Source organism: Carya illinoinensis, chromosome 9 (genome assembly GCF_018687715.1).
Source record: "Carya illinoinensis cultivar Pawnee chromosome 9, C.illinoinensisPawnee_v1, whole genome shotgun sequence".
Taxonomy (NCBI): domain Eukaryota; kingdom Viridiplantae; phylum Streptophyta; class Magnoliopsida; order Fagales; family Juglandaceae; genus Carya; species Carya illinoinensis.
Genome location: NC_056760.1, coordinates 42104044 through 42231859, shown reverse-complemented (window position 1 = coordinate 42231859; position 127816 = coordinate 42104044). Strand labels below are relative to the sequence as shown.

At 35.9% G+C, this 127816-nt stretch overlaps 10 protein-coding genes and 1 long non-coding RNA gene across 17 annotated transcripts; 4 read left to right on the top strand and 7 right to left on the bottom strand.

Moving 5' to 3' along the window:
• Positions 1–12941: 12941 nt before the first annotated feature.
• On the bottom strand, positions 12942–15929 carry LOC122277117 (receptor-like protein 6). The gene is made up of 2 exons (XM_043086995.1): positions 15395–15929; positions 12942–15295 (listed from the first exon to the last, which is right to left on the bottom strand). Exons 1-2 carry the CDS (start codon positions 15927–15929, stop codon positions 12942–12944), a joined length of 2889 nt encoding a protein of 962 aa, XP_042942929.1.
• A 9589-nt stretch (positions 15930–25518) lies between these two features.
• LOC122276704 (pyruvate decarboxylase 2) lies at positions 25519–28451 on the bottom strand. The gene is made up of 6 exons (XM_043086608.1): positions 27687–28451; positions 27370–27533; positions 26601–27251; positions 26397–26514; positions 25976–26164; positions 25519–25886 (listed from the first exon to the last, which is right to left on the bottom strand). The coding sequence occupies exons 1-6, from the start codon at positions 28209–28211 to the stop codon at positions 25716–25718; spliced, it is 1818 nt and encodes a 605-aa protein (XP_042942542.1). The 5' UTR covers positions 28212–28451; the 3' UTR covers positions 25519–25715.
• A 1725-nt stretch (positions 28452–30176) lies between these two features.
• On the bottom strand, positions 30177–35776 carry LOC122276719 (dnaJ protein ERDJ3A). The gene is made up of 7 exons (XM_043086627.1): positions 35565–35776; positions 33786–33841; positions 32890–32963; positions 32023–32543; positions 31590–31931; positions 30874–31215; positions 30177–30704 (listed from the first exon to the last, which is right to left on the bottom strand). Exons 1-7 carry the CDS (start codon positions 35649–35651, stop codon positions 30417–30419), a joined length of 1710 nt encoding a protein of 569 aa, XP_042942561.1. The 5' UTR covers positions 35652–35776; the 3' UTR covers positions 30177–30416.
• Positions 35777–36027: 251 nt separating this feature from the next.
• Positions 36028–38217, top strand: LOC122277325. Its single transcript, XR_006228974.1, has 2 exons — positions 36028–37737; positions 37829–38217. It is a non-coding gene; the product is annotated as an uncharacterized LOC122277325 (long non-coding RNA).
• Positions 38218–38459: 242 nt separating this feature from the next.
• Positions 38460–43456, bottom strand: LOC122275528 (protein FAR1-RELATED SEQUENCE 5-like). Of its 2 annotated transcripts, none has more exons than XR_006228582.1 (6): positions 41660–41815; positions 41424–41568; positions 39241–41342; positions 39021–39155; positions 38842–38924; positions 38460–38774 (listed from the first exon to the last, which is right to left on the bottom strand). XR_006228582.1 is itself a non-coding variant. In XM_043084628.1 (6 exons), the coding sequence occupies exons 2-6, from the start codon at positions 41708–41710 to the stop codon at positions 38916–38918; spliced, it is 2442 nt and encodes an 813-aa protein (XP_042940562.1). In that variant the 5' UTR covers positions 41711–41719; positions 43402–43456; the 3' UTR covers positions 38460–38915. The 2 variants fall into 2 exon arrangements, 1 of the variants encoding a protein (XP_042940562.1); XM_043084628.1 differs by adding an exon at positions 43402–43456 and having other exon boundaries at positions 38460–38924; positions 41660–41719.
• Positions 43457–48972: 5516 nt separating this feature from the next.
• LOC122277116 lies at positions 48973–49842 on the top strand. Its single transcript, XM_043086993.1, has one exon. It carries the CDS (start codon positions 48973–48975, stop codon positions 49840–49842), a length of 870 nt encoding a protein of 289 aa, XP_042942927.1.
• Positions 49843–64567: 14725 nt separating this feature from the next.
• Positions 64568–82632, top strand: LOC122276235 (importin-11). 2 transcript variants are annotated; one of them, XM_043085806.1, is made up of 24 exons: positions 64568–64998; positions 65119–65228; positions 65652–65724; positions 69261–69322; positions 70404–70545; positions 70777–70995; positions 71125–71191; positions 72256–72655; positions 73121–73268; positions 73400–73560; positions 74512–74611; positions 75374–75448; positions 75585–75719; positions 76142–76231; positions 76521–76697; positions 76787–76891; positions 78930–79088; positions 80070–80114; positions 80202–80423; positions 81109–81215; positions 81309–81365; positions 81450–81522; positions 81616–81868; positions 82345–82632. In XM_043085806.1, the coding sequence occupies exons 1-23, from the start codon at positions 64858–64860 to the stop codon at positions 81775–81777; spliced, it is 3030 nt and encodes a 1009-aa protein (XP_042941740.1). In that variant the 5' UTR covers positions 64568–64857; the 3' UTR covers positions 81778–81868; positions 82345–82632. The 2 variants fall into 2 exon arrangements, with proteins under 2 accessions (XP_042941740.1, XP_042941741.1); XM_043085807.1 differs by lacking the exons at positions 64568–64998; positions 65119–65228; positions 65652–65724 and adding an exon at positions 68469–68657.
• A 3469-nt stretch (positions 82633–86101) lies between these two features.
• Positions 86102–91996, bottom strand: LOC122277490 (ERBB-3 BINDING PROTEIN 1). 2 transcript variants are annotated; one of them, XM_043087477.1, is made up of 10 exons: positions 91839–91996; positions 91579–91697; positions 91337–91421; positions 91053–91202; positions 90754–90907; positions 87427–87642; positions 86917–87053; positions 86726–86817; positions 86460–86639; positions 86102–86320 (listed from the first exon to the last, which is right to left on the bottom strand). In XM_043087477.1, the coding sequence occupies exons 2-10, from the start codon at positions 91667–91669 to the stop codon at positions 86238–86240; spliced, it is 1188 nt and encodes a 395-aa protein (XP_042943411.1). In that variant the 5' UTR covers positions 91670–91697; positions 91839–91996; the 3' UTR covers positions 86102–86237. The 2 variants fall into 2 exon arrangements, with proteins under 2 accessions (XP_042943411.1, XP_042943412.1); XM_043087478.1 differs by having other exon boundaries at positions 91797–91962.
• Positions 91997–93698: 1702 nt separating this feature from the next.
• Positions 93699–96575, bottom strand: LOC122277497 (mitochondrial succinate-fumarate transporter 1). The gene is made up of 2 exons (XM_043087489.1): positions 95933–96575; positions 93699–94510 (listed from the first exon to the last, which is right to left on the bottom strand). The coding sequence occupies exons 1-2, from the start codon at positions 96332–96334 to the stop codon at positions 93974–93976; spliced, it is 939 nt and encodes a 312-aa protein (XP_042943423.1). The 5' UTR covers positions 96335–96575; the 3' UTR covers positions 93699–93973.
• A 1833-nt stretch (positions 96576–98408) lies between these two features.
• On the top strand, positions 98409–101314 carry LOC122277115 (uncharacterized mitochondrial protein AtMg00810-like). The gene is made up of 4 exons (XM_043086992.1): positions 98409–98550; positions 100677–100793; positions 100922–101070; positions 101156–101314. Exons 1-4 carry the CDS (start codon positions 98409–98411, stop codon positions 101312–101314), a joined length of 567 nt encoding a protein of 188 aa, XP_042942926.1.
• Positions 101315–116676: 15362 nt separating this feature from the next.
• On the bottom strand, positions 116677–122327 carry LOC122277210 (chlorophyll synthase, chloroplastic-like). 4 transcript variants are annotated; one of them, XM_043087132.1, is made up of 15 exons: positions 122061–122326; positions 121810–121854; positions 121568–121659; positions 121182–121269; positions 120422–120507; positions 120241–120327; positions 120032–120097; positions 119863–119946; positions 119691–119752; positions 118378–118453; positions 118230–118292; positions 118029–118110; positions 117854–117930; positions 117534–117581; positions 116677–117093 (listed from the first exon to the last, which is right to left on the bottom strand). In XM_043087132.1, exons 1-15 carry the CDS (start codon positions 122167–122169, stop codon positions 117031–117033), a joined length of 1128 nt encoding a protein of 375 aa, XP_042943066.1. In that variant the 5' UTR covers positions 122170–122326; the 3' UTR covers positions 116677–117030. The 4 variants fall into 4 exon arrangements, with proteins under 4 accessions (XP_042943066.1, XP_042943069.1, XP_042943067.1 ...); XM_043087135.1 differs by having other exon boundaries at positions 116677–116997; XM_043087133.1 differs by having other exon boundaries at positions 121568–121656.
• Positions 122328–127816: the final 5489 nt, after the last annotated feature.

The window sequence follows — 127816 nt, the reverse complement described above, 5'->3', positions numbered from 1 at the left end:
TACTCCTTTAGATAGGAAAGGCATGCAGATTTTTGAAGAGCAAGAGCGTTTAAGGATTGAGGCAAAGAGCCTCAAATTTCTGTAATTTTGCTTTAAGATAATAAAATAAAACTTCACAAATATTCATATTTGTGTTTCTATTTTCTGGTAGATGTTTTATGTGCTCCATTTTATTTCTTTCAGGGATTTTCATATATATGATATGATCCAATGACTCATATAAATATGCATTTAATCATGCATATCCAAACTCTCGGTAATCTTCAAGTTAATAAAAACCTCAAGGAGTTCTACTGGTCTAGGACTAACTTACTTCTTTATAGTCGCAACAATCAGTCCTCTTCCTAGGTAGTACTTCGATAACTGACCAATTAATAACTTAAACTTGAGACTTTCTCTCTTATGATTGTCATAACTCTTCTATCCATCATGAGTTATCACTTATTCTAACTCTAAATGATTTGTTCCTAATGTTCACATAAATCCTCAAGACTAAGATTTTACTCCCCATATAATAGTCTCCAGAAAAGAAGATCAATCTATGTATCCATAAAGATAGTGCTTTGCCAGAAATCATTTACTGGCGGCGTGGTAAAACTATTATCATAAATGAATCCTACTATGGCTAAAACTTCTCCTAATCAAATTACTCTTCCAAACACAATTTTCATCGTATTCTCAGAATCAAAACAATTCTCCAAATATGTAGAATACCATTCATCAACCCTAAATATCCTTTCTCATATTATTAAAAGGTATTCTATATCTACATTGGTATGAACAATAATACTTCTAATGAAAATTGTTACTCTTACCACTAGGGTAACAATTCAGCTTCCAAACTGAATTCTCAAGTACTACCACAATTTATAGAAACAATGACTCGTTTGAATCAAACAATGTACAATTTACCAACCCCAATGACTTGACCTACTCCAAAATAACAATAATGCAATACTACCATCAATTGCAATCGGATCAACCTTAACTATGTTTAACCACACATAGGTCCTAGTAAAATACTAGTGACGATACCAGCTCCTGCAGTTCCTGGAGCGCCAGCATCTACATCTCTCTGAGTGACAGCATATACTCTAATGGGAATGTGCACTTGTCGTAGTTGTGGATGTCTAAACACATTGGTCAGCAAACTTACCACCTCAGCTGATCCTTCATCCATCGGGGAATTCTGATCCTCTTGATTGTTATCTCCCTTAGGTTTCTGAGGTATTCTACTACAAGTCATGTGTCATTTCTTGAAACACACGAGTATACGTATTAAAACCACATACTACCTTTCATACCTTAAGAAATTCAAGCCTAATGACGACTAAAATTCCAAGCCTAATGTTTGGTGCATTTCCTAAGGACATGTGGATTTACTGCCCAGAGACGTATTGCTCTGATACCACCCTGTGACGCTCCCAAATTCCGTTTGGGATTAGACGGACATTTGAAGCGTCGAAACATGCAACACAAGGTTACCTGCCCCCGTTCATGACATATAAGATGCAATATTCCTAACATGCATCTAACATTATGCAATATTCGCAGCGGATAATTTTTTTTCTTTAGCAATACTATGCACCAAATTGAAAATATCCCAATTGCTTAAAATATACTTCATACATAAAGACCCATTGAACAACTAAAATCACAACACTAGTCCAAAATGCTTATGATCCAAAAAGTACTGGAGATGCAACTCCATCGTACAAGTAGTAATTTAACTACTATATTAACATTAACGACGCACCGTCGTTCAGTCGACTGTGTCTAGTTGGTCAGCTCCTGATCCTCCTTTAGGTCCTGTAACAAGATCTACCATTCGGGGGGAATGGTAGTTGGGACTACCACAGTGAGATTTGATTACAAATCTCAGCAAGTTAACAAAAAACTTCCACACAGACTAATGATGTATGGATGACAGTAAAAGCATAAATGCATAATCAAATTCATAAGTAATTAAAGCATAACTTAGCGTACAACATAGCATAATTGACATGACTTAAATTGAATCATAAACTGAACTTGACTTGACATGAACTTGATCTGAAACTTGACTTAGCATGAAAAATACATAGTCCACAGTTGTTGTGGCCCCATGTATTCTACGTGTAAATACATACTCCACAGTTGTTGTGGCCCCATGTATTCTATGTGTAAATACATACTCCACAGTTATTGTGGCCCCATGTATTCCACACATCACTATGCAGTTAAATACATACTCCATAGTTGTTGTGGCCCCATGTATTCTACATAAACTTGACTTAACATGAAAAATACATACTCCACAGTTGTTGTGGCCCCATGTATTCGACGCATCACAATGTAGTTAAATACATACTCCACAGTTGTTGTGGCCCCATGTATCCTACATAACTTGACTTAACATGAAAAATACATACTCCACAGTTGTTGTGGCCCCATGTATTCTATGTGTAAATACATACTCCACAGTTGTTGTGGCCCCATGTATTCTACACAAACTTAATATGAAACGTGACTGGAATACGAAAGGATTGAAGCCCTAACGTAACATAACGTTATTTGAACATAACTTGAAATACATGACCAACTTGAGATAGTAACATTTCGTAACATGGCATAACATATAACAGACAACATATTTAACATGACATACTTGTAATGTACAGTAATACATGACAGAATATATTATGTAACAGATAAAAATTGATGACAGAATAAATTCTGTATAATAGACAATTACATGATAACTTGGCATGGCATGACATATATGATAACATACATACATACACTGTAGTTCTTTTTCTTAGCACACATACACAGTAGACTGCTAGTAAGTTAAAAGCTAACTTACCTCGATCTCCGCGTTTCTTATTAAAACCTTAAGCGCGATCACGAGGAACTGTAATTAGTGATTCTAAAAGTTAGCACTAAATCACTAATAATTTGAAATATGGAAAAATACTAACTTAAAGAGTAAAATTTCTATTTTACTCTCTGCATGTAGGAAAATGACCGTTTTACCCATAACTTAAGGATTTTGCATACTAACTCCAAAAGTCACCAAAATTTACATGCCTCATATAAATTTTATCCTCAATTCAAATATCAATTTAGAAAAATTTAAAACTAATCACAACTATTAAAAACTCCATAGGGCCGAAATTCTCATATGCTATTTCCATTGATTTTTGTTTCCAACTTGTTTTGATCAACCTTTTGATCTATGACTTATAAAGATGTGATCTTCAAACTAAACCATCACATGGTTTAAAAAGATGTTCTAAAACATATATAAGCTTCTAATTCAAGATCACATGGTTAAAAATTAACCAAAACATAAATTTAGCCAAGAACATCCACACTTTGGCTTATTTGAATATCTCTTTACATAAAATTTCATATCTTTGAAACTAACATCAAATATATTCAAAATAATAATATAACATGTATATAAGATGTTTAGGATCCTCCAATAAAATTATCAAAGTCATTGGAATAGGTTTAGACCACCAAAGAGTTAAACTTTCTCAAAACAGAAACTGTTTTTCCTCTTCCAGTTTCTAAGTTTCTAAATCTAAGAAAATTTTTCATCAAAGCCTTTAATCATGCAAAAATCCTCAACCAATAGTCATATATACATGTTAACAATACTCCATAAAAATTTCGGACCAATATCTATCCATTAGCTTGGTCAAAAACTCCAAACTATAACATACTCTCCAGATTCACGCCCAGAATGACCTTTCCATGGTTAAAAATACTTTTGACTGACCAAATGACCATGGAATGATACGAAAAATATATCTACGGAAACTAGACTCAAAGAGGAACAACTTATATGAAGGAGACTTTATGATAAAACACTTACAAAAGCTTCAAAATGGGTGTGCAAAAGAACTCCTAAAAGCTGTCCGAGAGAAAGTGTTTGATATTCTTTTAAAGGAACGTGTAAATGAAGATAAGTTCGTGGGTGATGGCTGGAGATGCTTATGGACGAGATAAAGGAGATGACAAGGCTGGAGTTGAGAGTTGAGTGTGGTTTTCTCCTATCCAAAATATCTATAAAAGATTATCTCAAAATATTCTATCCAATAATATCTATAAAAATCAGCTTAATATATTTTCCAAATGTGGAGTAGACTTAGAAGAGTAAAGTGGCTAAAATCTTTCCATGTGTATTTTAAATCTCTATTCTTAAGATATTTTCCAAATGTGTATTTTGCTTAAGTGTTATGATCTCACACCTTAATTTCCCTTACAATTCCATCTAATGGTTTCTCTTTGTGCCAAGTATCTAATACTATTCATTATGTGTGGTTAAGATCTTACCAAGTGTCCAAATAAAATATCGCTAACCTAATTTGGATATTTCACATTGTGATTTTGAAAGCACTGCGCTTAGTACATTTACCAAGGTTACTATTCATTCCAAAAATAAACGTAATAAACTTAGTACTGAAAAATTCTAAATATTCAATTAAGCCTAGTGGTATAGACTATAATGTATTCTGACACTTTTAACTATCTCAAATAATTAAAATCACATTTCTGACACTATAGTGAGTGATAACACTAACTATGTTGACAGGCTAAAATTTATGTGATTAGTCGATTCGTGTAAACTTACAGAGTTTTCACGAGGTTCCTAAAGTCAATAGAAATTCCTTAATTGAATTTCTAGCGGGCTGTTACAAATACTATAGTGATAATATATTGTAGTACATTATAATATATAATATAGTGATATATTATAGTATATTATAATATATAGTGATATAGTATTAGTATAACTATTAATATGCACTATATAATATTAGTATAACTATTAAGACAATAAACAAAATGATATAAGATTTTAAAATTTAATATTATATTAATTAATAATTTATCATATATACAAAACTATTTTATATATAATTATATATTATATATAAAAATTATATACAATAGAAAAAATTAAAATATATATAAACTGGTCCGGTCCAGTTTTAGAAAAAGAAAAATCGGAACTGGACCAAATTTTGCCCGGTTTTAAGGAAAAAAAAAGGGTACTGAACCAAACCAAACTCGGGACCGGACCGATCACACCGGTTTGGTCCGGTCCAGTCCGGTTTACCAGTTCAATGGTTTTTTTACACCCCTACCTAATTATATGTTATCACTCTATTTATAGTTTTTATAATTTTTTTATCACTCAATTTAATTTTTATTGTTAATTATTAAAAATAATTTTGTAAATAGAATTGTAATATACTGCTTAAATAGAATTTGTTATATTACTATTTTTTTTTTTTTTTTACAGATATACTAGTATTATTATACATTAGTACTACGCATACTATATTGTTATTATACATTATTATAAATAGACTTATACTATAGTGTTTAAGTAGAATTGTTAGTATTTATATTTGTACTATAGTATTGATTAGTAACAATTACATGTTATAAACTCATTAGACTATTCTATACACTAGTCTTAACTTATTCCTATTAAAGACTTGTATTATAGTGTTTAATTACATATTATTTTACTAGTATCTAACTTATTTCTAACTTAATTATATACTAGACTTAATATTACATATTATTATACTAGTGTTATTATACATTAGTATTACATGCTAGTAATACTATGATATTTACATATACTAAACTATTAGTAATCAATTTAGTTTATTTCTATTATAGTATAACTTTATTATTTTATAAGGATAGCTCATATTAGTATATTATTGAATTTAAATATATAAATTCTAATTATATAATTATATTAGTATATATGATCGATATATAAATAAATACATATATTTTTATAACATATGTATAATATTATAGTCAAATTCGAAGTCAGAGTGGGATCGGAGTGGAGTAGGAGTTTGTTCGGCGACACCTCCAACTCTGACATGAGAACAAAATTCGACTCTGAGTCAAAGCGAAATCAAATTTTTGAACTTTTTTTTTTTTTTTCCCCTCAGCCTGTAGAATACAGAGTCCAAAATAAAATTGAAATCTGGATAAATCGTACTAAAACATAAAAATAGAAATTATGGCATTGACAAAAAGGCCGCCATGAAGAGTGGCCGAATGATATCAGTAGCAGATCTGACCACAATTACATGATAAACAAATATAAAAGATATTGAGGACTGGTTTGGAAATTGAGACGAGAATTTTATAAATAATAATTAGATATTTTGAATTAGGATTCTTTAATGGCTTTCGATAATAGAGAGAAAAAAAAAATGAATAAAAACACGTACGCACATGTTTTCGGCTTTTGGTAAAGGCGGTCCAAAAAGTCTCTATTTCTAGAGGCGTGCTAAACAATGTAGACTTTGGATGTGGCATGGCAATTCTTTTGTTTAGTAATAAAGAATAGTTTCTTTTATATTATTTTTAGATAGAATTTAATTTTTATAAAAACTTGTATGAAATTTGAAAAAGCTTGCAAAATGTTTCTTCTCCGTCGCAGACAATTGGTATATTGGAAGACGTACGTCCAAATTCCAACAGCAAAATCGCAAACCCAAGTTCAAACAGCACACATTGCGTTGAAATCCTCACTTAGATGGAAAACATTTCCTTTCTAATTACCTATAATATATTAATATTTTGCTTTGCTTTAAAAGTCTTCCTATGTACATGTCTTTGCTTTGCTGGGCGAGAAAATTGGGTCAGTTTGGTTCCTTAATTCATTTCATCTCATTATTATAATTTTTTCAAATTTCAATATAAAATATAATAAATAATTTAACTTTTTCAAATTTTAAAATAATAATAATATTAAAAAATAATACTCTAATAATATTTTATTCAACTTTTAACTTTTATTTCAACTCAACTCAACATCTAAACGCAACCTAAAGCATTTCGGTTTTACGACTGTGTCATTCTCCTAACAGCCTAAATATTTATATATATATATATATATATATAGGTAGTTCTACGAAGGCCAAGGCCAATACGTCAAGATAGAACTACCGATTCCCTTCAAAATGTTTTTTTCTGTCTTTTTCTTAAATACTAAGAAAATATTTCTCAGCAGCTAACAAAATAAAAATAAAAAAATCATTTAATACATAGAAAAAAAATGTATAAAAAATAAAAAAGCACCCATCGGTGCAAATGTTTCGATAGACCATCGATCTACCTAGCATTTCTCTATATATAGAGAGATAGTGGTACTAATGTGCCGCCTAGATTTGATCGTACGCCACATAATATTATTAGAAGAAATGAAAAAAAATAAAAGAGTTGAATCTTGCAGTAATAAAACTAGACGTCAAATACATGTAGAGTATCTGAATGCACGAGCCTTATTAAAAAAGAGGCAAATGCTAGATTCTCAACTCCAGATCACTATTGGCAACGATAAATCCTTCAAAAATATTGTAAGGGGCTAATAGATAATCTAATGTATTTTACTTGATTTATCTATATTCTACACCAATACGTGCATTCTATACATTAAATTTCTATAGATGTTAATAAAAGCTATCGGTGAGTCCATAAAAGCTCAATACACATAGACAAAACAAAGATGAAGAAATTGTTCAAAACAAAGCATAACTTTCACCTTAGAAAATTGTTCAAAACAAAGCTTCACTTTCACCTTAGGAGGCCGACTCAGAGTGACTCGTGATGGAGGGAGGGAGGGAGGGCGGGAGGGACAACAGGTGCAAGATGGAGGCTTCGAATCGTGGTTTTTTTTTATATATATAAAGAAGCTTGGCTTGACTCAATTTTTTGCCGTAGATGACGCCGGGAATAGAGGTTAGCGACATTAGGGAGAGGTTAGGTGGGTGCGAGATGGTAGAGGGGAGGCTGGTCCATTAAATCGTGTTTGGCAAAAGACAAAAGTTTTCCTTTTCTCTTAGACAACGTGGCACTCTAGGCCTGTGCAAAAAGCCCGATGGGCCAATGAACCCATGCTACAAGATTGGACCCGACCCGATAAAACCGGATGGAAATCAAGAGTTGGTTTCCACACTGTAGAACTTGATGAATGTCGGGCCATCATTTGCAATCCGTCCATTTAACTTCTCTCACTTCTACACAAACCCTACCCCCTGCCTTCATCTTCTCTCTCTCTCTCTCTCTCTCTCTCTCTCTCTCTCTCTCTCACTCTTGGATCTCACATCCAAGAAACAAGTACCGACTTCTTCTCCAACCCATCAAGCAGTCCAGCTCCATCCACGATAAGGATAGGAAGAGAGAGAGAGAGAGAGAAGATTTTCCACCTAAAGCTTGTCTTAAGGCCCCTTTTCATCGTCATTCCTGAAGTTGTCAACTTTATCAAGACCCACTCCTACTTTTTGTCTGAAAGCATTTGTTGACCATATTCCTACTTCCTCTTAAACAGCTAATGGAGTTTATGTTCCTTTTATCATTTTAGAAAAAGAAAATATCTTTCCACTTGGTTTAAAGACCATAATATGTGACAAAATTGCAGTTTTGTAGTTTTTACTTTAAAGACATTGCATTAAGTTGTAATTAGGGTGTCAAATATTGTTCTTCAATTTCCTTAAGGTAACTGTCTGGATCCTTCTAGAAAGGCACACATAAAAAATTAAAAAAATATATATACCAAAAAAAAAAAAAAAACCGTCCAGTTTCACCTAATCCCAAATGATGCAGGTCGGGTTGGCCCATTTTCGAACTGCTCAGTTGTCGGATCGTGTCGGCCCCAAATATGTCTCAGGTTGCAGGCCTGCGCACTCCACATCATGTGTTAACTGGGAGCGGTCTTATGGAACCGGCAGAGTAGCTTTATTCATATAAATATATATATATATTAGCGCTATGGTGGCCGGTTTATTGTTGGAAAAGTGTCTTTGGTCAACGGAACGACACTGGGAAATAGCATGTGTGAGCTGTGCCGGGTGAATCTAGGAATTTATTTTTGGAGGGCAAATCAACATTTAAATAATTAATTTTCTTTTATATATTTTCCAAAATGTACAGTTTAGTATATTTGCATAATACAAATATTATAAAAATGATTCTAGCTAGATACAAAAAAATTATTATCTCTATGTTTCTTGATATAGAGATTAAAATATATAATGCACATTGAGAATAACCAAAGATATGAAAGGTTTATTCCTCATATTAATTAGTCTAATTTTTAAAGCTAGCAGTCATTTACCGAAAGGAAAAAAAAAAGACTTTGGATTCTCGATCCAATCTAGTTAAGAAATACTTTTAATTATTAGTTTTTTTTTTTTTAAAAAAGAGGATGGCACGTCCCTTTATTGAGTGAAGCCTCACTTATGGCGGATGAATACCATAATACAGGACCCACGCTAGAGCAAAAACAAAAAACTCCGACAAATGTCAACTACCAAAATAAAACTATCCAATATTACCACAAATTCAATTCCTATCGAATACGTAAATATGGAAGATTTAGCTTATCTGTACGAATAAGTCCTCGGAGCTTCATTGGGAGCTACAAGGTGTTGTGCCAAAGTCGGTCGTGTCCCTGAGCACCATGTTTTGCCAAGTAGTCAACAGGGGCATTTCCTTCCCAAAATACATGCTGAATTGAGTGATCCCCTTCTCTAACAAGTCTTACAATTTCCTCCCAAAATTCTTCAAGGTACCACACTCCACACTTATCACTGCTATCCCACCGAACCACCATCAAAGAGTCGAATTCAACTACCACTCCCTGTATCCTTCGTTCTTGACACAACTTCAGCGTCAGCCCATGAAGGATGGCTTTAGTTTCTGCTGCAGTGCTGCTACCATTTCCCAGTTTTACAGAGAATGTAAAGACTACGTTGCCCTAATCGTTATAGAGGAGACCTCCTACACTCGAGTTCCCTGGGTTATTCAAACTACACCTATCCGTATTTAACTTGAATTTTCCGTACTGCGGCTTCGTCTATCTGATCACTTGAATTTAATTTTGTTTCATAGGAAGCACTATAATATTCAGAGCCCTCAACGTTTCCTGATTTCCATTTGCAAGCTCCTAAAAGTTTGTAGATTTTTCCATTATTCTTGTCAACCATAACCAAACCACCTACCATACTTCTTCTAGCATTTCCGCGTAACCCTCCATGCATGATCTACACCTCCTTGACCATAGCTTCCACATTATAGTAATAGGAAGGGTTCCCAATATTACCCCCATTTGAGAGGACTTGGATGCACGCCTAAACCACAGCTTCATGTTTTCTTTCCATGTGATATATTCCTGAAACGAGACGCCAAAGGACAGAGCACATTTTCTCCATATATGTTGAACAAATTCTCCAGCATATAGGACATGGTTGATGTCCTCATAGCCTTCTCTAGTACAAAAATAGCACTTGGACACCACTATAATCCCAATCCTCCTTAACCTGTCATCCACACTAAGGCTATTGTTCCATACTTTCCAGACCATTATCGACATCTTCTTTGGTAAGAGCTCATGCCATACCCAAGCCGACCATGGTGTCTCGGGAGACTTCACTCGCAGGCAATCCCATGTGCTACAAACTGTGAACTGCCCATCTATGGCAGGGGTCCATACTAGCAGGTCCTTCCCCTCTCATGGATTTCCAAGTTCTTCAATGATCTCCTCTGCTTTTTTCACTCCCACCAAACTCTCCACGAGGTGAAAGTCTCACTCATTAGCCAATTTACAATCACAAACCTTTAGTCCTGGGAGTTCTGTGAGATGTAAAGAGTCTGCTAAGGGACCTTCTCCAGCCCATGAGTCAAACCAAAATGACACATTACCATCACGCACTTTCCATTTTACTTGCTCCAACACATTCGGAATTTGCTTCATAACCATTCTCCAAAACCAAGTTCCTTTTGTTTTATCAAGAAGAGAGAGATGATTTTCCTTCACATATTTTCCCTTGAAGAATTGTGCCCAAAGAGAGTTATTTTTGATGATTTTCCATGCAAACTTCATCTGTAGGGATTTTTGAACCTCCTCAAGGTCTCGGAGGCCTAGGCCACCTTCATTTATTGGCTTACAAATTGTGTTCCAAGCATACCATTTCTTTTTGGGCGAGCCATATGATTCTCACACAAAAAATGTGCTAGGTATTCGGTTACTAGTGCCTAAAACCAACTTCGGGACCTGTAGAACAAATAGTAGATAAATTGGCAAACTAGATAGAACATGTTTCAATAAGAGAATAAGTTTGCCTCTGGCCTATAGAAGTCTAGTCTTCCAGCCACTTACCTTATCACGTACTTTATTAATGAGTTCCTCCAAATGGCTAAATGTAAGTCTTCCATCGACGATGTTCACCCCCAAATACTTTATTGGAAGCCAACCCTTTCCAAATCCAGTGATTTGCAGGATGCTCCTTCTCCTAGCTGGCCTTATGTGCTTTGAAAAAATTCTTGCCGATTTTTCTCTACTCACTAGTTGACCCAACCATTTCTCATATACTTCCAGAACTTTAACCAGACCTTTTGGCTCCATTTGTAAAAATCACAATATCATCTACATATAATAAGTGAGAAATTAAAGGCGTACCTCTAGCTTGAGAATATCCTCGAATTATTCCACTCTCATATTTTTCCTTTAGTATTCTTGTGAGGACTTCCTCCATTAGAATAAATAAATATGGCGAGTTTTATTCATATGAGATCAACTTTTAGCTCACCCTTTCAGCTTTATTCGCTTTCAGCTCTATTATGAGATCAACTTTTAATTATCAGTTTATGTTCTCTAGAGGGAGCTTTATTCATCTTTAGCCAAATCATGATCTACTTGTGTTCATGTATACGTGATCATGATTAAATAAAAAGTACATAAGATGAACTAAAGTTAAAATTATAAAATAAATAAATAATTATATTTCCAATTAAACTTGAGGTTAATTTGCATTGAAGAGTCTTTTAGTTTTCTTACCAAATGCCTTTTCAATTTATCCCTTTCTAGTGTTATAACCAATTGGTTCATAGAATTTATTATATTTTTAAGGAATTTATTGGTTAAAAAGCTCTTAGTCCATCTCTCCACTTAATAGAGTTTGAGATTTTTCATCCCTAATATATAAACAAATTAACGAGAGGGTAAGCAAATTAGAAAAGATCAAGATGTTCAATTAACCAAATTTTAGAAATGAAGATGTTGGTGACATTGATGCTGTTTTGAATATTTTACTTAATTGGACGTACGTTGTTATCCACTGAAGGTGTACACCGAATAGAGTAAACTTGTTGTTTTTCCCTTTTTTTCTCTTTTTTATTTTTTATTTTATTTTATTTTTTTATTTTTTGGCTTTTTTTTCATACATTTATTTTATATCTTTAAATATTTAAAAAAAAAATTCACAACATCATTTAAAAACGCTTCCTTAATCATTAAGTTTTTTTTAAAAAAAAAAAAAAGAATCGGTGAAAACTTTTGGTGGGTTCTGTATGTGGTTTAAGCATGATTCATTTTACTTACTGTATAATGGGTCAAAATATATGTGCTAATTTAACAAAATAATATTTTTTGGTTTGTAAATTTAACTACTAATCTGACCAGTGCTGTAACTACTTTTAAGTTTCATTTGGTTACACAATTCAGAAAAAATAAGATAAGATATTTTGTTGAAAGTCAAATAAAATTGTGTTATAATATAATTTTTTAATATTAGTTTTGTTTTAGGATTTGAAAAATCTGAATTATTTATTATTTTTTATGTGCTAATTTTTAAAAAATTGTAATGATTATATTAGATGAGATAAAATAATTTGGTCACGTGTAAATCTCATAATAGAGCTGAAAGTGAGCATAGGAAAGTTTCTATTCATATCACAGAGTAGTAGTTTAATGATACAACCTAGTAGTAGTATAAGAAAACATCATACATTTCAACGACACTCAAATTACAGCATGGATGCTTGCGTTTCAATTTTCCTTGTATTGAGCCAGAGATAAGAGTTTGATAAACCTGGTTGATTGCTCCACCTTATTATCCTTCATGTCTCTGCCTTCAATTTCTGTGCGCGGCCCTTCGACGGTATTCTCTTCCAAGATACAGCTTGGGAAAGATCTTGAAAAGAATGTCATCGATTTGTTTAGAGTACCAAAACCTCCACTGCTTCCAAAACATCAACGGCCCAATGACAATCCCAAAACCGAAAACGAACCCCAATTTAGCACTCAGGAAGTTCCAGTCAACCAAAATCCCCGAGTTGGAATGAGTTTCTTCAAATATTGGAGGTGAAGATGTTGGCGCTTCATCATCGTTGCATTTTTCTTTCAAAGGGGAGCCACATAATCCTTTGTTCCCTTCATAAGAGATTTCCGAAAATGTAGCAAATTGCTTGATCAATGGAATCTTTCCCACTAGTTGATTGAATGAACGGCTGAGGACTGAGAGGAAAATAAGACCATTTGCAAGTTGCAAAGGAATCTCTCCTGTAAGCTTATTACTTGATAGGTCTAGTGACTCGAGATTACTCAATTTTCCCAAAGTTGATGAAATTTGGCCGGTGAAAGCATTATGTGACAAATTGAGAATATATAGGTATTTGAGTCCTCCCAGTTCTTCAGGTATAGGCCCTTGGAAATCATTGCATGAAAAGTCAATGGAGGTAAAGATAGTTAGGATCTTCTCTAGCTTCAGCTCTCGACCTTTCATGGTAATTGTTACCGTATCTTGATAATACACTTGAAATCCCAGGTGATCAGGCTTTAACTGTGCCCCATCTCCATCACTCATCATTGCTTTCCATTTGGCCAAGGAATTACTCGGAAGGTTGCCACTAAAATTGTTCGAAGCCAAGTCTATAATTTGTAGCATTGGCCAGGTTGCTTCCAAACCTGGACAACCAATGGACCCATAGAATTTGTTCGATCTTAAAACAAGAACACGCAAGCTGGATATGTTCTTCAAGTAACATGGAAAGATATCTTGGATGTGGTTATTCCCAAGGTCTAAAACTTGCAAGGATTGGCAATTATCCAGAGATTTTGGTAGCCCTCCTTCAAGTTGGTTTCCGTTAAGAGTTAATGTATGTAGGCTACAATTGCCTGGACATGTATCAGAAATTTTTCCACTAAGATTGTTGCCCTCTAGGTTCAGCACCGCTACATTTACCATCTCAAACAAGCAGTGGGGGATTATTCCACTCAAGGAATTGTACGACATATCTAGAACTCGGAGTTCTAAGATATTACATAATGATGCAGGGATACTTCTATTGAATTTATTGCTTGAAAGATACAAGAAATCAATATTTCCAAGGATGTTACCAATGTTAGCTGGTATAGAGCTGAAATTATTCCTCGAAAAATCCAAAACGAAGGCATTTATTGTGAAAACTGGCAATGGCCCCTGGAGCTGGTTAGACTGAAGGTACAACATTTTTAACCAAGAAACATTGGTTAAAGGTCCTTGTAGAGTGACAAAGTAGTTATGAGAGAGATTTAAGAACAAAAGAGAAGGAATCCAAATCCAATTGGGGATATCTCCATGAATCTGGTTGTCTGAAAGATCTAGGATGGATAACTTAGATTGGTTTCTCAAGAAATCAGGAAACCTTTTTAACTTACATGGAGCCAATCCCGAGGTGAAGGGTAACAAAGCATTAGGAATCATATCATCAAGTTGCAAGGAACCAATAAAGTTGTTTGAAGCAAGTGAAAGGGTCTCAAGACCTCGAAGTTCAAAGACAGACATAGGAATTGGCCCTTCCAAGTTGTTACTGCCCAAATCAACTTCACGCAATTGGTCAGAAGAAACATTAGAAAATTCATTGAGTTGACCAGAAAAACTATTGTTTGAAAGTATTAATCTCTGAAGTAATGGAAGGGAAAACAGAGAAACCGGAATATTGCCCGTAAGCAAGTTGTTCCCCAAGTCGAGAACTTCTAGATTCTGAAACTTGGCCCAATCAGTGGGAGTAATATGGCCAGTAAGATCGTTATTAGAAAGATATATTTGGTTCAAATTCTTGGCCATGCTGAATGACAGAATTGGTCCGCTGAAATGGTTGTTTGAGAGGTCCAAATAAACTAACTGAGTGAGGCTTGCCATTGACTCTGGGATTGATCCACTGAAATGGTTTTGTGAGAGGTCCAAATAAACTAATTGAGTAAGGCTTGCCATTGACTCTGGGATCGATACACTGAAATCACATCCGCGAAGATCTGTTGTGGATAACATTGTAAGCTTACCAAAAGAATCTGGCAATACCCCTGAAAACTCTGTATGGCTAAGCCGAAGGGTCTGGAGATATCCATTTGAAGGAAAATCTGGCAATGAACCTCCAAGTAGATTATTTAGGGACAAGTCAAGAATCTCAATCATTGGTAACTGGAAGATCTTTTTTGGAAATGTGCCTGAAAGACAACAATTTGACAAGCTCAACACTCTCAGATTTGGCAGTGAAGAAGACAAGGCTTCGCATCACTCATTCCTTGGTGCTGATATATTAACACCATCAAGATGAATTTCTATAAGCTCAGAAAGGTTTTGAACGAGCATCTTAAGATTTGGATTCTCAAGTTTTATCAATGGAATTTCATAGAATGGCTGGTCATAGGCATACGGACTTGGCAATCTCATAGATAAATCAAGAACGACCAACCTTGTCAAGCGCGAAATCGCAATTGGAATCTGCCCTATGAAGCCAGCATTTGATAGATTCAAACAAATCAAATTAGTCAGCCTGTCGAGCTCAGAAGGAAACTCATTCGGTAGATCATTGAAGTAGTTATTCGCCAAACTGAGGTTCTGCAGGTACTGAAGACCGAAGAGGCTGCTTAAATCGTCCAGTCCATCGGAGATTGCTTCGCTGCTCAAGTCGAGACCAATAACACGTCCCTCACTGCAGGTTACACCTTCCCACAAACAACAATCACTATTTTCATTCCAGTGCACCAGTTTTGTCGACAACTCTCCCTCGAATTCGAGATTGTTCTTCAGTTGGAGCAACAAGGATTGTTGATCGCCGAGACACTGGCCAAAAGTCATATACACAGAGAAACTTGGGAAAAGTGAATGCAATGTCATCAAGAAAAGCCATGAAAAGAGTGGAACTCCCATTAGAAGTTTTAAAGAGAGACAACTGACAATAAGGATTTGAAGATTCTAATGAAGGTGGAGAATGGGAGGTAGAAGATGATTAAGCAGCAAACATTTTGCTCAAATTGGAACAATCATGATGATAGTTGTAACTTTAAGCCACGGAGAGTATACTTCATGGGGAGCAAAACCTTTGTGGTGAATGTTGTTTGAATGTGAGTCACGATGTGCTTTATTCAAACAGCACCGAGCGCAATTCTCGTTTGCTACTTTGCTTTATAGTTTACTGAGTCTTCTCGAAGTTTCTTGGTGGATGGAGAAATATTAGAAGCGTTTCCATTCTAACCTAAAGCATTTCCATTCTACAAGTGATGTTCCTACATCTTTAATTTGTTGAACGACAAAAGTTGAATGCATTTTGGGTTTTCGGTTCCTAGGTTTTTTTTTTTTTTTTAGTAATGCTAAATATAATCGTGAAGTACGCAAGCACTGTGCAATCCTTTTAAAAAAAAGTGGAGTCTACTAGTAAAAAATTAATCTTTTATATATATATTCCTTATTTACTCATTTTTTTAAAAGAATTGCATGACGCTTGTGTACTCCACCAATACAAATATCATTTCTATTTTTTTTTTCAAGATGATTATACACGATTTATGTTGGTAATTCAAAGCTCACTAATTAACGTGCACATGTTTTGCAAATATCCTTTAGGCCAGTCGGCAACACCTTAGTTTCTATTAAAAAAAAAAACGTGCGACATGTTTTGGTTTAGTTTAATGAGTCTTCCAAAAATGTCCCAATCAGTGGAATGACAGTAATTGAACCACCTCAGCATAAATTTCTTTACAACAAAATGCCCTCTACAATTAGTTTAGTAGGATTAATCTTATAACCGACAACTTAGGCCTGGTTTAGTCTTTTAGATAATGAGTTAAGATGAAATAAAAGTTGAAAATTGAATTAAATATTATTATAATGTTATTATTTAATATTATTTTTATTTTAGAATTTAAAAAAGTTGAATTGTTTATTGTATTTTATTTGAAAGTTTTAAAAAGTTGTAATAAATAGATGAAAAGAGATAAGATTAAATGAGTTGAGATAGTTTCACTGTCCAAATCAGACCATAAGATATATAGTACTAAAATGGTCATAAGCATGTATTGAAGATAGTTATTAGTTCAAAATCTAATGTTATTAACTTATTAGAATGTAGATTAAATTATTAAATTCACCACTATCCATCAACTTATGTCTGAACAGGCAATCAATGATATGCTAGTTTTCACTGATTGTAATTTGATAGCAATGGATGATTCTCTTCAGTTAATATAAATCTTACCTTTTGGTTTTTGCAGAGTTCAGTAATATAGACAACTAAATATAAACATGAAACACTCCTCATCCATGATGTAGTTAAGACTAGGCCTCACTCTCCCTGATCTCCCCCCAGGTTTCCCTTTCTTGTCTTCCTTCTTTTCTCTGATAATGTTGTTCGGCTCTTTTTTACCAGCATTCTCACTGATTGCTCTGTTTTTCAATTTTCGCACATTAAATAGTTTGAGGGGCGGCAAGATGGATATCATGACTGAGTCGGTACGTAGTACGCAACAGAGAGAGTTGTCTTCATTTGCCTTTCTCTGAAATTTATATGACAGCTTGGGTTTCTAATACCATGGCGTGGAACCACTTTAAATGGTGAACGAATTAATGGAAAAAAAAATGTGAAGATTATGAGCTAAATAGAAAATCAGTTGAATAGATAGTATTCATTTGGTGTAAAATATGAAGTACTTAGATCATTTTACATATCAACATCATGTGAAATGATCAAAATATCTCATATTTTACACTAAATAAATACTATCTATTTCATCTGTAATGGACGGAATATTATCATTTGCTTCAATCTTCATTGGGGTTTGCAACCACGTGTTTAGATATAACTTTTCATGAAAGCAATTTTGATTAAAACACGAGTCAAGATTTAAAGGCGCACCGTGCATGATACACGTTAGACAAATATATACCAATTGAGTTGATGAGTCAACAACTGAATTGGCTCGGCTCCCAGGTTCAACCTTATAGAAACTAGATACATCCTTGTCATCGACTCTCAAAGCCACATATATAATAGATCTCAACAGAAAACGTGTGGACCATATCAGTACACTACTCATCTTCGTGGACCATGTTTTAGCAACTCCATAATTAACTCCATAATTTTAGCCCCGTGACTTTGAAGTCAAATTTCAGCTCCTGGACGACAAGTGAAAACATGATGTACAACTCTCATGTAGAAAATATAGCACCAGGTAAGAATACCATAAAATGGATACCGGCCAGAAATCATATTAACCAGTATGCTGATCGGAAGCAGTATTAGTTTCTTTCTAACACCACGAGTGATGTCATGATTGTATGGACTTTAACCTCATTCTCCTCTATGTTATCCAACCCTTTCTCATGTCCAGGCCTTGGTAAGTGGATCTCCTAGATTATCACATGATTTCACATAATCCATGTTAACGACACCACTACTCAAACAAGATCTCACAGTACTATGTTTTCTTCTTATTGGTCTAAATTTACCATTGTAATTTCGATTTTGTACTCTACCAATAGTAACAGTACTATAAAATCACCAATAGTCCAGAAAATTTAAACAGATGAGAAGATGTAGATTTAATTGTTTGTATTATATTCTTAATACTCACGCTTCACATAAAATATTTAATTAAATGCAGTTGGGTATAGATTCAAGATTCAAACTCAGGACATCTACTCTAATACCATATGAAATCATCACTTGTTTCAAAAGTATAAGCTAATAGGAAGATGTAAGTTTTAGTTATTTGTATAACATTCTTAACAAGCATATCAAAATGAATTAATATGAGTAGAAATGATTTTTCCTATAAGGGGATTTTATGTAATAAATCTTTCAACCAGTTTACTTCTTCACTTGCTGCAGCCAAAGCTATAAGCTCAAATTTCATAATTGAGTTAGTAACAATTGTTTTTTTTTATACCTCCAACATATAACACCACCAACAAAAGTAAAAATATAACTAGTAGTAGAAAGAGAATTAGCTGACAAGGTATTCCAATCGACATCATTAAAACATTTAAGTACAATAGGATATTTTCTATAAAACAAGCGACAATATTTTGCACCAGATAAATATTTCATTATCTGATCCATTGATATTATTTCATTATCTGATCCATTGCATATCAATGGTCTCTTCTTGGCTTGGTAGTAAATCTAGTAAGTATTCCTAGTACATAATCAATGACAGGTCTAGACAATCAGCTACATAACTTGAAGTACCAATCATGCTAGCATATTCCTTTTTGGTTAATTACATAATTTTCATCTTTAACAGAAAACAAATGAGTACTACAATCAAAAGCAGTAACCACATGCTTGCATCCATCATAACTATATCTTTTTAATATCTTCTCAATATAGTGCAACAAATCAAGAAAAATACCATCAGAAGGTTTTGTGGTTTTCATAACCAAGATAAAATTAGCTTCACCAAGATCTTTCATAACAAAACGATTACTAAGCATGTGTTTTGTTTCAATTATAACATGCAAATTAGAACCAAATATCAATAAATGATCTACATATAAGCTAATAATAACATAAAAATTATCCTAAAATTTATAATAAATACATTTATCACTCTCGTTTAGTTTATAGCCATTATAGATCATACAAAAGTCAAATTTCTCATGCCACAATTTAAGGATCTATTTTAAGCCATATAGGGATTTGTCAACTTACATACTTTGCTTTCTTGGCCAAACTCTACAAAGCTTTCAGGTTGATCCATATAAATTTCCTTATCGAGGTCTCTATTTATATAGATTACTACAACTGCAATCAATAATCTAATGGATGTTAATCTTGTAAGTGAAGAAAAAGTGTCGAAAAAATAAAGGTCGGCTTTTTGTTTAAAACCTTTTACGACAAGCCTAGTCTTGAATTTTTCAATTGTTCTATTTGGTATAATTTTTTTTCCTAAGGACCCATTTACACCCTATGGTTTTGCAACCTAGTGCTTATTCAACTACTTTTCAAGTTTATTAGAAATTAGTGAGTCCATTTGGGCCTTTTATAATATGTTAGCCTTACAAATGCCAAACATCCCCAAATTTTAAAATACCCCGAATTGACTTGTACTCTGTCCATAATTCAAAATGTATAGTTTTTGAATTTTTGTAAGTCACACTATATAAAACATGACAAACAATCAAAATTACTTCACCCTAATAACTTGAGAGAGCACCTGAATCAATAAGCATAGCATTTGTCAATTCAATCAACATTTTATTTTTTCTCTCAGTTACACCGTTAGATACAAATGAGTATGGTGCAGTAGTTTCATGAATAATTCGCAATGACTGTACAAAAGAATTAAACTCATTTGAATCACACTCTTGGCATCTATCACGTATAAATCTTTATCTTTCTACCAAATTAATTTTCAACTTTGTATGGGAATTCTTTGAATTTTTCAAAAACATCTATTTTTTAATAAATAAATATACGTGTATTTTTTAAAAATCATCAATAAAAGCCATAAAATATATATTTCCTCCATGAGTTAAGATTCCTTCAAGTTCACGGAGATTGATATGAATTAAATCTAACAATTTTTATTTTTCAACAGTTTGATGAGGTCGTTTTGTAATTTTTGCCTAACTACAAACTTCACATTTTTGAATATCCTTTGTCAATTTGGGAATTAATTCTAAACTACTCATGATTGCAACATATCTACCATTGATATAATATAAACGTGCATGCCAAAAATTTAAACATATAAACAGAAACATTTGATATTTTATTCTCAACATTTAATTTAAACATTTTATCATAAGCGTAGCCCTTGCCCACAAAAACCCCACTTTTTTGAAATTACATATTGAGCAAATTCCATAGTTTTTTTGAAGCTAGCCTTGTTGAGTAAAAAACTTGACATCAAATTATCCCTCATAGACGGTGTATAAAGTACATCTTTGAGCGTCAATATACGTTCATAAATGAATTTCAAATCAATCTCATCAATCCCAAAAACCTTGGTTTTATTTGAATCACCAAGCATAATAGTTTTCTTTTCTTCAAATGGAATATAATTTTTTAACCAATCTTTACCATAGCAGGCATGCTTATTGGCACTGGAATCCGTCCACCACCCTTCAATAAATTAAATCATGTTAATGTCTGTAATCATTGCTACAATGACTCATCAATTACGCTAGTTTCAGGATTATTTTCTTGCTTTCGAAACTTGTAAATTCAAGCAAAATGCCACAGACAAATCAAGCTTAATTTTGTGAAAGGGGTTCCTTAGTTCTTATTATTCTATCTTGGAAAGCCCTTTTTGTGAGGGTCAACTAAAAAGGGCTTTCCAAGTTTTGAAATTTTTTCTCTCTCTATTCTTGAATCTTGACCTTTGAGCAAGACACCATTTTCATAAACTAAATTTACCTTTGTCATGAGAACGTAGAAGACATTCAAAAAGCTTAGATAGAATAGCACATTGCACTTCTATCTCTTGAAATAGGCTCCCTTGAAACGGAAGGGCTTAGATTTTCTTAACTAATTTTCTGTAGGTCATTCTGAAGGAGGTTGATCTACTTGTTGTTTTGATCTCATATCATCACTTTCAAATTAACCACTTTCAATTCTTCCAATGAGTTTTTACTCAGATTCACATTTTCAATGGTTTGATCTTCAAAAAAATTAACATCTCTACTTTTCTAAATTTTTTTATTAACTAGATCCTGTAACTTCTATCTATCTATAAACTATATAATTAAACTCTTCATATGCATACCCCAGGAAGATGCACTGCTTAGATTTTCTATCAAGTTTGAACCTCTCATCTTTGGGAATATGAACAAAAGTCCTTCAGCCAACACCCTCAAATGCTTAAGAGAAATATATTTCCTTGTGCAAACCCTTTCCAAAATGCCACCATCCAAAGTAATTGAAGGAGAAATATTTAGCTAGTCAATTGTTGTCTTCATTGCCTCACCTTAAAAGGAATTAGACAATTTTGCATGAGAGAGAATACACCGATTCTTTCACAAATTATTTTGTTCATTCTCTCTACTACACCATTCTATTGTGGTGTCTTGAGAATTATTTTCTAAGGCTTGATGTCATGACTTCTATAATACTTTTCAAATAGTCATCTATACTCACCACCATTATCTACCCAAATACATTTTAAATGTCTTCCAATTTCCCTTTCAACTTTCACATGTAGAACTTTGAATACATCTAGCAATCTAGTACTTGGTCTTTAGTTTTTAGTAGAAAAGCCCACACTTTTTATAGAGCGGTCATCAATAAAAGTAATATAATAAAATGCACCATCAAGACTTTTGACATTCATAGTGCAAACATCAATGTGAAATAAGTCAAGAATATTACCCATTCTAGATGGAGAAAATGTATGAAAATAAATTCTTTGTTGCTTTTCCATAAGATAATGAGTATAGGGCTTTAGTTGTGTACCTTTGATATTGGATAGGTGTTGCTTCTTTGCAAGAATTTGAAGACCATTCTCATGACTAATGTGGCCAAGCCTCTTATTTCATAGCTCGGTGGAGATTTCATTCTCCGCAACAATGACATTTCCATTGATCAACTCTGCATCTGTCTTGTAAAGAGTGCTGATCTTCCTTCCTCTAGTCAGAATAAGAAAACCCTTATTAAGTGTCCATTTTTCACCTCCAAGGTAATCATGGTAGCCTTCATCATCTAATTTTTCTAATAAGATCAAATTAATTAAGTGCATATCAGGAACATGCTTTACATATTTAAGAAACAATTTGCACCCAATGTTAGTTTCCAATTGCACATCTCATATGTCCACAATTTGACACTTTAATTCATTTATCATCCTAACCTAACCGAAATTACCACTAGTATATGAAGAAAAGAAATCTATCTATAGGGTAATATGAAAAGAACTTGTATCAATTATCCAAGTAGAGTCTTGACACGCGACATTAGTATGAACATCATCGCAAACAATGAACACATCAACATCAGATGCAACCGCTACAATTTCTTTTTCTTCTTTCTGTTCTTCACAATTTTCTTTCAGTTGTTCCTTTTAAAACTTTCTACACTATTTCTTCACGATTGTTATCACCATGAGGTTTTCTACTCTTCCCTCGCTTTTCTGTAACAAGTGCCTCTGAATGAGAAGAAATATCGTGTTCTTTCCTTCTTTCCTCAACAAAAGTAAAAGTTAAACCTCATCATTCAAGACAAGCTTCATGGTAACAACTCATTCAACAATTTTTGAAATTGTTCAGATGCTCTACAACACTTTATCCATCCCTTTAAATTCACACGCCTTTTTATCATAAAAGCTTTATTTTTTACAATCTTTCGTGCATAAAGGCTTTTTAATTTCATCTAGAGACTAATATCTATTTCTTTGGCTACATGATGGAATCATGGAAGACATTTTGGCTAGCCCATTGCCTAATATGATTGACAATTTTCCTGCTTAATTTCTTTCATTCATCATCAATTTTCTTCTTTGGTTTAACATCAGCCAAGTCGATAGGCTCAAATAACTATTTGCAATACAGAACATCTTCCATCATTGTCTTCCACTTTGAATAATTGGAAACAATAAGTTTAATCATGTTGTCAAATGAATCCTCCATTTAATTCACACAAATAATTAGCAATATTAATAGACAACCAAGCTCTGGTAACACCTTGTTAGGGTAAACACCAAAAGCACAACATGATATTTTATATCTTTCTTTGTGCATATTAAATTGGCAGTCTAATAAAAATAAACTCACAAATAAAATAAAGAAAATCAAGCAAGCACCAATAATTTTTTACATAAAAAACCTTCCAATGCAAAAGGCATAAACCATGGGACCTAGACCATTTAAAACTTTCACTATCAACAATAATGGGTATAGATTGTCTTCTTTAAAGCAATCGCTAGAGATTATCCGCACATCAAAAATATCTATATTTTTTGTTCATCGCATAATCATCACATGGATATATATCGATATCAACCAGAGCAACGGGTGGTTATTTGCAATAAACAACTGGAGAGAAATTTGCTGTCACTGTCAGGAATAACATACTAAAATTTCATTAGAATCAGATCTCAAATGATTCTTCAAAACTCTAATCGAAGTGCGAGAAAAAGACATATTTTCACTCTTCCTTATGTACGGGTGGAACTCCCTCTTTTTGTTTTCTTTTGTCTCACCACTCAACACACACTTGAATAGAAGTGTAACCCCTAATTTCTGAAATTACAAAATAGCCCCAAAGTGACATTAGTAGTGAACTAACTATACTTTAACCAAAATTTAACTAGAAAACTCACTTTTTTTAATTTAGCTGGGCAGTTTTCAACAACACGAAATAACAAATTCTCTAAATCTATCTATATTTCATTTAAATATTTATTTCCATTCTTTCTTTACAATTTTTATTCTTGTTATAGTTGGAAAGTTTATTTAAGCTAATCATTTAAAAAACAAACGCACATAAAAAAAGAAATGATAATTTTTAATTAATATATTTTTAATTCAACATAACTACTTATAAACATAAATGTAATACGATAATTCAACATAGTACTTCGCAAACATACACCAACTAAATGTAATATGATAATTTTATATTGATTTGTTTTTCTCTAATAACAACAGAATATATGGTACCTAGAGAGTTCCAATTCTACCAAGGAGGGCTTAGAAAGACACGAAAAAAAAAAAAATAAGCAAAACAATTTGAATGGCCAGTGTATTCGGCTTAACAGATTTGACCTCCGAAAATAACTCTAGCTATTTTTACTGTTCATTTTACTAGTTCGTTGTAGACTATTTTTTAAGGGAACGGGCTAAATAAAAATTTTATATATAGTTATGTTTGTATATTTTTTTACGCATTCTAATGATATAATTAGTTGAATATTAAAAAAAAATTGATACAGTCAATCACATCAGTAGAGTGTTTAGAAAATATACAAAAGTGACTGTATGTAACATTATTCATTCAGTATTTTATTACTATTTTTTATTATTTTTTATTATTATTCACTACTATTTAATATTTCATCATTACTTATTTACCACTTTTTTACTACTTTAATACTATTCACAAATCATTTAAAATCACTCCACTACTTAAATGGGATTCAAATGGAGGAACCCACCCAACACAAAGATCCCATGAAATGTTTTGTTCGTAGGAGGATTCACAATTTTTACGTTTGCGTTGAAGATTTCTTTCCAAGTCGAAATCATGAAGACCCCACCTAGTGCATTATTGAATTTGGACAATAAAGCTTGAAACTTCTATGCGCCTAGGATGGATACTTTTCAGCACATTGGCAAGTGCCGACGCTGTGGCGGGTCCTCACTCCCTCATGATCAACTTTGCAAAAAGTTCATGAACTCCCCCTCTATCTACCGGTCTAACCCACAAAGAGAATCTCATCCACAAAATGGAATAGAAACATGAAGGATATAGATTTTTCCTTACAAAATCAAATTCAGGATGAATACAATATAGAAAACATCGAAATCTCAAGTTCAACAGGCAGACCGTTCAGGAAACAAACCTTATACTTCCTATTTAATGTGGTAACAAAAAAAAAAAGGCTCATTCTGTTTTAATTGATCATAGTATTTCGTAGATGCGGGTAGAGTTTACTGCGGGTTGGGTGGACGGCTATTGGCAGCAGAGACCCTCGAACCCCATTCAAGCAGCTCTTTGCTGGTATCATCCTTGTGAACAATCACCTCAAGGAAGCACAAGCAGTCCTTCTTGGCCCCCGTTGCCGTCTCGATTGCTTCAATCAGTTCCTCCTCACAATGGATCTAAAAGGAACGGACGTGTAGAAACATTAGTGTTTACTGTTTCCCCTCTTTTTAGCATTGAAGCATTTGTACAAGTCAAAAAAACTCACCTTGGCTGTCCAGCACTTGCCTTCGCCATTGTGTATTGCATCAATCAACCCTGTGTAGTTCCAGTTCTTAATGACGTTGTAAGGACCATCATGGATTTCAACTTCAATGGTGTATCCACCATTATTTATCAGGAAGATGATAGTCCTCTGCCCACATCGAATCATTGTTGACACATCTTGTGCAGTGACCTGTGAAGCAGTCACAACATGTCATATACAAACACATCAAGATTCCAGAAATCAAGTTCGAGCTAAAGAAAATCAATGTCAATGTTAATTCCAAATGGTGATTTGTAGAGTGAGACATCAAAATTAGGCAAAAAAAAAAACACACAAACTAAAAACTTTGCATGTGGTGTTCCACATAGCAGTTACCACAGGGTTCTTGCCTACGGCAGAAAACAGCCCAAACAAGACATACCTGAAAGCTTCCATCACCAATGCAAGCAATCACTCGCTTCTCTGGCACGGCCTGTGCATACCCAAGAGTTGCACCAACTGACCAACCGATTGATCCATACTGCATTTGGAACTCATACCTGCAGCAAGCAAGCCAGTTTTCAAAATTTTTAGCAACTGCAACCCGGAAACAAACTTAAAACGAGATATGGTCTCCACTACTTACCCGCAACCTCGTGGCAACTTCAGTTTCTGACAGTTAAACCATGAGTCTCCGGTCTCAGCAATCACAGCAGTCTCACTAGATAGCATCTTTTGTATATGCTGGAACAAAACATTAACCCTCAAAGGTTCTCTCGGTACAGCCTTCAGAGGATGCCCCTCGGGGACATAGATCCTATGATAATTGTCATAAGAAGTAGAGTTTCGCTTGAGCCGCTTAGCGAGTGCTCCGAGGAAATCCTTCATTAAAACACACCCAAATGAAGGCCCATTCCCAACCGTTACCCGATCCGGCTGCACGATGATTGCCTTCTCCTTCTTCAGAAGGAGCGAATACCCAACGGAGCTATAGTCGTTGAAAATAGGTCCAGCAAATAAGTAAGCATCCGCGGACTCCACAATCTCCGCGCAGAAAGCAGTGCTTACAGCACCCCAGTAAGTCCCAATGAAATGGGGGTGGTCCTCCGGCACAAGCCCTTTCGCTGATGGCATCACCGCAAAGGAATAACCGCAAGCATCGGCGAGCTCAACAAAGGCATCGCATGCATTTGCAACTCGCAGTTTAGGACCGCCAAGTAAAACAGGTTTCACGGCCTTATTCAAGAATTCCGCGGCTGCCTCCACTGCAGCCTCCAAACCCATCTTATTACTCCATCTGTATCACAAAATATAACATGAAAAACAGAGCACCAATAAATCTTATGGTGAAAGGTCAATTCTAACATGTAATTTAAATACTTAGTTTAGAAATCAACGGAAAGCCCAAAACTTACTTGGGAGCAAGTGAAAATGGAACAGGTTCACGGCTGAAAGTTGGATGAGGAATCGCAGCCAAGTTGCAGCCTATGCTAATGTAAACAGGCTTGCTTTCTTTTAAAGAAGTTGAAATGGCTGTATCGATCAGCTCATGTGCATCTTCCAAATTGTTCACCACAGCCTAAGGCAATATAGCATACCCAGCAGAAAAACGGATCAGTCCATTCATCGAAACAAAATTTTTAACAACAAATCATCACTTTAACCAAATTAGTAGATCAAATTTTTTATTTTTTTAATAACACAACACATAATTAAATGAAAAGCCAATTACCTGATAGCAAGTGACAGTCTGAAAGCATCTGAGCTCTTGGCTAAAGTCAGGCAAGCCAATAGTGTGGTGAAGAATTCGGTTTGTCCCGTAGTCATTGGAGTTGGGACCGCCTACTATGCAAATGACCGGCAAGTTCTCACTGTACGCGCCGGCGATCGCATTGAGGACGCTGAGCCCACCGACAGTGAAGGTGACGACGCAGGCGCCGACGCCACGCGAGCGGGCGTACCCGTCAGCGGCGTATCCGGCGTTGAGCTCGTTGCAGCACCCGATATTGGTGAGGCCAGGCTCGGCAATGAGGTGATCAAGGAGCGTCAGGTTGAAGTCACCAGGGACGGTGAACACGTCGGTCACGCCGATTTCTACGAGCCGGCGGGCGATGTGACCGCCCAGAGTGGCCTCGGACGAGTTGACGAAGGAGGGGACCGAGTCATGGATGGTCGATACGGCAACGTTCGACGTTAGGCTGCACACGTCGCTGCACGCTGGCTTACACGCATCAACCGCTCCAATCATGGTGTCCATTGAAGATGCGATCACTCTGTTAAGTGAACGGAATCACGGATACTTAGTAGCTCTCTGAGACACTTCCACAAAGAGATCGAGTGAGAGAGTAACGGTTCTTTTGTTTCTTTTGGTGTTTGTGGGTGAAAAGTTTCTGTTCTGGGAGGAGTGGTGGATGCGAAGAGTGCTAAAGGAAATTTATAAGAGTGGACGTGGCAGATACTAGGGGCGGTTTTGGGGTAGCCCTCTTGTTTTGAAGAAAATAGACAGGACAGCCATGGTGGATCTTATTATATCACTCCTAAAGGATCATGTAAAATCTTGACTGTTTGTAAAATTTAATGGAAAGAGTCCAAAATATCCATCTAATAGATTTTGTATTTCATCACTAATATCTAATTTGCTTAAATACCCTCCTTATATCTAATGAATACTGTTTCCAAATATATAAATATTTTATTTATTTCTCTCTCTTACTTTCTACTTTTATCTTTCCTTCCAGAAACTAAAAAGTAATTTTATTTCTGCTTCAGCCCCAAGTTCCTTTCATGAATGAATGTATTTTATTTTGGTTCCAGCCCCAAGTAATTTTATTTCCCCCAGAAACTAAAATGTGATTTTATTCATTTAATATGTGAATGAAAGTATTCGTGAATGGATATTATTTATATCATGGTGGTGCAAGAAGGAAGTAGTATGTAATCCTGAATAAATATTATGTAATATATATTTAGATCATAAGTAGTATGTATTTGGATTATATGTATTCATGAAGGAGATTATTTTCTGGAGTCCAATAGCAAATCAAAATGTCTTTGGTTGTGCTAGGTATATACCATCCTTTATTTTATTGAATTAATTTCTATTTTAGTTTAGTTTATAAATTTGGATTAATTTAAAATAAAACATAAATATATAATATTATATATTAAAAGATATTACAAATATCAAATTATATTAAGATATTATTGATAATTAGAGAAAATATTTGAAATGAATAAAAAATATTAAAAAGTATAATATTTAAATAATATAAAAAAATAGATAAATTGATATATAATATGTTGTAAAAATCAATCTTTAAAATTGAAAAAGTTAATTTTGATAATATATTTTAAAAAATAAGACGTAAAAATCATTGAAAATGCTCTTTTACAAAATTTCTATACTTCTGTTTTGCCCACTAAACGTATTATTGTCAGTTATTAGATAAATATCATTAATTTTTTATATAATTATAACACATCTTACATACAGGACGGGAGCTCTTTCTTTCTGAGAAATGATATGATAGTTGGCGAGTTACGACCCGTCTTGTTGACAAAAACCGTGAGCGAGGTTTTGGGAACTACCGAATTCACTGAAGCCAGAGAGAGAGAGAGAGAGAGAGCAGAGAAGAGTCCCCAGGTTCTAGAAAACCACAAGAGTCGCTGGAATTTGGAAAAGGGAATGTAATTTTTGCTTCTTCTTTTTATTATTATTTAAAGTCAAGTCAAGGCTTTTATGCTAAGCACTGACTTCGTCGGTTAGAGTCACCAGAATAACGTGTCCATCTGACTCAATAAATCTGGCGACAATCATGACAGAAAAAGGAAACATGGTTCTCGATACACATGCCCACCGTTGTTCTCCTCCTGACAACTGTACCCCCTCCAAAAGAAAACAACAATGGCTACTTTTTGTGATGAACATCTTCACCCGCAAATTTAGGTGGATCCGAGGTGGTTACCTCGTTGCACTAGAATATATGCCATTGCTTTTCTTTTAATATAATTGATACACTTACATATCTTTTTCCCTGAATTGATTTATAGGAAAGCGACTTGGATTTAGTTAACCTTTTCAACAACCCCTTTTCAAATTGTTATCCATCATTTCAAACCAAACAGAAACCATAAAATGATCTATTTTCGTTTGAATTATTTTTATACACTAAATTTTCGTATTGTTTCCTTCCTCATTTCAAAATTTTAAATAAATAACGGATTTCCCAAACCTCTTGGAGCAGCGCTTTTACATTGATTATAGAGGCAACTCTCAAGTCTACTTGAGTGACAACTACAGGTGGCAAGTCGAGGTTAAATCAGAACCAAGATCTCTTTGCTAATAATTGCTATAGCCCCCTTGATTTGGTATATTTGCTGTACTAATGTTAACGACACTATCACTCTGCTATATACATGAAACCAGAAACCAGATGGTCCAGGCTCGTTAAAATTCGCTCTCTCACTTGAGAATTGGTTTCTGTCGCGTCTCCTTAAACTGTATGTCCCCATTAAGTACAGAGCTGATAAACCCCTCTACTTCTTCTGTCGTCATGTCACCAACGTAAGCTGCAAACTTCCTCTTCCGTGGTTTGTAGGCCACTAACAGCTTATCTGCTGATTTAAATCCTCCTTTGTCAAATGCATTTAGGAATGCTGCCTGCTTTGTGGCATCTAAGAGGGTGTAGGAGATGGAATCCCTCGAGTCAAAGGCTGAAATTTTCCGCCTTGATAGTGATTTCTGAGACACCTGAAAACACAAACATTCGATAAATAAGCCACATTACAATCTTAAAAATGGAACTTTTCAATCCTGACAAGGACATGGTTGCCTAGTAAGTTCCCTCCCCAATCAAAATGAGAATACAATTCCTACACCCAGTCGAGAAAAGTACCCTAGGAAAAGGAAATTAACTAACCATGGATAGGACTGATTCCAGCTTTTCCCTTGCTCTGGAAGATCTGTAAGCACCAATAATGCAAACCGGAGTTGACTCACCGCATAGAGCATTAAAACTTGAACCAGTAAGCAGAGGTATATGTTTCTCCGAAGCAGTTTGTGCTTTCTTGGCTCCTGCCTTCTTGTTCTTTTTCTCAAAACTATCAAGTAAATTACTAAGATCATGAACTGCAGATTTCAGATCTTTCACAGAGATCCCTGTTTTCAGAATATGCTTCTCCCCATTTGATAGCCAACCAACTATAGCAGGAAGTGCATCAACTCCTAACCTTTTCACGGCTGGATCAGTAACATCACGAACCTACACACACAATAAAATATTAAATGGTCTGCTCCACATTTTTTTCTTGTTTGTGTATGTAAACAACCTAAGCATCTTTTTCATTATAAGGCGAAGAGCTACTTTGCTATGGAAGTTAACCTCACAAGCCTAATCAATGGTTTCAACATAATTGCATTAAACCTAAGTATATGCAAGTTTAAAAACAGCCACCACCCTTCTAAATGTATAGTCTCCTGTTTCTTCCTAATAGATTTAGACACCAGACGTCTATCCAATTCATTGTGATTACAGGCCAGACTAACACAAAGCCAGACCAAATCAACAGTTCTCCTTAACTGAAAGCTCAACAAAGGATATCATTTAGCAAGCCAATGGCAGCAGCAATGACGTACCTCTGAATCATAGAGGACAAACCGTTTGCGATACAACCCACTGAGAACTCGCCAAATAACAGGTGTATCTTTTTTTGTAGAAAGAAGCATGACCCTAGGCAATTTTTCAACCGTTGCAGAGAAAAATTCAAAATGACTCAGGTCAACTCTTTTCGAAAATCTTGGCAAGTGTTCTTGACAAAAAGATTTCAAACTCTTCGCATCCAAATCACCACTGTACTCCACCAAGGAACCCCTGTCACTTGCTATATAAGAATACACAAACACCCTAGCTGCTCTGCGAGGATATATGCCAAGGTCCTTACAGAAAGACAATTCGGTGTCACAATTTATACTTCCAGCCTGTCAGAGTGAACAACACAATCATACGCATGATGAAATAAAATTCAATTGATAGAGCACTTATAGACAATACATGAATACACAAAACTACCTTTAAAGCTCCTCCAAGTGAACTGGCAACCTCCTCTATGATTGATTCGAAATGTTGATTCTCCTTCAATGAAGGTGTATAAGATAACAAAAGCCATGTGATCCCCTGGTCAGCTATTTCTTTCTGAAAGGCCTGTGAATTGATGGTCCTAATACTCTTTGGGGAACTCCTAGTGGTAGACTTAGACCCGGTAGAACCACCAAAACCACCAAACCAACCCCCACCTTTCCTTTCACCGCCAAAAAAGTTGGCAAAGATATCATCTATACCGAAATCAAATGATCCTGGACCACCAGAGCCACCAAAAGAAAAGGAGAATGACTTGGAACCTGCCTGGCCATCTGTACTCTGCCATTCACCAGGTCTGAAATTAAACTGATCATGCCCTGGTCCACCACTCTTGAAATAAGTATATCCACCATTGTCCCCAGAATAGCCAGCATCAAATCCAGGACTACCCTTCTCATCCCCATACATGTCATAGTTTTTTCTCTTTTCTTCATCAGATAAAATTTCGTAAGCTGATGAAAACAAGGTAAAAGTCAACTTGAATGGTCATTGAGATAGACCCAAAAGCAAAATGCAAGAGAATTGTTCATCTAATAAATAAATAAACAATGATTAACACAATATATTTAAAACCAGAACCACAATGACTTGACATTGGAGCCACTTGCTTATAATCATTAATTTAAAGACAAAAACAATCTGAAATAATCAAATGATGACAACAAGGTTACTCATCTCCAAATCAAAATGTTCTATAAACTGAAAGCAATACAAGGTGATATAAAAATTAAAGTAATAAAACTACTTAGTCAATAGTACCTCTACTGACAAGGAGAAAGGAATAAGAAATCATCATACCATTATTAATTTCAGCGAACCTCTCTTGCGCACCCTTATTTTTATTCTTGTCTGGATGATATTGAAGAGAAAGCCTAGAAGAAAAAAAAAGGACCGACCATGAGAGATAGGAAACCTACAACATATCTGCATATTCATGTATGGCACAGTGGATGTGTGTGTGCGGGTATATTTTATGGTATGGAATTGCAATCATGCACACAAACACAACAATACTCGTGCATATAAGCCAGACAAGGCAAAGTCCTAGGCACACAATTACAAATGATGCAATTATAAGTGGATTATTTCATACCAACTATATATTTCAGGGTATTAAAGCTAACATATATTCTTCGCAAAACTCAGAAGCGCATTTTCAAATGGATTACAAATAAGTTTTCATTGGCATATAGGAAATAAGTTCTAGTAATTAATACTTCTTATCAAGCTAACACTCTGTAATACATGGTTTGTGCTCATCCAAGTAACGCTGTCCACCGAAGTGCTAACCATAATCCTTAAACTTCATTGCTGGACATGACTATTGACTGCCAGGACAATCATTTAGAGGCATACTGACCAATCCCCACCATGCAACAGCTCCCCCCCCCCCCCCCCCCCCGGGGGGCGTCCTTTCTCCCCCCCCCCCCAAAAAAAAAAAAACAATAATAACGACATCCCTACACATGCTTTCTTTCAGTCTCTTAAATCATTTTTTCATGCCAGTGCTGCACTAAGTAATATTCAATATTCTTGCTACTCATAATTACATTAAAAAACATGATCAATCACTGAACAGTAATCTTTTTCTTTTTTTTTTCGAAATAGCCAACCAACCTGTTCACTGAATAGTGATCAAATGTGAAAAAGGAAAATCTCCGTAACAAGCTACAAGAATTAAAAGGAAAACATACTTGTGGAAAGCTTTCTGAATTTCACGTTGGCTTGCATTTCGCTCAACCCCAAGAATCTGATAAGAAATAAAATCCATATAAAAAAGAAAGAAACTTAGTGCCAGCCTAAGCAGTAAAGAATGAAAGCGAACAAGCAGCAGGAACCGTACTTGGAACTTGATAGTCTATTTTTATACAATTTCTTTATTTCGGAGACATCCTTTTTATAGTTTTTTTTTTTTAAATCTCCCAGTTACATGTTATGTTATCATTGGTATCAAGTGCATCAAACTAATTTAAATGGGCTTTTTTACCATAAATTCTATTTTATCAATTTAACCAACTTTAAGTAGATAGAAGAAGAATTGGACATTTGGAACTATCAGTCTTTCAAAAAGCCTTGTTTGGCAGATGGCTATGGAGATACCATAATAGACAGAGTGCCTTGTGGAAAATTGTCATCGAATTGAAGCATAGGTGACCATGGGGAGGACGGTATTCCAATGAGGCGAGTGGGCCTTATGGAGTGGAGCTATGGAAGCATATAAAAAGAGGTAGGGACAAGTATTCAAAACATATCCGCTTTACAATGGGTGATGGATCCAAAATTAAATTGTGGCATGATGTATGTTGTGGCGATAGGGCACTCAAGGAAACTTTTTTTAGATAAATAGCACTCAAGAAAACTTATCCACAAGTTTATGGTAAAGCAAGAATGAAAGAAGCCTCGATTGCGAACCTATTCTGCAATGAGATGTTACATTTCTCAAAGATGCACAAGATTGAGAAATCGACGCTTTTTCAGAGTTCTATGACCTGTGTGCTTCACCCATTTGTTGGGAGGAGTTGAAGACGACTTTTAAGTGCCCCTCTAAGAAAGGGAAGTTCACTATCTGCTCTTTCTATCAATCCATGACAACATAGAATACAAATCCATTCCCGTGAAGGAGTATTTGGAAGACAAAGACACCCCTAAAGGCAACATTTTTTGTATGGACAGCTTCCTTGTGGGAAATCCTCACTCTAGATAACTTAATGAAACGTCACATCATAGTCATAGATTGGTGTTGTGAGATTGCCATGACATTGTGGAATGAAATATCTTTGCTCGGATGGGATTAGCTTGGGTGATGCCAATAAGGGTAGTAGACCTAGTAGCTTATTGGAGAGGCATTCAGGGCAACTCTCAGATTGCATCAATATGGAAGATGATTCCAATATGTTTATGGTGGTGTATTTGGAGGGAGAGTAATGAAAGAAATTTTAAAGATCAAGAGCAGTCAATGGACGAGTTTAGAAACTTACTTTTCAATACTTTACTCCATTTGTCGACTGCAATTTTTTTTCGTGGCATAACTTATCCTGAACTCCTTATATCACTATACTAACACGCTTAGGCATAGATCTAGATCAGTAAAATCTATTTTATCAATTAGAAAAAATACTTAGAAACAATTAAAATTACAGCAAAACTTGATAGGCATGCGCCAGTGAGCCATAAATTATGACAAAATGCCATTTCAACCGATAACTAACCTTTTGTTATTTCCCCGATTTTACCTACATTTGTATCAATATACTCCTACTTTTCTATCTCGTGGTAATTGGGGCACTAAAAAAGTGATATACTTCTTCGATTAATTATCCTATAAATCTACCAAGAGCAAAAAATTATGCTTAAAAGGCCAAAATAACAAAACCAAGTTTAACTAACATGATTCTTGGAAGCTACCAATATATTTGGGGAAAAACCAGAACCGGAGAAAATCACGGACTGGAAATCCGGATCGACATCCTTACCTTGTAGGGATCGATGGTTTTCGCTTCTAAGATTAAAACGAATAGCGAAACCGAGAGAAGAATCCACAATGGTAAACGGGTATCCATAATGGGATACGAATTGTGACTCGAGGACCGAAATATTCCGAGGTGAGAGTGCGCGACTCGTCGGAAATTTTAATACGTATACGAGAGTAGGGCTGAAACTTGAAAGTTGAAACGCAATAAGGTTGAAAAGGGTGGTCCAATTATATATGTTCGAGGAAATCCAGATGGTTCGAGGGTTTAGGCAGTTTGGTGTACGTGGCAGTCAGGTATGATCCCACGCGAGCTGGCCAATCAGATTTTAGAGTTTCTTCATCTTGTGAAACAACGCACCGCTCACGCGCCTAATTTGAGCGGCGTTGAAGTTGGGTGCACATAATAGGAATAGGAAAATGCCGTGTGTCGAGACAACGGGCACAAAGCATTTTGACAAGAATAAATCCACTCAGCAGCCACTGTTTGGTGAAGCCACTTTGCACACATGACGTGTAGACTGGACCGGGTTCACTAACACTGAACCGGCTCGAAGACAACCCTCTGCCAGTTCGAATCCCTCCCTCTGCCATTTCGAATCCCTAATTTCACTTTCAGACCCCCCTTTCTCCCGAGCGTGGAACGACGAAGATGACGAAGAGGAAGGGTTGAACGGTTTCTTCCAAGAAGCCGTGTCGAATCCCTCATTTCACCCCCCCTTTCTCCCGAGCGTGGAAAGACGAAGACGTAGACGACGAAGAGGAAGGGCACGCACGGTTTACTGGGGTTTCATCTCTCGGACCATTCACAATCACGGTTTCATCTCTCTCTCTCACACGCTCTCTCTCTCTCCTCGCCCGACGGTCGGTTTCTTCTACTCTGTCCCTGTTTCTCTCTCTTTTTCTTGCCGTAACCCTAGCCTCCTGTCACTCCGATTGACCCATTACACACTTCGGTTTTGACCCATTACACACTCTCTATCTCTCTGTTGGTGCTTTTATTTGGATTTTGGTTGTGAGAAAATAGTAGTTGAAATGGGTAAGTGAAATTTTGTATTAGTTATTTTGTATAGATAGCTTCCTTCTTGATCTGCATGATGAGTTGAAAATCCTTGTAATAACTAACAGCCTTTTTTATATATTTGTATACGTAGGGAGGAAACCCCACTTGATCTGCTCAAACGCTGCTCTATGTTAATTTTTCCTGTTTTATTTGGTTTACAGTGCTAACTGCTAATTTTAAAAAATTGTACAAGGGAGCTAGGTAAATGTCATTGCATCTTGTTATGTAATTCCTACTTGTTTTTAACTTGTTTGTGTGCTGATTTTTAATCCTTGGTTTTATGAAATTTAGTCTAATATAGGGGTTGTTGAAATGATTTTGTCTGAGTTCAAATGATACACCATATTTAGACATCATGCTCATATGCAATACTCTTCATATGAAATGTATTAACATCATTGGGGCTTACAGTTTGGTCGAATTTTGCATTTGTAGAGTGGATATTCTTATTACATGTACACATCCTGCTTATACCACATTGGGGCTTAAAAAAAAAGGCAAAGTGAGAAAGAATAAATCCATGAATTGTCAAAGACCATTTGTCATAAAAGGTGGTGAAGTTATTGTGTAGGCCTTAAATTCTTGTAATCCAACCAGTTTATTAGCTTTGTTGAGTCATAAGGAAGGGCAGAATTTGGTCACTAAGTTGGCCTTGGATTTTTGTGTCTTTTCATGTGAATGGTAAAAGAAAAATTCTATTTACATTATGAATATGTACTTATATACTATTTTGGTTGAGCTGCTAATAATGGTGTAGAGAAGTTTGATCCTTAAAACCAAAGACCAAACCTATTACCACTTAATCCATTTCGGTATGGTTGCTTGTGTAATTTTACAGTTTATTGGCTTTGTTGAGTCATATGGAAGGGCAGAATTTGGTGACTAAGTTGGGTTGTTATTAACTCCACCATGTTAATAGCTTAAGTTTTATGTCTTTGATTTTGTAATTGGTTTTTCAGAATCACGCATGGCACCATCCGAATCATCATCTGTAGTTAATGATTTTGTGATGGAGTCACCAACTTGTTGGTGTGGTTTAAAAACACCACTAAAAACATCCCACACCAAAAAAAATTCCGGAAGGAGGTTTTTTGCATGCCCAAATTATAATACGGTAATACCCAAAAAATATTAATTTTTTGGCATTTTTTACCCGAAAGCCGGTATTTTAATCATGTTAATTAGGAGTTTTCCACTGTGTGCAGGGAGATGCTCGGTGTGAATTTTTTGTTTGGTTGGATATACTAACTCTACTAGAGGAGAATTTTCGTGTCAGAGAGAATAAGGCTTCTTGTTGCTGGGAGGACATATTACAGCGCGACTATGACGTTAGGAAAAGGGAAGAAAAAGTCCGAGACGCTGTGAAGAATCTGAAAAAACAAAAACAAAAGTTACTGATGATGTACTGGGTTTTGACATTTGTAGTTATCTTTGCTTGGTTTGGATAAATACCATGTAGTATCGAAAGTTAATTTTGGAGCTGTTTTGAGATGTAGTTTTTTTTGTTGTGACAGCTTGTTAACCCCATGTTGGGGATATACTCATTTGCAGCAGTTTGGATAAATACCATGTAGTATCGAAAGTTAATTTTGGAGCTGTGTTGAGATGTAGTTTTTTTTTTTTTTGTGACAGCTTGTTAACCCCATGTTGGGGATATACTCATTGTAATTTCTTGTTGACCCTTCTGTGTAATTAGTAACAGTGGCAGCTATTTAAGTACTTGACAGATTATGTACTAGCTAGCTAGTCATTTCCATGGCTTGACTGAAGTAAAACAATGCAGTGAATACGCAGGTTACATATTTCCAGTGCTTCTCAGGGTGCACAGGCCATTACCCGAAATAATTAACATCCAAGATTTCATTAGATGAAATTGTAATTGAAATAACCCGAGTATGTACAAATTCTGTTTCCCTAACAGTTAAAATCCAACCACCTTCATCCCAAAACTTGACAAAAAATTCTGAGTAACAATACCAACTGTAAATGTCAACTTGGGGCCCGAATTTTACTTCCAACTCATATACATCAATACATTTGTAGTTGTCTACTTACATTTGAGATTAGCATTACAATAAAAAAGTTCATCTTTGCCTGATCTGAAGGTTCTTGATTCCTAATTGAGGGGCATAGTATAATACAAAATTTTACCTGCACCAAATAAAATAATTAAAATTAGCCACCATTAAAAATACATTTGAACATAGAGAGAGCTTACCAAAAAAGCTATCTCACAATGCAAAAATACCCTCTCCAAATGGTTTAAATAACGAACCCATCAATCCTATGGCTTCACAAATTCTGTTATTCAAAAAACACATCGGCACTATATTAAAACTTATTCATTGAAATTTCTGAACATATCACATATATTTACAAAATGATGTAATGGTTAACCTCATCCCCTGGTGGTGTGGATTGTGTAATAATGCTGTTTTGTGTCCCAACATATACCCCATCAGAAAATTGGGAGTGTTGAGATCCCGGGTTGTCATCCAATCCTGTTTCATCTGCCAAGATTTTCCTGCATGTCTAAGTTCCCAAACAATATATGACATATGTTAAACTCATGATGAAAAAGTATTGTATTGCAGGTTAAAACAAAGGAAAAAATTACCCGTTTGCTTTTCTTTGTGGCCATCTTTTCCACGTGTGGAACCCTCCTCTTACTTGGGGGTCTCCCTTTTCCTCGTACCACATTTGGGCTTAATATCTTTTTCCCCTTATCCAATACCACATCTGCTTTCTCCTTCGTATGAATGAGTGTCGAGTCTACTGTTGAGTCTTCACATGTTTTCTCAAAGTCATCAACAACACTTAGGAATGCATGGACTTTTTCAGAATTTGAAGCTATTTTGGTTGCTAATTTCAAACATCTCTTAACAACCAGCTCATAATTCCGACTATCCTCTCTGTCACCATGGTCATCGTAACTACTTCTGAGTAAGGTGTATCTCCTCTTTACGTCCTTTCTCCAGCGATCCAACACATATACACTTGGCAGCTCTTTAATCTTCTTCAACTGACAAACTCTAAGTGCATGCCGACATAGAATGCCCCTAGTTTCAAATAGTCCACACGTGCATCGCACCTCCACCTCCTTTTCATTAAAGTATACTGAGTAATTGACTGTTTTAATGAGCTCGTCAGTAGAAATTTCATCCAACACATCGTACTTACAAATTGACCCTTCTGTGCTTACCAACGAACAATTACAAGCCATTAAGCCTAGCAACTCCCTTTGGAGCTCTTTGAATTTTGCATTTGTATATACGGATTGGAATTGCTTCTCTATGTTGAAGTGAGATACGCAGGGAATAGTCTGGTTGATAGATTTGAAATCAGCAAGTGTCTCGACCTCGACCTTCTTTCTAAGTGCATTATCAAACTGATCAACAAATTCCTTCAATGTCGTTCCGGAATGCACATAGCCATCGAAAAATGCATTCATACTTTCTGACCTTTGGGTCGTGCTCATACCAGCCCAAAATTCACCTTTCAAGTAAACTGGAATCCAAAAAGACCTTTCCTCGTATAAGGCTTGGAGCCATTTATTGCCGACCAGATCATACTTCTCAAGTAGTTCACCCCAACTCTCCTCAAATTCATGGATGGTCTGTGAATCATATAATGTTGTCTGAATGTCAGTCTTCAACCCCGCATTGAACATGGCGTGAGACCCCAACTTCTCTGGAAGTTTGCGCAAGATATGCCATAAACAAAATCTATGACGAGTGTTGGGGAATACAATGGCAATAGCACTCTTCATGGCCCGATCTTGGTCGGTTATGATGGAACAGGGGGCCCGACCATTCATGCAATCCAACCACATTTGAAATAACCACACAAAAGTGGTTGTGTCCTCACTCGAAAGCAATCCTGCCCCTAGTAATATGGACTGCCCATGATGGTTAACACCAACGAATGGAGCAAAAGGCATCCCGTACCTATTTGTTAGGTACGTAGTATCGAAGGTTACTACATCGCCAAAATACTCATAGGCCGCTCGACTACGAGCATCAGCCCAAAAGACATTCCGTAACCTCCCCTCATCATCCACGTCCATGACAGAAACGAACCCATCATTCTTGTCTCTCATTCTTTTGAAATACTGATTAAGTGCATCTCCACCTCCTTTACCCAACCGTAAATGTCTGGCCTTATCAATATAATTCCGACAATCTTTCTCCTGAAACTGAAGATTCTCATAACCTCCAGCATCAACAACAAGAGACAAAAAGTTCTTATTCATCCGTATACCCGCTCGATCATTCAAGTCAAGGACCCTTTGGCTGTATTCATCTAGAACCTTGTGAGATCGCAATAGCCTAGTCTTCTTGGGGTTTACAGTTACATGGTTGTGTATATTTTCTACAGTAGTGAAAACCCACTTGTCAGTCTTACTCAATGTCGCATTTACTCTGGCCTTACAATCCGTCCTAGTTGTTGGTCGTGGCTTCGACATATCACTGTTCTTAGGTTCGTACTTTCCGCCACGGGCACAACCAACTGTCACATAAACTGGCCTCCCATCATCATCTCTCCTAGTCCTCTGTATCCGTACACCAAAACCCTGTTGTTTCGCATAATGCTTATAATAGGCTGTCAGGTCTTTCACACTTGCAAATTCCATACCGGATCTGGGTGCATCAACTCGTACCTCATCTTCTTGGACATTAGTGGTACCCTCTAAATCTTCATTTATGTCGAATACCATTTCTACATTTATTCAAATATGAATGGATTAGCATAAAAAGAAAGCTCAAGTACTATAATCATTTAAAATCAAACTATAAATACCATCGGCGTTATGAACATCCTCATCAATAATTCGTGATGAACACCCAACATTTTTTTCAAATTCAGCAGCAGTTGACTCAGGGGGCGCTTCTCGTGTCAGGTCTTCTGGATAATTCGGTGGAGTGTATGGCATATAAGGTGGCATCTGCTCAAATAGGACATTGTTAGGCAACCCATGTTTAGTTTCTCAATAAACTAAACAAAATAGAGCCTTTTAAATTTTCTAATAAATATACCTCAAATGGATGATCAAATGGGTTAAAGTCTTCATCAAATGGGTTGGCCATGATTTAAATCTACAAGTCAGCAGCAAGCAGCAATTATGCTGTTAATTAGATTCAGCAAATTAAATCATAGGTTATGATTGAACGGCGGTAATGAGAAGAAATTACTAAGTCATGGAAATAGTATACTTGTTTTTTCTCTAAGCTACAGAGAAGAGTGGGAATGGGAATAAGAATAAGAAATAATAAAACTAGTTTGTGAGAATGACTACGATGCTACAGAGGAGCTATGAAGAAAATCATATTCAAGTCACCTACCCAAACTGATTGCCATAAACATCATATTTCATGAAGCAATTATATTCACTAATAATTCATCTCCAATTATATTCACTAAATCATAATAACAATTTGTTCATATGATTTGAAAACCGTTTAAGAGAGTGTAGTCAATGCAACAAAATGTTACAGCCTATTTTGGAGTATGTTAGTCATTAAAGTTAATAAAAAATAAAATTCATGCATGTTAAAAAATAAAATTCATGCATGTCAACCAACCAACCCTACTATAATGAGCACCATTTTATGGATCAACATTCAAGGACCACCTGAAATTCAAAACTCACACTTGGTTTTGGTTTTGGTTTTGTAGTGAGGCCTAATAAAAAATAAAAGGCCAGTCCTGCATGTAGTTGGTTTAATGATCGATCAGAAACAAGTTGTTGGACATATATTGCACATATTATGTATGGTGAATTTGAAATTATTGGCAGTATCGAAGGTATTTGTTATGGTTTATTGGGGGAATTGATTATATACGCTACTAGTATATATCTAGATCTATATGGCCATCGCAGTATATACGCTACTAGTATATATTCTAGAATATATACTGCGGCAAGACCTATTAATAGTGGCTTAACGTGGGGGCACATCCAGAATAGTTTATTTCACAATGCACTAATGGCAGGCATTTATTTATCATATATGTATATGAAAAAAACATTGCAAAGATATTGGTATCAATATGCGAGAATGATAATGTTAGTTATTTCATACCAAGCCCTGCATTTATAAACGTGTGCAGAAAATTCATTTAAACTCAGAATTATACATTTGGTTGGAGGAGGGGAAATCTAACTACTATCAAATGTGGATGACAGTTTGCCAATCAAAACTCACAAACATATTTTACTTACAATATCATACAAAAATGCTTTTCATCAACCCATATCTTACACTAATATTGGACATAGAACCAATTAAATATATAGTATTTAACTTCTTATGATACCTGGGTGGGAGAAGGTTCAACTGTGGCAGGAACTTACCAGTGTTTGAGTAAGCAATGAAATACAATAGGTGTTCTTAACTATTAACTAAACTCAGTAATCTACTAAACACATTAGATGTTCTTAAGCGATAGGTTGTACCATATCAACCCTGATTAATTTGAGAAGTAACATAACAACTATTTCATTCCACCATATTCCAAACTTAGAGAAGCCGAGCAAAAGCTTGGATTTTTATGCCACAATCCACAACCATTCAAACCTAGCAGAATACACGTAAAAGCTGACATTTTTATCTCATTTCTCCAAACCAGTTCAAAACTAACGGAAGCCAACCAAAAGCTGAGGTTCTTCTCCATGCCCTAAGCTACCATACCATCTCGAAAAACAGAAAAATCGAATCTTGATGTAAAACTGAAGAACATAATGTTACAACACGTACGAAAATGGTAAAATATTTACCTAAGCTTCTCAGTGCATTTACCCGAAAAAACAGAGCTTTACGAACTGTTTTTTCTTTACTCTGTTCACAATCGTTTCAAGGGGAGTGGAAGCACTGCTGTAGGAGACTCGCAATGTGGCGCTGAACAAAGCCTCACCGTCGCGAGGTGGCGCTTGGAAGAGGAAGGGCAGATGCGGGTTCGTGCTGAGGAACAACGGAGTTTCAGGGGATGTTGACCTCGTTTCAGGGGATGTCGAACTCGTGGGGAGCGGCGTCACTGGGAAGACGACGGACTGACACACGAGAAAGTGGCTGATGACACAGACGCCGTCGCCGGGAGGAGACAGAGACGCCGTCGCCGGGAGGAGCTGGGTAGATCAACCACTACGCGGGTTGCTGTCTCGGGAGAGGGTGCTTCGCGGGTTCATTTCAAATGGGGATGAAATCGATCAAACTGTATTTCAAATAACTTCTAAACGCACCGTTTTGGTCAAAATGAAAAAAAAAATAAAAAAATTAAAAACCAAGAGAAGCCACGTAGTGAGTGCATTGTGTGCACTGCTACAGTGGCTTCTCTGTAGCTTTACTCTTTTGACAATGGTCACCGGCAAACTATTTTTTTTTTTTAAACTTAGTTATTAAGTAAATATCTTTTAATAATATTATAATTTTTTAAAAAAATATCAAGATAATTATAAAAATAAGTGAAAAAAAGTAAAGAAAATAATTTATAAGATAAGATAATTTATGTTATATTATATTAATTAGTAATTTAGTATATAATCTAAAAAATTAAAATTAATATATATGTACCAATCCAATTCAATTAAAACCGATGTTCTAAAAATAAAATAGAAACCTGATCGATTTTTAACTAATTTTACTTAATAGAAATCAGTATTGGACTAGACCAATTAACCTACCGCATCAATTTTTTTATTTTTTTTCAACCTACTAAATAGTTCAGTTCATTGAAGAAATGTAAAGAGAACATTTATGAAAGACAATGTTAGATATAGTTATAATTTTATTTTTAGTTTTATCTTCAAAGATTCATTTTGTCAGTTTTCTTCTAATCAAATTTCATAGTTTCATAATGTTCAACACATCAAATTTTATGAGTTTTTTAACGTAGAGTTAGCATTTTTCTTTATATATATATATATATATATATATGGAAAAGCTGTATTATGGAACTCGTGTGTCACGCTATTAAAATTTGTAGATGTTATAATTTAATTTTGAAGATAAATTCTAACATTTTAATTTACAAATTAAATCTTATCATTATGTAACAAGGATGATGTATTTTACACTCCGATTTAATAATAGACTATATTTTATATATTTTGTTTGATTTTGAAACAATTATAGAAATTTTTTAGCACATTTTTCTAAAGATTTTAGTTTTCAATCTGATTATTGACACATTGTACAAAAAGTATTTTTGTTTTATAAATATTTTTTATAATTATAAATTTTATTGGGTAAGTAGTGTATTTATATTTTCTTGTTGTTTATAAACCGAGTAGTACAATTTTCTCAATCATATATGAAGAAATATAACTAACTGTTGTATTTGAGAATTCCTAATAAAGGATCTTCATTATGAAATTATGCTGATTTCATCATCTAGAGTCCACTTTGAGACCTAGCTTAATTCTTTCACAATTACAACTACTTGCACAATTAACATCTTGCTTAATTCTACGAGAATTATGGCTGGCTCGAAACTCACAGCAAGATAGGAATTAGGTGTTCTCAAATCCTCTTATTTCATTATTTTTAAAGTTTTTAAATGGTTGAGTGAGTTGAAGTACTTGATAATCAAGCCTAGAAAAGCTAGGCTCTATCCAAGTCAAATGATATTACAGTCTTGGCTACATGCATGTTCGTTCCTATACTACAATAAAATTAATTAAAAAAGAAAAATATTTTAACCACAAAGTGATTACATAAAAATAATCTTACAAACTACTATAGTTGGTCAGATTGTAAAGTTACTTTTATTGTAAATATTAGATCTAACAGATTACATGAAACTAAATCAGTTTGTGAAATTACTTTTATATAATTATTTTGTGGCTCTAACAGTCATCAAATAAAAAGACCTAAACTAACTCCTCCCATTGGAAAAACGATACTTAATATTTTGGAGCCTTTAAGGACAATTCAAGCCCATGAGGTTGTGGGGTTTATAATTCGTGATCATCTCGGTCACTCTTCTTGGGGTTGGCTCACATATTTATAGTAAATTTTCTGCCGTTAAGCTGGTTTGATATTGTATTATCGATTGGGCATTTATGACCTTCAAGTGGAAACAAACTCTTCTACTTGCAATACATTGGTTTCATTAACAGCAAAAACCTCCTTAGCACTGTGTAGATATTTGGAGGGGTATCCTTGAACTAGCAACTCTCTTGTCTTTTGAGAGAAGCATATATACAGGGAGGGTAAGAAATGCAGCAGGTGGTGAACTTTCTTCTCATCCTGTCATCTACCTATAAATTTGTATGGTATTTTGGCAATACTTGGCAGGGCAAGTTTACCAAATTTTAGATGGATATAATTTCTTTTTCTATATCATTCATCTGTTGTTTTTTGTTCTAAGCAAGCATTCATATATATTATAAAGAAACCAACAGTACAAGAGTAAATTTTAATTATACACATTAAGAGGAGGGTCATTTCTACTATAAAAATCCAAAACACTAGGAGGGAACCAGCTGAGGGAAATGTTCCCAAATAGGAGTTTGAAACACTACAACAATTATGTCCAATTGCGGCATTTTTTTCACTGGGGATAAAAAATTTGTCGATAGTTTCAAAGATTTTGTGATGTGTAGATGAGTTCTCAGGGAGTTACTGAAGCGCGATTATTAAATCTTGCGTTGCGGCAAGATATGGTCGCAGCTATTTTGAACTACCGCAGTTGAGATCATTCTACGGCAATTTGGGGACCCGCAGCTATGAAGGAGCTACAACAGCGACAGTAATTTGCCGCAACAGTTAACGGCTTTCTTTATAAGCCAGCAGTGACTTCAATCGTGGGAAATCAGGGGGCGTACGGCGATCAAGGTCGCCGCAAGAAATTATACACATCTCAGAAAATCTTTTAACGTCGAGATGTCACTACTATGTTAAATAGACTATATATATTTTCATTCCCTAGGAATTTCGGTGAGGCACAACTCGTGGGTTTCCCTCATTCCTGATATTTCTCTTGGATTTCTTGCCGTCACTCTTGCTCATATTTCGGTGATCTCCTCGCGCCAATTGTAGCCACCGATCGGCACCATGAAATTCTTTCCGCTGGTTCGCATCATCTTCGATTCCCTGCAATCAGCTTGGTGTTTCTCTCTCCGTGGTTATCTCTCTCTCTCTCATTCAACCGCTAAATATAACATCCATAGAGGTATTTCTTCTCTCCCGCCGATCACCACCAAAAGTGATTTGTTGCCCACCATTTGCCGCACCATCCGATGGCCAGACCGTACAACCTACGGTATGTTCTCTGTTTCTCTACCTTTTCGATCCATTCTCTGTCATTCAGTACATATGATTTTGGTTGAATTTTTGCTTTTCATTTTTTGTATGTAAGAGTTTGTCTTGATTTAAACTACACACATGATGAATTGTATGTTATAACTTAGGAAAACCATAAAGTTGTTTTTAGGACAACTATCGGTTCACATTGAAACAGAGGTTGAAGGATGGGGATTAGCAAGTCCGGTTTTATTGTGTCTTCGAGATTGACTAAAAATACCCAATTGATGGAATCCCAGCTCATGAGTGGTAATGTGGTTTGGGTGCACAAACAATGGGTGTTATTGGCCAATTTTAAACTCAATAGTGATGGTTATATAAATATAGATTATAATTAATTCATCTTTTCTTTGGGTAATGATTTTTACTATGTTTCCCAATTTTAACAACACATAAACTTGAGTCTACAACATGCTTCTCTACTTAGTGGCCTATTATAGTATATTATACTTTCTACTAAGATTTGATAAATATTTTGAGCTGACTTGGGGGTAAATATGCTAGTATAGCCAACTGTGTAAACCAGAACCCAACTCAAGATTATGAATTTAGAATGCATATATCTAGTGAATGTGCCTTACTAAATCATTATGTAGATTTAGTTGATGCGATTCGCAATCGCCATAAAATTATGCTTCATATTAAAGGCATTAAAATCGTGGTGAATTGTTTTTTGAACTGTTGTTTATATCGGGCCATCAAGTTCGCTTTGTATAGTGCTATTTTCCTGTTTGACGGACTATATATTTAACTTTTTCCCTTTTTTTGCAAAGGGTGCTTGGCCAATACTCTCTTCCTTGGTTGAACAACACATTGTCGCCGCTGCTGTGATCTCAACCCTGCTGCCGTGCCGTCAAAGAAGTCACTGGTAAGCTCCTCCGCTGTATGTGAAATTTCCACCATTCACTACTTCTCTCTAGGAAATTTGACTATAGCTAGGTATAGACCGAATTTTCCCATCTCATTTGTTGTTCAATTTTTCAGAATTTTTTTTTTCTTCAGCTAATTTGTTGTCCAACATTGTGCATATACTCTAATTTCATACTAGTTGATTAGAGTATATTGAGTTTTACCATACATCCATTTTACTTTAGACAACAAAGTAATTAAAGCAATTCCATATAATTAGACTTTGTGAATGTTTGATGACCATCCAAATTTACTGCCTCGCGAATGGCCCTTTCTTGGTTGACTGGTTTCCATCAAAGTTTCTAAAATAATTGGGTGCATAGCAGTTCCTCGCTTTTGATTATAACTGGGCAATTAAATTGCCACTGAATCCCTTTCACATTCAAGCATGTAAGACATAGGTCCTGGAAAGTTGAATGGCCTGAGATAAACTAGAGCTGATAGATGAATGCTTGGGTTTGGTAATACAACTTCCTTAGGCTACATGGTACACCGTTTATGGATGTGTATGTGTTTCTGGGGTAATAAGGAAAACACTAGCCTTTTATTAATAGCTTCTTTTGTGAAACTTGATTTCAGTTTTTTGCTGTTGGCACAAATAACTAATAATTGCTTGTGGACTTTAATAAGCTTCTGGAAATGGTAGAATAGGGAAAAATACACCTGAAACAAATACATTGTCTATATTAAACTAGGAAGCAGATTTTACGTCAGAAAATATAAAGAATATTTGGATCTATCAAATTCCAAATGTTCACCCTTTCTCGCCCTTTGTTACTAAGCAAAAATTAAAGGCATATAGAATCTAGTTGGAAGGGGTACAGAATTTTTCTGCCCCCTTGTGAAGGATGAGCAAGGTATTTGTACTTTCAACTAGCGTTTGTGCATCGTATTGAATATGTTGGTCTACTTTTATAGAAAAATCTATATGCTTGTGACTCCGTAATGCTGGATATATGATTTCCCTAGAAAATTGCTGTTTTGATTTTCCCGTTCATATTCTTCATTAGTCTATTGTTTATGGTTTCATTGATGACCTATTATCACACAAGGTTCAAATGGACAAGAATTAGATGCACGTGCCAAATAGGTTTACGTCAGCTGAATATAGTGAATGGGTTAATAAACTCCTCACTATGGCAAGAGCCCATGCACCTGAAAGTACTACTTTTAGGTGTCCATGTCGGAGATGCCGTAATAACCTATTCCTACCAATCAACGAAGTCGAAGATCATCTCTTCATGAACGGTATTGATCCAAGTTATACACATTGGATCTTTCATGGGGAGGGTGAAAGCTGGAGTGTGAATTCGTCTTACAGTAATGATGATGGCTTTGATCCAACTCGTAACCTTGTTGATGATATGGATGACATGCTAGAGGACACGCGGGCTGGGACATTCATGGACCATGGCAGTGTCCCACATGAAGATGGGCCGACTTCCCCGCCAACTGGCAATGACGGGCAATCAAAAACATTTGACCAATTATTTGAGGATGCAAAACGTCCACTTTATCCAAGTTGCGAGAAGTTCTCGAAGCTCTCATTTATAGTTAAGTTGCTTCATATCAAAACTGTTGGTGGTTGGACTATCAAGTCATTTAATATGGTTTTAGAATTGTTAAAAGCAGCATTTCCAGATATTGAAATAACTACCTCATATCACGAGGCCCGATGCTTAGAGCGTGGGTTGGGTTTCAGTTATGTGAAGATACATGCATGTCCAAATGACTGCATGCTTTTTTGGAATAACCATGCAGACAAAGAATCTTGTTCTAAATGCAATGAGTCGAGGTGGGAGTCAATGAGTGGGAAAAAGGAGAAGATTCCCCAAAAGGTGTTGCGCTACTTTCCTCTGATTCCGAGGTTACAGAGGTTATTTATGTCGAAGGATATTGCAAAATCTATGAAATGGCATAGAGAACAAAGAGTTGATGACCATAGTACTTTAAGACATCCTGCTGATTCTAAGATGTGGAGACAATTTGATAAAGACCACAATTAGTTTGCACAAGATGCTCGCAATGTGAGACTGGGCCTAGCCAGTGATGGGTTCAACCCGTATAATAATTTGGCTAAACCCTATAGCATATGGCCAGTGATACTTGTGCCATACAACTTACCTCCTTGGTTATGCATGAAAGATCCATACTTAATGCTATCTTTGCTCATTCCTGGACCTAAAGTACCAGGAAATAACATCGATGTTTATTTGCAACATTTAGTTAATGAACTACAAGAGCTATGGGTTCATGGTGTCGATACCTACGATGCATCAACTAAGGGTCAGTTTCGCTTATATGTTGCACTATTGTGGACTATTAATGATTTTCCTGCATATGCCAACCTTTCAGGCTGGAGCACAAAGGGAAAGTTGGCTTGCCCATTATGCAATGAGAATACCGATTCCATGTGGTTGAAACATGGGAAAAAACATTGTTACATGGGCCATCGACGCTTCTTGCCATCCAGTCACACTTGGAGAAAGAAAAATGGTGCATTCAATGGAAGGGATGATCATCGGTCGCCTCCTCCCGATCTCATGGGACATGATGTACTTCATCAACACTTGCAACTTGGCAATATCGAATTTGGGAAAGGTGCGAGAAAGAGAAAACGCACCCCAGCTGAATTGAATTGGACTAAACAAAGTGTATTCTTCCAATTACCTTATTAGTCGATGTTGCCCTTACAGCATAATCTCGATATCATGTACATTGAAAAAAACATATGCGAGAACATTTTGGGTACGTTGTTGGATATTGAAGGAAAAACCAAAGACACTGTTAATGCACGTAAGGACTTGATGGAGCTTGGTTTAAGAAAGGAACTACATCTACAACCTTCATCTAGTGGGTACAAAATGGTGCTTGGGTCATACACGTTGGACAAACATCAGAGGAGACGTTTTTGTGAATGGCTTGCAGCTGTTAAATTTCCAGATGGTTTTGCCTCGAACATTTCTAGATGTGTTTCAGTTGGTGATGGAAAGATATTAGGAATGAAAAGTCATGACTGTCACGTCTTCATGCAAAGATTACTTCCAGTTGCAATTGGTGGGTTTTGCCGACCTGATATCCGGCTTGCATTGACCGAGTTCAATTCCTTCTTCAAGTCTTTGTGCGCACGGACGTTAACTTTGGATGTATTGAAGCAACTACAATCCAACATTACAGTCATCCTTTGCAAGCTAGTAATTTTTCCACCTGCTTTCTTCGATATAATGGTGCACCTCGCCATTCATTTACCCCGTGAAGCTTTCCTTGCTGGGCCAGTTCAATATAGGTGGATTTATTATGCCCTAGGTAATAAATGTAAACTTTATTACCGTTAAAGCAATAACTGAATAATATTGGTGCTCGGTAGTGAGCTTGCCATTTACTCTTTACAGTGAGAGCTGGGTTGCAATGTTAAAATACCTATAGAGTTTCTTGGGGTGGTTTTTAGGAGGATTAAGAGGTAACAATGATTTACCTACTGCTAGCTAAAATAAATGAGACATAAAATATGAGCAGAATTTTGTACTCTTCATTATAAAGATATTGCATATACAATTGGCATACATAGATTAAGTTATACTCTACTACCCTTTCTACATGATAACTAGGCATGGTTAGTGCTTTGTATGACCACCAGATCTAATTATTTCCTACACAGAAATATCCATAGTGCTATAGATATATGTCAATATAACTACTTTGCCATTATGTAGCAATCACAGTTTTGTTGATCCTCTACATTGGTTATATATACATCACAGGGATCTTGTATTACAAGAGCAGAAATGTTGGAAGCGAGCTGCACTAGCAAGGTGGTAGTAAGTGAAAGGCTGTGCATGGCTCTGTGAACAGTCAGGTAAAAAGCAAATAACATCCATCAAATTCCACTACAAACAAAATGAATATGAAAAATGACACTACACTATCAGTGGTTGTATCATGATACACATGTTTGCAGTCGTGCATTCACTGTAAACAACCTTGAATCTAAATGACATAAGTTCATTTCTTAGATGTGAAGGAAAAATGAGAATAATTTCTAGCTGATTCAGGAATAAATGTGTAAATGACTTTAAGGTTGCCCAGCACACAATAAGGAGGTTATTTGTATGGGTTTTGGCAGTTGAATTGTAGTAGAAATTTCACATGAAGATGTGAAATTTGAAAAACTAAAAGGATTATGCAGAGTAATATTTACACATACTGATGCTTATTCCATTGTTGTGTATTGGAACAGGTCAATTTTTTACCTCCAGTAGTGTGGTCCAACCTTAGATGTGCTACCCAAACCCCCAATATTAGTGTGTTCAAATTTCTGCCCCCTTGTATTTGGGGTATGTATTTGTAAAGGAATTATAATATATATGACTGCTGGCATGTTGAAATGATATGTATTTGTGACAATTTCCCTCTCATTGCTAAACTAAGTTATGGACAAAATTGAAGGCAAAAGTAATATCTAGCAGTTTGATACTTGACATACTGCTATTTTCAGAAGGTGTTCTATACTTGCATGGTTGATAAATAGAGATATATATATATATACACATGTGACAACAGAATATATAAACTGATGAGTTGCAAAACCATGTCCAATCGAGACCAGTGTTGAAGAGGAGATATATATACGTGCATAACTGTGTGTGAAAAGTAACCCTATATAAACCAGAATCCAATATGAGAAAACAGAGTTGATTGGTAATAAAGTGTCAAATTATCCATAGCATGTGTACAATATCGATTGGGAGGAGCAAAAATAGCAAGATAAAATGTCCAAATTTAACTAGTGCCAAATTAACACTTCCAGTTAACTTGAGTGTGAAAAGTTTAAATGATTTGGGGGATTTTCGATTGCCATTAAATTTACACCCAATTTTGATCAACAAATGCAAAAAAAATTACATCGAGGGAGAAAAAGGTCGCCAAGAAAACTGATGCCTAGCGCCGGAGCATCGGTTGGGGGGTAGTCGTCGATAATTGTTGCTAGCCACGATGAACCAATCCGCCGTTGAATGCAGCAACCTCACACCCGCGATTGAGATGCAAGCAACCGGCGAGGGTTTATCGCAGCAAATTTGGGGAAGATTTTCACCTTCCCCCATTGGGTCTTTCAGCCATAGTTTTCCCGCCGATCTTAAATCGCCGGTCTAATTTCTTTGCGAGAAACACGTGTCGCAAAAAGATATGATCGGCATCTTGTAAATCGTCGAACGCGGTGGCCTTAGTCCGCGACGAACGCACGCTCGCAAGAAATCAGAAACCCTTAGCGGCGCTGGCTCGACTTAAGTTGCTGTCAATAGCAGCAGTTACTATGTGACGCCCCCAAATTCCGTTTGGGATCGGACGGACATTTGAAGTGTCGAGACATGCAACACAAGGTTACCTGCCCCCGTTCATGACATATAAGATGCAATAATCCTAACATGCATCTAACATTATGTAATATTCGCAGCGGATAATTTTTTTTTTTAGCAATACTATGCACCAAACTGAAAATATCTCAAATACTTAAAACATACTTCATACACAAAGATCTATTGAATAACTAAGATCACAGTACTATTCCAAAATAGTTATGATCCAAAAGTACTGGAGATGCAACTTCATCGTACAAGTAGTAATTTAACTATTATATTAACATTAACGACGCACCGTCGTTCAGTCGACTGTGTCTAGTTGGTCAGCTCTTGATCTTCCTTCAGGTCCTGTAACAAGATCTACCATTCGGGGGGAATGGTAGTTGGGACTACCACAGTAAAATTTGATTACAAATCTCAGCAAGTTAACAAAAAACTTCCACACAGACTAATGATGCATGGATGACAGTAAAAGTATAAATGCATAATCAAATTCATAAGTAATTAAAGCATAACTTAGCGTACAACATAGCATAATTGACATATCTTAAATTGAATCATGAACTGAACTTGACTTGACATGAACTTGATCTGAAACTTGACTTAGCATGAACTTGCTCTGAAACTTGAATTAACATGAAAAATACATACTCCACAGTTGTTGTGGCCCCATGTATTCTACGTGTAAATACATACTCCACAGTTGTTGTGGCCCCATGTATTCTACACAAACTTGACTTAACATTAAAAATACATACTCCACAGTTGTTGTGGCCCCATGTATTCTATGTGTAAATACATACTCCACAGTTGTTGTGGCCCCATGCATTCTACACATCACAATGCAGTTAAATACATACTCCACAGTTGTTGTGGCCCCATGTATTCTACATAAACTTGACTTAACATGAAAAATACATACTCCACAATTGTTGTGGCCCCATGTATTCTATGTGTAAATACATACTCCACAGTTGTTGTGGCCCCATGTATTCTACATAAACTTGACTTAACATGAAAAATACATACTCCACAGTTGTTGTGGCCCCATATATTCTATGTGTAAATACATACTCCACAGTTGTTGTGGCCCCATGTATTCTACACATCATTATGCAGTTAAATACATACTCCACAGTTGTTGTGGCCCCATGTATTCTACATAAACTTGACTTAACATGAAAAATACATACTCCACAGTTGTTGTGGCCCCATGTATTCTATGTGTAAATACATACTCCACAGTTGTTGTAGCCCCATGTATTCTACACATCATTATGCAGTTAAATACATACTCCACAGTTGTTGTGGTCCCATGTATTCTACATAAACTTGACTTAACATGAAAAATACATACTCCACAGTTGTTGTGGCCCCATGTATTCTATGTGTAAATACATACTCTACAGTTGTTGTGGCCCCATGTATTCTACACATCACTATGTAGTTAAATACATATTCCACAGTTGTTGTGGCCCCATGTATTCTAAATAAACTGAATGTATTCAAGATGAAATGTGACTGAAATATGAAAGGACTGAAGTCTTGACGTAACATAACGTGACTTGAACATAATTTGAAATACATAACCAATTTGAGATAGTAACATTTCGTAACATGGCATAACATATAACAGACAACATATTTAACATGACATATTTGTAATGTATAGTAATACATGACAGAATATATTATGTAACAGATAAAAATTGATGACAGAATAAATTCTATATGATAGACAATTACATGATAACTTGGCATGGCATGACATATATGATAACATACATACATACACTGTAGTTCTTTTACTTAGCACACATACACAGTAGACTGCTAGTAAGTTAAAAGCTAACTTACCTCGATCTCTGCGTTTCTTATAAAACTTCAAGCGCGATCACGAGGAACTGAAATTAATGATTCTAAAAGTTAGCACTAAATCACTAATAAATTGAAATATGGAAAATACTAACTTAAAGAGTAAAATTTCTATTTTACTCTCTGCATGTAGGAAAATGACCGTTTTACCCATAACTTAAGGATTTTGCATACTAACTTCAAAAGTCACCAAAATTTACATGCCTCATGTAAATTTTATCCTCAATTCAAATATCAATTTAGAAAAATTTAAAACTAATCACAACTATTAAAACTTCATAGGGCCGAAATTCTCATATGTTATTTCCATTGATTTTTGTTTCCAACTTGTTTTGATCAACCTTTTGATCTATGACTTATAAATATGTGATCTTCAAACCAAACCATCACATGGTTTAAAAAGATGTCCTAAAACATATATAAGCTTCTAATTCGAGATCACATGGTTAAAAATTTAACCAAAACATAAATTTAGCCAAGAACATCCACACTTTGGCTTATCTGAATATCTCTTTGCATAAAATTTCATATCTTTGAAACTAACATCAGATATCTTCAAAATAATAATATAACATGTATATAAGATTCTTAGGATCCTCCAATAAAATTATCAAAGTCATTGGAATAGGTTTAGACCACCAAAGAGTTAAACTTTCTCAAAACAGAAACTATTTTTCTTCTTCCAGTTTCTAAGTTTCTAAATTTAAGAAAATCTTTCATCAAAACCTTTAATAATGCAAAAATCCTCAACCAATAGTCATATATACATGTTAACAATACTCCATAAAAATTTCGGACCAATATCTATCTATTAACTTGGTCAAAACTCCAAATTATAACATATTCTCCAGTTTATCTCCCAGAATGACTTTTCTATAGTTTACACAATATTTGACTGACTAAATGATCTTCAAATGGGAAAAATAAGATATCCAATCGTTCACAAATACCATAAATCATTTCTCGCTTACAAGCCCAGTTTCCATTTTACAAACACATGTACATGCATGCAACTACACGAAAACCCGATTTTCCCTTTTTAAACATGAGCATGCGTGCAATATACAATGCAAACATCAAGGCACAAATATCTCAAACAAATATCAACATCAACCAAACAACTCCGTCCTAAATCCATCCGACCCCCGAACTCCTCGAACTCAGTCCGGAATCAACCAACCAGCTAGATAATAATTATTGTAAGAGCAAAATATATTTAAATCTAAAAGTAGAATTTGAAAAATACTTACAGCGCTATATGGTATTTTTTGAAAGCTCGCGGCGTTGCAAACGGCGGAAGGAAAGCAACGTAACAGTGAAATTTCACTGTGGCCGTGGGTTGTAAAATACCCACTTTTGAACGGGGACAAACCAAAGCTCGGGATTGATAGGGAATGGTCTAAGGATGTTTATGAAACTAGTGGAAGTGGTGGTTGGCCGTGGGTGGCGGCGAAAACGGCGGTTGAAGGCCAAAATACCCAAATCGGAAAGCTAGCTCACGGGGACTGTTCCGGTGACTATTAGAGGCCGGAAATGGGTGGGTTAGGATGGTAAGGAGTCGGTGATGAAGTGGTGAAGAGGTGGTGGCCGGAGATGGAGCGACGGCGGCAGATCGAGGTAAAAACCACTCGGCTTGAAGGTGGATTTCCGGCTAAACGGCAGCTCCGATGGTGGTGGAATTTTGTGGGGTGGTTCACCGGAGGGAGGGGAAGAAAACTGGGTGGGTGGTGAGTGGCGGTTCTGGGCTGCGAAAGCAACCGGCGACAGGGGCAAAAACAGAGCAGGTGCAGCGACTTCCGGCGGCTCTCGAAAGCTAACGGCTGGTCCGATGGCTCTGAAAATTGGTGGGGATGATTTCTGGTGGAAGGGGAAGAGAATGGTGGTGGCGGTGCACTAAACGGTGGCCGGACGGCGGAGAACTGGGCGGTCAAAGGGGCGGCGACGGGAAGGAAAAAAGAGAGAAGTGCTGCGCAGGGAGAGAGAAACCGGGAAGGAAAAGAGGAAGAAAAAAAAGAAGAAAAGAAGAAAAAGAAAAAGGAAAAGGGAAAATGAGGTCCAATCCTCACTCCGAAAACCAAAAACAGATCCGCCGAAAACGATATTAAAAACCGTAAAACGACTAAAATAAATTAAACACCACCTCAAATAAATTAAAAATCAATTAAAATACATTAATTTAAAATAAATAAAACAATATATTAATTAAATTAAAAACACTCTTTCAGTGAAAATACACGTAAAAACGGGTCATCACATCCTCCTCCTTAAAACAAATTTCTTCTTTGAAATTTGCGAGATCAAACATCAGCGCCAAGCAGGATACCATAAACACTAACTATGTAATTAGACTAAAATCTATATGATTAATGGATTCGTGAAAGCTTATAGAATCTTTACGAGGTTCCTAAAGTCAATAGAAATTCCACAATTGAATTTCTAGCGGGCTGTTACATACTATGCTCCCCATTCTCGGCAGGTAGATCGACGGGAAGATGCCATATTCTTCGGCGGCATCATTGCGGCGAGTATCGGAGCGGATGTCACGCCTAAATCCTGGCATTTCATCTACGATGTAAAAATAGCCGAAAAGTGATATTAACCACAGTTTTTGTAGTTGTCACGGCGACTATCGAGCGTGGAAAAAAATAGCATATGTTGTAGTGAAAGATGCCTATTGCGCTAAATTATGCGCATATCGATTTTGAGTTCGATGTATTTTTTGTGCATTTCAGTCATTGAAAATAAGGAGCTGGTTTTTTATGTCTCTTATGATGGGTTGCATAGTCTAATTCACTGCTGTTTTTGAGTTGGAAATTGCTTTTATGACAAACTTGGAATCTCTTTCTATGAGGATCCTTCTTAGATTTCTGCTTGTTGCTTCCTGGATAACCATGATTGCGGCTGAGGCTTCACCTAGGGGTGAAAACCGATCATTCGGTTTCAGTTTTGGACCAAAATCGAAACCGAACCGATATCTTTAAAAGAGGAGAAACCTCAACCGAAACCGGCCATTTAAAGGGGAGAAAACCATCTACATCGGTCTCGGCGTCACTCCGGTCGGTTCGTCGGCGTCTTCGGTGGCGACGGAGCTTATTTTCAGGTGATGATGCCGCACTACCGATTGGGTGAGAGAGGATGCCGAGGGCCGAGAGGTGCGAGTCGCGACACTGCGATTTGAGAGAGAGAGAGAGAGAGAGAGAGAGAGAGAGAGAGAGAGAGAGAGAGAGAGAGAGAGAGAGAGAGAGAGAGAGGCCCTCTGACCTGCCATGCTGCGCCGTGAGAGAGAGAGAGAGAGAGAGAGAGAGAGAGAGAGAGAGAGAGAGAGAGAGAGAGAGAGAGAGGAGGGGGCGGCGTCTGATGAATAAAGGAGAGAAGAAAATTGTGGAAGAAGAAGGAGTTTAAACCCTAGAATGAAACGGCACCGTTTGGCTTAAGCCAAACGGCACCGTTTCATTAAGTTTTTTTTTTTTAAACTTCAGATATTAAACAACGCCGTTTCACTTAAATAAGTGAAACGGCGTCGTTTAAGTAAGGTATAAATCAAAATTATAAACCTTATTAAGTTGGCCGGTTCAGCGGTTTGAACCAGGGTCAAACCGCTGCCGAACCGACATTAGTCGGTTTTGAAGAATATCTGCTGTCCGCCGACCGGTTCATCGGCGGTTCCGGCCGGTTCCTGAAGCGGCCGGTTGGTTCCCGTCTGAGGCGGCCGGTGGCGTCGATTTCTGTACACCCCTAGCTTCACCTACGTTTGGGATGGTGCTGTTGATGTAGTCAGTTTGAGCAAAGATGGGAGCTCCTCTATCTGATCTACAAGTTGAAGCTATAGCGCTTCCATCGGTTCTCATTGCTACAACAAAAGAGAGTGAAAAGACCTATTGAGAACGGGGTTGCCATCTTATCTCTTGTTGGGAGTTTTTGATTGACCATGCTTTGCTATGTTCATGGAAGATTTTGTTGACTCTTGATACAAAGGTTATCCATGGCTAGTGTATCAAAGAGTTGGAAAAAATGAATTTCTTCATCAGGATTTTTTAGACAAGCTGATGAATTGAGAATGGTTGAGATTCAGTTGGAGATTGGTTGGCTTGCGAAGAGGGAAGTATTAATAGGCCAGTTAGAGTTTCTTCACAATATCCTTGAATATGTGCAATTAAGGAAAATGTGGGGAGAATTTTCTCTTCAGTATTACACAAAGGGCAAAGTGTTTGGTCCTGATTAAAGTGCATGACTCTCTTTAAAAGAGATCTTGAAGGGAGAATATTTTGCATAACCTTCCAAAGAAAGAGTTTCAAACAATCTTGTAATATTTTTCCAAGTCTCATTGTAATGAGTCTGTGTGATCATTTGGAAACTTTGCAAAGCTGCATAAGCATATTTAACTGAAAAGTTTCTAGATGTGTGGTGAGTCCATTGGATCCTATCTCTGATTGTATTGAAGTTATAGTTAGAGAGAGGTATTTTCAAGATAGCATTCACTAACTTAGAGGTGAATAGATCTTATTGAAGGATGGTGTTCCATATTCTTGGCTCTTCAAGGGTAAGCTCATAAACTTTCATAATAGGATCAATGTATGGATTGTTGTGTTGGGTTGCGGTTTCAAATGATGAAAGTTTGGAATCTAAGGGTCAACACAAACCCTTGTGGTGATGCCATTATTGATTTGAAAACAGATAGAGTTCTTGATAAAGTCTCTTGTTTTAATAGGCCTTTTCAGAACCAAGAGTTAAAAGGTTTAGCTCTTGCCTCACAAAATGATGAATTTTTAAGGTATTTCTTTGTTAAACACCTCTTTTAAAGACTATGTCATTGATAATGTTCCAAGCAAATTTAGAGATGAGTGCTCTGTTGAACATACAAGAATTTTTTAGACCAAGTCCTCGTAGAGATTTTGGCAAGCAAATCGACTTTCAAGATTTTGGTGTAAATTTATGACTATTCTGCTCCACTATACCCCACCAAAATCTTCAGAGGGAGTTATCCATTTTTTTAGTGACAAAATTTGGTATCCAAATAGTTGACATAACATATGAGTAGAGAGAGTTTGCAACGGATCTGATAATGGTAATTCTCCCGACTTTAGATTAAAATTTTGACTTCCAATCTTGAAGTTTGTTTTGCAATTTCTCCTGGACTTCTTTGAAGAGGTTTTTCTTGGCCGTACCAAAATAGAGAGGTAGTCCTAAATATCTAAGTTTCCACGCGTGTGTGTGTGGGGGAGAGGGGGGGGAGGGGAGAACTTTGAAGTTTAGAGACTCTTTTATCTCTCTAATGGTGTTGCTTGGGGTGTTTGTGCTGAAATGCATTGAAAATTTGCCAATGTTGATCTTTTGGCCAGACCTAGAAGTGTAGATATCGAGACAATGGGCAAAGGTTTGGGCATTCTATGAGAATGTTGTTCCAAAAAGTATAAGGCCATCTACAAAAAGGAGGTGAGAAAGGGTGGTACTTCTTCTAGAGATGTTGATTCCTTCTATTTTGTTGGCAATCTCCTCTCTAAGAATCAGTCTGGAGATGACCTCACTACCAAGTATAGATAGGAAAGGGGACAAGGGTTCCCCTTGTCTTATACCATATATAGGTTAAAGCAGTCCATTGGGGGAATAGTGATTCTTCCAGCTATTTTATCCAAGTTTGGTTGAAGCCGAGATGTTGGAAGATGGAGAGAAGGTATGACCATTCCATATAATCAAAAACCTTTTCCATATCAATTTTAATAGCCATAAGGCCTTTTTTGCCCCTCTATTTTTTCAAGTGATGGAATATTTTTTGGGTCAGAATGGTGTTTTCTTGTATAAGCCTACCAGATATAAATGATGTTTGGTATGGAGAGATAATTCTTGGGAGAATTGATTTGAGTTTGTTAGCAATGATTTTTCCTATAATTTTATAACAGACATTAGATAGGATGATAGGTCTGAACTGATTAACAGTATTGGGATTTTCAGTCTTTGGAACGAGGGTTATGTTAGTGTAGTTTAGTTCCTTCAAAAGTTTGCCCTGTGTAAAAAAATTAGTGATTGTGGCAATGAGGTCTTTTTTAATTATATCCCAATAAAATTTATAGAAGAGTCCAATGAACCCATATGGGTTGGGAGCTTTGGTTGAAAAGATTTGTTTGATAATATTTAGAATCTCTTCCTCTGTGAGGATATGGCAGAGGTAGTCATTATCAGTGTTTGTAATTTTTCTTGCGAAGAGATTTGCAAGATCCTTAGATAAGTCTGGATTGGAAATCTTAAAGATGTTTTTGAAGTGCTCTTGGAATTTTAGTTTGATGGTGGAAGAATCGGAAGTCCAAAGACTGGGGCCTTCAGATTTGCAATACTATTTTTTTTTTTTTTCTTATGGAAGTGGAAAAATGGAAAAATTTAGTATTGAGGTCTGTGGTTGTCAACCATGTGACCCCCTTGATTTTTGCCGCCAAAGAGATTTCTCCCTTCTCAACTGTTTTTCAGATTTTCTCTAATGTTTTCTTCCATGAAGATTGTGTTTGAGGAGGGGGGTTGAGATTGTATTTCAATGAGGATGTTATTCAGTTTTTTAATGTTGGATTAAATATGCCCGAAATTGTTAACATTCCAGAGTTTTAATGCATTTTTGTGTTCTTCAGTTTTCTTGTGAGAATGTAGGCTGGGGTCTGAAAATGAAGTATTGCTAGCCATTTTGACCACCTCAATACTTGATAGATCTCTATAGCTATTTTTTCAGTTTGGTTGAGAACATAGTTAAAATCCTCTATAGCTAACATTGGTCCAGGATACGCTTCAGTCAGAGAGTTTAATTGATCTCGAAAATATTGTTTATTCAAATTTTGGGCTGGACAATAAATGAGCTTAAGGAGCATGGTAATATTTTGTGGTGAGAAATACTTTTTGTAGTCGGTAGATGCAGTCGGTGTGTAGTCGATTATAAAAAAATGAATTAATACGGGACCTACATGAAAAAAAAAATTATTTTTATAATTTTTTTTATTCATGTAGGTCCCCCTGAATATAAAAAAAAAATTTTATAATTTTTTTTATTCATTCCGTACAGCCGACTGCACGCCGACTGTATTTGCCGACTGTATGTAACAAAGCCCTTTTGTGGATTCAATTTAGATGTATTTAAATGTAAATAAATTGAAATATGTGTTTAAATATATGAAATAGATTGAAATGCGTTTAATTTTTTATTAAACATTAAAAAAGTAATGAGTTCTATTAATGATTGGGTTGAGATAAGTTCAACAACCAAATCCATTCGTCTTTTAATTTGGAATAAATAATTTAATTAGATTTTTTAGGAACAAAATGATAATAAGAAAAAGTGATCAAAGAGTAAGAAATAAAAACTAAATTCAAAACCTTAAAAAAAAAAAATGCATTTTCAAAAAAATCGTAACAACAAAAATGTTTATATATAAAGTGTTAAAAAGTGTATACACAAGATTTCAAACGTCAAAATTAAAATTATGATTACAACCTTCACAAAACTTTTAGAGAATATTAATGATGACTACAAATAAAAATATTTTGTTTATCTTCTCCTATGTTTTAATATGTTTAAAAGTAAATATTGTTTTTCTAATAAAGAATTGAAATTTTCTCTATCAAAATATTATATGAAATAAAATTAAATAGAAAATAATATAGCCCAAATATTAAATTTTAGTTTGCTTGAAATATTAAATTTTGTTCATAATAATGGGGTTGCCTTCATCTCATCTTATCTCATTTATTTTTCAAATATTATTCAAATACAAATACTTTCAAACTAATTATTATAACTTTGTCAAATTAATTATTATAATTTTTTCAAACTTTTAAATAACAAAAAATAATTCAAATATTTTCAAATTTCAAAACAAAAATTATATTCTAACAATCTTTTAATTTTATAATTTTTTTTCTCATTTTCTAAAACCCGATAAATATTTAACTCAAAATATCTAATTACTTTTCACAAACCATCTTATTTTTATCTCGCCTCATTCCTCAAGTATCCCCTAAGCATTTTAATTTTTAAATATAGTAACTCAATATATATATCTTCAATTTTTTAATTTAATTTCCTCTCACTCACTCTCTCTCTCTTTCTCTTTAAGGATTAATGACATGATAATTTAATAATATAGATGAAAAAATAGCTCACCCAATACGTGGTGTATTTCATTATAGATTAGGCAAAGTTGTAAAAGTCAGTTATTTTAACTAAATTTGGCTATTACTTTGTCCAATCCAATATCAATGCCCTTAGAGGTTAATAGCTTTTTTTTAACAATAATTATCAGTCAAGTTCGTGCATTGTTTTAAAAATTAACAACTTCAAATTAAAAAATTTTAAGTGAAAGAGATAAATATTTAGAATAATATTCTTCTTTATTTTAATATTTATCATTTCCAATCATACTTTTAAGCTGTATTAGATTTTAAGCAAGTGTCGTTTAAGTGGTTCATAAAAAAAATTATTGAAAACAAGATAATCATTTAGGTAAATTGAGAGGAAAGTTGAAAGTTGAATAAAATATTATTATAATATTATTTTTTAATATTATTATTATTTTGAGATTTGAAAATATTGAATTGTTTATTATATTTTATGTTGGAAGTTGGAAAAATTATAATGATGAATTGAGATGAGTTTTGTAACCAAACACAGCCTGATGGTCTCGTTTGGATTTTGAAATGAGATGAGAAGGTTTCAGATGAAGGTTAAAAGTTGAATAAAATATTATTAGAATATTATTTTTTGATATTATTATTATTTTAAGATTTGAGAAAGTTGAATTGTTTATTATATTTTATGTAAGAATTTAGAAAGTTGTAATGATTAAATAAGGTGAAATGAAATAAGATGAAACACTCTGAATCCAAACGAGCTCTTATACATTTACATCTCTCCCGTTGATAGCTTAGGGCACTTAAATATTTTTTTTTTAATTTTTCCATCTAATCATCATTTAATTATGATAATATTTTTAAATTTTTAAACAAAATATAAAAAAAAAAAATCAATTTTTTCAAATTTTTGAGTAATGCTTATATCATATCACCATCTCACTTGTATCACAATATATATGATGTGGCACATTTATCACCATTTGATGATAAAGAAACATGTAATATGATTATAGAAAATTCTATACACCATACTACCATCTCACATGCATCCCACTAAATAAGATGTGACATATTTACCACTCTTGAATGATCATTTATTACATGTTTATTTATCATTCAATAGTAGTAGATATACCATATCATATCTAGTGGAATGTAAATGAAATGAGAGTGTGGTGTATAATATTACTTAATAATCATTTAATGATAATAAATATACCACATCTTACTTAATAGAACGATAATATCGTGTATAGAATTTTTTTTTAAATTATATAAAATATCTTTTAATTGAAATTATCTTACTATTTTTTACAAATATTTTAATTTTACCATTATTAACGGATGTTAACATAAACGAGGCCTTAATAACTAGAGGCATTAACTTCGGCCTGGCCAGATGTTAAGGCTTTCTTTGCGACCAGCTTTGGAGCAGCATATAAAGTCGGCAAATCACCACCACGACGACCAGCGTCCCAATCACTTTTTTCGCATCCGTTTCCTGGCCTGGAAGATAGCTCTTCCATCGCCGTTTTCCCCTTCTTGAATTCCTGTGCAAACCTCAAGATTCTAATAAAGCCATTTTTTAGATACATTAGCATAACAAAACCCTTTCCTATTGTTTCCGAGTTTACTCGATTCGGATCACCATTTTCCAACCCGGTTCGATTCGCACGGACATCGATGGCACTCTCGGCATCTGACGTACCGGCGATGTACTCGTTGCTCGCTAATTCAATGAGCGGCGAAGAGAGCGTCCGCAAACCGGCCGAGGCGGCGCTCTCTCAGTCAGAGAGCAGGCCTGGCTTCTGCTCTTGTCTCTTGGTACTCTTAGCCCTATCAATCTTCCGTTCTAGGGTTCCTTATGGTTTTTGTTTCGTTATAATTCGTCAAGACCGAGCTCAATGTTTCAAATTTGCGTTCGTATTATCTACGTAAATGCAGGAAGTAATTATGGCAAAGGATTTAGTATCTCAGGTGGATATCCGGTTGATGGCTTCGGTGTACTTCAAGAATAGTGTTAATCGGTACTGGAGGAATAAGCGCGATTCTTCGTAAGTCATCCATCTTTTATTTTCCATCTTCATCATTTTGAAAGTGTTATATTTCGACGGTTTGTGCAATAGTGTCGAAAGGTCATGTACCAGCAATGCTTATTGCGGTAGGCACCGAAATTGTTGTTTATAGATTGTCTTCAAAAGTGCCATATGATGTGGTGGAATGCAAGGATCGGTGTATCTGTTCACGTTTCTTGTTAATTCTATTTCAGTGGGAAACGTGTAAATGTGCTTGCCGTCCAAGACTGAAATTGAGAAATAGTTTTTTGAAGAGTCATAATTGATACACTGGAATGTAATGATGACGGTGCTGCTTTGTGTCTCTTACTGCTATATTTATTTAGTTGTGTATGAAACACGTACTTTTCTGTTGTAGGAAGAATTGTAATGTGGAAATGATTTCTATTAATTTCTATGCAGGGGAATCGGCAGCGAGGAGAAAAAACACCTGAGACAAAAACTGTTGTCGCACTTGAGAGAGGAGAATTATCAGGTTGTTCCAGTTCTCATTCTCATGCCTACATTTCCTGCCTTTTTTATGATTTATTAGAATGTGTGTGCGCGCGCGCAATTGGAACTATGACAATGTATTTCTTAGATTAGAACAACATTTAGGCCAATGTTTGTTGTTTTATGGAAATCATTTGGATTCATGGAATATGTTGTACATTATTCTCGAATGGTCGGTTCCCCTTCCATAATCTATTATATGAACAGTTTTTTATGATTTATTAGCATGCTACCAATTTTAAGTTCATATGAATAGTGCTTATGATTTTCAGGTCAAAACTATCCCGTGTCCTAATAAAATATTGTTTACCGATCAAAAGATGATTTTTAGGTCAAAACTGGATTTGGCCAAGTCAGAGCTAGTTCCTATGGGTAAGATATCTAATGTGGATGGTTTAGGTAGCATATTGGCATGCAAGGTATTTGGGATGGTATGATAGAGAAGATGTAATGCTTCAAGGGAAGGCCAAAACCACATCTAGGCCCATGCTCCAAAATGACTAGTCAATGGTATAGTTGGAGCCCCATTGAAATCATTTTAGAGCAAGAACTTTTACCTCCTAAGCAATGTGGGAGCCCATACACCACCTACACTCCTCGCTTAGTAAGAGGTATCACAGTCTCCCCTCTTAAATTCCCCTATTAGTTAGGATAAGCTCTAATACCATTTGTAACACCCCAAGGGAAGACCCAAGCTACATCTGTGTCTATACTCCAAAAAGATTGATCAATGGTACAATTGGAGCCCCATTGAAATCATTATAAAGAGCAAGAATTTTTTCATCCCTAGCAATATGGGATCCCATATACCACCTATACTCACTCAGTATAGCCCTATGGGGTATCGCAGAAGATTGAGCACCGATCAGCTAATTGGAAGAGGATGCATCTATCTAAAGGTGATAGGATCATTTTGATCGAGAATGCTCTCTCCAAGTTTCCTATACATTTCTTGTCATTGTTTTTGCTCCTACCAGTGTGACCAATATAATAGAGAAGCCACGTCAAGGTTTCTCATGGAGCTAGCTAGGTAAAGAGTTAGAATTTCTCCTAATAAATTGGGTCAGCATGTGCTCTTCTATTTGAGGGAAGTTTGTGAGTTTGAAAGTTCTTGTTCAATCAAGCTCTCAACGTTGGTAAAAGTGTTAGGCGCACTTAAGTCCAAACATTGTCTAGAGCGTAGGTGCAAAACGTAAATGCATGCCTAATTGAAGTAAAGTGCACATTTTTAAAGATGATAAATAATAACAAAAAATCCTTAAATACAATATAAAGGTTTAAAAGCAAGATGGTAAGCTATTTAGTGTATCAACTCAATTTGTTAAGAGTATTCTGCAATGTGAAAATCAAGAAAGTAATTAATTAATTACATAAACTTAACATTTTGTATACTTCCCTTGTGCTTTACTAAATATAAACATCAATGATATTTGATGGCCAGAATTAAATCAAAATGAGCAATGCTATATACCACATTTCCATCCCACTTTTATCCCACCATGTAAGATTTGGCACATTTATCACCATTAATCATCCAATAAATAATCATCCAATAATGATAAATGTACCACATCTTACATAGTGGGATGGTAGTGTGGTGTATAGAATTTTCCAACCAAATATATGGTTGAATCAACATACACTAAGAAGCCCATGACCAAAGAAGCTCAAGAATTATAGGTATTGACTTATATGCTAATGTATGCAATCAAATATCATCTAGAAAGTCAACTTGGACTATCATATCAAGTTCAAAGCATATGCATAAATAATGACAACATGTGGTGGTGTACATATATGCTCTTTGGAGGTGCATAAAAGACTCTTTGGATCCCTAGGGAAGTTCTTTGTTCTTTTTATCAGGTCCATATGCCTCAAGATGGTGACTCTTTTCCTTGGAGGAGTATTTGGTAGTTTACAGCACCTCTGCAGGCACATTTCTTTATTTGTTAGGACATCCTCTTTAGAGAAGATTCTCACCATGGATGATCTAAGGAAACTTCATTTCGTTGTGACCAGTGTTGTCAAAAGCACTCTTAAGCACAAAGCCCCAAGTGTTAAGCGCTTTGCTTACTAAAAGAGAAGAACATTTCGTAAAGTGCTATTTAAGCATGCTGTTTTGCACTTTTAGCGGTGAGCTTGAAGCGCAAAAAGTGTGCTTCATTACATTTAGTGAAAAAAAAAGTTTCTTTCAATCCTTAAGGACGTAACTCTATAGCCCAACACCAAAAGTAATAAATTTCTAACAAATGGATGAATAAAATAGTCCAGATGATTATATACTCTAGGATTGCATTGTAGTATGTTTTAGTATACTCAACATTTTTTGTGCTGTTTTGGGCATTGCCTTTTAGATGTATTTTGAATTTTTTATTCAACTATATACTTTATTTTGGTTATGGCTATCAAATATCATGGTTGTGTATATTTTGTAAGCCCCAATAAGTATATACATTTTTATGTTTGGATTTTATATAATTAGTTGATCACTTAGTTGTCATTTTGCATAATACTGTAATAAGAGTATATGTATTATTATATTGCCTTTTTTTATTATATTTTATCATTTTTTAAAAATGCACACTTTACTTAGCTCAGGCTTGTGCATGTGCCTAGGCTATAGGTGGCTTATGCACTTAAGTGCGCTTACTGCTGATTGTGACGTATTTGTAGTGTATGTGCAAAAAGAACAGAGAATCAGTAGACCACTGTGTGACTGCAAAAGCTCGTGGAACTAGTTTTTTGGTAGAGTTGGGCATGGTTTGGGTTATGCCAAGGAGGATGGTAGATCTTTTTGTCAGTTGGAAAGGGTTATATGGCAACCCATAAATTGCAGCATTGTTGAAGATGTCCCTATCTGTCTATTATAGTGTATATGGAGGGAATCGACTATAGAATTTTGATTATTATGTGCAGGCAAGGAGCTTAAAACTTCTTCGTCAATTCCTTGTTTCTTTCGACTGCCGTTATGATAGTAATGGGTTGAGTTCTCATGCTTTTCTTATATACATATAAATATATATATAGTTATACTTCTTATAAGGCGTGCATCTTGTAAGCGTTCTTTGTACACGTGCCACAACTTTTGTGTTCTTTGATAATATCTTTGATTATTATAAAAAAAAGTCAATGGCTACCATTGTAGAAGTGGTCCATTGAAGGTGATAAACACAACACATAGAATCCAATATGAAACAAATTGGGGCAATTAAATCCTTGTGGGATGCCCAAAAGAGCCTAATTACATGACTATGATAATGACTTTGCCAGTCAGCAGTTTGAGAAATTAAGATCCGTCTTCATATTATTTTCTAGTACACTTGATGTTGAAGATAAATACTCTCTCTCTCTCTCTCTCTCTCTCTCTCTCTCTCTCTCTCTCTCTCTCTCTCTCACACACACACACACACACACACACACCCACACAATACCCACACACACTAAAATGCCTCGGCAATCTTCTCTATTTGTGATTAGATTTACTAATTCCCTGTACTTACCATGTTTGTCCCTACACAGATTGCTCTAATGTTGGCTGTGCTCATATCCAAAATTGCTCGTATTGATTACCCCAAAGAATGGTACACATTTTGACCTATTTCTCCTTTAATATTCTCAAATTTTTTGGAATTGTAAAGGCTGCTCTAGCATAGAATGTTTATGAACCCACCCGTGGGTAGCCCAAATGGTAAGGGTGAACTTGTGTGCATGAGCCCTATGTCTTTTTTTGATAAGTGTGCATGAGCCCCATGTCACAGGTTCGATTCCTCTTGGGATCAAACTATGATTTAAGTGGGAGGCCATGGCGGTGGGTTGTTGCGCTGGTCTCCCTGGGGGTTTAGGTTCCATGAGTGAGTCCTAAGGGCTCTGCTGTGGGTTGGTACCCCGTCATAAAAAAAAGAAAAAAAAAAAAGAATGTTTATGAAATTCCCAAGCACGATTATTTGTACTTCCCTAAAGTGTAAGAACCTGGTCTTGAAGACTTGTGTGTAGCTTGACAGATGCATGGCTGGGATGAGCATATGTTTTTAGGTATGCATTCTTGGGTAGAAAACCTTTTAACTTCTTGTAAGATAAATTAATCATCAGGACAGATATATTTATGAGTGGTAAGTAGTGACTTCTTTCCTTACATTGGAAAAAAGATAAATAAGGATTTGACACTTTGCCTCATTGCATTCTGACTCACTTATAATTATTCTGTCTCGTTTAGAAAGTGTAACCAAGTCATCCAAAGTTATTTCTGTTTACATTTTGTCATTATGATAGCTATTCCAGCTGTGCCTCCTGAAACTGTGCCTTTCATGTGCATGATTCATCATTCCCACAATAAAACATAACCAAATAAACTTCATGGGAGCAGAATAACTGTTTCAAAACCACAGGGTGGTAAGTTGACCATGATCCAAATTGCATGGAATGGTTCATCCAAAAGTGAAAACTTGTCCTATTTTGGTTCTTATATAAAAGTGCTGTTTTTTTATCAGTATTTTCTTTTTCCTCTGTGGTCAGCTGGAGCAATATGTGTTAAATTTTTGCTTAAGCATAGTTGGCGGCTATTATAGTTGTTGATATGCACATTATCTTCCCATCAGTTATTTTGAATGTTCCCTCATGAAGCTGACCATCTGTTCTGATCTGTCAATTCAATAACTCATCCAGGCCAGAGCTCTTTTCTGTTTTGGCACATCAGCTTCAATCAGCAGATGTTCTTACTTCCCACCGGATTTTTATGACTATTTTTCGTACCTTGAAGGAATTGTCCAGTAAACGTCTTACTTCAGACCAAAAGACTTTTGCAGAGGTATAGGCTGCTGTACTTTCTTAATACTGCAGATTCTTTTACTATTTTCCATTATCATAAGATTTCTCCCCCACAGAAGCCAAAAAAGTTTCATTGTGTAGCTCAGTTTATGCACCTATTCTATGGTAATAGAAGGACAAGTAATTACTCTTTCGTAACCTATATAGAAATGAAATCTACACAACCATGTTTTTTGGGGGGCTGATCATGCTTATGTACTTTGTTTTACAGATATCAACACATTTCTTTGATTATAGCTGGCATGTTTGGCAGAGAGATGTGCAGACCATATTAAATGGTTTCTCTACCCTCTCTCAAAGCTATAATTCGACTGATCCAAACCATTATCATGATGAACTTTATCTAATATGCGAGAGGTGGTTGTTGTGCTTAAAGACTATACGACAGCTTATAATTTCAGGGTTTCCAAGTGATGCAAAATGTGTACAGGTAGGTTATATTTCGCTTGCGAATTCTATTTACTTATTTTTTATTTCAGGATTTGGTGCACCTTATCTGCGCCTTCTTTTCCTGATGAAGTAAAGGGAGTGTTTTTACTGACTTGGTTCCATCTTGTAGGAAGTCCGGCCAGTCAAGGAGGTCTCTCCTGTTCTCTTGAATGCGATTCAGTCCTTTCTTCCATACTGTGAGATCTCTCTCTCTCTCTCTCTCTCTCGTGCCTTTCTTACATGTTGGCATAATTAGCAATTGATTTATGCCTCACATAGCTAATAATAACTTTAAACAAATGCAAACTTACGGAGACCTATACGGCAGATATTGAGCTTTCTAGTTTGGTGAAAAATATGACATCTCAAATTAGGGTTGATTGCCCTTTATGATTAATCTTCTTGGACTTAATGATAATGGAGATGAGCACTTGGGAGAATGAATGATAAAGGTTTAACAAACTAGATATTCTTTATTGTATGTTACTTATCGAATAAAAAGGGATCTACTTTCATGCATGCCACTACATATGGCCTGTCCGGAGCTTAATAAGCTCTCTCTCACTTATACATGGATCTTTAGCTCTTTGTTGTCTGAACTTCTCCCAAGATGTGTACTGATCTTAAATATGAACAATTGACTTATTAAAAGCCACTATTAATCGCTGTCATTTTTTTTAAGTTACCCACAAACGTCCATAATTGTTTATGAATTAGTATTCAGCTTTTCATAAAATCTTAATTTACTTATAAAAAAATGAATTGAAATATGAATCAGTATCCAGCATATTAAATTACTACCTGCTATGGAGTATTAAGCATCTTTACTTTAAAAAGTTTTTCAGTTTTGGCCTCGCATGAAATGATGCCTGAAAGTTCGATATAGCATTTGAGTTCCTTTGTGGTTTGTACAATTCCCTCATTCAGTCATTTAGAACTGTTTAATGACATAGGATGTGACCTGTAAATGGCCTGTACGAAATGGTTTTTGCATCTTTGCCCATCCCAAAAAACAAGGTTTGAGGGAAAGTTATGGGTCTAATGTGTACTGCCGCATACAAGGAGTGTGTTATATATGCTGTGGATGAAATCTTTCCATTTCATTTGCAAGGGGAAGTTTTATTTTTCCCTCATAATTTTCGGCCATCTTGTTTTCAAACCTTCTGAGAAAGAAAAATTAAATACATCCCCCCAACATCTCTTGGGTGATTGCAATTTTTTTCTCTTAGATTTTTTGTTACATATGTTCGTTATTTTGCAGATTCGTCTTTTCAGAAGATGCATCCTAAATTTTGGGACTTCACAAAGAGGGCATGCACTAAACTGATGAAGGTCTTAGTAGTACTACAGGGAAGGCATCCTTTTTCATTTGGGGATAAAAGCGTGCTCCTTCCAGTTATGGAGTTCTGCTTAAACAAGATAACAGAGCCTGGGCCAGATTTGTTGTCATTTGAGCAATTCTTGATTCAATGTATGGTGATGGTGAAGTGTGTACTGGAATGTAAAGAATACAAGCGTATTCTCACTGGTCGGGTAATGGATGAAAATGGAATTACACAAGAGCAGATCAAGAAAAACATTTTGAATGCTGTTGGTGGTGTTTTGACTTCAGTTTTGCCTGATGAAGGAATAGTTCTTCTATGTAATGTATTGATAAGAAGGTATTCACACTGTGACCTCTGACTGACATATTGGTTTGCCTACAGAGTATTGTGCTTGATAAATTCCTATCCATTTTTGGGCTGTTGAGCACAGAAGGAAGGGGCCTTATAGGGGGAGAAAATGCATTTTAAACAAGCCATACTGCTTGATGTCATGACTGAATTATTCCACCAAAGATCAAGCATTTATCTATTAAAAAAATCTTTGAGGATAAGTTGTATGGCTTCTGAAATGCACGTAGTGAGCTAGTGCCCCCATTTGATTGTAATCATGGTGGTATGGTGACTTAATTTTAAAATAAATAACTGTACTAGGATTTGTCGTCTGGTGGTAAATTTTGGGTGCTATTATTCCACAAGAATTTTATGCAGAAAAAAAGTATAAAATATTTGGGTCCCTCTGGTTATTTGTGTGTGCTTTTCAGATAATTGTTGCTCTAAAACTGTGTATTGACTGCTCAATAGGTACTTTGTTCTGAATGCAAGTGATTTGGAGGAGTTGTACCAGAACCCTGAATCTTTTCATCATGAGCAGGATATGGTTCAGTGGACTGAAAAATTGAGGCCGTGTGCTGAAGCTTTATACATTGTATTGTTTGAAAAACATAGCCAAGTAGGTGGCATTCAATTTTTTTTTAAAGATTACCTTCTATAACATCTTGTGTTGTTTTTTAGGGCTTAGGCACTTCAATTATTTTGGATAAGAAGTATGTGTGCTCTTGTGATCTTTATTTTTGGCTTTAGCTACTTGGTCCTGTTGTGGTTTCCCTTCTTCAAGAGGCAATGAAGGGTTGTCCGACTTCGCTGACTGAGATCACGCCAGGGTTGCTTCTAAAGGATGCTACTTATGGTGCTGCTGCTTATGTTTATTATGAGCTCTCAAACTACCTGAGCTTCAAAGATTGGTGTGTCCACTCCCCGCTATATATATGGTGTTTGGAAATTATCATATCTTGCATAACCTATCCAAACTTTGAAGTTATTTTAACTGATGCAGCATTTCAAATGACTGTTGTTTGTGCCCTGGAACAAGTCTCTTATTTAATACTTTGTTTCTATGGGCTATTGGATTAGCCTTTAATGGGATCAGTTTCCCCGATTTCCTTGTATATATTTCTAGTTTTAACTAGGTGTTTTCTCATGCATGTGTCCTGTGCGTTTGGGCTTCGCCCATTTTTCTGGTAGTATGAATAAAATCTCTCTTTACTTAAAAACAAAATGACTTCTTTATGCTCCCTCCAAGATCTAAGGTTCGAATCCCTTTGGGTGCAAACAATCTCTAGGGCCATCAGAATGGAAGATTTTTCCCTTGAATTACCCGAGGTGCACTTGTGGTAAACTCCTTGCCGAGGGCCTGTGCACCCCGGGGCTTAGTTGGGACGTTGATCCTGAACACCCGGTGCTAATAAAAATAAAATAAAATGACTTCTGTCTGTGATCACTTGGTACCATGTTTCTTGCTGTACTTCAGTTGATGCAATAATGACTGGAAGCAGGAGGGAGATTTTGTGGAGGCACTTCTAGCTGCTAGTGTAACTTAAATAGAACAAAATGTGGTTCAGAAGTATTAAAACTTGGTGGTATAGCTTACTGCGACTCCTGTTATGGAGTTACTTTTGCTTTACTATTTACCGTTTGTACAAGGAAGAAGATTATATTTTGATTTAAGAGCTTTGGTCAGTATCTTCTGATTGTAAGATTGATTGCTGTTTTTACAGTGTCTCTCACCGTACTAAGAGGTTGTTAGATAGCATTGTATTCACATTACCAAATAGGCTCTTTCATTTATTCACACTTGTATAGCCTATTTGGAAATCATGGACTTGTGACTTTTTCCCTGAAACTATCGCTTGCAGGTATAATGGAGCATTATCCCTAGAACTCTCAAATGATCATCCGAATATGTATATCATCCATCGGAAAGTTGCGCTTATATTGGGACAGTGGGTTTCTGAGGTAGCATAATTTCCACGCTGTGTAGTGCATTAGTAGTAGTGATTTTTACGCTTGCAATTTTCTCAAGAGGGTCCCTGCTTGCATGGGATTCCCCTCTATGTGGTGATGCAACACAAAATAGTCTGTGAGACATACAAAGATGCAATATTGACCTCCTTGTAGAGTCCAAGGCAGTTGTTTCTAACTTCTATGTTAGAAGCAATAATAATAATAATATACTAATATACTGCCCATTCTATCCTTAATAATAATAATATTATGATCATCATCATCATTGTTATTATCATTATCGAGGCGGAGAATAAATATATTTCTCCAAGTGATGAAACCAGGTAGAAAAAAGTAATTGATATGAAGGGAAAAAATTGGAAGAGTCCTGATAAACTTTAGACTCTCAATTTTTTGATCTGTTACATCAATTACTAGCATGTGTCCTCTGCAAGGATACTCGTGCCCTGGGCTGAAGTTCTAAGCCTGTTCCTCCTGTAAGATATGCCAGAAATGAGAGATAGGGTTCTCTTATGGTGCCATTGGATACTACGATGCTCTTTTTTTTTTTGAGTCTTGCAATGGTCAATGAAACTATGATGCTCCATCCAGCTGAATTGAGATTTGTCGTGGAAATTCAATCCTATGATAGCAAATAGTGCTTTTTTTGGTTTTGACTGCCTTTTTCTTCTGTCTTTTTTTTTTTTTGAATACTTAAATCACAATTTGAGAGAGTATTTGATGATGGGTTTCTGATTTTTGCACTTTTGACAGATTAAAGATGACACAAAAAGACCAGTATACTGTGCTTTGATCAAATTGTTTCAAGACAAAAACCTTTCTGTCAGGGTATGCCCCATTGGTTCATTTTCTTGTGTGCATTAACTCTCCTGCTCTTTCTGAATGTTTGCGACATATTCCTGCCTCCTGAATCTGTAACTTTATATCTTCTTTCACCTATTGAAGTTCTGCATTCCTTGTAAAGCTGGCAGCCTGTCGATCTCTGTGCTTACATGTTGAAGATGCAAACTTTTCAGAACGAGAATTTATTGATCTGCTTCCAGTATGTTGGGTTTCATGCTTTAAGTTGGTTGAAGAAGTTCAGGAGTTTGACTCAAAGGTAAAACAGGGATTTTGTATCACTTTTGTGCGTAGCACTGCAAGACCCTTTGTACATTGAGATTAATGATGTTTCCCCTTTTTTTAATTGACCTTCTGCATAATTTGATCATGTCCACCTTGTTTAAAGTGGCAAAACTATGAAGATTTGGGTGTTCAATACTTTTTGTTTTCTTTGATACAAGAATGCATCTGCGTGTTTGCAGAGCAGTGCTCCTGTCCAAATGTTCTACAAATCTTTGAATTTTCATATTGAACAGTGGTTAAGGTTTTGTAAGGGCAAAATTGACTTTGGGATACTATACTATTTATATTCAAAACTTATAAACAATTATTAAAATTATTGAAATTTGAAACTCGAATTTTGATGATTTTTTCCTGGTAATCCAACTGACATTCTTGTTATCCTTCCATTTATTTCAGGTTCAGGTTTTGAATTTGATTTCTGTTCTTATTGCGCATGTTAGTGGAGTCATTCCATTTGCAGACAACTTGGTTCAATTCTTTCAAAAGGTATTGTCACTTTTATCTCTTTAGTCACTTAGTGCTTGAACTACACACTTTTTTGATAAATTGCTTGAACTACACACTTAATGACAGATATAAGGGTTATGATTCCGAGTTTCTGGCTGGGTTCACTATTCTCTATTGCATCTCAATAGAGATGTTGAATTATTGAGTTTTGTCATACTAAATTTAAGCAATGGGTTGGTAACCTTGTTCATCATATTAAACTTATTAATGGGCTCTGCACTTATTAGAATTCACTTATTTATTTATTTTTATTTCTTATTTCAAAAAGGTTTGGGAGGAATCTTCTGGTGAAAGCTTGCTACTAATTCAGCTTCTTATTGCTTTGCGGAACTTTGTGGTTGCTCTTGGTGGTCAATCACCCGTTTGCTACAACATGCTACTGCCGATTTTGCAGAAAGGAATTGATGTAAATAGCCCAGATGAACTTCTAGAGGACAGCATGCTGGTTAGTCTGACAGTTTATCTTAGTTATTTAACTGGTGATCATTCCATCGTAGCATATCATGCTAAGTTCAATCAGTTGTTTTTGTGCAGTTATGGGAAGCCACACTTTCTTATGCCCCTTCATTGGTGCCTCAACTATTGGCATGTTTCCCATATCTTGTGGAAATCATGGAAAGAAGTTTTGATCACTTGCAGGTTGGACCCAGTGGATGTTTGATAGCATGATATCCTCTATGGTGTGCTGTTATGTTCATCATTTACACATACTACTCCCTGGTGGATTAGAATTTGTGTGATTTTGCCCTCTTTTATATTTGTTGTATGTAACAACCCAATGGAAGCCCAAGTCACATTCGGGCGTATACTTCAAAAGGACTAGTTAAGGTCTCAATTGGAGTCTCAGGCAGGTTTGGGGCCTTAGATGAGATATAAAATTCTCATCTAACCTCATTTCATCTCATCCCATCTTATTTCTAAACATAAATTCAAATACAAAATTTTCAAACTAATCATTACAACTTTCCCAAACTTTCAAATAAAAAATAAAAAACAATTCCAACTTTTTCAAATCTCCAAACAAAAATAATATTATAAAACTATATTCTAACAATATTTTAACTTTATAATATTTTTTATTCCACCTTCTCTCTCTCCTTTCCCAAAACGCAAAAAATACTCAACTCAAAATATTTCATTTCTATTCACAACCTATCTTTCTACTATTCACAAAATTCTTATCTCATCTCAGTCCCCAAACTTGCCCAGAATCATTATAAAGGGAAAGACCTTCTCTCTCCCAAGCAATGTGGGATCCCATTAACCACCTTCCAATACTCAATCTACGGTCTTACAATATATTTCTTGTTTCAAGCTATATTAGTAAAAGCATGCTTGAGCTCTAAGCATCAAGGCCGGATTGCTTCATTTACCTAAAGCTAAGTGCATTTACAAAAGAACACTTTAAGAATGCTTTTGGTGCTATTTTAGGGAGACAAAAAGCATGCTTTTGCAGTTTTTTGCAAATGTGCGCACGCGCGAGTGTGTATTAACTATTACTGCTTGTATAGACCATTAATTTAGAGGAAGTAGATAGGGAAAATAATGAGGGTTACAAATCTTTAGATGGCAATGATAACGGTCCTATGCTTAATGATCAGGATATTATTAATTAAGGATTGCATTGTATATATCTTATATTAGCATAGAGTCAATACCTTCAATTCTTGCACATCTTTGGTCATTGCCTTTTGGGTATATTCTGACTCAAGCATGTACCTTTTTGTTATAATGGCTATCTAATATAATGGTACTGTGATGTTCTAAAGCACAAGAGAACTGTATAAAATGTTATGTTTAAATTGTATGTACTCAGTTGATCTTGATTGTCATGTTGCATGATACTCTAACAAATCAAGTTAATAGGCCAAATATATTACTCTATTGCTTTTTCAACCTTTTTCATTGTATTTTTGGAATACTTTGTTATTATATATTCTTCAAAAGAAATCTGTGTTTACTTCAGTTAGACACGTGCTGCCACTGTATGCTTAGGCTCCAGGCAGTGTTTTGTGCTTTAGCATTCCTAGCAATTTCAACAACTTTGGTTTCAACTTTGACCTGCAACCTGTCAAACAATAAAAGCATGGTGATGCAACAAATCCATTGCATGAATAAATGTTCAAACTAGGATCGAGTGTGATTTAAGGGCGCTGGTACAACTGACTAGTTGATTTGGGTGAGAAATCCAGGTTTGTTTACAGATATGAGGGCATATACCTACTTTCAAATAACTTATTTGTCAAAAAGTCAAGTATTGCCAAGCTATGTTATTTTTTACAGAGGGAGAGAGAGAGAGAGAGAGAGAGAGAGAGAGAGAGAAGAAGAAGAAGAAGAAGAAGAAGAATCATAATTTTTGTTAATTTAATGTAGAGGCTTCACTTTGCTGACAGAATCATAATTTTTGTTAATTTAATGTAGAGGCTTCACTTTGCTGACCACCAGTATCACTTTTTGTGCTCCTTTTCTGTTGCTTTATTGCTTCTTGGCTCCAAGAGTACGTATTGCTAATTTCAAGTATGAGCGCTTGGGTTTTTGTACTTGGTTGTTGATTTTGTCTTTTTCATCTTTTGAACTGCTTGTTACAGTTTTAGTGTCCTTTTACATTCTTATTTGTATTGTACTTTTAAAATTAAAAATCTGTTGTTTGTTTTGTATTTAACCTTGTTTTTTTCAGGTTGCTGTCACCGTAATTGAGGATTACATTATTTTGGGTGGAACTGAGTTTCTACAGATGCATGCTTCTAGTGTAGCTAGAATTCTTGATCTGATTGTTGGAAATGTCAATGACAGAGGGATTCTTTCAACTCTTCCAGTCATTGATACTCTAGTACAGGTACATTAATTTAATATTGGCAAGTAGATTTTTCGGGTTGTAGGTAGTGTGAAAGGCATTGATATTCTTTTATTTAGTATTGTACGATGATTGATGAACTCTTTGCCCCATAAAATACTCTCTTTCCAGTACCTCTAATAAACTTTCCATGCAGCCTGACAGTTCAAAAGAAACAAATTTTTTTAATATATAAATAATAAGTTATAGCATAATTAGTGTTTCTTCTAAACCTTTTGATGCTTATTTTTCCTTCAAACGTTTTTTTTTTTTATAAGTAAGAAGAAGTTTTATTAGAAACGAATGTGAAGTATACAAAAAAACACCCAAGTACATTCTCTAGGAAACGGAAAGCGACATGTGAAAATCATGAACGGAAGATCTGTTAATCACTAAAGCAGAAAACCAAAACAGCAAAGAGTGCGCAAAGTTGCTCCAAAGTACGCTCCTCGTTAAGACACCGATCATTCCTTTCCTTCAAACATAAAAAGTATATTTTAATTAATTAACATGTCCCTGTCATATCAAATCCTAATTTTTCTAAAGTACTACTGGATCCAAACCCCTTGCCAGTTTTGTGCATCCTAGCTTTTTAGGATTTAATGGAATGATGTTTTATTCACTTTCAGCAGAATATGTGGTAATGGTTCCATTTTATGATACATTAAGGGAGTTGCACCATAGAAAACAAAATGTATTTGATTCGTTTTCCCAAGTTCGTAACATGTGCTCATTGTAGCTTTGAGGCTTTAGAACTGTTATAGCTTTGGGCCATAGCTGTTGATTTCAATGGGATGGTCCTTCATGATTTCCTTGTCTCTCTTGTGCCCGTTTAACTAGGGCTGTTGCTTGTATATACTGGGCTAGGCCTATTCTTTGAGTAATAAAGTTTGTTTACCTATCCAAAAAAAAAAAATGTTATAGCATTAATTGACATTAATTGTTCAACAAATCTCTTTTTTATTTGTTTATGTTACTTTGCAGTGTTTCCCTGCAGAAGTGCCTCCATTGATCAGCAGCACTTTACAAGTAAGTATGGTTGTATGCTCTGTGGTTATGCTGATTTCGATCAATAAATTTCTTATAGAGTTTGTACCTTTTGTTTAATGTTGCTAGAAATTGATTACTGTAAGTTTGAGAGGAGGAGATGATCGTGATCCTTCTAAGACAGCTGTTAAAGCATCTTCTGCTGCCATCCTGGCAAGGCTTTTGGTGATGAATACCAATTACCTTGCCCGGTTAACATCAGAACAATCAACTTTTTTACTGCTCCAGAAGGCGGGTATTCCAATCAAAGACAATATACTTCTTTGTCTGGTTGATGTCTGGCTTGACAAGGTCAGTACCGCTTGCGTTTCCATTATGAGGATACTTTTGGTGATGGTTGAAGTGTTTGTTTGCTACCTAGGTTACATTGCTATATCTATACTGAGCATAGATAGATATGATTTTATTTCCTAACATCCCCTGGTTTGGGAAGTAAGAAAACTTACTGCAACATTTGATACAGTAAGAAAACTTTCACCTTTTTTTTTTAACCCTGATAAGTACAGTTAACTTAGACCTGACGAGGAAAGATGATACTTTTCAACTTCCCAAACCAAGGGAAGTAAGAAAACTTACTGCAACATTTGTTAACAGTTAAACTTTCACTTTTTTTTCCTGCTGAGTACAGTTAACTTAGTTACTTAGACCTTACGGGGAAAGATAATACTTTTCAACTTATATGATATCATCCTGCTCTAATTTGACTTTAGGAGGATAATTTTTAAGAACTAAAAGTACCACATTTCATTCATGTACATAAAAAAGTACTGTAATTTCAAGATTCATCTAACGCACTGTCTGGCGCTTTTTGGGAATTTCTGAGGTCTGTCTCATAGCAACATGCTTGGAATTGGAAAATGTTTATAATAGAATGATTTAATCAAATGAATATAACACAATAGCTCAAGCTTTAATCTGACTGCTTTAAGTTCTTGCTTCATTTGTTTATTATATATATTTTTTTATTTGGTCACAGGTAGACAATGTATCTTCCATACAAAAGAAGGCATTTGGCTTAGCCCTTTCGATAATTCTCACATTGCGACTGCCTCAAGTCCTCGATATGCTTGATCAGATTCTGACGTATGGGTTCATCTAAGAATTTCTTAAAATCATTTGCAATCTGAGTATTTGGTAAATTATGAGCCTTGTAATGATACTTTTTTATTCATGCAGTGTATGTACAACTGTAATTTTGAGTGGAAATGATGACTTGGCTGAGGAAGAGTCCAGGTATGTTGTTATCGAGATAAGTAGTGGTCATTCTAGAATTGATTTGTATCCTTTGCCCTTATTTCCTAGTTTTGTGAATGGCAGTGGCGAGAATCTGAGCTCCAGCAGGTCCCATGGTGAGGGAAGCATTCCGAGTATAGAGCTAAGGAGAAGACAGGTGACATACCTGAAAGTGTTGAATTCAGATGAATAAGCTTATATTGTTGATTTTTTTTTTTTTGACCTGATGGATTTGTTCTTCCCTCTGTAGATCAAGTATTCTGACCCAATAAATCAGATATCATTAGAGACTTCAGTCAGAGAAAATCTTCAAACATGTGCTACACTTCATGGAGAATCTTTTAATACAGCTATTGGTAGCATGCATCCAGCATCATTAGAACAATTGAAACAGGCATTGAAGATGCCATAGTTCGTGAAGCACTCAATTATTCTTATCAACTGGTGCCCTTTTTGTCGGAGGCTCTTCAAGTCTTCCGTTGTTCCATAGATCTAAAGATATGGTGAGTTTTTCAACCCAAAGCATTTATTTTTCTAGTTTTGTTGCTCATCATTTCCACACACCACACTTTTTTTTCTTTTTTATTCTTCCTAAATTAATTGATTTCTTCTACTCATTATCCATACACTACACATTCAATAACAGAAAAAAATGAAAAAAAAAAAAATTAAGTGTGGTGTGTGGTGTGAGGATGATGAGTAGAATTTTTCTTATTTTTTGTTTGGGAACACAAATCATCTCATCTTATAATTTCCTTCTCAAACATCACTAGAATACAAACATTTTTCAATTTCAAAATTTTCAACCTTTTCATCTAATCATTAAAACTTTCCCAAATTTTCAAACAAAACACAAAACACAATACTTACTCCAGCTGGTATTGTCTTCTTAAAAGGGGATTGTTGATGCATGCACATTTATTGTTACATATCGGGACTGTGCTCATCTAACAGGCTACATATATATATGTTCCTCCAGATGATATTGAAGCTTCTGGGATTGGATGTGCGAGTTCTACATCCTTTCTTTTCTATGCTGTTTGCGATGGGCTTTGGTTTAAGGTTGTATTTTGAAATTCATTTGTATGTGCAAATTTGACAACATGAGACTTTGTAAATAGGTTGCGAAGCTGTACGTGTTGTATACGGGGGGGGTGTAGAGGATGGCGGATGTGAGTTGAGAGGAGTGCAAACAAATGAAATGAAATTCCTTTTTTAATTTTTCCAGAAAATGAAGGGAAGAAAATGCAAGTCAGTTCTTTCACCATCTCTGAAATCTCAATCGTTTTTGCTTTAATCTAATTCTGAATGTAAATCAAAATCTTCATAGTGGTAGAAGACAGTGAACTCCTAAATAGATCTAATATATATCCTCCTATGCTAAATATGGACTCTAGGGATATTGTAGAAATAAGGATGACCAAAAGAGTACGAGCTATTTCTTTGATGACGGGATGTAGGGATATTTGACAGCATTTATCTTCCATCAATCTAAGTTCTCAAAACACTACATATGGATGTAACTTTGCTGATAAGTATATTTTCTAGTCCAATTAGCCGTCTAAATTATTATTTGGTTTGTATGTATTACCAAACCTCATATCTCATTTACGTTTTCAGTTTTCTCATCTTCCCAACATCAGTTAGGCAAAACCGTTTTCTCATCTTCCCAACATCAGTCAGAGGCAAAACGACGGATGATGGAACCTCCTTAAATGAGGCATACCCATCAAACAATCTATTAAGGGTGTTCTTATCCCTTAACACGAGTTGATCTAACCATACCATCTTGTTTGTACTTTTCAATCTATACATCATTCTATAAATTTTGTAGCACGGGTCAAGAACAATAGCAACATATAACAAAATGTTGATTTTACTCAAATCTCTCCGGTTCTAAACTATAATTTAATTTGAGATTTCAGATTGAATCCTTAATTAGATTTGGGTCTCATCTCAAATACAAAATTTTCATTTCATCATTATAATTTTTTCAAATTTCCATACAAAATATAATAAATAATTTAACTTTTTCTTAACTTTTTTAAATTTTAAAATAATAATAATATTAAAATATAATATATTAATATTTTATCTTAAAATTCAAAATTCTTATTTGAGAAATCTCAGTATTTGCTCAGTGGCCAAGCAGAACCAAATCAATGAACCACCATTCAATTTCATAGCATTCTTAATCCAACTTCAGGGGATCACAACACTAATCCCATCCTCCATCAATTTAAAAAGAGTTTTGCTACATACAAGTATAGTCGCGCACTAATCTGTATATCAATACTGATTTATTCATACTTAAAATTTAAATTAACACTGTTTTTAATAAAATCTATTTTTTGGCCAATCACATCACATTGATGCACAGATTAATGCATAATTGTACTTGTAACTATATTTTTCCATTTAAAAAACATATATAAGACGGCGTCGAGAGACGGATTGAGTTGAGAGACAAGAGAGAGACTAAGCAAAGAGTAGAAAGAGTGAGTCACGTGAGGGTATTCTGGAACTTAATTAATAAGTATCCAGAACTACGCATTTTAAGAAGTAAAAATCTCACTTAAAAAAACTAATATCTTCAATATATATTATTATATATGTTACATAAGCCTGCCTGAATACCCACTAGGTACCCGCCCCACTTTTTATTTTTAACTCCTAATCCGTCTATCCACCCCCACTACCCTCCTGTGCTAGGCGAGGCGAAGGTGACAAGCAAGCAGGGTGCGTATACCCGGCTGGTAAAGCCGGAGATGGCAAAATCTATAATGAAAAGTATTTCTAAATAGAAAACTTCCATTTTATTTTTAGGTGTGGGAGATTGCTCAACCAATGAGGAGGGTGGGTCATCTAGGCCTAGCAATCCAACTGTCCTAATAAGGGATGGGTGGGCATCCCACTTAAGGCATAGGTGCAATCATGTAGCTCAAGCTATTTTTCTCTAGACAGGCAAGTCGTGGGTAGATACCCAATCCGTTAGATTTTCATTCATCCGCCGTTAAGATATATATATATAAATAAATATAAAATTCCAAATTTTTCCACCCTCCCCCCCTTTCCAATAGTAGATTCTTCCCTTCCAGACACGACTTTTTTTTTAACCTCCTCCTCTCGTGTCTTTTTCTTCTCTTCTTATTTTTCATCCTCTACTCCATTCCGCACGACATATCCACAATTATGGGTCTCTAAATAGATTCATGGCCTCAATGCGCAGTTATTTTTTGCCTGGATTTGAAAGATTTAGATCTCCGGATTTATTTTTGGATTTGTATTTTGTTTAATCTCTAAGCTTTGGATTTGTTGGTCTAAGGCTTGCATATCACAAGTAATGCTACGTATAGACCTAGACCCTAGAATGTGTCAGCCTTGTGCTGGACTTTCCAAAAGAGCATGATTTGCCATGAAAATTAATTTTTTAACGTCAATCTCACTTTTTTTTTAAAGCACATGCTTGAAATTTGCACATCATAAGCCTACACAAATCATTTTAAAAAATGACATAAATATGTAACTCCCATGCTCAATTAAAAACACAAAGGTGAGATTTTGGGCAAACAATATTTAGCCATAAAAGTAAATGCAAAGCTAGCATTGCTTAATGCACTAAGATAGATTGTAAAAATCATATTACAGTCATATTAATTTGTAGATTTATTTTTATACGATTTTTATATAGTTAAAAGTGCCTCTTTAAACAAAAAACCTAATCAACTAATACTAGTTATACATAAGAAATAATGGTATAATATCTTTTAAAAAATATGAACATGGTTTCTTGATTGTAGTTTGAAAAAACTCCTCCAATGACCCATGAAAGAAAGTAAGAAGGTTCGAGCCTTAGACCTAGAATGACCATATCATAAAGACCAATACCCTTGAGACAACCATAGGGTACAAAAATGTGTTGGTGAAATCGGACCCTACAGTTGTGGTGAATTGGATTAAGTCTAGTATTTGCAACTTTTGGTATATGTCGGATTTTTTGGGAAGACATTCAATCACTGTTTCAAGACTCAACTGTCAAATTTGTCACATTTATAGGAAAGCCAACATGGTAACATAATTTTTAGCTAAAGAATGTGCAACACGAAAAAACTTTGATTTTGATGGAAATAATATCGGTCCAGAATGGTTGCGTGGTCTCTTGCGCATGGACTTTTTTGGAATTGCCTTACATTCGTAAATAATGTCCTCATGTCTTGTTTTAATTGGTTTTTGGTCATTCCTCCGCTTGAGTGAGGTTTTTAATAAGGTGTGTCGGTGATGTTACATTGGATGGAGCTTTCTTGTGCATATGTTAATTCCTTGTGACTTTATTATTACCACAGCATTCCTTTGTCATAAAATAAGGGTTATTAATAAATTTGGGGAGAGATCACTCTTTTAACATGTGACCACCAACTCTTTACTTGACAAAAAAAAAAACCCGTAGGGTACAAATAGTCCATGTTAGACAAATTTCTAGACCTGTACATTCCTATTACTTCCCCATGTTAGAAGACATCTTAAATAATTAATGTCTATCATCTTAAGTCACGGTTCAACGTAATCCCCACCACAGAATGGGGACCCGAATTACCAAATATTCATTTTGAGCCTCCGATTATCATTTCTACTCACTGGGTGACAACATTTTTTTGTGCTGACCGAAGCTAACATTTTGAGCTTCTAAATTGTCTAAGAAATTAAGAGTAATTGAAAAGATACACAAAGGGCGTATATGCAGGAAATCACATGTAGGATTCATGTCTAAACGCTATAGTAGACCAACTCATATCCAACCTGATACAATGGAGCGGACAAAGCACCAAAATTGACGAGGGAGTGGTTGAAAAATGAAAAGGGGGTGAAAAAGACTCATTCTTGGGAAGCAGCACCATTTGTAGCAGTATCCATAGGCTCGGCTTCTGTTGACTCCTCAGTTTTGTCTCCTTTTTTACCTGCAGCACGCAAGAAATCCCAATAACAATCCACCAAATTTTATCCACAAAGCAAGGTTATAAGACCAACGGTGTAGAATGGCTCAAAATTAATGAAGTTCTAGTCTACGGATGGATGATCAGTCATGCTCCAGCGTACCTTTCTTCTTCTTTCCACCACCTTTCTTCTTCGTCTTTGTGCCCAGGGCTAACCAGGACTTGATTTCGGGATCATCTATTGTCTTTGTGGGCTGCAGCTCCTGCAGAGGATGAGATGTAATTCGATCTGACCCATTTGGCATTAGTAGAACTGTGAATTTGATGTGTGCAACCAAATCATCTGCAAAACCAACAATCCATTGGAGTATTATCGGATCATCTCATTACCAACTCTGCATCATTCCAACCTAGATAGAAGTTTCTTACCAGGCTTCTCATGTAGAACAGGGTATGGCTGCAAGAGTTCATGATTAACACATTCCACCAAACCCAGCCGAGCTCTCTTCTCCTCCAGAGCCCTATTGGAAATAAATTCCATATGCACTATGAAAAAAGTCGAAGAATAGAGGACAAAGATAATGTTAAAGATAAAGATATTCTATGAAGGCACAGCATACCTAGCAGTGAATGGCATGATAGGAAATTTCTGATTTATTTCACTGAAAATAAACCTAGAAGCTTTCATCTTCAAGTGGTAGTTCCTGTCAACAGCTCTCTTATAAATAGTTGTCTGCCTCTCATCCAAGAGCTTAGGCTGCATGTTCCATAAAGTAGGTTTGACAGCTTAAAATATTAAAAAGTTGGCAAAAATGGCATTTTAGATTTGAGAGAGATAGATACATAAAGTGAGTTCTACAATAGTTATGAATTGAGAATGCTGGATATAGTCCTAGGATGAGCATGCCCCAAGCACTTTCTTTGAAAAAAACAAATGAGGGCCCCACCTTTAAAAAAAAAAAAAAGATTTTTTCATGTGGGTCCCAAATTTGCTCACTTTTTCCAAAGAGAATATGTGAGGTTTGCACACCCTAGGACTGCACAAATAATCTCTCTTACGAATTTCTTGAGCAGCATTCAATGCTCAACCAATGGAATCCAAATAGAGTAAGGTTAATATCCACAATTACCTTCCCTTCACCCGTGCTTGTTACAATATCAATAGCATAAACTTCATTCTCCTCAAATTCTGCATCATCAACTCTTGTCTCTGGAGCAGATACACTCAGTACAACCTTGTTACCATCTATCACAAACTGCTTCAGTTGATGGCTAAGAACACCTTCAACAATTTTGCAGTCATAAGCAGCGGCAACCTTCTGAATAGCATCAGTTACATCTTTGTTCTGCCAAGGAAACAGAGATTTAATGAACAAATTGATTAAAGGAGAAGTTGCTTTAATTGTAAAAACATACTAATAATAATCGCTACATTTAAATCACTCAAAAGAAAAGGCAGAAGAACAAGTAATCTACACCCATCAGTTAATCTCATCCATTAAATTTTTATATAAGCATCAAGTACTAAATCCAATAAGTGTTGATCAAACATTAAGCACTAAGCCTTTCATGGATCGGACAAACAAAAAATGTATCCCTTAATAAAGTACCTATGTTATGAACAACATAATATATGTGTACATATCCATGTAAGTATCTAGATAACAACAGCATATTTTAACATCCTCAACAAAGTTGCCATCTTTCTCTATAAATGAGCACTGGAGATCCTAAGTAAATGGAAACACACGTTATTCTATCCAAACCAATGAAAACATCAAACACGAACAAAGTGGAGGTCAAATATATTTAACAAAAAGAAATATACAGTCCTAATGACAGATTTGTATGCTTGGATTGTTAGAAGAGGATGGGATTTTAGACAAATAGGGTTCAAGGTAGTAATTCAGGAAGACTGTCAACCCAAAAATAGATTATGTTTCCCTATCAGAGGAATTCTGATCAGTCAGGAGCCTCGCTTGGACGTCATTTGCTGGCATTCATAGGCAATCATCATATAGGAAGATTAGATCATGTAATGAAGATCCTAGTCCTATAAGCCTTTCTGTAAATAGAACCGTAGACCACCGCTTCTAAGTGGGAAAAAAAAAAAAAAGAACCAATTCTGGTGGGTGAACAAGACTTTTTCAGTGACTTAAATTCAATATTGCATCAAAAGGAAGAAAATAATTCAACTAGCTTTTTTCAATCACAAATTTTCTATTGCAAGATACACAATAGCGATAACAAAAGCTGATACCATGCAAATTATCACTCACAAAGGAAGAGAATACCATGCAAATCAAATGGGCAAAAAATGACTCTCTATCAGTGTAACTATGACAATAAAGGAGGCTTCATTGGAGTTTATCCATAGCCCATGATAATTATTCATCATCTAGAGATCATGTCAAACAGAAGATTAAAAAAAAACCTCAAATACAGAGTTAAATGAAAGCAATACAAAATTGCTTCACAGCTTCAAATTCACCAACACATACGATTAATTTTCAGTTTGGAAAGAGTGAATTGTCCACAAGGAAAAGTAATATCGCACATTGACTAAGTGCAAGAAAACAAAATTTATACCCAAATCAAAGGTCCAAAGAATGGCCAGACGCAATATAGGCAACAGGGAAACGAGGAAATCAATCACCATGGCAAAGTTGCCTTAATTTTTAATGTCTTGGCATCATCTTATAGTTATTTTGCTCTGATTCTTCAACTACGAAAAGAACTTTTTGTGTAACAAAACAAGGCCTACAATACCCAAATCAAAGTTGTCCTAATGATTTTGGACCGATTTAGCCAACATGGGGGAATAGAATTTGACAACAAAAAGGCATCCACCAGAAGCACCCCAAGCATGGCCAGACACAATATAGGCAACAGGGAAAAGAGGAAATCAACAAGCCATTGATCACCTCGGCAAAGTTGCCTTAATTTTTAATGTTTTGGCATCATCTTATAGTTATTTTGCTTTGATTCTTTCAGTTATGAAATGATAACTTTTTGTGTAACAAAACAACACCTACAGTACCCAAATCAAAGTTGTCCTAATGATTTTGAACCGATTTAGCCAACATGGGGGAATAGAATTTGACAACAAAAAGGTGTCCACAGAAGCACCCCAAACATGGCCAGACACAATATAGGCAACAGGGAAAAGAGGAAATCAACAAGTCATTGATCACCTCGGCAAAGTTGCCTTGTTTTTAATGTCTTGGAATCATCTTAGAGAAATTGTGCTTTGATTCAAAATGATAACTGCATGTGAAACAAAAATATAACGCCCATCTTAACCACGTGCACTCTCTCTCTCTCATGCACACAAATGGGAACTTTCAAAAACACGGGAACCTTAAAAAAAACAGTCAATTTGACAGCATTTTCGCAAATACAATGGAAACTTCATAAGACAATTCAACAATTTTGTCATTTAGGCTCAATGAGTACTAGCCTTTTTTATGATGTGGAACAGACCTCACCAAGGCAGAGCCTTTCAGATCCACCATTAGAGACAAAATCCCAGAAATGTGAGCCCACCCATCAGAACTACAATGAGTACTAGCATATGAAAAGGCAGAGAGACTAAAACTAATCCAGGAAGTCAATCCCAAAATAAATGGATGTTTTCACAAGTGTCATGAGGCATAGCATTCCCCTATCAGAGTAACTATGACAAAAGCTTCATCTGGATGTATATCCATGGCTTATTACAGAAGTTCGTCATTTAGGGGAAACCAAGAACTAAACAAACAATTCCAATTTTAAAATTGGGAGAGAGAAATTTATGACTAAACCAAAAAACAAATTTTGGGATGGAATAATACTACATATGAAATGAGTTAGTCACAAGAAAATGATAAGAAAAAATAAAGTGATACAAAAGATTTTATAAATTCTCAACTCTATCACGGAAAGAAAGGTTTGGAGGTACCACAAATTAAATGAAATTTTTTTTGATAAGTTCCACATTAAATGAAACTATCATTAAGGATTCCTTTTTTTTCTTTCAATTAGTAACTTCTTCAATAACTGCTTAAAAAATTCTGTCATGATTCAACAAGCATGTTGTGCATATAGAAGATCAAACAACCTGAGCATGCCTAAACCAGAGTAAGTGATGAATTAAACAACCTGAGAACGTGCCTAAAAGCAGAGAAATTGATGAACCAAAAGTACAAGCACGACAAAAGCCTCACTTTAAGTTTTTTAAATAACTACTATGATATCGCAAGTCATAAGAGCACTCGGAAATCAACATCATAGCAGAATCTGTTCAGCATATGTGGAGTAAGATTTTAGAAGTGTGCATAAGTTTTATACATGATTAGCAACAAGAACATAAATATATCTCATAAACAATCTCAAATTCCAAATAGGTATAAAAATAAAAAACTTCTAGTCAAATTTCATATCCTAGGAGTACAATAGATAAACTACACTATAGATACCTTTCTTCCCGGCCTCACAAGCCTCAAAGCAACCTCTGCAGCAGTATTAGCAGCAGCAATTACATCAGCTGCCCTCCCAGTAACTGGGCCTTCCTGAAGAACATGAGTATGTGCCACCACAGCAATAAAACCATCTATATGGCAACCGATATCACTGTATCCAGAAAAATAGAACCATCGTACTGAGAAATGTCCAAGAATTAATTCGTTGTGTTTAGCATCATGCACGCAACGTTTAAACTATTATGTTTTATTGAGATAATTTCTTTTAAAGAAATAGAGAGAGAAAGGAAGCTTACATCTTTAACATATCACCCTCTTCCAACACAGTCTCGTCGCTGGCAAGCGGAGAAAAATGACAGACAGTGTTGTTTACAGAAATGCAAGTTGGGAAAGCAACGCCCCTCTCGATCTTCTTCTTAACATTCTTGTACATGTTACCAGCTTGCCTTCATTTTTATACACATACCAGGACCCAGATATCATCACACACAGAATTACTGAAGGCAAGATTACAACCTTGAAAACGCAAGCACAATGAATTAACAAACTTTTCATTTCAGAAAAACGAAAAAAATCTCACTCTCTGATGTACGAATCAGCCTTCTCGCAAATGTCTACAATCTTGACCTTAGGTTTGCATTCGGATACAACTAGCTGCAAAGCCTCTGCAGATTTCCAAATCTTTTATCAGTGTATACGACAATCAAAGAACAAAATAGAAGAATCTATAAACTAAATGAGCCATAATTATAATAATAAACACACAAGAAATATTTATATATATATATATATATATATAAAGACGGAGAGAGAGGGTGGTACTGTTAACGATCTCGGCGGCGCTCTTGTATTTCGTGACGACTTCAGGAGAAGTTAGATCCAACTCCTTCTCCTCCCTCTCGTCGTCCGACATCGTTACGAAGCTTCAGAACCTCCTGCAACTGAAATTTGAGAAAAGGAAAATGAAAACATGGAACCAAAAACCATAATATGATTGAAAGAAGCCAGAATTGGTTCCGGAGAGCATGAGAGAGTTTTACACTGGAAAATTTTGAAAAAGAACGAAAGACCAGGACTGGCACCTTTGAACTTGACGGCGATGGAGGGAATAAGGTAGAATTTGGGAACTAGGGTTTATCAGAGAAAATAATAAGAAAAGACAAATACAGGTAACAGATTAAAAGGTGGCTCACTAGAAGTAGAAGCTAGGGTTACGAGAACCTTACGCAATGTTGTCTTATATAGGGATTACCGGATTGGTGTCTAACATTAACTTGGCCGTGGCCCCGTCCTGGGCTAGTTTTCTTGCCCCGATTGATTATTAAAATTCAAAATTTATCCTCTCATCTCATTTTAATTTATTATTATAATATTTTTAAAATTTTATATAATAAATAATTTAATTTTTTTAAATTTTTAGATAAAATTAATATTAAAAAACTATATTATAATAATATTATATTTATTATTATTTAAAACCTCTGTATAACTAAACGAATTAACGTTTCATCATTTATATATATATTTATATTTATATATAAATAGTAAATTTTTATTTAAATTTATTACATCACGACATAATTTAAATTTTAAAAATAAAATTTAAACCTTAAAAATCAAATTATATTTTGTAAATAGTATATAATATAAAGTCGTTGAAATAACACTACTTTAAAAAATATAAAAAAAATTCCACAATAAAAAGTGTAAAAAAATTTGTTAGGACCTACTGGCTACACTAATCGAGAGTTCTTAGTAAAAGTTGTAATTTTTTTTTCTTTTTTTTTAAAACTCCTTAAACATCTAAAAAATTCACAAAATTATTAAAAAATACTTCATTAACAATTAAGCCATTAAATTTAAAAATAAAAAATAAAAAATTAGTCAGTGGCCTTTTTTTATCTATAGCCACTCTCGGTGAGAATGGCTTTTCCCTATTTTTTTTTTTTTTTCTAATAACATCTACTTTTTAATCTTAAAATTTTTATTAACATTACTCACAAGAAAAAAAAAATCATAATAACAATAATTAATACATAGATGCTCTCACAAAATCAAGGAAGTCATAGCTTAATGACTTTTCTTACCCCAAAAGACATGGCATTAGAAAATTGATACGTAGAGAAATAATGGAGATGTTCTTTTTCATTTGAGGCTTATTTTCGTTAGGACGTAGAACTATCACCTGACGATTATTGTTCCTGGTGGCAAGTTAAAACGCTAATAATAGTAATTAATGTATTTTGATCAATATAAAAAATTTAAAAAATTTTATATATCACACTACATCACCTTTTCATTATTTAGATCATTCAATGATGATAAATCTACATCTTACATAATGAAATAAAAGTGAAATGTAAATGTAATGTATAACATTATTCAAGAAACTTATAAAGATTCGAATAATATATTGATTTTATTTTTGTAGTTTGATTGTCTAAAAATCAACAAATTTTAATATTTTTCTCCTTATTTTAAGAGATTTCAATACCCAAAATTATGAGATATGAAATTCAATTATTGATATTTCAAGGCACCATCAATATGAGATTTATGTGAAATATATTAAATCTCAATATATATATATATATTGAGATTTATGTGTGAAAAATAAATAAATAAATAAATAAAAAATAAATGTTATGCTCTCGCTTAATGCAAATTATTAGGCGCAATTCTATCCCTCCCTCAACAATCACACGCTGTAAGTTCCTCCCACCTTAGCTCCCTCCCCTCCTCTAAAAGCACAATCCTCCCCTCCCAAAAAAACTGCCACATCATAATGTTTGGCCCCGCCCCAAACCTCCCCCTCTCTACCCTGAAAATCACTGCTCCCCCTATCTTCCCGGAAGCACCCCCCTGCACGCGCGTCTCGTTGATGTTTTTTTTTCCCTGCTAATGAGGGATGATAGCTTTCATACCAACTACATACCCAAAAATTGATGGGTGTTAAATGGTGTATCAATAAATGGAATTGTCCCTAAGCAATGTCAAAGAGAGCAATATCTTAGACATCAACATCCTCGAACCAATTCCTCGACCACATCAAATGCCTAGGACTAATACAAAACATATTTCCGGTTTGAGGGATTGTTCACTCTCGTCCCCAATTATTGATTTGTCGAAAGAACAAAAATTTGTCGAAAGCAACTATCCAAATCCATGCCAGCAACGGAATTCAAAACTAGTACGAGCAAAATCACGTGAATGATAACTACAAGTGTGCTCCGCGGATATATCTCCCCTCATAAAATCCAATCACTTGGTCAGCCACAGTCCACATTATAGCCTGGCCAGGAGGAATCCTCATGAGCCGGGGTAAAAGTCCCTTCCACAACGCACGAAGCCCTTCCTCTGCATATATGGTTCTGATGGCATGGATCATACCTTTGTACTTCACCCCACCCCCAACTCTGCTCTGGGCCATCAGCCTTGTTTTCACAACATCAAATGGTCCAGTGCAGACAGGACCTGCAGTACCCGCAAGAAATCCCGATATCATAGACTGCCATGGTTGGAGGACTTTCCCATCACCTTCATGTTTTTTCCACAAGAGTACATCAAATGCATTTTTGGCTGTAAACATGGCAGCCTGGTTAGTCCCATTTCGCATGACAGTCGGAGCAGCACCTGCCCAGAGCCCAAGGAGCCCTTCTTCTCGGATGATCAAGCGAGCACAATGGAAAGGACCCTTATACTTCAGAAGCTCGGGACTCAAACCTCTCTGCTGCTGCAATCTAATTTTGACCACCTGCACCAAAAAATCTTGGATTTTCTCATAGGACACACAGAATGTAATAATATAAGTAATGCCTGTAAGCTAGGAGTCCATTCATTCCATCCAAATATAAAAAGTACAGTAGTACCTCCTACTGTATCCCTATTACCAAAAGTAGACTTCATTTAAGCATACAACATACCATGTCTAATTGAGCAGAATTTACAAAAATCTTGTTATTTGTACACATATCTTACCCTGGGGGCAACTTAGCCAATCTCCACATGATCTTGTGGGGAAGTGCTGGTTGACATAGTAAGTTTTATGTCGAGATACATTTCAAACAAGACAAGGAAGAAGAAGAATTGGGTGTGAATGAGAAAGAGATAAAGGGATTCTTCTCTTCGTTTTCCTACAAGTGAGAATGGGACACTAGGATGAAAAATCCATCCCATGACCAGATGTTGCACCCATGTAGTGAAGACCAACATGGATTACCGACCAATTAGCACGCATGCGCAATGAAAAGAGACTTAAATGGGTGCACCTAAGGACGTGTATTATAGTATCAGGACTGGATTAGTGGACACCAAGTATGACAAAGTCTAGTGATCCGATTCTCAAATCATTCACCATTTTGATCGTGATCTAAAAAACAAATCGAGAAGGCTTGAGAATAATTAAGAAAGTTTTCATTTTCTTAAGCATCAACATTTTTTTAAAGGAAGATAAATTTTAATATGATGGAGAGAGATATTACACCGGGAAAAAAAAATTAATATTTAGTAACATTATTAATTCTCTATTATTTTTAGGATTCAAAATGTGCTCAAATACAACAGAATCTTTACTTGATAAACGAGTCTAATTCCCTCGTGATAATAACTTATGAAAAATTCTATTTACCACACACCACACTTTTTTTATTTTTTTATTTTTTATTTTTAAAAATTTTGGTTTTATTCTTCTTAAACTAATTGAATTCTTCTACTTATCATCCATATACTACATATTTAGTAAGAGAAAAGAATAAAAAAGTGTGGTGTGTGGGGATGATGAGTAGCCAAGCTCATAACTTATTCTTTAGGGATGAATAGCATGTATTGACTTAAGTTTAAGCAATTTAGAACAAAAAATGGCATAATTTCCTCTTCATTCGCAAAACTAGACCAAATTTATGGCGCCAGATGAGTTGATTTCACCTTTACCATTCGACGTTTGGATACTAGGGAGAAGGAATCAAGTACATTAGAAAGCTTAGAGATAACAAACAAAGCTCGAGATCCAAACAAAGCCTAAGAAGAACCCAGCAGGTGCATGCATCAACCTTATTCAAACCTAAGCAATCCAAGATTTGAAAATTATACCAATCAAAGAAATAATAAATTAGAAAACGTACATTGAGGTTTTTTTTCTAAACAAAATTGCAAGAGACTAAAATTGTCTTCACCGTACCTCAAATGGTGTAACAATAACAAGAGCCTCAAGAACCCCAGCACCAAACCCGGAGAGTAGCCGCCCACGGTTGCTGATCTTTCCCGTCTCGGAGTCCTTAAACGCGGACTGGAGCACAGCATTGGAGCCCATCCGAAGCGCATACTTGAGGGTCAGGTGCGTGGCGAACGGGGTCAAGCCCTTCCAGAGAGCCCGCACACCTTCGGTGCGCACAATCGTGGTACCGCAGTGGATAATCCCCTTGTAGGTCCCAGAGCGGTCGAGCTGTAGCCTGGTTTTGATGACGTCAATGGGCTGCAGACAAGCAGCCTCCATGACTCCACCGAGCGAGCCGGACAAGGCTTTCACGTAAGGTGGGATCGCTTTCATGGGGGTTCCCTGCGGTTGATCTTGCTTTTTCATAGTTTGGGATTAGCCTTCGATTAGGGGTTGAGATTTGAGAAATTGAAACTCTTTAGGGTTTTGAAAGGGAGGGGCGGAGAAGAAAGAAGCAGGAGAAAAGAGTTGCGCTTTGTCTTCTTCCTTGTCCACTCCTCCCACAGTAAAGGAGGCAGGAGCTTCTCGGCTGTGGTTGGCTCTCTTAAGCAAAGAAGTGGCCCATGTGAGCGTGGCAAGATTCTGGTTGCTGAACTGTAAACTGTACGTCCACGCCAACTTGGACCATCGATTGATTATTTTCTACTGCTATGCATATGTGACGCTGAAGATGGAAGTTAAAACAGTTAAAAGTAAAATAAAATAAGTTCATCCATTGGTCAAATGGGACCGGATACTTAGCCTACTGATGATACGAAACATTTATGTAGAGTTGTGTACGAAAACCTTTCTATGAAAAATTGAAATAGACATTTTGCAGTTTCAAACACAAAAAAAAAAAAAAAAAAAAAAGACATTTTGCTACTTTTTATTTTTTATATTCTGTATTAAATTGATAACGAGAGAAAGCAAATGTACCTTCAAAATGATAGAATGTAAAATTATTATTATATAGAGAAATTATGAGAATTTAGAATCATTCTCACAGCACTAGAAATGAAAAAGAGATGGACAAGAGATAAAAACATAATATAATTATAAAAAAAAAAAAATCTAACAATAACATATTTATTTAGAAACATAATCATAAAAAAAGGGGAAAAAAAAAAACCTTGTGCTAATGACTTACAATGAGTACATTTTTAATAATTAATCTCGATCAATTGTGAGATTCGATAGGAAAGAAAAACTATACAACAAAAAGATAGTTGAATAAAATACGAGTATTGAGAAGAAAAAAGAGATAGATATAAAAAAATAAATTAAATATGTTTCCCATTACATATAATCCATTCAATATTGTTTATATTCTCCCGTTAAACAAATCAATTTTTTTTAACTATGTCTTTTTTTCTTTTTTTCTTTTTTAACTTTAGAAGGATCGGAAGATTTTATATTGGCATCTCTTAGGCCACAACCTAAATTGCCTTGTGGAAGAATTAGTCATGAACATACCAAATTAAATCACGTCATTTTATAATCTTTTGTTTATGATACTCGTTATAAATGTTAAGGATGAAGATCCTCTGCCTTGATATAAGACTTTCCTATTACAGCATGTATTGACCCGTGATTAGTGTTGTCCAGTTCTTTCCATTTATTCACTTGATTATTTTGTAATCAATCCTTACATACAATTATATAAATGCAATAGACTCACCAACGCAAGGTGTGGTGGTTTTTCAAACACTCTCATTGTATTAGAAAACCATATGGATTAACCTCCATCGATCCTTCTTCTCAATGGCTACAGAGTCCACTCTTTTTCCTTTCAACACCCTCATTCACATGGTCACAATAAAACTTTCCTCTTCCAACTATCTTTTGTGGAAAAGCCAGTTGCTTCCTCTCTTAGAAAGCCAAGACTTCCTTGGTTATGTGGATGGCACACTCACGCCTCCACTTGTTTTGCCTCTGCCGATTCTCAGACATTCAATGATAAATATGTGGCATGGACCACTGACCAATGGCTTCTAAGCCTTCTCCTGTCCTCTCTCACCGAGAAGGCTATGGCTGAAGTGGTGGGCCTCTCCACCTCCCGCAAAGTCTAGGTTGCCTTGGAAAACACTTTCAGCCACCATTCTAAGGCCCGTGAGATCTAACTCAATGATGATTTACAGCTAATGAAACGCGACACCTACCCATGCCTTCAAAGCTCTCTATGATCAGCTCCATGCAATCGGACAACCTGTTGATGGCACCGACAAGGTGCACTAGTTCCTTCGAGGTCTTGGTTCAAATTTTTCAAGCTTCTCTATGGCACAAATGGCGCTCACTCCCCTCCCCTGTTTTGTTGATTTGGTTCCCAAGGCAAAGGCTTTTGAACTCTTCCAAAAATCATTAGAACTTGCTGCTCCCACTCCAGCGGTGTTTACTGCTACTCCTCGCTCCTCTGCAAAACCGACTCACAAGCACCATTCTTCTTGCACTCAACACAGCCATGGTGGAGGCCATGGCAGAGGACATGAACGTTCCTCTTCTGGAAGAAGACCACCTCGTTGTCAAATATGTTGCGAGGAGGGGCATTTCGCAGACCGTTGCCAGCAATGCTAAGAGCGCCATGGTCCAACCTCAGAAGCTCAGTTAGCCGAAGCCCTCACTTCCTCATGCTCGGTCTTAGGGAATGATGTCTCGGACTGGTACTTAGACACAGGGGCTTTGGCCCACATGACTCCAACCCATTCCACCTTGGACCAGTTCACTTTATACATGGGTAAGAATTGTGTTATTGTTAGGAATGGTACGTCCCTTCCCATCACTCACACTGGTAAAACTTCCCCTTGTTCTGATCTTCAATTATTAGATGTTTTGGTCGTCCCTCGCCTCACTAAAAATCTTTTATCTATTAGTAAATTAATAACTGATTTCCCATTATCCGTTACATTTACTATAAATTTTTCATTGTTCAGAATCGTCAAACTAGAAAGGTGGTGGCAACCGGTAAACGTGATGGTGGCTTATATATGCTAGAACGCGACAATTCCACTTTTGTTTCTATCCTAAAAAATAAATCTCTTCATGCTTCGTATGATCTATGGCATGCTCGACTATGACATGTGCATCATTCTATCATTTCTTCTTTACATAAAAAAAAGGATAGTTGTATCTTACTTCTTTATTACCCTCGCATGTGTTATGTGAAACATGCCAACTTACAAAAAATCATCGTTTGCCTTATTCTCACAATGGACGTTGCACGTCCAAAGTATTAGATCTTATTTACTACGATATATGGAGCCCCGCTCCTATCAAGTCAAATTTGCGTTTTACCTACTATGTTTTATTTATTGATGATTTTTCACTCTTCACTTGGCTCAATCCATTGAAATTGAAATTTGACTTCTATAATATTTTCTTTCAATTTCAAAAATTTGTGGAAAATCAACACTCTGCTCGCATCAAAATTTTTCAAAGTGATGGTGGTACTGAATTCACTAGCAATTGCTTTCAAGCACACCTTCGTAACTCAAGCATTCATCACCAACTCTCATGTCCATACACACCTGCCCAAAACAGCCGCGCCAAAATAAAACATCGCCACGTGACTAAGACGGGTCTTGCTCTTCTTTTCCATTCGCATATGCCTCTTCATTTCTTGGTTGACTCTTTTAGTATTGCGGCTTACATCATCAACCGTTTGCCCACACCGCTTCTCGGAGGTATGTCTCCCGTTGAGCTTCTTTACGGTTTCCTCTCCCAATTATGAAAATTTACATCACTTTGGTTGTCGTGTTTATCCCTATTTATGTGATTACATGACTAACAAATTTTCTCCATGCAGTATTCCTTGCATCTTCATGGGTTACAGTTCCTCTTACAAAGGATTTCGTTGTCTTGACCCCACCACCTCCCGACTTTATATTACCCGCCATGCTCAATTTGATGAGCACCATTTTCCCTCGCATCATACCTTTCAGGCTCAACCCATCTCATCCCTTCAAATTTCAAATTTTTTGGAACCAAGTCTTCACCATACAGAGCTACCCGTGTCTTCCCCTGCACCACCTTCCTGGCAAATTCCTCAATCCGAATGCACCTCTTGTATTATTTGTATTGATCCTACGGATGAGTCTTTGCAAGTCGCTCCTTCGCATGCAGGTCTCTCTTTGCCGTTCCCTGTAGAGGACTCTTCATCGGCTCCTCTCGAGCCCACTACTAAGTCCCCTATCATTGCTCAGCCTCCCCTTGCCACTGCTCCCTTGGGCTCTCATCCTACAATTACATAAGCCAAAGCTGGTATTTTCAAAACTCATCACCCTACACATCTCAGTTTTGTGGGTTCCTCTGGACTTCTTACTGCGCTCCTTGCATCCACTAAACCCAAAGGATTCAAATCCGCTGCTAAGAATCATGCTTGGGTTGCTGCCATGGATGAAGAAGTCTATGCCTTGCAAAATAATCGTACTTAGATTTTAGTGCCTCGGAACTCGATGTCAAAAATGCTTTTCTCAATGGCCATCTATTGTGGATGTTTATATGGAGCAACCCCCAGGGTACATTGATCCTCGCTTTCCTAACCATGTTTGTCAATTGAAGAAATATCTCTATGGTCTCGAGCAAGCTCCTCGTGCCTGGTTTCAGCTCTTCATCTCCTTTCTCATTCAACTTGGTTTTTATTGTAGTTATGCAGACACATCACTTTTTATTTTCCACAAGCAGAATAACCTAATCTATTTGCTACTCTACATTGATGACATCATTCTCACAGGCAACAACTCCTCATTTCTTGACAACTTTACTCGTAAGCTCAATTCTGAGTTCGCTACTAAGGATCTAGGCTCTCTTAGCTACTTCCTTAGTCTTGAAGCTACATCTACTACTGATGGTCTCTTTATTAGTCAACTGAAATATGCACGAGACATCCTGACATGAGCTCAGTTACTTGATAGCAAATTGGTCCACACTCCCATGGTTGTTCTCGCCACCTGTCTACTGATGGTCTTTTGTTCTCAGACCCTACACTTCACAGATCTCTTGTGGGTGCTCTCCAATACTTGACCATTACCCATCATGATATTGCTCATGCTGTCAATTCCGTCAGTCAATTTCTACACTCTCCAATTGAAGCTCACTTTCAGGCTATCAAGCGCATTCTTCTCTATGTTAAGGGCACACTACACTTTGGACTTATCTTTCATCCATCTACTACTCTTGGTGCTTTTAGTTGCCTACTTGGATGTTGATTAGGCAGGATGTCCTTATCCTCGTCGCTCTACGTCGGGCTATTCTATTTATCTTGGTGGAAATTTGGTCTCTTGGAGCGCCAAGAAGCAACCCACAGTTTCTCGATCCAATTATGAATCTGAATATCGCGCCCTGGCCCTCGCTGCCTTTGAAATTCTCTAGCTCACACATCTCCTTCGTTATCTCAAAGTTTCCCTTCCCCAACAGCCTCTTTTGCTTTGTGATAATAAGAGTGCAATCTTCCTAAGCTCGAATCCAGTTTCTCACAAGCGAGCAAAGCATGTTGAGTTAGACTATCACTTCCTTCGTGAACTTGTTGTCGTTGGCAAACTTTGTACTCAATATGTGTCATCTCATCTGCAAGTTGGCGATGTCTTCACCAAAAGTGTGTCCTGACGTCTCTTTGAATTTTTTCGCTCCAAGCTTCATGTCCGACCCAATCCGATGCTCAGCTTACGGGGGGGTGTTAAGGATGAAGATCCATTGCCTTGATATAAGACTTTCCTATTACAGCATGCATTGACCCGTCATTAGTGTTGTCTAGTTCTTTCCATTTATTCACTTGATTATTTTGTAATTAATCCCGATATGTAATTTCCATACATAGATGTGTAATACAATTATATAAATGCAATAGACTCACCAACGCAAGGTGTGGTGGTTTTTCAAACACTCTCAGTAAACCTAGCACTTCACTTCTATTATGAAATTTTTAAGATAAATTTGTTCACCGTTTGTGTTATCTTAGGATTAGGTCCACGTATAATATTTTGTAGAAATAACAGCCTATGGTATGAGTAATTTAGAATTTTTCCATCCACTACTGTTAACAAAAAAAAGTTGGCAAAAAACACATGGCCAAACCACAAAATTCTTTAAAATAAATATAAAATAATTTTTTGCAATAGAGAAGAATTTCTAAAATATAAAAATAGAGATAAAATCTATAAAGGGAGAAATAGACATAAATACGAGAATACTTGTTTTTTTTTTTTTTTGAATTGTCTTTCAATTTATGTTAAATAGTTTTTGCTTTTTAAGAAATTAATGTTGTCAAGTAGGAGCTTGTAATTAGTCCACGTATTTTTCAATTAATAGTGATGAACGAAAAAATTAATAGTAGACTCAATTTTCTGAGGCTATGTTTGGTTTTTTTTTTTTCCCAACAAAGCAGCATATTGTATATTAAGGCATGAAAAATAAAAGTTGTTCAGCAGCAGTAGCAGTAGCAGTTATGTATAAAAACTAGGGGGATCTTTCCCACTATGAAAATTAAGTAAAGACGATGGAATAGAGATAAGGGGTATGCTTCCTAACATATTGTTGGTGGCTGCCCACTGCGCAATGGAATGCGTGCATCGATTTGTATCTTGATGTATTTTCTTCGTTTTCCAGTTTTGAAAGGACTTTAAGGCAAGCCTGATATCTTGGATGATTGGCTGAGCTAACCTGTCTGGGCTGATGCTTGGATCCTTAACTGCCTGCAGTGTATTTAGGGAATCTCCAGCAATTACAAGTTTTGTAATCCCTTTGTCTTTAGCTTCTTGAATTCCTAGAAGTAATGCTGCAACTTCTCCTTGGTTGGAATCGGATGTCCGAATGTAGTTAGTTACAACAAAGATAGGAGTACCTGCTGCATTTCTACATATTGCAGCAGTAGTACTACCATGATGTCTATCGGCTACATCAAAAGTTAAGAAGCAGTGGTCTTGAGGGATGGCTTTCCATTCATGGCTTGAGTTAATCAATTTATTTTCCCACGCATCACAGTGTTCTTTGTGTGTTTTTAAAGTGGATGACACAAAGGTGTGTATATTAAGCGTAAACCCATCATGGACAACTTTATTCCTCAGGTACCAGATACTATACATTGCAATTAAGGCAAAGATCTGAAAATGGTGCTCATCTTGAGGAGGTATTTCTAACTGTCCTCTGGGGTCAATGATGCATCGAATCCAGTGGTCTATGCTGTGATTTTCAAAGGCATAAATGTTTATAGGCCAAGTAGAGTTCCTCCAAAGTATTCTGGTGAAAGTGCAAGTTAGAAACAGATGAGGGATACTTTCTTCTCCTAAGTTGCAGATGGGACAGTGAAGGTCCTCTTGGTTCATTGGAATGAACTTACAAAGGAGAGCACGATTGGGAATGATATTACAGAGAATCTTCCAACAGAGAAATTTGAGCCTATCCTGGACCTTGAGCTTCCAAATATTTTTCCAAAGGTTTGTTTGGTGTGAACTTTGGTTTTCAAAATTGCTTTGAGTCCCCACTATGGCTGCATAAGCCGATTTTATACTAAACTTTCCTGAGGAATGGTGGATCCAAACAAGCTTATCCTCCCTATTTTGGTAGTTATCCTAGGCTAAAGGTATTTTCAAAATCTCATCAACAAAAGATTGGTGGAAAAGGGTTTGGAGAAGAATTGTATTCCAACTTCTTGGATTTTCCATCATGAGCTCAGACACTTTCATGTTGGGATCAATTTGGATCAAGCTATCCTTTGCAGTTGGGGTTAAGGGTGGAGAGGTTGGAATCCATTGATCAATCCAAACTTTTTTTTTTTCACTCCATTATTAATCTGATGACAGATACTTGTCTGCAGCATTTCCTTTTCTCTGAGGATTCCTTTCCAGGTCCAAGAGTCTGTGGGCTATTGAAGGGCATTGAGGAAGGAAATATTCTTTAAATACTTTCCAGCTAGAATATTGATCAAATTTGAACGGTTTCCAAGAATGATTTGCCATCCAACTTTACAGAGGAAAGCTTTGTTGAAATCAGAGACTAGTCTAATGCCAAGGTCACCCATTGACTTAGGTTTGCATATAGACTTCCAAAATTTTGGGGTGAGATTATGATTTTTTCCAGAAGGAAAACCCCACCAAAATTTCATAAAATCCCTATCAATGTTTCTAGCAATGGTTTTTGGGATTATAATTGTTGACATGAAATAGGAGGGAATAGAGCTAGCAACTAATCTGACAAGGGTAGTTCTACCAGCCTGGGACAGTAACTTTGCTTTCCATCCAGCAAGTTTTTGAGAAATCTTTTGTTGAATGTCTTGGAAATGAATCTTTTTTTCGGCATTGAAATTTAAAGGAAGGCCAAGATATTTAATGTTGGGAGAGGCATTTTTTAAGTAAAAAACACTTTTAATCTCCATTTTTTGTCTGGGTGCAGTGTTATCATTAAATTTGATGGAGGATTTGTTGATGTTAACCTTTTGTCCTGACCAAAGAGAGTACTTGTCCAGACAGCTTTTAAAGCTATTTGCAGTTTGCATAGTGGCTCTCCCAAAAAAAATGAGGTCATCAGAGAAAAGAAGATGAGAAAGGTGAGTGCCATTTCTGTTAATCGAGATGCCTCTCAAATGACCCAAGTTTTCTTTTTTTACAATTAATTTGGAAAGGACTTCAGTTCCCAGGATGAAGAGGAAAGGAGAGAGAGGATCACATTGTCCCAATCCTCTATTTAGTTTGAAATTACCATAAGGATTTCCATTAATGATTACATAATAAGAAACAGAATTGATGCACTCTCTAATCCAACTAATCCAAATTGTATGGAAACTGATGCAGCTCATGATATTGAAGAGGAAATCTCATTCCATATAATCAAAAGCCTTTTTCATATCAATTTTGATGGCCATAACACCTTTTTCCCCCTTCTTTCTTTTCAAAAAATGAAAGACTTCTTGGGCTATAATGGTATTTTCTTTGATAGTTCTCCCTGGGACGAAAACAGTTTGGTAAGGAGAAATGATCTTTGGGAGAATACTTTTTAGCCTGTTTGCCAAAATTTTTGCAATAATTTTATAGCAAACATTAGAAAGACTAATAGGCCTATACTGGTGAACAGTATTAGGATTATTAGTCTTTAGAATTAAGGCTATGTGGGTATGATTCATTTCTTTTAGAAGTTTTCCACTTCTAAAGAAGTTTCAAATGGCTGCATTAAAATCATCTTTTATGATCTCTCAGTAGTGCTTATAAAACAAACCAGTGAAGCCATCAGGGCCAGGGGCTTTATTCGAGGGAGTTTGTTTCAAAGTGCTGATGATCTCCTCATCATTTGGAATTTAACATAGGAAGGAATTATCATTATCAGAGAGCTTTTAAGGAAACAAATCCTCAAGTTCAGGCTGTATTTGAGGATTATTGGACTTGAAAATGTTCTTAAAATGGTCAAAGAGTGCTTTGAATGGTGTCCAGTTCTAGGGCCCGAGTTTTATACTATCAATGGTATTTGCACGTCTTCTCATCGTGGTGGTGAGGTGAAAAAATTTGGTGTTAAGATCAGTGGTGGTTAACCATTGAAATCTTGATTTTTGTCTCCAAAGAATTTCCTCTCTTTTTAGAAGCTCATTTAGTTTAGCTTTAAGTTCATCTTCCTCAACCATAGTATGCAGATTTGGGTCATTTGATTGGTTTTCAAAAAGGGAATTGATGGTGTCTTTGATTGAAGTTTGGATGTGGCCAAAGTGATGTTTGTTCCATTGATTAAAAGCCTTTTGGACAATTTTCATTTTCCTTAGAAAAATGTAGCTAGGATTACCAGTAAATCTAGTGTTCCAAGCATTTTGGATGACCATTTGACTAGTATGATCCATTATCCAAAACTCTTCAAATTTGAAACCCTTCTTTTGATATCTTCTCCCAGAGGTATCAAGAAAAATAGGAGAATGATCAGAAGCATAGATAGGAAGATGCTTGAGAGTGGTGTTAGGAAAAAGCTGCATCCATGTGTGATTTACAACACCTCTATCAAGAACTTCTCTAATGTGACCAGCACCTTTTCGATTGTTGGACCAAGGGTACTTTGGTCCATGAAAGCCTAAGTTCATTAAACCATGTCTATTAAGGTAGGAGATGAGACCATTCTGTCTAGAAGAGTTTTCAAAAGGTTTCCCTCCTATTTTCTCATTTTGATTGAGAATATCATTGAAGTCCCCAATGTCTAGTCTAGGTCCCTCAAAGTTGTCCACAATAGAGTTTAGCCTATTCTAAAAGTCATGTTTTTTACTATGTTGCGCAGGACAATAAATTAAATTCATAAGCCAGGGGTTGTGAGAGGGGTCCGAATGCACAAGCATCGAAATTATATTACAATGAACAAAGACAGGTTCCAGTTCCAGACCATACATCCACATAGCTAGGAGGCCACCCAATTATCGTTGGCTAGGGCATATACATATTTACAAAAGCCTAGTCTATTGACAATATTAGGAATATTAACAGAATTCAAAATGGTCTCCGAGATGAAGACGAGATCAGGTTTATAGTTCCTGATCATTGCCCTTAAACTTCTGTTTGCACGAGGTTGGGCAAGTCCCCTGCAATTCCAAGCTAGAATTCTCATTTCTGGCTTGGTGGTAGCATCGGCCCTGCCACTGTAGCCTCATCAGTGATGGAAAAAGGTTGGATTGAGAGGGACTGAGTTGCTTTACCCGTGATGGAGTTCAATCTGAAATAAGGTGAGAACCTGATACACTTTGATTTTCTCCCGCCTGCGTCATTTCGTTTGTTCTTTGCTGAGTGGAAAAGTTCAGCTAGTGATTTCTCTTCCTCACCTAATGTCCTCTCAGTGTTTATCTCGCTCAAGAAAGTTGATTCCCCAAATCCCTCCTGAGTAAAACCTATCTTTACTGAGTGTTCAACCGAAGATCCCAAATGGAGGGTGTTTATGTCTAGGGCTTGGTTTACCAAAAGGTTCTGAAAGTCAAAAGCAGATGGAAGGCTTCGGTTATGAGGCTGGCTGTCTTCATTTGGGTTGTCGCTATTTGGCTTGGGCATTATGGCAAACACTGACCTCCCAGATGGGCTGACTAGTAGTGACAGAGAATGGCTAGTTAGGCTAGGGTTTGTTGGGCTTTTAAGATTTTCAAACTGAGCTAAGATCTGATGAAACAGATTCGTTTCCTTGGGCTTTGACTACTCCGACGGTGCTACACTGTTTTTTGAGTTGATGTGGATTAAAGAGGATGGACTGCTGATTAATGAGGAAGGTGCTTGCTGAGCCATCGGATCTTCTTGGGCAATATGGACAGTTGTGATTTCCTTGGTTTTTGGGAATTTTAATCCAGATGTTGATTGTATCAGAAGCTCAGTGTTTCCTTCAGTGATTGATTCTGACAAAGTTGTCCTCTGAGCTGCTTGGTGTACACGTGTCTCTGTGAAAAGATCTCCAAGTCCCACGTTCTTGTATTTTCTGTTTCCTGCTACAGTACCTTCTTCATGCCCATTGCTAAAATCCATTGCAGTGCATTGCCTCTGATTGTATGTTGGGATCATCTTCCATGCATTACTGAATGTTTTCATGCATTCGATCTCTATTTGCAGCATTTTCTCTTTTCCTTTGTTTGATCTCGGAGGGAAAAACTACCTGGTTTTATTGACATCCGAGTGATTATCAAAATATAGTGTGTTTGTATCTCTTTGCTCCAAAGGGTTGTATTCTTCAGCTTGTACATTCTTCCTGGCATTTTGGCTTTCAGCTCGCATCCACGGTCCAAAGTTGGAAACTATAGTTTGAGTTTGGAGGATAGGGCATACTTGTTGAATATGTCCTAGACATCCACAGTAGTAGCAAAAGTCGAATAATCTTTCGTATTTGAAGCTTACCCACGTTGCTGGTCTGCGTGTTTGAATTAGTGGAAACTCTTCAACTAGTGGATTCTCCACATTGATTTCTACTTGCACTCTCATGAATCTTCTGAAGAAAATTCTTGGACTAGTTGTTTTCTCTACTTGTATGAATTTTCCAAGCTTTGTAGCTATTTTCCCAGCATTTTGGCTGGTCATGAACTCTAAAGGAAGTCCATGTATTTGCACCCAAAACACTGATCTCTTCAGATTTATTTCATTCAAACTCAAACCCGGTGGCTAGTCACGAATCAACATGTGGAACCCTTTTATATTCCATGGCCTTTGTTCTAACACCCTGATCCTTTCTTGATCTGTTGTGAAAGTGAATAGGAAAGTATTGATGTCCAGATCTTCTAAATTAATCGCTGGTGCAAAGCTCCATGCTGACTTGATGGTAGCATGCAGAGTATGCTTATTGAGTGGTCTGGATGAAATGATACGACCTATCAGAACTAAGGCAGAGAGTTGAAGTGCAAGATCATTTTCTGGTTCAAGGTTCAAATCTTGCCAAATGCTTCCGGAAGTTTGGGATGTATTTTCAGGATTGTTTGGAGTTTGATGCTCTTGGTTGTTGGAGGGATTCTTTTTGGACATTTTTGAGATATTCTTAAAGATGAACGATGGAAGATGGATGAATGGTAATGGTAGTGAATAAAATGGGGATAGTTAAGACAGGTTCAAGGGATGAAATTAATGCACTCAATTAGCTGAAAGATTTCTTTGAAAATCTGGTTAAAGAATAATGATCTGGTTGGGTAGAACGGAATACACACATAGTTAGGATGGGTTTAACTCACTAGAGTGGTGGGGAGAAACTCATCTTGGAGCGAGGTAAATTTGTGCCTGTCTCTATGTTTGGTTAGTACTTTATTGTTATTTACTAATTGTTCGTTATTATTCATAAATTATTCATTATGATTTTATTACTATTTATTAATTTTTTTTATTACTATTTTTAGATAATCTGATATCACTTTAATATCTAAACCTGACCTAAAGAACTCATCCGTAGGATGTAATCCCTAAAAAAATCTCACGTAAACCTAATCCAATCGGCCATAATACAAGGGGGTGTACACAGTACGACTAAATTAACTAATTTCAATTATCGTTTTTTGCAACAGTTAATTTATTTTTTAAATGAAAGTTTCCACCTCGCAATTTCATAGAATGTCCCATATTTTCAATTTTATTGATTGACTGAAAATTTAAATTATAGAACTATTTCTAATTAACTACCTTACAAAAATAATTGTTAAAAAAAAAAAACTATCTTATAAAATGGCATGGTTTGTGTGATGTGACATTGTAAAAAAAAAAAAAAGTCTATAAAGAATTATTAAAAAAATATATATTCATCATCTATTTTCTCATCATCTTCTTACCATTTCATGATGTGACATTAAATATTATACATCAAATCTACTTGACACTAAAAATAATTCTATAATCTCCCAAGCCACATTAATTCATAAGGTAGTTTTCAATAAGGACAGTGTTACGGGACCAATACATAACTGAAGAAGTGAGTCAATGAGTGCAAAATGCACTTTTTATTTGTATTTTTTTCTTCTTTTCTTTTAATCATTTTTTACACTGTTTTAAATATTTTTTAAAAATAAAAAAAAAATATAAATTCACTAAGATTCACTTTCTTAATAATTAAGTAAAAAAACATAAAAAAAATTTAACCGGTCACTTTTATCAATCACTTATACCAGTTCAACAAACATTTTCCTTTCAATAATACTTATTGCAAATAAAAGAATTTTCTATGTTATAGTGATAATTGCACTTTTTGGAACAAACAAAAAGCTTTTAGAATGGTAAGGACATCATAATATCATAGGAAGTTGACCTCTTCACATCATAAGGCCTCTGTGCAACGGTTGGCTCTATAGCCTATATTACATTCCATAGCAGAAGCTAACTTTGTTTACGTCTCCTTGCCTGCATTGACAATCTTGTATGAAAACGACATGTAATACCACAATGCTTATTATATAATAACTACCTAAATGCAGTCTCCAAACATCTAAAAAATAAATAAATCTATTTGCAAGTGTATCTATTGACACATCAAATACACTACTTATCTGAAAGCCCGCCACATCAATTTATATAAAAATATATTAGTACTTTGATTCTTCTTATAAACATAATAGGTCTCACAATAAATAAGTAATATGTTACACATTATACTTGTAAATGATGTAACTAAAGAAAGTACGACAATCTAAATCGATACAAAACATCATAATGATGCATCTTTGGTAACTCGGTGAAATGATTTTTAGCCAACTTGTGAGTTGTGATTCTTTCAAAACCTTGTTTTAACATTACAGTCAGGCCTATGCATAAAAGGGCCTGGCCCGATCAACCCGAAAGATCTGATATGGGCCCACCTGACTAAAGTCGAGTCCATCGGTTCAAAGCTAATAACGGGTTTATTACCCCCAATATTAGTCGAAACCGATCACTCGAGAAAATCAATTTGAACAAGGAGCTCGATCTCTTTACTCTCTCTCTCTCTTCGTTTACAAGGAGCTCGATCAGTTGAGCTAGGATATGCTCGTTGCCATCAAAAAGATGCACAAGAAGATCCAAGCTAGTGAGATACCAAGATAGATCACATTTACATGTGAGATTCCAAAAGCATTCCTTTCCTTTTGCGCGAAACCCAAATCTGGAAAAGAATCTCATACCTTTGTCCTTGTTGATTTGTAGAGAAGGTGTCTTTTGGAGTGGGTCCGAGCACATGCTGCTAAATATGGCAAAGAAATATTTGTTTACCCTTCACGCATATGTGCACACCTTCTTAGGACCAGTATGAGTAAAGCCTTTAAAGAGGGCATTTTCCTTCAAAGATTTTTTTTTTTTTTTGCCTTCTTTTTTTGAGCCTATAATTGCCTTCTTTTTTTGAAGATGTGACTTGATTTTTTTTTGTGTGGTAATTTATAAGTAGAATGTGATGATTAATTTGAGAGGGAAATTGATGCCGTTGTTTGAGTCGTATGAAGACGAAATGAATGAGTTGATGAGAGGAATGAATGATTGTAACTGGGAGTTGTGGGAGGAGTGGATGGAATGGGAAGGTGCAGGAATGTTGACCACCTAAGTGTAAAAACAATTAAAAGGGGCTACTCTGCACCAAAACTCTACACCATTCAAAAATCTCATGCTCTGCACTATCCTTTATGTTGCAGATCAACTATAGCTGCTACAGCTCACTATTTGTCATTAATATTGGTTGATATTTAGTAGATATTTAGCAGAACTTCTCCTATAAAAGGAGAGCTCTGATATGTGAAGTGAGTGTGTGCAAAAACAAAGAGTGGACGTGAGAAACTTTTGAATGTTTGTAATCTCATACAAATATATTGAATTTTGGCTCCATTGTATAGAGGTTTAGACAAAATGATTCCACCGATTCTTATTAGAAGAAGAGGTATAAATATAGATTTGAGAAACTAAAATTACTCCTAAACTTGTGCTTACGTATAACAACATATATGAAAATAAAGGAAAGAATGAGCTGTACAGATTTCCTAAACTAGCTGATCAAATGCAGTTACGAATTCTGATGCTGATTTTCTGCATGAATACTAGCTATCCTTGTATGCCCCCTCAAGATGGAGGTGCCATCTGCAACACCAATCTTGGATCTTAATAGTTGAAAGCGTTGACGTGAGAGTGATTTTGTAAGGAGATCAGCTAGTTGATCAATGGTATGGATGTGCTGAACACGAATAGTTCCCTTTTTGACAAGATCTCGTACAAAGAGGAGATCAATTTCAATGTGTTTCATCCGTGTGTGCTGGACTGGATTTAAACTGAAATGGTTGGCGCCAATATTATCACAAAACATTTGAGGTGCTTCTCTAAGAGTGAGACCAAGTTCCTTGATGAGAGAGTGAAGCCAAACTGTTTCTGATGTGGCAGTAGCTAGTGCCCGAAACTCTGCTTCTATAGATGATCTTGAGACTGCCCTTTGCTTGCGTGCAGACCATGAGATTGGATTAGGACCAATGAATGTGATGAAAGCAGTGGTTGAAACACGAGTGTCCGTATTTGATGCCCAGTCCGCATCACTATAGGTCTTGAGTTGGAATTGATCATGCTTTTGGAGAAGGATACCATGAAACATGGTCTGTTTAAGATATCTGAGTAGTCTTTTTGCTGCAGCCCAATGGTTTGTTGTCGGCTTCTGCATGAACTGAGATAATCTGTTGACTGTAAAGGCAATATCGGGACGAGTGAGTCCCAAATACTGAAGTGCTCCAATGATCTTGCGATACTCAGTGCTGTCAACACATTCAGAATTATCTTGAACCGTAAGCTTGGCTATTGTGGACATTGGAGTGAGTGTTTCTTTAGCATGTTCCATGGAGGTTCGTGAAAGGAGATCCCGTATATACTTATGTTGAGATAGAAAGAGCCCCTGTGGCGTTGGAATCACTTCTATTCCCAAGAAATAATGCAAGGAGCCCATATCTTTGACTGAGAATGTAGAGCTAAGCTTGTTTATAATGTTATTCACAAAGCTGAGTGTGTTGCTTGTGACAATTATGTCATCAACATAAACAAGACAGTAGCACAAAATATCATGAGACTTATAGATGAACAAAGAGTTGTTAGTGGCCGAGTGAATAAAACCAAAGCTGAGGAGTGCATCCCGAAGGGCCTTGTACCACTGTCGTGGGGCTTGTTTAAGACCATAGATACTCTTTTTTTGGCTTGCAAACATGCTGAGGTTGAGATGGATCTTCAAATCCTGGAGGTTGATGCATGAAGACTGTTTCTTCAAGATTACCATGCAAGAATGCATTATTGATGTCTAACTGACGAAGGGGCCAGCCATGCATGACAGCAATGGTTAAAAGAAGCCTAATTGTTGCTGGCTTTACGATGGGGCTGAAGGTTTGAGAGTAGTCAATACCTGGCCGTTGATGAAATCCTTTAGCGACAAGTCGAGCTTTATATCGACTGATTGTTCCATCTAGATTTTGTTTCTTTCGAAACACAAATTTACACCCAACAAGATTCTGGCCAGGAGTGGGAGGAACCAGTTCCCACATTCCATGTTGAAGGAGGGCTGTCACTTCTTCTGACATAGCCTTGCGCCAGTGAGGGTCTTTAAGAGCTTGACTTACACAACTTGGTTCGGGTGGTTCAGGTAAGGGGTGCTTGGTGGTGGTGTGGAGTTGTTTTGGCCGAAAGATATTGTTCATGGAGCGAGTGATGATGGTTCGTGGACATGGTGGTGGAGAGGATGGTATTGAATTTTCTGGTTGAGAAACAGAAGTAGAAGGTCTAAGAGTTACCTGATCTGAAGTGGAGAGTGGTGCCTCTTGAGGTTGCACAAGAGCTGGATCTTCACTTGGAGTCAAAGAAGCAGAGGAGATATCTCCTTGAGCCCGTGTGATTGCTGGAAGCTCCCTGGAAGCAAGCTGCAAAATTGGTCCTGAAAAAGAAGAGGTTTCTGGTGGGGATGAGTCAGTGGATGATTGCATAGAGACCTGTTTGAAGGGGTAAACAGATTCATCAAAGGTTACGTGTTTGGAGGTGTATATGCGTTGACTTTGTAGATGAAGACATAGATATGCACTTTGGCTAGTGGAGTAGCCAACAAAGATACAAGGAACAGATTTCTTTTGAAATTTGTTTGTGTTATACGGCTTCATCAAGGGAAAGCAGAGACATCCAAAGGAACGTAATTTTTCATACCGAGGTTGTTGTTTGAAGAGAGCTTGAAGAGGTGATTTATGATAAGAACAGGTGATGGAAGTCGATTGATTAGATATGTGGCTGTTGCAAAAGCATAAGCCCAATATTCTGATGGAAGAGAGGCATGACTTAGAAGGGTTTGTCCTGTCTCCACAATATGGCGATGACGACGCTCAGACACTCCATTTTGTTGGGGTGTATAAGGGGCTGTCGTATAATGACTAATGCCATGGATTGTGAAAAAGGGTCGAAGAGCAGTGAACTCTCCTCCATTATCGAAATAGACTCCTTTAATTTTTATGTTAAAACGAGTTTCAATCATTTTGTAGAAATGAGGAAATATGGTTTTAACATCTGATTTTTGATGCAATGGAAAGAACCACACATATTTTGTAAAGTGATCAACAAAAATAACATAATATCTGTGGCCATTGAGACTAGGAGTGGGAGAAGGTCCCCATACATCAGTGTATAGTAAATCAAATGGTGCTGTGCTGGTTAGACCGTGTTTATGAAAGAGTAACTAATGAGCTTTATTGATAGAACACGAATGACAATTATTAGAACCAGAAATACATGAAGTGGTGGGAAGGGAGAAAGAACTAATGAGGCGAGTGACAACTTTGGATGATGGATGACCAAGGCGCTGATTCCAACCAGCTACTGATGTGCGTTCATGGACAAAAGCAATTGGAGTAGCAGCAGGCGATGAGGGCAGAGGATAGACTCCATTTTCACACAGTCCTTGAAGAAGAATCTCCCCCGTTCTCTGATCCTTCACAAGAAAATAAGTTGGGTGAAATTCCAGGATAACATTGTTTTGCTTTGTGAAGTGGTGAACAGATAGCAAGTTTTTGTTAATGGTAGGAACACATAGAGTATCTCCAACTTGAAATTTTCTGTTTGGAAATGAAAGAGTAAGAGAACCGGAATGAATAATGGGCAAACCTGATCCATCTCCAATAATAACCTCATCAGTACCATCATATTCAGAGTGAAATTGTAAATTTGAAACCTGAGAAGTGATATTATGGGAAGCTGCAGAATCAATGAGCCAACGTTTGTCTGGACTGGAAGTAGTAGTTGTGCAGTTCACAATGGCCTCAGAGGGTTTCAATTTCGGACAGTATTTTGCAATGTGGCCTTGTTGATCACAATATTGACACCGTGGAGGGTACTTGTATTGTTTCGACTGTCGAGACTTTGATCTGGAATCATTCTTGGATTGTTGATAAGTTGATGAAGACTGATTCTTTGAGGAGCGTGAGTCCCTGCGTTGAGTGGTATTGGCAGTAACTACCAAGGATTGAGCAGTGGAGTCAAGCTTTCGAAGATATGCCTCAGGACCAAGTAGCAGATCATGTAATTCTTCAAATGAGAGTGAAGACTCTCGGGCTCGAATCGGGGCAACAATGTCACGAAAATCTAATCCTAAGCCATGAAGAACATATAGGGTGATGTCATCTTGAGATAATGGGGCATCGATGAGAGCAAGCTCATGGGCAATGGTTTTTACAGAGTGTAGGTACTCTGTAATGCTGCAATTGCCACGCTGCATGAGGGTGAGATCCTCTTTGAGCTGCATGACACGAGTCCTGGATCGACTAGCATACAGTTTTGTCAGTTTAGTCCAGGCTTGATATGACGTATTGGAGGTTGCTATGAGTGGTATCACAGCTGGGGACACTGAAGTCAGAATTGCACTTAGAATAAGTTTGTCCTGACGGAACCAAAGGTGATGAGCTGTAGTGGCAGCTGCATCAGTTGACGTCGGTAGGGGTGGGCAGGTATGAGTGCCATCGACATAGCCAAAGAGGTTATAGCCGAGGAGAAGAGACTCAAATTGAGCATGCCATGAAGGGAAGTTGGTTGGGGTGAGACGTGCAGTAATTTGCTGGGTGGCATTAATGGCTATTGGAGAAGTATCAGAGGAAGAAGTGGCCATAGCAGAAGCGAGAAGGACAGGAAATACTCGTTGGAGTTTTGAGGTGTTAATCTGATACCATATAGAGGTTTAGACAAAATGATTCCACCGATTCTTATTAGAAGAAGAGGTATAAATACAGATTTGAGAAACTAAAATTACTCCTAAACTTGTGCTAACGTATAACAACATATATGAAAATAAAGGAAAGAATGAGCTGTATAGATTTCCTAAACTAGCTGATCAAATGCAGTTACGAATTCTGATGCTGATTTTCTGCATGAATACTAGCTGTCCTTATACATTGAATATAGGCAAATTGCTGAACCACTTAAATATCGTCTTGTGTGATTTTGAGCAATTTTGATGCGCAACAAGGAATTCGTGACTAATTTGCAGACTGTGATGAACTTATCCAAAAAAAAAAATTGCAGATTGTGATGAGTAATACAGGTGAGCAGAAAATATCTCTTCCGGCCGACCCAAAAACATTCAGTTCGGGTTGGGTCATTATCGTGCTGGCTGGTTGTCGAGTTGTATCGGTTCAGGTTCAAATGTGCAACAGACGGGCCGAGTTGCAAGCCTAATTACAGTTGGCTATCTTGGCCACTAAATAAAGACCGAATATCAACAATCTTTTTTGGGGTTACAAAACAAAATTTTTCCCCATCCCACTCTCAAAAGGGTTTAACAAAAGAACACACATGCATAGATGTAGTACGTTAGATTATAAAATTATTTTTATTATAAAGTAAATTTAACGTATCACATAAAATTACGCCAGTTTGAATTTATTTTTATGAAATCTCTTTATGACTATAGTATTTTGTGGTGCTCATATCCTATCACTAGATGCCGTGTAATTAAATATGAGTGTTTATGTCAATAGTTTTAATTACATGACATGGTATCTCCTAATTTTCTCCCACTCATTGAATATTACCGCTACATTATGGGTTCCAAGATTTTCCATTCAGCCAAAGTCATGTTTATTGTTTCACGGGGCAGAATAGCAGACAAGTGGAATCAGGAGTGAAATCCATCTGAAAGTTTATTGGTCAACAGAGAGGACTAGGGAGAACAACGGTAAGATGCACATCTGAAATATAAAAAAGTACACTTTAAGAAAATGAAAATTCCAAATTCTGAAATTCCACACAGTGTCGTGGTAGGATGATGAACTCATTAAGAAATGTGAGAAAATCTCGTCTCAAACTGAATGAAAAGCCGAATTTAGAGTACTATCAAGATTGCATTATTTAGGCATCCGTACAATGCAAATTAGGATATCAACAAAGAACAATGGTACAACAAACAGTCAAACACCACATATACAACAACTGCTTTCTAGGTCTGCCTTCTGCTATGAGAGAAGCAGCAAAACTGGGAAAGCCTACATTGATCTTTCTTCAGGCAAAGAGGAAAAGGGGAAACTCTGACATAGTTTAATCAGCACAACATGCTTACAACCTGTTCTATTAGATAGGAGTAGTTTCGCACCTTAACCCCTGTTAAGAGAGCTTTCCACTCTGCATCCATGTCTTCTCTCCCCACTGCAGCATTTAGCAAGTAGTGCATGATAAAAACTAATGGCTGGTTGCTAGAGCAGTCACCAAAAGACCTAGCACAAGAAATGGCTGGGCACTTGCCTGAAATAATAAATATAAGAAGTTATATTTTAGTCTATATTGCCAAGGATAATAACGAGCTTAGCAGAATGCCTAAATGGGCAATCCAGTATTGGGTTGAAAAACCCTGCTTGGGTTGTGCCATAACATGTAGGAGTACCATAAGGTGATCCCAAATCCCACATGGAAAGATCTAGAGGTCAGACATTGAATACATCACCCATAAAGCACCTGTTTGGATCGTTTTGGAGGTCAGACATTTTATGACACGACATAATAGACTAGAATCAGAATCTATAATCTGGAAGCTCTACTGGTGCATCTGACCAATGAGACAGCTATTGTCTGCTAGTAGTTCATGTCCACTAAAATTTGTTTGCATTAAAAGGCATATTCTCAACGAACTTGATCTAGCAGTATGTTCAAGAAAATTCTGGCGGTACCCAATGATGAATATGTACCTGATATTTAACATCATACTTGACAGGATCTTTAAGAAAATACTGAAACTGCAGTGCACAAAATTGGTATTAGCAGAGTGTTTATCTGTAAAATAATGACAAAGAAACACCACTGTATATACTCATATACTATAATTAGAACAGCATAATGTTTGTCATGAATGGCACCCATTATAACTTGAAGCAAAGGAGAAAATAATTCAGTATATAGGTGGCAAGATATACCTGAACCGAGACTTACTAGAAGGAGAAAAAAGGGACTAAACATTCAAGGTCGAACCTTAAATTTCTACAGTCGAGAACAAGTGTAATGGCTTTACCTGAAAAACGACTTGTGGTATTATCAAAGCAAGTAAGGCTAAGGCATAGTATGGTTTACCAACCCCAAGCAGATAACCTGCAATCATCAATTCATTATTGAAAATGGAAGGTAAATTTCAACATAATACCAGCACCAAATAAATATGGTTAAAGAAATAGTAAAAAACAACGTACCTGCTATAGATATCTGAGTTATGTCGATAGCACCAACACAAATCCATTTAGCAGTTTCAGCACCAAAAGCAACTGGAAGTGACTGTTCAGAAAGCATTACCATACATAAGGATGTGGCTGCTACTTCTAAGGATGGGCAATAAAGTGTTTCTCACACAGCAAGGATTTGTACTACAAGAACATAAGAGATAATACAGGTACCTGAAGTCCCATTGCTCTATCTCCTTCAACACTTTTGAAGTCATTGACAATGGCAATACCCAACTGAAATGTGATGTAGCAATAATCAAATATTGATTATTGGATTACATATTTAACATACATAAACAGACACTCCCAAAAACCTTACCCCGGCTATGCTATACAAGAGAGTCAGAACAATTATATCTGGTGTAAGTGTCCCAAATAAAGCCTGACCAGCCCACCTGTCAATAAGAGATTGAATTGAAACTAGTTATGTAACATGGTGAAAGTCCTTTATTCACCCAAAAAATTAAACTTATGAAGTTATGATGGTTTTTTTATTAGTCCATTGTATGAAACTCGCACTGAATTAACATTTTTGGGCCACCCCATTGAGAAGAACCAAACCTATAACCTGAATGACGTTCCTTCCTGAAAGGCATCCATCCCAGAAACAAGCAAAAATGACGAATATCCAGTTCAAGAATCCTTGACTATAAGAAATGGACAACCAGAAACGGTGTTGTAATTTTCTCAAGGAAAAATTTTGGTATTGATTACCATCGCAATTCAATTAAAATTTTGATCACAAACGTATTACTTGCTTTGATCCATCATATATGTCCTGGCCTCTTCACGTGCACCATGGGAAAAAAGCACTTACAACTAGACATACACTTTTTTCTTGATGGGTATAAACAAATAGAAAAATGAAACTGGAGGAGCAGATAAGATTATGTGGTCACAATCCAAAAACGGGAAGTTTACTGTACAGCCATACTAAAGTCCCTCATGACACACTCTACAAGAACATTCCCATGGAAGACTAAGGCCCCCCTAAAAGCTTCTTTTTTTTTTTTGTATGGACAGCTTCACTAGAGAAGAATCTTACCTTGGATAATCTAAGGAAACACCAACTCATTGTATTGGGTCAGTGTTATATGTGTAAGAAAAGTGTGGAGTCTGTGGATCACCTTTTATTACATTGTGATGTAGCCGTGAGCTTATGGAATGATATCTTTGCTAGAGCGGGACTCCTTTAGGTAAAGCCAAGAAGGGTTGTTGACTTTTTGGCCAGCTGGAGAGGCATTCAAGGTAACTCTCAAATTGCAGTTATGTGGAGGATGATACCAATCTGCCTAGGTGGTGCATATGGATGGAGAGGAATAGTCGGAGTTTTGAGGATTGTGAACGGACAATGGACGAGATTAGAACTTTTTTTCTTCATACATTATTCCATTGGTCGATTGTAATAGACTTTAATGGCATGACCATACATGATTTTCTTGCATCGTTAGATAGTCATGCATGCCTGTGGTTCTTGTATATGTCCTGTGTACTTGGCTGCCCCTATTTTTAATAAAATTCCTATTTACTGATAAAAAAAGAACAGAAAAATGAATTAAAAAGAAGAATTATATATGTTAACAACTCTGTCTACATTTACATCAGCAAGGGCAGTAAAATATAGGCTCTTACCAGGGCAAACTAATGTAACTTGCTCCCAGGGCAAAATTTCCAACCCATCCATTCTGTTTCAGCTGCAACCGGATTTGGAAGTCAGTCATGGTTTAAGCAGATTTTCCACTAGACATGAAGGAAAGTAGAATGGTTTGACTTATTGAAAAGGATGACCAAAAAATATAAGCACCTTTAGAGGTGGAGCAGAGTATATGTAAGAAAGTAAGGATCCGCCAACAGCAAGGTAAAAAACTGTAGGAAAATCGTGCCTGGCCTAAAAAGAACAAGTACTCAGGAACTGGTATTCATCTTCAATTCTTCTATAATTAGTAATACTAAAACTCATTAAAATTACCTACCCAAATGTCTAAAAGACCAGCAAGGCCAAGTCCTCCCAAAAGTAACAACCAAATTTGTGTAATGACCTGAGGAAATATTTTGAAAAAAGAAGGAAATGATTATAAGTGAACCACACGGCAGTACTTGTGTGCATATAAGACAATTGATTAAATTTCTGAGTCCAAGAGGGGGAGGGGGTGGGTGGTGGGCAAAGAGGTAAGTTACATGCCTCACTCTCTGATATTGCTCCCGAAGGAATTGGACGATAAGGTTCATTTATTGCATCAATTTCTCGGTCATACCAATCATTAAGTGTCTGAAATGTACAAATCAGAGAAGTTTATATTAGATGAGTTGAAGCTCTTGTGCAGTGCAAGTGGAGCCCTATGACATATCTCCAAGAATTGTACCTGTGTATAACCAGTTAGAAATGGGCCAGACATCATCATGCAAACAATTGATTTGGCAACATCCTCTAAGTTCCAGTGAAAATTTCCTGCCATCAAGAAAAACCGAAACAGAAGAATAAAATATCAAACAAACAGACTCACATACACACTACGGACACATTAAAAACATAGTCTTGTGTATAAGCAATTTTAGGCATGGAAAAATTCTTGGATAGCAAATGGATCTAAGAAGAGTGGTTGTGCTTCACTCGACAAGGCTGGAGAGTCCTTTTTCAGAATAAGGGCAATTGCTGTTGCTCTAATCAATCTAGGGATGATACCACCATGATAAAAATACAGAACAGCCACAATCAATTTTTTTTTATGCTGCGCCATGCAATTCCCATTTAGGTCAGATTCGGATCCCTTCATTGTTTTCTTTTCCTCCCGCACCTTTTCCCCGAAATGAGAAAGAAGATGGTACACTCAAATTCTATTATTTAAGTGCTTATTGCTTGCAAAAGATCCCACACCTAAACTTTGACAGGATTTGTCACAGATAATTAGGCAAACCCATGGCTGACAATGCTAAAGTGAATGCATCAAGACGGCGATATTTAGTAGAGAAAAGCATATATATTCTCTGCTTGCAAGTCGTACTGACCGAAAATAACACGTAAAAGGTGACCAGACAATGGCTAAACCAATAAAATCCTAATACGAGGATTAGAATATTCCTAACAAAAGATGCTACTGCTTTCACAATATGCAAAGAGGGTACCAGAAGCAGCAGCTCCGCAAACCACTCCCCATACCAGTGGAGGCCAAGTAACAGGCTTTGTAAGTTGAAGGCGGATCTTCCATTTATTCTGCAAATATAAATTACAAGTTCAAAACGTCTACTCCAGTTTAAATGCTTGTCTATAACATTATACTTATACACTGGGTATATGAAGTAAACTACTTCAGAAAGCCAAGCCTAAATTAAATTAGACAAATTTACAGTGAAGTTGTGATAATTACACTTGAAAAGAGGAAATCTCGAACAAGTCACCGCATGAAAGTTGTAAATTTGAAATTGAATGGGAACTATTAGCATTCAAGATTCGTTTCAAGTTATGCCTAGAGAACACGAAATTAACTTCAAAATATATAGATCAGCCTCACGGTTTCTTGCGCCGCTCCTTTGATGCCGAGAAGCTGGTTGACATTGGAACCACTAGCAGCCGGCGCCTTATCCGGTGCCTGAGATTTAACTGCTGAAAACACAAATAATACCATTACACCGCCTCATTATCAATTGCTATTTTATGTAGTAATTAGTTCCTAACTACTAATATTAACTTCAATTTCTCGCTGACAACCAGAAATTTATAAAAAGAAGACAAAATCATTGAAGCACAAAAGACCTTCGTTTGCGTCGGTCTCCGCTGCTCTAATCGTAAGTCTCCTTCCTGTAAATTTCGCAGAATCTCTCAGTATCGAGAAAGCAGGCAACTTAAGTTCGAGCACTGAACCGAAGGCCGAATTTGGTTGCTAAGAAAAGTATAGTAAGTAGAATTAAATTTTCAAAAATCTTACAAAGTGAACCAAAATTTCATTTATTTTACTAAGTTTTTCTCGGCAACCAAACGAAGCATTTATGATTGAAGGAACTCACGGGTGAAGGAAACTGAAATCGGTGTAAAAGCGGGCGGCCGAGTTCGAATTCGGTTGGAGTTGAGATTCGACAAACAAACGGAAGAAACGTTGTTCCAAACGGTCGCCATAAGAGACTGAGCTTCTGAATAGCTCAGGGAGAAACAGAGAGAGACTACGAGCAGGCAAGGGCAGAGAGAAAGATGGAGGGGTGAGCTTTCGGGTTTACTAGATAACCTCTTCCTGCAAAAATGTTTGAAAATTTAACGAAGTCACTGTTAGAGCGTCAATGGATTATGTACATGTAAAAGAAAATTTCGATGAATATAAAATAAATTTAAATTTTGATTATTTTATTTACATAAATTTTTATTTTTAAATAGTTATTTTTTATTATATAATAATAAAATAATATAAGATAAATTTAATTTTAACTATTCATATCAAATCTTCATATCAATTATTTATTTATTTATTATATAGTAATGAGTAATTGATAATTTAAAAAATATTTAATTTTTATAATTATTAATTTATTTTATTTTATCTTATTTTACTATTTAATTTAAAAAAACTCGCGTGAATATTGTGGAAGTAGATGGAAAGAAGAGAGAGTTACAAAAAAAATAATAAAATAAATATTTGATGTGTGTACTTATCAAATTTGATTTTAGATTTGAATTTACTGTAGCTGTAGCTGGAATTTGGCTAATCTAATGTGATGATTTTTTATGTCCTATTAGTTATTTGAAGATGGCTTTTTATGTTTAGATATTCCAATGAATTAGCCTTTACAAACTCAAAAATTTGACTAAAATTAGAGTTTTGACTAAAGTTCAAACTAATAGAGATATATCTTTCAAAAAAAACCTAATTGAGATATAAATCTGAACTAATAATCTTAAAGTTAAAATAATTATTATTTTGATAATAATTTTTTCTTAATATTTTACAAATACACATTTAATTTTTACAAAATGACTGTCACTAATAAAATTTAGCAATATTAAGCAATATTTCCATCAACATTTAGGTCCCGTTTGGTTATACATATGAGATGAGATGTTTTAACTAGTAATGAATAAAATATTGTCATAATATAATTTTATAATATTAATTTTGTATTGAAATTTGAAAAAGTAAAATTATTTATTATATTTTGTATGAAAATTTGAAAAAATTGTAATAATAAGTTAAGATGAGATGAAATTGATTTTTTGGTTTTCTGTAACCAATCCGGGCATTAATCTCTCCAGTTGAGAAATCCACCAACTTAAGCAACTACGAAACCAATAAAACAAAACCTATTACTCTAACATTTGAACTAGCTCTAACAAAACCTGTTCCACCAACATTTAAACCGGTTGCTATCCAACATTAAATTCTACCAACAAAAGAAAACATCTATACGGATTTCCATCAACTTCAATATCAGTAGCTAGTCAAATTATTAGCAGTAGCAGTACTCAACTTTGGGCATAGCGGACTCACATTGAAAGAAACACGCTTCTAGTTATTTGCAGATGATCCGAGAAAATGCACCAACAGACAGATTCTTCATTTCAGTTCATATAACACAAGATAAATATAGAATGAACAGAAAGTTTTAAAAAATGTTTATAATTACATAAATTCAAAATCCTATGCCTATTATTATGCAATTATTTTCAAAGTTTGACAATAAGCCAAAGCAGTGACAATAAGCAATACTAAGAGCACAAAGAAAGCAACAACTCTAAATGCCAGTAACCAAGCAGGGCTACTAATGTCTAGCAGTAGCAGAACCCAATATACATATTTCCACCAAAAATCATTCCATCGTGTCGATTATATCCTAGCAGTAGCAATACCCAATATACCTTCAAACATATACAATTTCAAACCAAATAATTTCAACAAAACCAAGGGTCATCATATATAACTTCAAATAATTTTGGCAAAATTAAATAATTTCAACAACTTTAAACATATACAAGTTCAGTCTATATCAAACATAAAGGCTAAACACTCCATATCAAACACAAAAACAAGCCACTTCAACTTCAATCTAAATATATGACACCTAGTTGCTACCCAGCCACTAAAATCAAAATAAAAATTACCTCTACAGCCACATCAGGATAATGTGTCGATGGAGATGTAGATATACGTTTGGAATGGAACTTCGATGCATCAAAAATTTCCATCTGAATATTAAAGAATTATTATTGCTGCATGGCATTCATGCTAGCAAGATCCAATCTCATCATTTTCGCCTCAAACTTTTTCTTCTTTAGTTCAAATTCAGCACATCTATCACAATCTGCCTTCAACAGAACTACTTTTCGCTCTACCATGCACTCAGGGGCGGAACTACTAAGGGCCTTAGGCCCCCCAAAATTTTTAAAATCATATGAAAATTACAATTTTAAATGTATTTTTATAAAGTAAATTATATGAAAATTAGTATTTGACCCCCCCAAAATTATTTTTTTGTAACTTGCCCCCCCAAACCAAATTTTCTGGTTCCGCCCCTGCATGCACTAGTGTTATCGCCAATCAATTGAGTTAAGGTCATGTTGATCTCGGCATCATAGCCTTTCCGGGACTTTCACTTTCTCTTCCTTTCTTTCTCATCTTTTTGCGTGGAGGTCTCTCACCAAGAACCTCCACGTTCCCCCTCCACAAAGTAGCCTGCAACTTGACTTTCCTGCTCAATGGTTGGATGTGTATCGTGTGGCCTTTTCCTCATACCAAGGGTCATAATGTGTTACTGTCATTTTAGTTTGTGTCTCAGAAGACACCAGTAATGCTCCATTGTGAAATTCACCTTCTCCATCTCTTTGTACATAAATTTTGCTTTCTCAACCTATAAAGGCGAACAAATATTGTTAGTTCATAAATCACTCCTATAGAATTGCATAATTTAAGAAAAAGAATACATACATTATCTTGTTTTGTGGCACCACTCAAGTGCAATGATTCTATATATGCTAAAGATGCACAGAACTTATTTGTGCATTTTTTAATCAAGGACCAACGATTCATCAATAATCCTACAAAACGTTCAGTATTGTTTGGTTTTTATACTCATGATAAAAGTCAGAAAATTTTTTCCCACATTTGAGTTGATTTTTTATTAGTACTGATTGAGTTGAAATATTGCATATTTGAGCTATTTCAAACCAATGTATTTTAAATTTTTCGTGACGCTATTATTGGTTTTAGATAGAAAAATAGTTAATAAGCATAAATACGAGTTGTGATTTTTAATTGATTGATATCTTATTTATGCTTAATTTTATAACTATAATTTAATTGGACAATATTTCCTCACAAATATAATATATTTTTGATAATCTATTTTTTATTTTAATTTATTTTTTAGTGTTATTTTTATCTACTTATTTTCAGCTCAAATAAAATTCACATGGATCTGGTTGGAACTTTTGACCAAAAGTGCATACTAATTGAGAAGAATGAAGAAAAGGAAGGAAGTGATGTACTTGGGCAACTGAAAAGTATACAAAATGAAGATGACTTTAAACGATAAATAACTTTCGGTGGTTACTTTCTTTCTTTGGTTATTCAAGACGCATGTGATCTTTATGGTTGAACGAAAATCAAGGAGGCTTGAGAATTTTCGGTGGTGCAACATTAAAGTCATATAAGGGGGCTGAATTACAGAAAAAGTGAAGAAAAAAAAAAAGAAGCTGGATTACGGCAAAGAGGTGGGCGCTGTTTTTTTTGGAAAGAGACATGAAAAGAAAATAAAGAAGTAGAGGGAGTTGAGCTTTTCGTTCAGGAAGGGAGAGTGTCGGCTGAGATTGATTTATTTTTCTTGGAGGAAGTCATACGGTGGGGAGTGTGAATGTGAAGTCGGTTGGTGCAGCTAAAGTGGACAAATCCGGATGATATTTTCACGTTGGCTTACTCTATTTAAGGGAGCTATTTAATTTTATATGACTCACTCTCTATTCTGGTCAGTGAGGATTTGCAGGAGAGGGAACCAGGGCGGTACGTGAGGAGTAGAGGGACGTAGAGAGGGACACGTTGGAGATTGGAGGTCGGCTAGAGTTGGGATTGGTTTTCTTAGTGGGAGAGGAAGAAGGGAATTAGTCGGTTGGTGGGAGAAAAAGAAAGAAAATTCGGTGGTGGGTTTTAATTTTCTGGAGTTATGAAGACTTGGCTGGGATTAATTTATGTGGGACACGTTCGAGTTGGGAGATCATTGGGATTTATTCTTTTGCAGGAATTCAGTGCTTGAGTTTATTGAAGAAATGGGAGTTGAGGGAGAGTCGGTTGGTTGGAGTTTTATTTTGCTGAGTAGAGTATTGACGTTGGGTTGGTTCGGACGAAAAACAAAGGAGCAGCTGGGTTCATTTCAATTTTCTGCAGTTCAGCGACGGCGTGGGTTTTATTCTCTCGGCGTCGACTGGGTTCCAGATTTTATTGCTTCTTTCTAGTATTTCTTGTATTTTATTTTAGTTTTCTAATAAAAAATATTTATGTGATTTCTATAGCACTTGTGATGAACATGGTTGGCTAAATTTTCATACTAAGGTTAGAGGTGAAGTTTAATGATTTAAATATCATTTTCGGATCAACGTAAAATTTATTTTGTGAGCTTGATCAATTGAAGGATTTTATTATTGGATATTTTAATTATCTATATATTTATCTTGATTCATTGTGATTTTCGAATACAGTCAATGCCTGTACAATCCCTATGATATTCAAATAGATTTGTGAATGTTTTAATCATCAATCGTTCATGCTCAATTATTAGCAAATATTTTTTTCTTGATCTTAAATGCTAAATCTTTCAATTAAATGAAATTATTATTCTAGTTTAATTGAAGTAAATCGATCGGAAATAATATTATAAATTATTAGACGGATCCTCGAAACCTTAGTCTTTATCCATATCAATTCATTTTATCATTTTAGTTTTATTCAGTTATTTTACAAATCTTCATCTCAGTAATTTTATTTTATATTTGATTGCACGTTTCTTTTAGTAATTTCTTTTCATTATTTGAATTTATTTTCTTTATCACAAAAGTCAATCCCTATGGATTCGACCATGTGAGGTACTACAACACCTGTATACTTGCAGGTAAAACTGCACTAAATTTTTGGTTCATTAATTTGAGTCAACGTTTATGCGCAACAAGTTTTTGGCGCTGTTGCCGGGGATTGCAACGTGTGATAATTTTTTTTTTTTTAAAGAAAAAAAATATTTTAGTAATTTTTTGCTAATTTTCTCATATTCTTTTTATAGGTACGATTTTTGTTATTTTGATGGAAAATGGATCAAGTAACATTACTTCCATATTCATATCATTTGGTAATCTCATTCCAAAATTTTTTCTTTCACTTTCTTACTTGTTTCCTGTTTACCTTTTCGTTTTTGAATATGCTTGAGCCTCTATGATGAATGATCTCGTGGCAACGTGATCAAACTGGTAGATTGAAGAGAAAGAAATTGTTTTAAAAGAATTGGTTGATAAGTTGTCTGGTGATTCCAAAAATTCTCATTCTAATACCATGGCTGACAATCATATTGTTCATGATGAACAAGAAAATGAGGAGGCACAAAATAATCCACCAATGAGAACTCTGTGTGAGTATTTACAACCAACAAAGACAAATACTCCATCTTGCATGATTTTTCCTATGAATATGAGGAATTTTGATTTAAAACCGGGAGTAATTCAATTACTTCCCAAGTTTCATGGCTTAGATTCAGAAAATCTTTATTTGCATCTAAAAGAATTTGAAGAAATTTGTACAACT

Excerpts from the sequence above, each read along its gene's own strand:
- LOC122277117 (XM_043086995.1), bottom strand. The coding sequence starts at position 15,929 with ATGACTTTTGGCCAGTGTCTCGGCGATCAACAATCCTTGTTGCTCCAA. Across the intron at positions 15,296-15,394 it reads TATAGAAATTCATCTTGATG|GCACATTTCCAAAAAAGATC; the intron begins GTGTTAATATAT and ends GTTGTCTTTCAG.
- LOC122276704 (XM_043086608.1), bottom strand. The coding sequence starts at position 28,211 with ATGGACACCATGATTGGAGCGGTTGATGCGTGTAAGCCAGCGTGCAGC. Across the intron at positions 26,515-26,600 it reads AAGTTGCCACGAGGTTGCGG|GTATGAGTTCCAAATGCAGT; the intron begins GTAAGTAGTGGA and ends TGCTTGCTGCAG. Across the intron at positions 26,165-26,396 it reads TTGGTGATGGAAGCTTTCAG|GTCACTGCACAAGATGTGTC; the intron begins GTATGTCTTGTT and ends ACTGCTTCACAG.
- LOC122276719 (XM_043086627.1), bottom strand. The coding sequence starts at position 35,651 with ATGGATACCCGTTTACCATTGTGGATTCTTCTCTCGGTTTCGCTATTC. Across the intron at positions 32,544-32,889 it reads GTTCGCTGAAATTAATAATG|CTTACGAAATTTTATCTGAT; the intron begins GTATGATGATTT and ends TGTTTTCATCAG. Across the intron at positions 31,216-31,589 it reads TTGTCCTCTATGATTCAGAG|GTTCGTGATGTTACTGATCC; the intron begins GTACGTCATTGC and ends TTGTGTGTGTAG.
- LOC122275528 (XM_043084628.1), bottom strand. The coding sequence starts at position 41,710 with ATGGCCAACCCATTTGATGAAGACTTTAACCCATTTGATCATCCATTT. Across the intron at positions 41,343-41,423 it reads GGATGTTCATAACGCCGATG|AAATGGTATTCGACATAAAT; the intron begins GTATTTATAGTT and ends GAATAAATGTAG. Across the intron at positions 39,156-39,240 it reads CCACAAAGAAAAGCAAACGG|ACATGCAGGAAAATCTTGGC; the intron begins GTAATTTTTTCC and ends TTGGGAACTTAG.
- LOC122277116 (XM_043086993.1), top strand. The coding sequence starts at position 48,973 with ATGGCAAGAGCCCATGCACCTGAAAGTACTACTTTTAGGTGTCCATGT.
- LOC122276235 (XM_043085806.1), top strand. The coding sequence starts at position 64,858 with ATGGCACTCTCGGCATCTGACGTACCGGCGATGTACTCGTTGCTCGCT. Across the intron at positions 72,656-73,120 it reads TGTAATGTATTGATAAGAAG|GTACTTTGTTCTGAATGCAA; the intron begins GTATTCACACTG and ends ACTGCTCAATAG. Across the intron at positions 73,561-74,511 it reads TACCTGAGCTTCAAAGATTG|GTATAATGGAGCATTATCCC; the intron begins GTGTGTCCACTC and ends TATCGCTTGCAG.
- LOC122277490 (XM_043087477.1), bottom strand. The coding sequence starts at position 91,669 with ATGTCGGACGACGAGAGGGAGGAGAAGGAGTTGGATCTAACTTCTCCT. Across the intron at positions 91,203-91,336 it reads GCTGATTCGTACATCAGAGA|GCAAGCTGGTAACATGTACA; the intron begins GTGAGATTTTTT and ends ATAAAAATGAAG. Across the intron at positions 87,054-87,426 it reads CAAGCACGGGTGAAGGGAAG|CCTAAGCTCTTGGATGAGAG; the intron begins GTAATTGTGGAT and ends TGGAACATGCAG.
- LOC122277497 (XM_043087489.1), bottom strand. The coding sequence starts at position 96,334 with ATGAAAAAGCAAGATCAACCGCAGGGAACCCCCATGAAAGCGATCCCA. Across the intron at positions 94,511-95,932 it reads TTATTGTTACACCATTTGAG|GTGGTCAAAATTAGATTGCA; the intron begins GTACGGTGAAGA and ends TTTTTGGTGCAG.
- LOC122277115 (XM_043086992.1), top strand. The coding sequence starts at position 98,409 with ATGGTGGAGGCCATGGCAGAGGACATGAACGTTCCTCTTCTGGAAGAA. Across the intron at positions 100,794-100,921 it reads AGCTACATCTACTACTGATG|ACCCTACACTTCACAGATCT; the intron begins GTCTCTTTATTA and ends TTTTGTTCTCAG. Across the intron at positions 101,071-101,155 it reads TCAAGCGCATTCTTCTCTAT|GCAGGATGTCCTTATCCTCG; the intron begins GTTAAGGGCACA and ends GATGTTGATTAG.
- LOC122277210 (XM_043087132.1), bottom strand. The coding sequence starts at position 122,169 with ATGGCGACCGTTTGGAACAACGTTTCTTCCGTTTGTTTGTCGAATCTC. Across the intron at positions 117,931-118,028 it reads AACTCAGATATCTATAGCAG|GTTATCTGCTTGGGGTTGGT; the intron begins GTACGTTGTTTT and ends TGATGATTGCAG. Across the intron at positions 117,582-117,853 it reads TACCACAAGTCGTTTTTCAG|TTTCAGTATTTTCTTAAAGA; the intron begins GTAAAGCCATTA and ends TGTGCACTGCAG.